The sequence below is a fragment of the Acomys russatus genome, chromosome 30 (assembly GCF_903995435.1).
Source record: "Acomys russatus chromosome 30, mAcoRus1.1, whole genome shotgun sequence".
Classification (NCBI taxonomy): domain Eukaryota; kingdom Metazoa; phylum Chordata; class Mammalia; order Rodentia; family Muridae; genus Acomys; species Acomys russatus.
In genome coordinates this window covers 20152634-20296812 of record NC_067166.1, presented here as the reverse complement: position 1 = coordinate 20296812, position 144179 = coordinate 20152634, and the positions used below count along the sequence as shown (strand labels likewise).

The following is a 144179-nucleotide window of genomic DNA, read 5'->3' as shown; positions in this document are numbered from 1 at the left end:
GTGCTCCCTGGGAAATTATTGCAGAAGGAAATCTGAGATAATAAATGCTGTTGAACATTACACTTGACATTTCATGACACTGACTGAGCAATCCCGTCTCCTCACAGAATAGCCCGGAGTCTTTTAAAATTTGCACTACCTTAAGAGAAGAAGCCCTAATTAAGGGAGACATTATCTCCAGGAGAGCATCCTGTTTTGCAGTGGCATTAGCTCTGAATCAGGTAAGGCCTGGGGCAGAGGAGGCGGAAATGAATTGGAAGTGGGCAGGACATTACTGCTTTCTTTGTTCTAATTTTTCATTTATTTCTTTCCTCCTAACTATATTGTAAAGAAGTCCCATAATGAAAGCACTTCGTTTTTTGCCACAGCAGTTTGCAGCTATACCTGTGCCTATAAATAATGTTTGTATCTGTAGCTGAAGACCCAGAATGCATTTCTATTAGAATGGGTGGGCCAAGACCTTATGAAGAATCGAGGAAGGGAGCTGCAGTCTCAGGGAGATGTGTGCTAAGACACATGCTTCCTGTGTGGTATTCTTAGAGAGCATTTTAAATGCTCTCCAAAGTCAGGTGAGTAAGGACTCCGGGGTCAGTCCTTTTAGTTAGCTCCATCTGCTGTTGCGTAGTTGAGCCTTAGCATCCCTCATCCCCCCACTGACAACTGAAGCAACCAAGGCCCAGAAAAAAAGGTGAAATTCCTGAGATGGATCTCAGTGAAGGCCACAGTGCTGAAACACCTGCCATCTTAAAGAGCCCCACTTCTGAGATCCCACATTGGAAGGCCGAAAACACATTTGCTATGTGGAAAATGAAAGGCTTATGATACAAAATTGTAACCAAGCTAGGTTTTCACCTAGCTGGCAAAACAAGGCTGGGGAGCTCTTACTTACAACTACCACAGTAGGTACTTACAACTGCAAGGGTGACGCGGCAGCTTACGACGATACACTCCTGCCAGGCACCAACTGGGCACGATGACGTCTGGCTTAGCAGCTTCCCTGTCTGTCTGGGGAACTTGTTTCGTGTCTTTCCACTCCGCCAGGGCCTGAGTGACATGGCTGAAGTCTCATCTGGGGCACATGTCTTTTGTAGCTCTTGCAGCTTTGCTCTTGTGACATGCACATCATCCTGTTGGAACTGAGATAAAGCCTCCTGTCATCTGTAAATCTTTCAGCCGAGCATCGTGCTGTACTTAATCACCTTGCCTGACGCCAGCCTGCTCTAAGACCAACACTGCCATTGTTTTGGTTTCTGTTCATTTTTATCACATTTGCATTCATGTTCTAATTCCTGTTTAATCATCTTATTTGGTGTTTCTGAACCATTTTGGTTTAGGTGTACTCTTATATGTTGCAGAACTCCAACTTGGCTTTATAATATGACACTGGTCTTTCTTTATCTGTTTCTATTCATGTAACATAGATGATCTTAGGTGGAATTTTATTTGATGCTTTGTATGTGTTATAACTTAAAGTGTCTTCTGGTGTGTGATTTACATTGGCTTATACTACTGCTCTCATGGATATTTTTAAGATGAAGTTGGCGAATTTATGAATGAAGCGGAAGGACAGTGACTTCGGTGCCATCTTTCTGGAAGGGGGTACAGTGTTTTTCTGCAAGTGGTTGGCTCAGTGTGCGGATAACTGGGTGCCAGTCAGCGAGGCAAACTGTAGCCAGGAGGGAGGCTTTCTTTTCTGTGTGCCCCATATTTCCTTACCAGCTGCTCCGCCTCAGTAGCACTCAAGTCCTGAGGAACCTTGGGCTGGGGACTTACTTTTTGTCTGAACTCCGGAGAGTTGGTGGACGCACTGCTTGAATGCAGCTTAGCACAGCCTCAGGTCACCATCGCGGCCATCCCCATCCCGAGGCCACTCTGTTGCTTATGCCAAAGTGTTCTCAGGCTAATTCCTGTGACAACAGCTACTAATAGTGAAGTTAATGTGCTTTCTCTTTCTTCGTGGAATTTTAGTTAATACGTTACCTTTTGTAGTGTTTGCTTTTCCTTAAATATACCCAGTTTATTAGCTTTAAAGAGGAGATAAAGTAGGGGAAATGGACACCATGCTTTAAATCCTTCATGCCCTTAGTTTCCTCTGTGTAACCCCTTCCTTTCCGGCTGCACAGCATCCCACAGTCCTGTACTCATCTTCTGCACAGTTGTGGCCCGCCAGTGGCTCGCTTGGCTTGCTGCTCATTGCTGTGACTTGCTGTTCTTCCAAGTTCTCGTGCCCTTTGCCTGCAGTTACCTTCTCTTAAGTTCTTTGAACAAATTACATTACCTGAGTTCTTGCCATTTTAAATTGTTTTATTTTTGTACTTTTCCTACTTTTTTTTTTTTTTTTTTTGGCAAGAATCAACATTTTGAGATGGCACTTGCTTTTCTTGAGGGTATTCTATTTGTTTTTTAGCCTTGCCTTCTGTTTTATATCCCGCTGCTGTGGAGAAGTCTGTCTGAGTTTGTTCCTGCACCTGATAGACGTGAACTTACTCATGTTTCTCGCTCTGTCCTCCGTGTCCACCAACACGTGTACTAGAGTCTCCTCTGCTAATGGTTCTCTCAGTCCTTGTTTTACTGTGTCCTTTCCCTCTTTTAGTTTTAAAGCTTGTCTTTTATGAAGTTCTTATTCTGTTTCTCTTTTGATTACTCATCAGTCAAATATACACGTTTCTTTGAGAAGCCATTAGCAGGGACCCCCGATTCCTAGTCTAGACAGGCAGGCTTTCCTCCGCATTGTAAGCTGCAGTCTTGTGTACCTATGCCCACTCTAGTCTTCCTCATCTATGGCAACAGGATGTTGGGCTGCAGCCTCTTCTCTGCTGCCTCCTGCAAAGATGCTCAGCCACGAACCCGCTCTACCACTCACCCAGGCCTCATAGGCGTCCAGATTTGCCCGTTTGTCCCAAACTCAACTCCAGTCACTGCAGGCAGGCAGGCACCTGGGTCGTGGAACTTAGGTGGTGCTGGAGGAGAGCCTTCTAGAAATAGAATGTAGAGCCCCTTTCTATAGCGCGGAGGACCTCTGCTTGCTTCCTCCTCAGCCTTGCCTGCTTCCATCCCTAAGGATTCTGACAATCAACCCACTTCTCCTGTGGTTTGAGGCTTCGCTAATTATGCCAATGATGAGGTTTGTGTTCTGTTTCTCAATGTTGTGGCTTTTTTTTCCCCCTCCAAAAGCTGGCTCCAATAGGAGAAGGGAAAATGCTGCTTAATGCCTCCACCTTAAAAACTGGATTCAGAGAGTTGCTAAATCATAGGCTGCCATGTCACTGGGTTTTTGTTTTTGTTCTTAAACAAAACCAAAAACTTCATATAATTTTTTGTTTAATTTGGTTATTTAAAAAATTCCGTTGTTGATTTAAAACCCCGAGGCCCCATGTGATCCAAGTGATCTGGAGGAGATTGGAATGCTGGCTGCATGGAGTATGACTTTTGTTTTTTCTTCTAGAACCAGGTGGAGAAAGCTATGTCCATTTTTTCTCAGATCATGAATCCAGAAAGCATAACCTGTGCTAACTTAAATGTAAGTGCTTTCCTTACAGTTGATGTGTGGTAACATGCCTGCTGTTTTTGTCTGTGTGCAATGACCTGATTGGCCAGCGTCGTCATTCATTACCAAGCTCCATTCTGGAAAGAACCATTCCTTTGAGAGAAGTCATCACTGCATGGCTTCTGGAGTGTGTGAATAGGGGGGGGGGGGGTGGATGGATCCACTCAGTTACATGGTAGGTACATACTGAACATGTGAGGTACATGTGAGAAAGCTGTAGACTTTAGAAGGAGTGGTTGAGCCTACCAGGTTCTTTCCCTCAGGCCTTGGGGAAGCCTGTGTGCTGCTAATGGCATCCTACCTGTGGTAGCTAACTCATTGTGTGCTTGTGACTGGTAAGCTAGGGTGCTTGATGTGCAGTCAGCAGGCGCTGAGGAGATGGTGTCTGTTTGCACTCCTGTTATTGTCAGTCTGCCAGGAACATCTGCCCCTTTGACTTATCTGGCCTCCTGTGCCACCTTGTTGTGTGGATCTACCAGGGGCTGCATTCATTCAGCAGAGACATGTGAAACATTCAAACTGAAGGTGAAATTTTTCTCCCAGAACATTGGGTGCATTTCAGTAACAGAGATCACAGCAAACCCTGTCACTACTCCTAATTTTTGAGTTTTGGACCAATGGAAACAAGAACTGCTTTGCACATACCCCACTCAACCAGCCCCACTTGAGTCCTTGCCTGGTTAGTGAGTGAGTGAGTGTGTGAGTGTGTGTGTGTGTGTGTGTGTGTGTGTGTGTGTGTGTGTGTGTGTAAACACTGTGTAGTCTGAAAGACAAACTCTCAACATTTTTTAAAAAATGTAATTTATGTATGTGAGTGTTCTGCCTGTGTGTGTGTGTGTGTGTGTGTGTGTGTGTGTGTGTGTGTGTGTGTGTGTGTGTGTGTGTGTATACCGTATGCATGCCTAGGGCCTATAGAGTCAGAAGAGGACATCAGATCCCCTAGAACTGGAGTGATGGATGGTTCTGAGCTATCCTGGAGCCTGTGCTAGAACTACTAGTGTTCGTAACCATTGAGCCATCTCTCAAGCCCTTCAGGTTCCCAACTCCCAAGATCTTGTGGTCCTCTACAACAACACAGAGGCTAAGCTGGAGAATACGATTTTGTGGAATAGAAATGTGTAAGCACCAGTGTGATATGAACTAGGCCACAACCATGCAGTGGGACTGTGGCCTCGATAGCAGAAGCGAGTCAGTGTGGGTGCATGTTGAAGGTGCCATCTGCTCTGGCTCCAGTCTGAGCTCACCCAGGTCCATCCACATGGAAACCTTGTGTCTTGTGCTTCAGCAGCCATGGTCAGACCTGTTCTGCCTCCGTGCCCTCCTCCCTTTATTTGCTCCTGTCACAGGGCAAGAACAGTGATTAGTACAAGTCAGCTGTGGAGTGGCATTCTGGAGGCCAGGCTGTGAGTTTGGAGGGGCGCAGGTGGAAGGACAGAGCTTTCCCCCAGGTCGCCTCTGGTGAGAGCTTCAGTTAAAAGAATCCACGGTTGATGATAACCTCTTCCTACCAGCTCTGAGTCCCTGGGTCCAATCTACAGGGTTCTTCTCTTAGGCTTTGTGTCTGACTTAGCTTTCTACGTTTGCTCTGAAACCTCAAAGTTATTACCTCTAAGGATTACTGCTTCCTCAGAAGCTTGGAGCTATGCCTGAATCCTATTCTAGGACTTGTTTAAAAAGACTCCTTTTATTAACTTATCTCGTACAGCTGGTATCGAACACTGACTACTTCCAGCACGAGGTTAACTGCTTCATACCTGTTCTTCTATCATCACAAGAGAGGGACAGCTGGGGCTTTTGTCTTCTTGGGTCCCATTAGATAGTATAGCTCTTGTGTCCAGGTGTGTAACTGCCAAAAGTGAGTAGTGAGTTACCCGGAGTAACTAGAGAGTGCCCTGCAGGTGCGCTGGGACTGGGAAGGAACTCTCCCACCAACACCAAAGCGAGCCACGTGGCTGCAGTATTAAAGGAAAAGTGTGCATTAGCTGTGGGAAGGGATACAGTATGGGCATTCCCGGTGGCTTTTCCTACAGTGGGGAGCGTGAGATAGGCAGATTTTAATTACAGCTAAGGTAGCTAGGTGCTTTGTGATTTACTGGTTAGTGTTGTAGAATCCTCTTGGAACAGTATTACTCTGTGGTCCAGGGCAAGCAAATGCCAAGTTCTCATAGTTCAGTAGGCAGCAGAGTCAGGGTTTTAACACTGACAGCAGACGGTAAAGCCCAGGGTCTCCAGACAGAGGAGACCCATGAACATAGGAAGGCTGTGCCTGTCATCCATGCCTGGAGCTCACTACTGAACAGTGGTGCAAAGATGCAGGCCTGGCGAGCACGACCGGTGCAGGTGGCCCATTCTGTGGGTTTAGATTGCTGCTCATGCCTGTCTCTCACAGCTGTTACAAAATGGGGAAATGTTTTGCTGGGAATAGACCTGTTGAGAGCAGGTGGAGTTGTCGCGCCTGGGGCTGGGGCGTGGGGCTTGTGCCCTTGCAGGGCAGCTCCTGTTCTCTGCTGTGGAGGGGAAGCCAGCCAGCGCATAGGTAGGGTCAGCGTGTTGCAGTTAAGGACTGCACATAAGGAACCTTGAATTGATGTTAAATTTGATCCTCCGCATGAATGCAGTCAAGGGATTACCCCCTCCTAGGAGACTTTAATGAAATAGTCATATTCTGTAAAAATCCCCACTTGGGAAGCTTCCAAGTGTCCAATCTAAATCCATCATGCTGCAATATAAGCCTGTGTCATCGTGCTCTGGGATGACAGGAAAGAGACACTTTGCATTCATTGAGGAGGCTTTCAGATTCTGAGTCTTTTATTAGGCCAGGCCTTTTAAATTGACATAACGGGCCTCAGCTTTTCCCAACTTGGAATCATTAAACACTTTGTTAACCTGACAAACAGGCCGACAAAAGAGCCTGTTGAGTCAATATTAGCAAAAATAGATGAAAGTTTTCTTTTTCTTGATCTATTTTAAACATCAGTGTCTTACATTAAAATCTTTTGCTGCTGTGAATTTCAATTTGGACTTACCTAATCCTCCCCCAACTTAATTTTCTTTATATCTGAATTGCTTCTGCTGTCTGTATGACCCAGAGGTCCTGGTTTCTTATTTTCCCAGCCTATACCCACTACACACTGCATTCCCTTAACCCTCCTTGGCTCCTTGGCAGCCCCACTCAACATCCAGGCTGAGTTTCCACTCCCAGGTATATCTATCTGAAAGCGGCAGAGGCCAGTAAGGGGCACGTTTGTAAGTGTACTTGGATTCTCATCGTTTCCCCAGAAATCTGGCATGACTCTAACTAGAGACTCGTTTGGGAACAGAGTTTACCTTGACAAGTAGTCAGTTTGCCCACTCAGTTTGCTCATACAGGCGAATGTTTTAATGCTGTGAAGTTCTTCAGGACCAAAGGTAACCCTCACCCTGATGAGCTGCTTGCCTTGAGATTTTGTTTGTCTCTCGGGAGTCTGTCTGTTGGAGGCTGGGCCCTGAGTGTGGTGCGAATGAGGCAGGAGACCTTTAAGAGGCAGCGCCTACATGAGGCTCCGTCCTTATGAGGGGCAGTTGGCAATTAAAGGCGTCTGGAGGAGGTCCCTTTTCTTCAGGAGTGTAGCCATTGTAAGGCATCTGTGCACTAGTAAATAACCCATGCACAGGCCTCTCTAATTAAACTTAGCGGGTTATTCTTTAGACCCGTGCGAGATCAGGAGGGGCGTATTAGGAAGAGGGACTAGTCCAGAGGGAGGGGACAGGAACAGGAGAGGGGGTGGGAGGCTGGATGTGGGGGAATTCATTATATACATTGTGAAACTGTTTGCCTAGGGCATGCTGCTACATGGTGGTTGTGCTCTCAGGAGGGAGGTGGTGCCTGTAAGAATGTTGTTCTAAGCTGGGCATGATGCGCACACCGTTCGTCCCAACACTTGGGACGTAGAGGCAGGTGGATCCCTGAGTTGGAGGCCAGCCTGGTCTATAGAGTTCAAGGACAGCCATGGCTACAGAGAGAAACCCTGCCTCAAAAATAAATAAATAAATAAATAAATAAATAAGAGAGAGAGAGAGAGAGAATGAGAATGTTCAAGAAGCCTAGCCAGCCCCCACCATCTGCTGTCTGACTTCCTGTTGAGATATGATCCCTGTTAACATGTGTGCTTGCTCATTGGCGTCCCCATGGCAATGACTCAGGTGGACACACCTTTCCTGGCCTAGCGCAGGCCAGCTCCACGCCCTGCACCCCCATCAGCTAGCCCATCAAACAGACTTTACAAAAGAGGGGAGTGAGACAGTACTGCCAGTTCAGTAAGGAGGAGGAAACACTGCCCCTCATAAGGACCAGAGTTTTAAAAATGTTTATTCCTTTTGGCTTAATAATTTCATCAAGTCCAAGAAATTACCAGGTTTTTGTTTCAATGTATACACATCAAGCAATATAATACAACATAGCATATTTCCATGGTTAATTGCTATGCATTTATTCAATATGAGGTTTTATTCTAATTATTTCTCATATTAAGCAAGATTATTTAGTAACTGGCAAAGGAAAGATCCAATTTTACAGAAAATAAATGTTGAAGATAGCACATTAATTATAAACAGTGATTAACATTGGTTGGTGAATTCTCAGTTATTCTCATTCTTAAAACTTTTTCTCTGTGTCTCAAATTGTTGTATTGAGTGCTGATAATTAGAAGGGAAATGAGCCTTGCTTTTCCATGTCCTACGTGTGCCAGGCTGACAGGAAGTCATTAGCAGGCTCATTTTGAAAGCTTGCTTTGGCACCCTGTCTTGAAGGGTCTGTAATGGGTGAGGTGTAAGTGGGCAGGCTTCCTCCTTCCTGCCCAGCCTGTGTGCTGCAGTGTCCTCCTCCAGCCAGACATAGGGGGTGATTTGATCATCGTGGCCCTTGATTATAGAAGAAGGTGGGCACAGGGAGTGGACCTCCTGTGTGCTGGTAGTCACTTCATGTCAACATTAACACAAAGTGTGACACTTGAGAATTCTTTTCCCATTTAACAGATGAGGACGTTAAAAGTGGAATTTGCAGCTGGTTCAGTCACACAGCTGGTAATCACCAGTGTTAAGGCTTCAGCCAGCCACTCAGGTGTTACGCAAGTTGTCAAATTGTGGTGTTTGTTTTCGTGTGTGTGTGTGTGTGTGTGTGTGTGTGTGTGTGTGTGTGTTTCTTCTTGTGGAACTCAGGAATCGAACTCAGGCTTGTGTGTCAGGCGCCTCTGTTGTGTGAACCACCTCACTAGCCCCAGCTACAGCAATGTCATTAGCTATAATAAAGTATGTTTTGGCTGGTGAGTGTACATGCAAAGCACCTAAAAAACAAACAACAAACACAGGCATGTCTGTGCTGAAAAAATAGGAAATAGTATTTTAAAGGGGGGCCCTGCCAGTTCAGGCTTATCTCAACATTGAAATACCAGCTTGGTCTTCTCTGTTCTTTTATTCAGATTTTAATCCATGTCCAGTCAAATATGTTGGAAAGCCTGATAAAGATCTTACAGGACACTCTTGACAGAAATTTATCAAAATTTGTGAAAAGACATGCGTTCTCAGAGGAAGTGGTAAGTGTGTCAGCCCTGCAGGTGGCACTAAGCCCACGAGCCGTGTTCAGATGCTCACCTGGTGTCACCGTCCTGAGACCGCCTCTCCAGACACAGCAGTCTCTCCCTCAAGCTTTCAAGACTGGCATGTCTTAATGCATAGACTGTTTCCTCCTGACGTAATAAGGCTCCTGGAACTCTCAGGGATCCCTTTCCTCCTGTGTTGTTTTCCTCCTGCACTGTTCCGTAGGTGCCTCTTCTCTGAATAATGACCTCACTCTGTCTTAGACCTGTGAGCAATGGTCTCCTTGGCATGGCCACCACATTCTAATTCCAAGCTGGTCCATTTTTGTAGGCTTAGTGTCATGACATGTGACTACTGTTGATCTTCTGGTCTTGCCTCTTCTCCATACCGTGAACCTGTGTAGCCAGTGGGCTCCTTGGCATGTCCATCTCCATGTTTCACCTTCAGAATAGAATTCTGGATTTTTCCCCCTCTTCCTCTTCTCTTCCTCTCCTCCCCATCTCAGTAAGCATTGGTGTCCATTACCATGTTCCTAAGACCCAGGGTTGGAAGGTGACATTGGCCCCCTTTCCTGCGGCTGCTTAGCAGAGTCCTTCACTGTCACCCCAACTATACCTGCTTCACGTGCACTCACAGCTCCATCTTACCCTGACTTTTCCCAGTCTAACTCACCATTTTTTTCTCCCCTGGGCTGAGATGGGGGTTCTAGATTTGTCTCCACATTCCTGCCCCCTCCCCATTTATTCTTGGTGTAACTTGTTAAATCTCAGTCAGACCATAGCTCTCATTATCCCCCTGGCTTTTAGGGTAGATTCCAAGCATCTTTCCATGAACTACATATAAACCTCTGCATATAAACTTATATATAAGCCTCCGGCCCACCCCCTGCTCTTACCTACTTTGTTGCTTCTGTTGGCATTTGACCTCCCCTGGTTATGTCTCACTGCAAGGCACATGCTATTGGAGTTCCCCTTCCAAGGTAAAATCATATGGCTTTAGTTCTGAACTTTGTGTGTGGTTTACAAAGGAGAGGCTCTTACAGACGCTCATGCATATGTGCCCTGGTGTCTGTGTGTACGCTGTACATTTCTACATGCCTGTTTCTGCTTCTTGGAGGATAGGAAGGCGTCATTTTGATGTAATGATTACTTTTTCTCCAGCTGACCAAAGTGAGGGAAAAACTAAAGGACAGCCCGACTCTCACAGCCAGGTTTGATGACATCTATGGGAAACTGCACATAAATGGCCACGTCACTGTCTACACTTTGGATGCTCTGCTCTGCCATGTGCCCCGGGACAAGAAATCCAACACACTGCTATTAAATAAGAGGACAGTCAGCCGACGGACCTTACAACCGCTCAGCCGGTCCCTGCTGACTGAGTAACTGTCTTCAACCTGGAGGAGCAGCTTCGAGGCGCCTGCTTCTCCAGGAATCACTGGCTTCTCCAAGATGCCAGGCATCTTCAGTGGCACTGTGCTGACACTTGGTCTCCCTAAGTCCCCTGAGTGGTGACTTGCTCATCAGAAGAGCTAGCTCAAGCAAGGGAAGCAACACAGAAGGGCAGCTGTCCCTGTGTGAGATGCCCTAGTGAGGGTCACAGCCACTAACGCAGCCCAGCAGAGTGACTCTCAGTAGGTACCCGTAGGAGAAGTTCCCCGAGGCCTGACCAACCTTAACTGACCTTCCACAGGAGACATGCCTTGCAAGTGATCTCCTCACTGAGTTTGGGACATCTGAAACCCTCTTACCATGTTGGGAAACGGCCAAGGCCCTTTCTCATCTCTGCCATCATTTTCCCATCTGCATAATGACACTGCCTGTGTGTGCTTGGATGAGTGGACATCTCCACTCACGGTCCAGTAGAGTTAATCATTCTCCGAAATAAGAAATAAAAGGAACCTGTGCAGACTTAGCAATTGTGTTTCTTTTCTCAGCGTGTATGCAAAACTAGAAGTTAGCTTTCCATAACTGGGAAGTATACTAAATTTGAAATGATTATTGCCTTTGTCATTGACAAGCCAAAAACACCAATAAAGAACATGGAATGCTTAGTTTTCTATTTAATATCATAACTCCTTGGTCCTGTGTGTCACTTTGTTTGCTGTGCACATTTCTTTGTGTGCATTATTGTTGTCACTTTGATTATTACCTTTATTGTAAAGCTTTCCTGACAGCAGGTCACATTTCTGAGCGTTTGAAACACAGCATTGGATGATTTGTGCATGTGTGATCATTTACAAAAGAGACCAGGAGCCATCTCCCTTGTTCCTGTTCTGAAGGCCCGGGCAGATGTTGAACCCAGCAGCAGCAGCGGCCAAGCTTGCTGCAGACTTGTACCTGACGCCATATCCAGAATTTAGTCTGTTCACTTTGTTTTTCTCAGGCAAGAATTGTCCAGAGGATCAGAGAGTTTGGAGATGGAGAAACCTCCCGAGTCTCTCCCTACAGCTCCTATCCTCCTAGGCTAGTTGCAGAATCCTAAGGACTCTGTGGCTTACTGGGTGGCTGCAGGCTGTCGGTTTGCTCATTTGGTAAAGCAGGCACTGGTGCCTGTGTGTATGCTGTACATTTCTGCATGCCTGTTTCTGCTTCTTGGAGGCTGCACTTCATGCTATACCGTGCTAACTCTTGTCACCACCTTAGCAGGTGGCACTTAGAGTATCCCCACCTAGTTGAGGAATTACATGAATAAATGAGGCCTTCTTCCCGCTCTTGTAATACCCAGGAGCCCATCTCACAGGTGGCAAAAGGATTTTGCCTGTGTTCTGTAAAGCAGCAGACAGCCTCATCTTAAAACACCAAGCATAAAAATTCTGTCTTCATAGGAAATAATACCCTTGGCGTGTCTGCTGTTTTGTAAACAACAGCAGAAGCTTTCGTTTCTCTCCCTTCAAACCGTTGAGAATAAAACCATGTGTCCTGTCCCCAGCTTACCTTGTGTCCTTCCTTACAGAGCATTTAAATGCCTTAAATAAATGTGGCTCTGATTGTTAGGTCACAACCACTTATTAATGACGACGACAACAACAACCACAAAAAGGAAAAAACACAACTTTGTGAACAATAAATAACAACCTTCCTAGTCTCCGTTCCCTAAGAGGAGGGCAGCTGGTCTCTGCTGATGTAAAACAACAGCACCATACCTGTTTTAAAGTCTTAAGCCAAGGTAACTAATGCTCAGTGTTACAGGTGAGTGTGTCCCTAAAAACATGGTAATATTTTTTTATGTTCATTGATGTTTTGCCTGCATATGTGGAGAAGTCAGGGAGACAGTTGTGAGCTGCCATGTGGATGCTGGGAATAGAACCTGGGTGTTACGATAATGACTAAGACCACCAACATATCTGGTCTAAGGAGGTTTATTTGGGGGGAGGGAAAGAGGAGAGGAGCTAGCGCTTGAATGAGCCATAAGGACACAGAGAGAGAGACAGAGAGCTGGGGTGGTGAGCAGGCCCTTATATCCTGCACACCTTGTGGACCCAGAGCACATGATAACATAGGACCTTGTCGGGATGCTGAAGGCCCAAGGACAGGGCAGTTGAATTGCCTGCACACCAACATTCCTCCCTTTTTGTATAATTAGAAAATGAGAAACTTAGGAAGAGAGGGTGAGGCGGGAATGAGGATATTGTATTCAGAAAGGCTGTTTCCTGCTGACTTGGGGGCAAGGACATCTTTGGGGACCCTAAGGAAATTGGGATGCTGGAGATGTCCTGGGAGAGCCGGCTGTTTCACTGCTGCCCAGGATCTGTGAGAACATCCGTGGCTAGGAAGGAAAATGCAGTCTTCAGGGTTAGACTGGAGCACCTGTGGGTAGCTGCTTTAGCGCTGTCTTGGATGTAGGAAACACCTGAACTTGACAGGATACTGGAACATACATATAGACAGAAAACAAAGTTAAGTAGGCTAGGGAGAAAATTCTTTTAGGTGTGCATTTGCAACTTTTGGACCCATAGTTTTGGCAGTTCTGAGGAGGGGAGTCCCAAAACTAGGGAAAGAGGGAGGAAATAGGAAATAAGTAGGAAACTTAGGCTGTTGATTGACAGTACTTATCTGGAGTCCATTTGATCTGTGAGAGGAGGATCCAAGAGAGGTGGATCTCTTGAAGCTTACAAGATAGGTTTTAAACGTGTTAGCACCGTTATTCTTTGTAATCTGCAGTGAAATACACATTGTAGAAAATGTCAGTAGAGACACATCTTTGTGCCGTTAGAAGCTTGAAAAAAAATGATTTGGGGATAAAAGCATGAACACTCTTTGAGGTGAGCTCAGGGAAGACAGAAGCCCTCCAATCCTTCTGGCACCTGTCAGGTGCTAACACAGGTGTTCTAAGGTGAGTTCTGGGAAGACAGAAGCCCTCCAATCCTGGCACCTGTCAGGTGCTAACACAGGTGTTCTAAGGTGAGCTCTGGGAGGGCAGAAACCTGTGGAGCAGAAGGGCAAATGCTTACTTGGTCTTCAGTATGACATCTATCCAGAAGACCGGATGTATATAAATATAATACAATGAGAAACAACTATAATTGTTGTTATTTTTATATAATTAAGTCTATAATTAAAGTCTATAATTAAAAACAAACCAAAGGAAATTTAAAATCTTGAGCTTGAAACTATGATAGTAGATCATATAGTGGAATGTTTTACCAGATTTAGAGCTCCACTGATAAATGTTAAAGCTCTGAAAAAGTCTTCATAAAACAGTAGCCTAGCAACAGGAAGAAATCTGAAGCTTTTTTTTTTTTTTTTTGTATACCTTAAATCACCTTCTTATAGCCATTTAGGCTTTCACTTGTATTTGTTAGCCTTAAAGCACCTTCTTAGACGACGTAAGTTTCTAAATCCTTAGGCCTTACGTACACGGTACATCTTTCTTCCTATACAATTATTTACCTGATACACAGGTGAGACTGCTGGGAGCCGTCACTGAAGAGCAAGGTCCTTTAGCTAAAGGAATCCTGAGTTACATCTGAGGCCTGTGTTTTGAGTCTGGTAACAAAGTAGACTGTGTCTAGACCTAGCGGTAACATCTCTAGGAGAATGAGGCTTAAGGCCTGACTATTATACATGCGGAGTGTAGGAACCAGGCCCGACTGGCCTGCCTGCCTGTCTTGCTGTTTCATGTCCTGTTTCTAGCAGCTTCCATGTCTGCGTTTATCTTGGTTAGCTAGTCATGTTTACTGCTCTGAGAGCACACCCCTCCCCTTCTTGAGACTTTTCCTCCTGTGTGCAATCACCTCTTGAGAGATTTCACCTGGGAGGAGGATTCCTGTTTTGCTGCCTATAGGAAAGGTCTTTGGAACTCTGGAGGAGAATAATAAACTGCTGCTGCGGCCGCTGCTCTCTTAGCACGAAGGACCCGCTGTGTTAGTGTGAGTGTGTGTGTGTGTGTGTGTGTGTGTGTGTGTGTGTGTGTGCATGAGTTAAATCTGCAGTCCCTCACCCTCGACTCGTTACTGTGGTGGTTCAGGCACCACACAGAGGACTAAGAAGGCATCTGAAGCCTGTTTATCTTTTAACATGAGTTCTGTGAGCAAGCAAACCTGTCTGCCTTTTAAATAAGAGATCTAGTACTTAGTAGTTTTAACCAGTTAATGAGTTGACTAGTGGACTAACACAGTGGTAGGTTACCTTGGGGTAATGAGCTAATCGTCTGTTCTCTAGCTGTCAAGCTCAGCTGTCAATGTGACCAAAGTCCTGAGGAGGATAAATTGTAATCTAAATGAATCTAAGCATCAATCAAAATGACAGAGACTAGTCCATAGTCCTCTACCTAGACAGTTGTCCCAAGATCCTGGGGTCTCCATGTCAATGTGGACAGAGGCAGCCTGGCCATCAAGCCCAGAAGATGAGAAGCGCTTTCTGTGGAGGAAGAACATGGAAGAGACTGACCTCACCTTGTCTTCAGCAACGTGAGACAATAACTCTGGCTGTCCAGTTTGTCCACAGTTAAGGCTAGACCCTAAGAGCAGATGAGGCACTGGGACACTCTGCCCAGTGGTTAGCATACTACAGTACAGAGTTGGAGTCATCTGTTGTGTTCATATCTTCTTGGAGACCTTGAGGAGTTACTGTTAGGATATGGAAGTCTCCATCATAATAAGTTTAAACATATTAAATGCCATATTCAGCAGGTCTCTGATAGATTTGAGGGCTATCATATTTGGGTTAAACAATCTTTGTCTATCTTTAGTTCCCTTCTCTAAACTACACCTTGCAAACATAAAACAGAATATCATGATAATATAATTATGTCATGTTCTCCAGATAAGTTTTCAAGGATTACATCTATCTCACGTAGAACTAAACAGACAAATTTTGCTTATTTCTAGTTATTTTCTGTTTAACTTTGAAAACATGTACAGAAGGTTAAATAAAGCTTAATCTTGTAATTAATCTTATTGGTTCTTAGCATGACTACAAATATATTTCTGAACACAATAAAGGATTTGATCATTTATAAGGTGATAGTTAACTTGCCTTTCTTAGTCATTAAAGACTAGGACTTTAGGCTTCATCCCTGCTAGGCTGCAGCCTTAAAAAGTTATAAACATGGTGAATAAAGAAGCTGATAACTTTTTGGACCTTTTTATAGTGTACCATTATAGAGCATAACAGTTTCTTGTATGATTTAGTTTGTAAAAAGTCTATAGCTTATAAAAATCTAAAGCCATATTATTGATTAGTAACAGCAAAAACAGGCTCAACATTTTTAAGGCAGTGAGTTTTGGCCTTTTGAGAGTGAAGATGATAATATAATCTTCATAGTATACACTGTATACAATTTAATGTCTCTAAAATTAATAAATTCCATCTTAAAAGTATCTTTGGAATCATATCACATGGTTTAAGATTTCCTAAGCACAAACTTTTAACTACCATCCCCTAGATATTAGTTTTAACCATATCCTGTTTTTGACCGTGGATTTTAAAAACGTGCCTTTGTCTGAGAAAGGGTGAACAATAACCCATTTCCATAGGTGGCAATTCAGTAGAACAATATAAAACAACTTTTAAAATTACATTTGACTTTACTATATACCAAGTCCATTGACCAGAAAGCCTGGAGGAGAACCCTGAGCACAGGCAGCTGGCAGCTGGAGAAAGAAACAGCAGGCATTCATGCATCCAAGAACTAGCAAAGACATAAGTAGTTAGACATGCATTTTAAATTAGCTTTTGTTAATTTGAATAGACCATTATAACCTTGACATTGCACCATCATATAAAGTATGTTGTAAAAATATAACTTTGAGTTTCTATAAAAATCCCATATCAATTTAAAATGAGATGTATTGCTTTCTTAATCTGAAAGATACAATAATAGAGAGTTCATTGAGATTAAGAAGTTTCATAATTGGTGCTTTATACCACATGTTCATTTTAAGATTATAGAGTCACATGGTATTGTAAGCTATGGGGTTGACATTGTTGATATTTAAAAACATTTGTGTAATTGAAATAGAGTTACCTATACATAATGTACCCATATATACATATGTCCTAAACAGGAGTTGAACTTAGATTTTAAACACCATGGCCAACAAGCAAATTATAAATCCTTAGATAAGAGTTCACAGTATAATCTTATGATTGTTTTTCTTTTGAGAGCAAAGTACAAAGAAATGAGAGATAAAAGGTTTTTAAGAGTTGGAAAGTAGAGCCTTAGAAATAAGAGACTTTGGGAGCATAGAGCAGAGCTTAGATATTTGAGAATCATTTGTCTGGGGTTGTAAGAATTTGGAAATTTGGTGTGCCAATATTTGGTCTTTGAATGGGGCCAGGTAGGAAAGAGATCTTAGCTTCCTGTAGGGTGGCTGCTTGAGGGGGAAGCGGGAAGTGGCGAGTGGGTCCACACAGAGAGGCTGGAAGTAAAGAGCCACAGGAGGAATTGGACTCAGGAAGAATTTTGAACCGAATTAAGAGACAAATGGTCCACGCATACCTCAGGAGTGGACTTGAGAGCAGCTGCTTGCAGTAGAAAGGGCGCGTGCATTGCAGCCCGTGGCTTCACCCATCCTGGCCTGCTGCAACTTACAAACGAGCAGTTTAAGCGGCATGACTAGGAGGACCAGAGAGAAAGAGACAGGACTTGGAGAAGAGTTTTGGTGTTTCTGAATAATATTACAAATGTGATTAGAAAGGTGAAAAAATTTAAAAACCTTTTGGGTCAGGTTTTAGGTGTAGAGGCTAGAGGTTTCCCAAAGGGGAATAAGAAAATATGAAGACACCGTTCCAATGCATGAGAAAGGGGATGGAAGAATGACACAGCCATTCAGTGGGTCATCGGGCACTCACTGGTCATCAGAGCTTAGCCTAGCTAAGCCTGGAGAGACTCAGAGCATGGTACCAAGAATTTCAGTGGAGCCCAAAGCAGAGGCCCTAAAGGCCGGAGAGCCTGAAGATGGAGAGCCCATGGCTGGAAGCAACACTACCTGTCCAGTGGTCATCACCCAGCGTCAGCTTAACCTAGCTTGGCTAAGCTTAGCCGGAAAGACTTGGTGCCTAGGACCTGGTACCAAGAGTTTCATAGAAGCCAGAAGGCAAGGAATACAACCCGAGTTCTCATAAAGGCATCTCATCCACAAAAAAGGATTAAGGAAACTGCAGGGTTGCGGCGGATGTTGAGATGGAGACCAGTGAAGCTCACCTCGCTGTTGATGGTGAGTGGAGTGGTGAGCAATTGGTGAGCTGGAAAGCAGATTTGTTGAAGGTGGTAAAGAGTTGGAAACAGGGACCCGATGTGTGGCTTAGACCCATGAGAACCGCCAGGAGAGAAAGCAGATGTGTTACAGGGAGGCACAGAAGGGATGTGGTGTAGAACGGATGCTGTGAGCCAGGACAACAGGAAAGCCCACTGCGTTTAGCAGCACCAATATTATAATAGTGATTATTAGGGGCTTGCAACATATCTGGTATAAGGAGGTTTATTTGGGGATGGGGGAAGGGGAGAAGAATTAGAACCTGAGTGAGCTATGAGGATAGACAGACAGACAGACAGAGACCCAGGCTAGGGTAGTGGGCGGGCCCTTATATCCCACACACCTGGAGCAGGTGATGCCATAGGACCTTGTCAGGCCCCTGAAGGCAGGCCAGTTGACTCGCCTGCACACCAACACTGGGTCCTCTGGAAGAGCAGCCATTGCTCTTTAACCACTGAGCCATCTCTCCAGTCCTGAATTGTTTCTTTGATCTGTAGCAGTAGCTCTCAACTTTGTGGGCTGCAGGGCGACCCCATTTAGGGTCATATGACCCTTTCACAGGGGTTGCATGTCAGATATTTACGTTATGATTCATAGCGGTAGCAAAATTATAGTTATGAAGTAGCAACGAAAGTACTCTTCTGGTGAGGACTCACATCATCAGGAAGGTTGAGCACCACTGAGATATATAGGTACTTGAGTGGCAGGGAGTTCAACAGAAACAGGGTCTCGTATGCCAGAGATGGTTAAAAGAAATGACCCAACACCTAGCAAGGGTTACTGTTTGTCGGGCTCCTGCAGAGCACATTGGATGCATATCTCACTGAGTCTTCAGGAACCCCTCTGAGATAGTACTACCCCACTTCTCAGGACAAACTGAAGTCTATGACTTTGATTCCAGGGAGTAGAAGACATGGCATTTAAACACAGGCCATAGGGAAACATGTTTTTAGTCACATGTCTGTATTGTGTGTGTGTGTGTGTGTGTGTGTGTGATAGGTGTGGAATGTGTTGTGGTGTATATGTGTGGAGTGTGTGTTTTGTGGTGTGTGTGTATGTGTGGTGTGTCCTTTATTCATGCTGTGTTTTTTTCTAACCTACAGCAGAAGAACTTAGAAGAGACAGCAGGGGGCGCCCAGAGTCAGTCTCTCTCTCTCTCTCTCTCTCTCTCTCTCTCTCTCTCTCTCTCTCTCTCTCTCTCTCTCTCTCTCTCTCTCTCTCTCGCCAGTTTTCAAAAATGTCTACCATTTCTGGAACTGAGAGAGAACAGAGATTCATACTGAGGCCACATGGGTAAGGTACCCAGGGACCTTAAGAGAGGTACACAGTGCTGTTTTCACTCACGTGAAGAGTTATCTAGTACTCAGAAGAGAGAAACCATTGAGGTTGGTCCTTGGCAGAAAGCACATGAGTGCAAGCGTGTGGGAGCCTTTATGCACACAAAAGCACTAGGTGCCTCACCAGAACATTAACTCTTGGAATGATCCCTATTTGGGTGAGGGAAGTCATAGTGTCCTGGTCATTTAGCTCTGGCCAGTTCAAAGAATTGTTCAGAGGTCATGTTTCAATTCCATGAAATGTACATACTGAGTCCTCATAGAGTACTGGTTATAATGAGATTAGATTCAAATGAAACAAATCCCTGCCAGAGACCAGAACGCCAGCAGGGAGCAAGAGGACAAAGGCTGTGTTGCTCACGAGGACTCACTAGGAAATTGTAAGCGGTTCTCAGAAGCCTCCAGTGCACCAGAAGGAGACACCGGAGCTGAACAAGGAGGCAGGTTAGCTAACCTCCGAAGGAGCCGTCTCCATACAAGAGCAGTCTTTGGGCTGTGAACTTCTGGAGGAGAAGTCTACAGTGGATACCGTGTGCACACACTATCAATACTGGCACTCAGACCCAGAGGAACGGTTGTACCAGTTCCCTAGCCTAGCCCTGGGAGGCTGTGCCATTTTCCCATGGGTCTGAGGCTTTAGTTCTTGGCATGGCTATGCTCATGTCAACCAATACATATTCACTCAGGACTTCCCTCACTCAACACTTCCTCCATTCCCTACAATCTCACAATATGCATATATGTATGTGTGTGTGTGTGTGTGTGTGTGTGTGTGTGTGTGTGTGTGTATCGACATGTTTGGGCTGCCTCAAATCCAATAGAAATCTGAAGTTAAACTAAATCAGAAGGCCAGGATTATTTCTCTTTGTTAAACAGTCTTTAAGTAGACTTTTGTATTTAGTGGTTGAAGGACAGAGAGACAGGAGAATCAAGTTTGCTGTATTGTGCAGAACCTCTGTAGAGATGTGGAGGATGGGGTCCACAGGAGCCCTCTGATACCCTCACACTGTCCATTTCCTCCGTGGTGACTGGTCTAAACCAGCAGGTGACGTGAGCTTCCTGCCTTTGAGCTTCAGGGTTGGTGGACAAGCCAGTCAGTCTAAGGCAGACCAGGTGAAACTGTGCCTTTTGTCACTTGTCCTTAGAATGAGGTCCTTGGTTCTTTCATCCTCCTTGAATTCTACTTCCTCTTTCCTCTTTCTCTGTTCTTCTATTTTCTGTCTTCCCATCATTCTGTTAGCTTTTTCCTTTAAGAGAGAGAGAGGTTTTTGTTTGTTTTGTTTTTGTTGTTGTTGTTTTTGTTTTTTTAAGGACAATTTTAGGTCCCCTTTGGGGCTGTTTTGTGACAGGGCTTGGCTTCCTGTGCTCTCATCCTCCACTCCTGACTCAGACGAGAGGCCACTTTACCGGAATTTAGTAGAAACTCAAGGTTAGCTTGAGTTCTGTGCTTTCCCTAGCCTAAGCTTACTGGAAAGAAGAACTGAACAGGTCCAGATGAGAAAAGTAACATCCTGGAAAACTTTCCTCTCCACCTTGGGGCTACATCCTGCAGTCCACCTGGAGCTGCCCGTTTATTCTCAACACTGTCTCACAGGCCCAGCATCTTGTGCAGCCTCTCAGAACATGGGATAGGCGAGAATAGCTATCCCCTATTTTTTATGGCAACCTGAGGTACATTTCTGTTTTCCCGGTTTGTTCAACTAAGAATATTTAGCAAGCACTTCTTTTACCTGGAAATCACACCAAGAATACATAAAACAAAAAACAAACAAAACAACAACAAAAAACTAAAAAACACAACAACAACAACAACAACAACAACAACAAAACCAGGTCCCTCAAAATGACCCCAGTCCTTGATTCAGTGCCCAGCTCTGCAGTGTGCGTCTCATCTTATTACAGCTGCCGTGATACTCATTACACCCAAACGCATACCTTTGCCCTTATTAATATGCTACCTAGTTAACATTACTGTAGTTGGTGGTGAGGAATTTTCATTTTTAAACTGACCCAGCTTGTTCTTAGACAAATGAATACAGGATACTCAGTCACACTCTGGCAGGAAGGGAAGAACTGCATGCACCTGAAGTTAGGGCAAATTGCAGAGCTAATTAAGACAATAAGTAATGGGAAAGACTGATGTGCCAAACTTACTTCCTGGGGAAAGTCTTCACTGCTTGGAAAGCACTTATTCTTCATAATCTCAAAATTAGATCCCTGTGACTATGCACAAAATCAGGCAAAGGTAGTGGGCTCACTAGGTATCTACAAGAGGCCCATGAGTGACACAGAAGACCGTTCAACAGGGCCCAACTCCTCCCTGAGCATCTGTGATATGTAAGTCATTGGTGGTGGCTAGGGAGGGGACTTTTCTGTCGTGGTGTCCAGCTGTAAGCTGACCGTGTTTCTGTAGGCATTTCCTTGCCCTGCTGCTGTAACCCCGGTTAAATTAATCGGTTCTGCAAGCTAGCCTTGGGTGTAACCATTCCCTATGTGTAGAATGAATAAGCATTCTTTCTTAATTAACTGATTCAATAAAATGTTACGGTAGCAGTTTTCTTTAAGCAGATAATTCCCCAATGATTGACACAGAAAGACTATGGTTTATTATTAAGCTGTAGTGGGCACTATGCTGGGCAGATTATGAGCTATTCTAATCCTTATACCTTTAAAAAGCTCATCCCTTGCCAATCTGATGACTCCGGGGGCAGTTTCTGCTCCTCAGTTTGTCCTTACAGCGACATTGCTCCTCATCCATCTTGCCTCATGGTGACTCCTCCCTCTCTGACTTCCTCTTCTCCTCCTACATCTTGTGCTATTCCTCTCTTCTACCCCTGTAGGCCCCAAGCCCAAGCACCTAACCCTCCAACTCTCTCTCTCACCTACCCAGTCATAGGCTTCGGCATCTTTATTAGCAAATTGCGGATAACTTGGGAACATTCCTTATCATCACACAGTTACAAGAGATAGTTCAGCATTCATAGCAATGCCCATGGCAGGGCGGGGACCAGATCTCAAGGCACTGAAACCAGCATTTGGAAACACAGTTGGACCTTTCTCCAATACCTATGTCTGTTGATGATGCCCTTTCTGGGTTGTATAGACATTTGCTTGTATCTCCTCAGGACTTAGGGGGAACCACAACACATGGGGCCACAGTACACTTGTCTAGAGTGGTTTTGGAAGCACCGTCACCACTGAACACAGTGATTTAATGACAGTGATAAAAACTCCTTTCATTCTTTCTGCTTAGTTTCACTACACATCTAAAACAATAAAAGACTAAAACTGATGGAGAGAGAGCTCATGACTTGATGTATTCCGGTCAGTTCCAGCAGCTACTATGGCAGTAACAATAGCAGAACGGGGAAGTACAGGTCTCTTTCCTACTCCCACTCTTACTGGCCTCCGTGGCTCAGAGCTAGAGAAACTTAACCTGCCTGCAACTGTGTGGCGGTGCTCTCCTGGCAATCAGTAGTTTCGCAAAGAATAAAAATGAAAACCACCATTACCACGGTAAGGTTCCTTTTCACGAGTTTCTATACGTGGGAGAGACACTTCTATTCCTAGTGGCTGAAAGCCTCAGACATGAACTGACACTTTTCCCAGGGCTGGGAGGAGGCACCTATAAGATCAAATCCCTTTCCATCTTCCCTCTGATCCTTAAGTTGGAACCCCCGGAGTCTTCTTATAGAATATGGTTTGCATACCACGTATAGCAAAGCCCAGAGAACATTAGGAACATGGTATTCCTATTGCAAGACCTCCAAGGACTTCCGTCACACTGAGCAGTGACTCTAAAGTCGATGTAGTATGCAGCCTGCCCCTCTGATCTTTGCAGCTTTTCAACCACACGGGTCCCTTCTGCCAGTTCCTAGAAAAACCCCAGCACATGCATGCCTAGGCCTCTGTACTTGTCTTACCCTCCAAGAGGCCTTCCTACATCAACCACTCTCCGTTGCCCATCCTCTGCACTCTCTCTCTCTCTCTCTCTCTCTCTCTCTCTCTCTCTCTCTCTCTCTCTCTCTCTCTCTCTCTCTCTCTCTCTCTCTCTCTCTCTCTCTCTCTCTCTCTCTCTCCTCTTGTTGTCATTTAAATTTTTAAAGCAAATGGATTTTCACAACAAGGCAACTTTTTTTCTGCTGATGGCTTCAGGCCCAACACAAGATGCTTAGTGAAGTGTTCTTCGACAGAGTGGCTATCATTTCGGTCCAGATGAATCTTTGCTGTGAGAGATCTTGTTGCATGCTGGTCATACAGAGGCAACCCTGGACCCTACCCACTGGGTGCTAGTAGTGTCCCCTAGTCATGGCCAGTAGTGTCTCCAGACTTTGTCATGTATCACTCATGGGAGCAATAGCTCCCTGTGCAGGAGCGCCACTTTAGAGAATGCCACAAAAACACATACACTGGCCACCTGTGGAGTGAGTTGTCACTATCAAATGCTGACTATACATGCTTTCATGTATTCCATTTGCTCTTGAAGAAAAACAGCTTGTTCCCTGTCACTCCCACATGATCATTCAACATAACTGCGGGAAGTAACCAATGAACTCGAAGGTCAAATCTTAGCTACTTCTTCACTTGCTGACCCATCACTATTTCTTCCTAGGACTTATGGGGCCTGTGTTATACTGAGACACACTACCTTAAGTACATATTAGAACAGTGGAATATTTCTCTCATCTGTTAAGAAGTGCTAGTTATTGATAAACACAAAAGCATGCATGAGGCACAGTAATGAGGAAAAAAAGGCAGTCTTAGAAGATGCACACCCTTTGATTCTATTTCTGGAACTTTCCATAAAAGAAATCCCATGCTGAGGTTGGATTATAAGAGGCTCGGTGGGAGAACATATTGTTATTTTATTATTATTAACAAGGGTATAGATAGCATGACTATATTCTGTGGTCAGAACTGTTGGGCATCCTGACTGTGTTGTTGGTTGCATGAGTCCATATATGTGTAAAATTCAAAATGGCATGCCCCAAATTAATTTTTACTATATTTTAATGGATGAGCACCTCCCCAAGTAGTCTTTGAAGAATGTGGTGGGATCTAAGTGATTGTCTTCGACTAGACATAGTCAGTCAGTCGTCTAAACCCAGAGTTGCAGCCATGGGCTGTATCTGCAGCACACAAGGAAAGGGAAGAAGAAAGCCAAGATTCTGGGACTGGATAAAGAGCGTTGGTTTTCTTGCTTCAATTCCTCTTTTGCTTTCCATAGAACAAGGTGATCTTCACTTCTCAATCCAGGGTTACCAAATTTCACTCCAGAATCATTTTGTCTTCCTTGCCCAGAAAGAGAAAATGGTTCCAGAAGGGGGAGGTCATTGGAGCCCAAGGTCTCAGCATCTCATCTCCTGCTCCCATGGAGGCTTGAGGGGCTGTGCATATGATGAGGAAGAGCCTGTTGGAGTCTGTGGTGATTGCTGCCTTTCCACTCCAGGAAGACAAAGAAAGCAGCGTAACAGGACAATGGTGGCTTGACTCTGAAGGGCAGCAATATCCCGTGTGTGTTGTTATCTGAACCCTGTCCTCAGATTTGCAAGTGCAGTGACCAGTCTATCTGAGGGACTTGCCTCTTGCCTTACTTATCCAGTATGTTACATGCTCTGATACTTTCTCTCTGGAATGGCAGGCTGTGGTTACATATGCACGAAAGCACTGCTTACAAGGAAACCATCGCTCGTTTGCGTATGCAATAACTGTAACAAATCACAGTGTTATCAAAATCTGAAAACAATGTGCCCAGCTTCTCAGAGGACAAAGTGAATGACAACACTGAGCTGTGAAGTGTCACCCCACTGCCACCTCCATTGTTGTCCCGAAAGAGCTGCACAAAGCACATGCGATGCCACAGTTGCAAATGGTGTGCTTCTTTCTCTTTTCAGTAGCATAATCGCAGAGGTACAGCTGAAGCACCTCTGAACTCAGAGGTAGTCTGGTACGTCAGCATCCTTGGGAGCTGTTGGTACACACACACACACACACACACACACACACACACACACACACAGTTTTGAGTGTACACTGTGAAAATGAGGTGAACAGTGAACCTCCCCTGTGCTGCCAGTGACCGCGTGGAGGAGCTAAAAAGCATAGTGGCTACAGATCATCACTGAAGGAAAGCTCTGAACTCAGTAGTACTTTGCATGGTTTACTATGTTTGATGCTCACAGCCAGCCTTTTCCCTGCATCTCACAGCAGCAGGAAAGACTGTTTAACCCCCATTACAGAAGCCGTAGCCATAGTATGTGTACAGTGTGGAGTGGAGGAAAACCAGACCCTTCTGATCACAGAGCCCACACTTCCATGCAGCTGTGGTAAAGTACCACTTGGCCTCACCAAACAGAAAGCTAAGAGATGCAGATGTGCTTGGTGTACCTGGTGGAACTCTCTCCTCCTGCCCCAGCCTGTTTGTGATGCAAACAAGAGAAGAAGTACTTATTTTGGCTCCTGGTTTCTAAGGGATCAGTTTTTCTTGGCCCCATGCATTTGGACAGAACACCATGGTGGCAGGAGGGCATGGCAAAGGATTTTCTTCCCTATAAAGAAAGAGACAGGAAGACATCAGTGACCTACTTCCTGCAGCTGTGTCCCATCCTTTGAAATTTCCAGAACTTCCCAAAGTAGCACCAGCATTTTGAGGTGAGGACCAAGCATCCAGCACAGGAGCCTCTGGGGGATATTTCCCATTTAAGCCACAATGGGAAGATCGCAGCAACTGCAATATGTACAGTGATTGACAGAAAACCCATCTAACACCTCCCAGAAGATTGTAACTCTGCAAGATGGCTTTCAGAGTGGCCAATAAGGACTTTTGTCCTGGAATCCATATCTGTGTGTAGTTCCCTCCTGACACCAGATAGGTGGCCAATATGAGGAATGTCAGTGTGTAGCTTCTGAGAAAAGAGGCTAAATTATCTAAAATTCTGCCTCTTGGTATCCCATGATATGGAGTAGCCAGATCCCATGAATAGAGGATTCCATGTGGCTAGGCTTTCTCCCCATAGCCAGCATTGAGTCACTATACTGAGCAGCACATGAGTGCAGTATACTGAGCACTATACATGAATGCACCATGCTGGAGGCTGAACCTTCCAGTCCCCCTGGTTTAGCTTGCAAACGATGCAGCTCTGGCTGACATCTTGACTGCTACTGCACAAGCCAGCCACTCCTGAACTTCTGACCTACAAAAAAAACTGTATGAAGTCCATGTTTTACTATTGTCTTAACTTCTTCACTTTGAAAGAAAGGTGTTCCAAAGCAAGAATGAGTGTGTTATTCTAAATGGCTAGATGGCTCCCTCTAAAGAGATGTGACTTTCGTGCTAAGTCCTGGGTTTTGACTGGTTTTAGGTCACAAAAGCTATGGGACGAGAGTGCCCGTTGACCAAATTAGGACCTCCCTATCCTCAGATGTGTCGCTGTAACTCAAGTGGCTATTTACAGCCACGTAGCATCTCTGGCTTCTTACCTGACCCAAGGACAACGAGAAGCATATGTGCCACAGCAAACAGACTTTCAAGGACAGCCAGAAAACACCAAATCGTATTCTGATGTTATGTAACTGCGGCGGGCATGGAGGTAACTTCTCCACACAGCAGGGCAAGTCTGATCGCCATAGCTCCTTTTGGAGTGCCCCGTGTGTGTCCCCCTGACCACAACAGCTGTCAAGCTTCCCAGGCTAGCGTGTTTGAGTTCGCCATCCTAAACCTTTCACATCCTCAAACCAGTGGAAATGGTGGTGTTTTCACAGGAGCCAATATCTGAGGAAGCCTTGTTTGTATGTACTACACAGCCCTTCCTGATATCTCAGGTTGATGGGCACAGAAGGTTTGGCCTCTGAGTCCCCACAGGGTTGTATTTTGGTAACTAAAACCATGTCTCCTCCTTTCCCCTACCGACCTCTGTTATCCCTCCTCCTAACCCTACCCACCCACCTCTGTCTGATACACCTTCTGGAACGTTCCATTCCTCAACGGTTGCTTTCATTCTTGACTGCTATCCCCAAGTGTCCTTCTGTCCCTGGCATGCCTTATTCCTGAGAACTAGAAAGTGTGAACCCTGGTCCCATCCCAAATAATTTGCTTTTTGCAGATAACCTTGAATTGTCTGACCCCTCCCCTCAAGTAATCATAGATTTTTACAGCCCCCTTAACATAGTTACCACATAGGAATTTACAAGTTCCCTGGGAAGAGAAACATGGCACTTCATTGTGCTCAAAGATATGCCTTTGTTATGGAAAAAATATGAGTGTCTCAGTATGGGTACTAGAAACTATGTCCGTTCTTTACCCTAGTGAGAGAATTCCATGTTCACTGAGGGCACTTCCTCCTTCTGAGAGATTGACACAGACCTGAACCTCCTCTTCTTGTTCAAGAATCACAAAGTCCCTACTGTTTATCCACACCCCCACCCCTCACCCCCGATCCCAAGGAGTTTAAACACCAAAAACATTAGTTCTTCTATGGCTGATCTGCCCTGGATTTTAAAGTTCTAAGACATGCAAACATGAGACCCTTCCTGAACCTCCCTGGGTTTGAACTAGTTCCCACTCGGACAATGCAAAGAGTTTACTCTGACCAAGTCAGTTCTGTTCTCTGCTATTATTTCCTACTACTCCTACCTAAAACTCTGAAGCCTTATGCCAGCCATGACAAGGCCAAGAGGAAGACATGGTGACCTTAGTCATCAGGCCGCTCTGAGCTGCTGAACTGAGGGACACTATCAGCAGGTCCTCATGCACACACAGCAGCAAAGGTCTCTCTCTGACTTGTCGGCGAGGCCTTACATTTACGTCCACACAGTCCCTGAACATTCCTGTTTGCCTGTATTTTTTTTAAATCTATTTTATTGGGGTTCTTATGCCTCTACCTCCTTCACCCCAACCCCTTCCAACACTCCAGGTAGGAGAGAAAGGTTAGTGGGGAGAGGAACAGTGTTCTCTTTAACTACTTTTTGCCGGTTAGAGTCTTCCGGTTCCTTGGGGCAAGTCCAATCTTTGTTTCAGGATTCCCGCTTCCCATGAAACTGCATCAACAGCAACTAGCAACTAGAGGAGCAGCAGCATTCTTCCTCTCAGAGTCCCCCGCTCTCTCTGGGCTCTGGACTTTATTCCCTCTCAGAGTCCCCAGAATTAAACTATCTGCGGCTTGCAAAGATTACACCCCTCTTACAGCGCACACAAGGCAAGTTGTCTACTGCTGTGGACAATCTAAGCAGCCCCATATCCCACACCTGGGATTAAAACAAAAACATGTTATCATACCATAACTGAGTTTTTAAAGACATCAAAACTTCCTCTACGCGTGTTCTTCTTATGAAACCACATATGTAGAGTCTAATAGCCCAGGCTTTGAGTACTGGGGTTACTAGGAGTTGGCTTTAGAACTCAGCCGAGGAAGCGCTGGGTAGCATGCATCCTCGGAGTCTTTCAAGGGGGCTTGATATTTTAACCGCTCACCTCTGCTTCACGCGGGGCTTTGTTGTCACTGTCACTGAACTTGCTAGAAGAGACTCTGTGGTGCTTGCTTCTAGCACAGTGGCTCACACATGGAGGATGGCCAATTCATGCTTCTCGTTTGGTTGTATTACTGTTTCATTGGGTGGAGGTTAACTTGTGCACCAAATGTTCTCCCCCTGTGGTTTTGCCAATGTTGTAAGTTTGGTTTATTAAAATATGTCAAGGAAGAAAGGCTCCAAATGTCACCGAGGGCAAAAAAGGCACATGGGACTGTCACCATTTTGGTGTACTAACTTTGCAGGTACCTACTTACTGACCTCCTCAGGGTTTCAGGATTAAGACTCTTTCTTCTTTTCACCAAGAAAGATGACTAAGTCCTCCCCTCCAAATTTTATACTCTGCTGACAGAACTCCATGCTTCAAAGCCAGTAGTGCTTGTGTCATTGGTGCACCATTCCCAGATCCCATGAATATCCAGTACTGTTTGTGTTGTTGGTGCACTGTCCCCAGGTCCCATGAATAGCCAGTACTGCTTGTGTTGTTGATGCACTGTCCCCAGATCCCGTGAATAGGCTCGGTAGCTGTGAAATGCATGGTGAGAATTTGAATCTGAATCTGCTTATTTTGTTCATCCCCCAGACAAACCCACAAGTGATGTTAGCCGCTGCCTACAACTTCTTGCAATTCCTTGGTCATTTTACTCTGGAAAGAAAAAGGAGAACTAGAAGGTGAAGTCCTAGGAACTTCTCCTTTATCTTTAATCGTCTCTCTTCTCACACTTGGGTGACAGGAACAGAGAGCAGGGACGGGGATGGTGCGAGTGATACAGAGACACAATCACACTGGCGGTTAAGACTTTCGGGGGGAAACGCAGACCACAGCCCCGGCTTCTCACTACTCGCTACCCATTACAGTAGTTCTGTTTTTAAAAATCAAAAACTCAACTTTGGGGAGCTGGGGAGATGGCTCAGTGGGTAAAGTGCTTGCGTGCAAGCACCAGGAGGACCTGAGTTTGATGCCCAGATTCTATGTAAGAAAGCTGGGAGTGGGGGGCCCCCCGTACTTGTAATCTCTGTGCTGGGGAGACAGAGACAGGCAGATCACCAGGCTCACTACCCCTCAACCCAGCCTGCTCAGTGAGTTTATTACCAGTGAGAGACTGGCACAAAAGCAAGGTGGATCTTATCCTAAGGAATACATAGCCCTAGCTGACCTCTGGGCTCCATGGTCACATGTGTACATAGACCAATACACATATGCACACACACACACACACACACACACACACACACACACACACACACACACACTACATGTGCCCCAAAAATCTCAATTTTCGAAGTTTCTGGTAAGATTTATTACAAGAAATTACCAGCATTTCTCTCTTGTTGTTGTTGTTGTTTTCTGGAGACAGGGTTTCACTGTGTAGCTCTAGCTGTCCTGGAACTCATTCTGTAGACTAGGCTGGACTTGAACTAAGAGGGTTTCCTGCCTCAGCCTCCTGAGTGCTGGGATTAAAGGTGTGGCACCGCTAATTACCAGCATTTCTCTTAACCAAAGGTGATGCTGTGCAGCAGAGTTGTTGTTTTTTAACACAGAGAACTGACCATTCTAAGCGCATGAGTGTTACAGAGAAGAGACTTGGAACTGGTTTTAGGCGTGGAAATACAAAGCCAATTGTGAAGCACTCCCAGTGATTAAAGGAGCCTCCAGAGCCACAGGTCTAAGTCACCTTTAGCTGTCCCCTAGTCCAATCCCTGGGGCACCTGTCTCCAGACTAATCCTTTAATCCAAATAGCAGCCTCAGAGATGCCATTCTTGCCTTGCCTTCTGTGACTGCCCATGACCTCCATATATGTCCGTGACTCTTTAGCCTGTCCCTTCTACTGTGCAAGAATCTGGCTGCCACAGGTGTTTAACCTCTCTGTGTCCTCAATGAGAATCTGGCCCATCAGTGGTCACTTGCACACTTTCTATTTGCTCGTCTCCACACCCTGGCCTGACACACTCTCTATTCTTTTCACCTGGAATATTAACCCCTTCTTGGCTGTCCAGTTTAAGAGTCAATGCAAAAAGAATGGGGTTGGAAGTTGGGCAGATCTGATTTCCAGTTCTACTCCCTGCTCGTTGTGGGTTGCTAGCTCCTGCCTTCTCGTCTTCCTCATCTATTTGAAGAGAATCTCCCACCAGGTTGATGCTTAGTAAATACTGAATCCCTTCTCCTGCTAACTTCTGTGTAGCCTCTCAAGATCCTGAGTTAGTGAGCCTGGATCAGGGGCCGCAGGATGAGAATGAAGTTTAGGTATAGCACAAGAGGACCTCTAGGAAAGATGTCATCACGGGTTGGCCCAGTTAGGAAGTCGCCTACCCTAGGACAAAGCTCAGAGGCCAGAGCACACGGACTGACTCTCTACCAGAGTCACACTGAAATTTCAGTTGTGAGAGGGTGGGATCCAATATAGATTGGTGGAAAAGTGCCAACCAGCTCACAGATGGGAGCAGCATTGCTGGGACTCACAGTTAAATAAAGAGTTTCTGAATAACATATTTGTATAAATCATGAGAACAATTTTAAATGCCATTTAAGAAATTCAGTTCCAGAACATCAAAACAAAACAAACCAACCAAATGCTTTGGGCATATAGTGTCTCTGCTCCTTTTAAAGAAATTGCCCCACCAGTAGACCCTTAATTACCGTGTGATGGAAACCATCTTGGACTGGTATAAGGTGGGTACTTGACTAACAGGCAGCCAAAGAGTATCTGTGACATAGGCACTTTTGAAAACAATGAGCAGAGCCAACCAGATTCCCTGTCTTTAAAAAGCTGAAAAGAAAAAAAACAAAAAAAACAAAAAAATGAGCCCATAGCAACAGGGCTAGAAATGGACTGTGCTGTGATATTACAAAATATGCATTTGTTCTCCAGCCTTATTTCCTGGTATACAACTCCTAAGAACCTGGAACCTTCAAATTGATGCCCTTTGTATGCCAGCGAGATGACTGACAACGAGCTAGCAACTTCTAGCAAGCTTTAAGATGGGAGTCAGTCATAGATCAGGCCATGAGATGATTAGTATGTTGGGGTGTTCAGCTCCTATTCCCATCCCCCAGCCTTGGGGGACAGGGGTGCTGACAGCTAGGTTGGTCACCAGGGGCCAAGCTGAATAACAAAACTTCCCTCAGCCCATCCCTCCCCCGAAAAGGACTGAGTTTTAGAGCTTCTAAATAGCCCAGCATGTGGAGATTCCTGAAGACTGGTTACCCAAAGAGGGTTAGAGGCTCAGTGCTCCCTCCCTTATACCTTGCCCTATGAATCTCCGTATCTGCATCCTCCATGGTACCTTTTACAATTCAGTGAATGGCGATGTTCCTGTGAGTTCTGTAAGCCATCAAAAGCACAGTCCTAACAACCGTAGTGTCTAATATTGGCATCTAAACAGGGGACTGCCACAAGGCACTGAGCTTTCAGCCTGGGAGCTGATGGTATGTTCCAGTAGCCAGTGTCAGAGCTGAGCTGGTGCCTGCCTCAGTCCTGATTGCTCGGTTGGTTGGTTTCGAGGCAACACCCCATGCCCCTACACATGTGCTTACAGTAGAGGTCTGTGTGGGAGTATAGTAGGAGAAACAGTTTGTCCTGTATCCTTAGAGGTGCTCTAAGGGACAGTTGGGGGCACGACAAGTGAAACCTATACAAAGCCACAGTCCAGGAAGTTTAGAAACTTCTCACAGGCAGCGTCAACCAGGTAGTAGAGAGAGGAAATTGAACAGAAACAGCTCAGGAAACAAGAAAGAGACAGGTAGTGGGTCCTGCATTTGACCAGTTCCTTAAGCCCTTGGGGGCTGTCTCAATTCCTAAGACAAAAGCCCCTGTCTCCAGGAAGATTACATCAGTGCTTCTCTGCCCCCACCCCATCCCCCTCAAAAAATATCCCAACTGAAATAGAGAAGCACTGAGTACTTTAGTGGTAGGAAAATAAAATGTAACTTCTTTGAAAACATTATATAAGATCATAGAACTCACAAGTTCTATTGCACCAACGGGTCACCTTTTTCAGTAACTCAAGGTGACACCACCTCAAAGGACCAACTAACACTTTCACAGGGTACAGGGAGCAGGGAGCCTCTTAGGATTTCACCTCTGAAGACAGACACCACAGTGCCACTTAGAAATGCCTCTACCTGCTCAGACGACTCTGACCACATAGTGGAATCAGATGGACTCCTGGTCGGAGTGTTCATGGTGGCCCTTAGAGATGCTTCCAACAATCCCTGGTGGTGGAATTCCAAGAGCTAGGAAGAGCCTGCCTTGACAATGAGGCAACAGGTGCTACCCAGGGCCCTGTGATGGGCGTGCACCTTTTATCCCTATGGCCTCAGGCAAAACATTTAGTCTCCCCAAGACTCAGCTTGTCCTTTGAGATGGCTATGATTTAGGTGTTTGTGTGCCGGAAGCTTGGGTCTCAGTGTGGTGGCGCCAATAACCAACTTTAAAAAGGAAGGCCTAGGGAAGTCCTCGGGTAACTGCTGGTATGTCATCAGAGGCAATTATTGTAGTTTTCCTGAGAGCTCAAGTTAGTTCTAGAAAAGGCAGGTTGTTCCTATGTTGGCCTTGCACTGTAACTTTCTGTTATCACTGTGTGATTGCTCTCACATTTCCTCCCATCCTTGTGAGACCATCCACTATGAGGAGATTCGTTGGAGGCGCCCTCGCCAGAGTTGGCTGTGTGGACTTCCAGTCTCCCAAGCTGTGAGCTAAAGATGCCTCCTTTCTTGGTGAAGAATGCAGCTTCAGGTGTTTCATGACAGGGAATTTGACTAGCACAGTGACAGATAATCGCTAAAGCCACTTCTGGGAAAAATAAACAAACAGAAAAGCACGATCTTCTAAGAAAAGCCCTTCCGGGTAGATTAGAAATGGAGGCAGGCTGGAAGGAGAAAGGATGTGGTGTAGAGTCAGGGACCTTGGGTTTGAGCTCTGCCCCTCACTGGCTGGGCAAGCACAGCAGCTCACCTGCCTATCTATCTAGCACTAGCTCGGGAAACAAGGAGTTTGATTTATTCTTGTCACAAGGACATTTCATTATAAATTCTGTGATCTATAAGAACTCTATACACCTCTCCGTCCGTGATTCCAATGGCTCTTTCCACTTGTGCTTGAATTGTTTTATATATATATATATATATATATATATATATATATATATATATATAAACCCCTTTTCCCCCCTACAAAAACAAACCGTATGTGCTGATAAAAATGTTTTGCCCCCATCCCCTGTCTTGCATTAGTGTTTCCTTCTCCATGAGGGAAGAGCCATCAGTACACAGATCTGGCCTTTCCTTCATGTCCACCTCTGTGCCCTCACAACCCACCCCATGTTTCTTTCTCCCTTCAGGAAGCTACAAAGGCTTCTCTGTTGATAAACGGGAAGAAAGCAAACAGCTGTGTGACGATCAGCTCCTGTTTTCTTATTGGAGGCAGATCTGCTTGCAGAAAGTGAGGTTTGTTTTTTTTTTCTCCCCCTCTCCAATCCCAAAGTCAGGCTTCCTACATGGGCAGTGTGTCCTTCCTCACCCGCCATAGGTCAGAGCCTCACACCGTGAGCCAACTTTATCAGGGATAAAGGCGACTATTTTTGGCTCCCCATCTGCCCCTGTCTTGTCACACAACCTCTGGTTGTTCACCGAGGCTACTCTACTTCCACTTTTCCAGGACTAGGGATTAGTCATCCTGGTTGGTCTGGGACCAAGGACTTTCCTGGAATGAAGCTGGTGAGTAAATAAGGGCAGCCTCCCACATGGGCCAGCATGGGTGGTCACTCCCCTGGACACAGAGGGAGATAGCGTGTATCTGTTTCCCTTGCAGATGGATGGAGCCCAATGGCTGAGGTCTATCCAATGGGATGTAGGTGGGAGTCGGGTCTTATAACACCCCTCTTCATCCTCCCGTCCCATTCCTCCTCCCTTACATGCCTGAAGATTGAGATCTCTAAGAGAGTAGAGCCATTTATTGAAAGGACCGAAAGGCTCTGTAGCCTCGGCAGGAGGAAAGCCTCACGAGCCATCTCAGATAGGATGAGAATGGATCATGCTTGAAATGCAGTAAACCCATCAGCCAGGCAGGTCTGGATGGAACCTAAGCTCCCCCAGGTACTAACTGGGTATTGGCGGAACAGTCAGTGAGCTGCTCTGAGCCTCAGTCATTTGGGATGTTAAACTGCCGCGTAGTCAGTAAGGATGAAATTAAAATATGCAAGGAGAGTTTTAGCAGAGAGGCTGCCACTGGCAAGCACTAATAAATGCCAGAAGACACTAATGTAACAAGAGCAAAATATATTAGCCCCTGTGCTGCCTTCCCGCCCTCCGCTCCACCTCAAACTTAGCTCTTTGAAGGCTGAGGCGTGCTCTACGTTCCCTAAAGCTTTGTAGAGGTTCAGCTTCTCATGCCAGCTTTTTGGGACAGTGCAGCAGGATTCATACTAAGTCTCTGTCTTAACCGGTCTTCCATTTTCTCTGTAGCCATCAAGACTGTTTCTCTTTCAAAACAGGAGCTGTTTGGCCAAGGTAAAATATGTCTCAGGATAGTTTCATGTTGAGTTTTTCCTATTTAAACCCAAGTCCCTATAAAACAGTCACAGTTCTTAATTTCGACTAATTTTTTTCACAAATATATAAATAATTCTTATTATTAAAAACTAAAAAGAAAATTAAGCTCCGGTGGTTTATATAAAGGGAAGAATGCAGTTATTCAAAGAGTTTAGATTGAAGTGTTTGCCTATTATTTCTGGGTGATCCTGGAATTTTCGCTGTTTCGAATAAAGTAGTGAGGTCCTGGAACTATGCCTGAATCTTTCCCCATCACAAAACTTGGCCACATCTCCCTCAAACTGGCGGACAGTTCACTGCACCCCTCTTTTCTCAAGATCTACTGCTTTCTGTATGTGAGTTGAACAGAAAAACCATTTGTATTGAAAACTAGTTTGTGATAACTTGCTGTGGTGATAGGGTATAGAAGAGCTTGAGTGGGGTACAGCCCTAAGCCCGCCCCCTCAGGAGGCTTCCACACACTGGGCTAGGCAGGCAGTGAACAGCTGTCAGGATGCTAAGTATGAGCAAAGAGAAGAGGAAGAGGCTGTGGAGGAGAAGAGAGAGCCTCTCCTGTAGGGTGGTAAGAGGAGGCATCTCTAAGGAGAGCTCGAGGAGAGAGAAGAAGTGAGTCCAGAGAAAGCGAGCTCTTGACACTAAGACTCAGGCAGGGAGGGGGTGAAGGGAGAGCATGGCAAAGTGCTAAGCCAGGATGAGTAAAATGTGGTGTCCAAAGAATAGCGGGGCGTGGCAGCTGATGTATAGGGACAGGTGAAAGTAGGAGATGAATCCGGAAGCAAAGATGGAGGTGGCTTCATGAGGGTGGCGGCAGCTGAGCTCTCGGGAGGAGAGGTGGGATAAATCTGGACATAAGTAAATAAAAATGTCTCATAGGCCAACATTTTATAAATTATGAGAACTGGGTATTTTCTGGTCCACGCTATTCCCAGGAAGCACACTTAGTGTAGAAGAAAAAGAATCTCTCTCTCTCTCTCTCTCTCTCTCTCTCTCTCTCTCTCTCTCTCTCTCTCTCTCTCCTCTCCTCTCTCCTCTCTCTCTCTCTCTCTCTCTCTCTCTCTCTCTCTCTCTCTCTCTCTCTCCCCCAGGGACGTGTAGCTGGGACATGCATTTTCCATTGACAGAAGAGAGTGCCTACCCTAACCCTAAACAAAGGAACTCGAGGTTCTGAGCCATTGTCCTGTCAGGAAAGTTAGAGTCCCAGTCACATGGCAACACGTTTGTTTATGTAGAGCTGTCTTCAAGCAGGCTGGAAGTAGCGGGAAGTGACAGGATATCACACTCTCAGGTTTTTCTTACTAACTTCCTCCTTGGGCATTGAACCCGAGGTGGTGGTGGTGGTGGGGGTTTGTCACATGAAGGTAAACCAGGATATGTGGGGTGAAGGCAGTAAACAAAGCTTATATGTGTGTGCCATTAGTGCTTTAAAGCACCCGCTGCTTGCTACAAAGCCAGCTGATTAAAGTTCTCTTAGAGGAAATCCGTAGGGAAACGGCTTTATTTGGTGATGTAAACGCGAAGCCTCACCACGGTAGGTTCCATGGTGTATTGAAAGTTCTCCGCAGCAAATTAAACAGGGTTGAAGTAACTTTTAACATCAGGCTGTGGTGGGCGGAGCCTCTGAAGCAGGACTTCAGTCTCTAGATGGTGAGTTGAGTTAGTCACCTGCAGCTTCGGCTGGAATCCAACAAGGACAAGAAATCTTAAGGATTTCTCAAAAGAAATCTTCCCTTCTCCAAAAATTTTTTTTTAACTTTTATTTTTTTTTATTTGTTTAGATTTATTTTATTATTATTTTGTGTGCATGAGGGTTTTGCACTACATGCATGCCTGTTGCCCAAGGAGGTGTTGAACTTACATGTGGGAACTGGTAATCGAACCTGGGTCCTCTGCAAGAACAAGCGCCATTAATCACTGAATCACCTCTCCAGCCCTCCTCTCAAATTTTATCCCTACTACTTCTCAAGTCCCTGGAATCTGTGACTTGCTAGGACATGGGACTAGATGCTAATTATGGTTAGTGGATTAACAAGTTTGAAATGGGAGAAGCCAGTGGGAGGAATATTTGTTTTTTGATGGCAAAATATAAAGCTGGGTCCATTTTGTACATTTTTTTAAAAGGTCAAGATAGTTCTGTCTATTTGTCTGTCTGACTGTCCATCTGTCTGTCTGTCTGACCGCCTGTCCATCCATCCATCCACCCGTATATCCCGTATATCTAGTTTATATATACACACATATGTATCTGTACACTCAATTTTCTTAACCAATATATTTTATTATGGACTTATTAACCGAGCGTACGTCCCTTATAACCCGACTAACCGAAACAATAGGAAATGAGGATTAAAGAATAACAAAACCGTAATGATATCAGTTTCAAGGAACAATTCTCCTGGTGTAGCCAGCAGGATTTTTTTCTACTGGAACCTGGAGTAACCAGAACCCAGAACCTCAGCAGGAGCCCGGAGCTCCGAAGTCTTCCCTCGAGTGGTTCTTTCTAGGAGCATCTAGATGTGGAGTGATGAACAGCCAAAACTATCCCAAGTCTCCAAAGGCCCGGCCTCCAGTTTGGGGCTCATTTATATATCTCCTCCCAGAGTCTGTTCACCTGATCTTTTCAGCTGGCAACAATCAAGCTCCTACACGAGGTGGTTGGTCTTCTAGTGGATTAACCTCACCTCACAAGGCCATTCCGATCTCTCCTTCATATATCTGACTAAAGGATATATTTTCAAAGGAGACTAAAATAATACCTGGAATGTAAGAAAATTCACTTTAGTATTTACATTTTATTAATCAAGCACTATTCTAGGCATAGAAGATGCTTTCCAAGACCGGGCGTGGTGGCGCACGCCTTTAATGCCAGCACTCGGGAGGCAGAGGCAGGTGGATCGCTGTGAGATCGAGGCCAGCCTGGTCTACAAAGTGAGTCCAGGATGGCCAAGGCTACACAGAGAAACCCTGTCTCAAAAAAAAAAAACAAAAACAAAAAAAAAAAAGAAAAAAAAAAAAAAAAAAGAAAAAAAAAAGAAGATGCTTTCCAAAAGGTAGCCAAATGGGTATTGTGGTTACATTAATGAATAAATGCTGGCTTAAGATATTCAAACAATTTAAAAATATACAAACAAAAAAAATAATTTCCTTTCATTTCCTCAGTCTTTGACTCTCACCTAAGGTAAATGTTTCTGTGTGCCACTTAAATTATTCCACATTCTTTGCCAACAACAGTCAAACAGCATATAATTTTTTAAAAATGAGGATTACTTTGTCCATATTGTTCGACAAATGGCTTTATTGTGTGTGTGGCCATTGTTCTATGTCAGTAATTAAGGAGTGACTTCATGCTTTTTTAAAATGAAATCATCGTCAAGTTTTGAACTTATTTACTTTACCACTCATGATCCTATTGGTAAACACAGAGAGAATTACTTTCACATACACCAAGTGTCTATGTAACAGAATTGGCTATGATAGGTCATTGTCCAAAAAGCTTTAAAAAGAATGATAAACACTGTATTTATAGAGCACAGAAGCCTGAAACATGAAGGAAATCATTAAGCTCGCAGGACACTCTGTCCGCTTCTCAGCCTGGTGTCGTCCCTCAAGATCCAATGACTGCCGTGGTCTCCTGGGAAAGGAAAGGGCATTGAGAGGAGGAAGACACTTGCTGTGGAGAAAATAATGGAAGGAAAAGAGGCAGGAAAGTGACAAGCCACAGGGGAAGAGGCAAGAATGAGGGAGTGGAACATTTACAGGGAGGCAACTCTGTCCCCATGGAGGAAGCCACAGGGGCATGGGGCACTCGGCTCCAGGGACTGCATGAGATCATGGAGCCATTTCCCCCATAAGGGTAATTTGTTGCCAAAATAAAATAGAAAAGGCCAAGCCAGAAAGTTTCTAGGTAGGAAAGACAAGGCAAACAGTGGCTAAGTCCTGGTAATGGCCTCAGAAGTGACAAGACTCAAAGCAGAAGAAAAAGGCATTTGGCAAAGGAAGAGGCTGGTTTTCCACCGTCAGACTCAGGATGGGGGTATGGGGGGGGGGGTGGGAGGGCATCGCATTCTATACCGAGGTTGTGCTCAGTTGTCTTCACCTGGGAGAATCTAATTTGCACCTGTAATCCCACATGAACAAGAGTCTGAGAATAATTGCCTTCAATTTTTCAGTAAGGAGAGATTGGAATTGATACTCAGGGCAGATTCGTCATACCCCTGTGCAGCACAGAGGCCAGTGAAGGCCTGTGGAGAAACGGCCATATGGAAATAGTGTGATGGGAAGGGGTGGTTTCCTCCCAATTACTGAAACTCAAGCAGGAAGTTCTACCTCACTACTTTTTGTGGTTTTGTTTTTTGCTTCGAGGTTTTGTTTGTTTGATTTCTCCCCATCTACTCTGGCGCCTTTTCTAGGTGGATAATTCTCATTACTGAAATAGCACAGCTCTAAGCAGGCCACGTGATCTCTGGATGGCACTAGGGCAGATGACAAACATTGGTGACCTGCTACCAACATGAAACCAGAGTCAGCTAATGCCCTCTTCCTGGGAAGAAGACCCAGACTCTGGGGACAAACGTTGACCCCAATAAAACTAAAACATGTGATCTCTTCTTACCACTCAGCTTTTAATCTCTTAATTGAATGAACAAAGGGATGCCATTCTTTTGGGTTTAAGAGTTAGCATTTCAAACAGACCTGCCTGTCAGATACTGGAAAGACATTGCCTAGCATTGTCAGGTGAAAGCTGGGCCCTGATGGGAGAAGGCATAGACTCTCAAGTCAATCATAGCTTTAGTTGCTCAGTAGTTAAGCGACATTAGGCACAAAGCAGTGACCAAGTTCCAACACCACCCTCCTCCATGATGTTAGTTTGCTCAGAAATGAACGCAGGCTCGCAAACTAAGATAGGCTCATAGGTTCAAAGGTCAACTAATAAGGTACAGATAAATACTCTGCAGAGGTGAAACGTAAAAGCTCTTGAATGTGTTTAATTTAAATACTATAAAACTGTGTCCATTGTAAGTGCCCAATTATCTTTTTATACATTTATTTTTTATTTATACGTACTCAAGTGTGTCTGTGTGTATATGCATATGTGCCTGTGTGTATACGTATGTGTGCCTGTGTGTATGTGCACATGTGTGTGCAGGCGCCTGAGGAGGCCAGAGAAGGGTGTCAGATCCCCTGAAGGTGGGATTACAGGTGGTTGTGACTGACCAGGTGTAAGTGCTGAGAGCTCAATTCAGGTCCCCTGGAAGAGCAGCCAGCACTATTAGCCACTGAACCATCTCTCACAGCCTTTAATTATTTCTAAATTTAATTTAATTTTTTTCCTCTAGCACCTACTTATTAATTTTTCAGTTAGCACAGAAAGTTACCAGCTATGCCACAGCATCTTCACACACACGTGTGTCCTTCTGCTTTTTCATCCATTCCCTCCCTCTCACCCTCCCTCTCACCCTCCCTCTCACCCTCCCCCATCAGGCTCCCTTCCTTTCCCTCATAAACCCGCTTATGCTTGCTTGCTTGCTTTTCTAATTTTTTAAATTGATTTTTTGTGAGTTTCACATCATGCACCCAAGACCTGTTCATCTTCTCATCCCCTCATACCCACCTTTTGCTCTTGTAACCTCCCCCCAAAAGAAACACGCACGCACGTGCACACACACACACACACACACACACACACACACACAACAAAACATAACATAACAAGCGAGGCTGGAGAGACAGCTCAGTGGTTAAGAGGACTTGTTGCTCTTGCAGAGGACCAGGTTCAGTTCCCAGCACCCACATGGTGGTTCACAGCCATCTGTAACTCTGCTTCCAGAGGATCAGACATCTTCTTCTGACCTTCATAGGCCCCAGGCTTGCAGGTGACCTACAAATATACAAGCAGGCAAAATGCTCATGTACACAAAAAATAAAATAAATGTTTTTAAAGCGATTGTCATGGCTTTAACTTGCATTTTTTCAATGTATATGTTCGTATGATTATTAGAAAGCCCATTACACTTTTAATGAAATATTTATTTAAATTTTGTTGGCATTTAAAAAACTCTATTTTATTTGGGTTCTTATATCTTTGTCTCTCTTCCAACTTGCCAACACTAGGTAGGAGAGAAAGAAGATCAGACTTAGAGGGGGAAGGGGACTAGACCTCTTTAGACTACTTCCTGCTGATTAAGGCTGCTGGATTCCGTTCTTGGTTGTCTGACAACAACAGAAGCCAAGAGCAGCAGAGGGAGTAGCAGCCACCTCTTTGAAGCACCCTGGTCTCTCTCTCTGGGCTCTGGAATTCTTTGCCTCTGAAAACTTCACAGAATTCCAACTGTCAACTGGCCTCAGCTGACCTAAATCATGCCCGTGCTAGTGCACCAGGCACCTGCTCTCAAGCAGCCGCTTATCTCACACCTGAGATTAAACAAACACATATTCACATAACATAACTGGGCTTTTAAGAAACCAAGATTCTCTCTACATCTCCTCCTTTCAGTCAAAAACAAACAAACAAACAAACAAACAAACAAGCCTTTCCTCTAACATCAATAAACTATACAACAAGAACTATTATGAGAATTATCAAGTAAGAATTATATTTACAGTGTCCCAGTCCATGTGTATTTGGCAACCTTGGAGAAAGTATTCCACTCTCTCTCCTATCTTGGTGAGTCCAAAGTTCTGCACCTAAATCACTTTCTTATCATAACTCACATTTATCAACCTAAAAGCATCTTTTTAGACCCTAAAACATTTTCTTAGATTCTAAACAACTTACACTTTTATGTCTTTAATCTTTAATAAGGAAAACTGTAAGATAATAACAATCTAGTCTTCAACCCACCAAAGACCTGAGAAGAATAAATATTACCTGAGGAAACAAGAAGCACAGAGCAAGCAGCTTCCAAAACTGTAGAAATGACAGAGATTACTGGCTGCCTGGACAGTCATGCAAGATTTCTCTGCAATGTTGTGGCATCCATCTTCGGTCTATAGGCTCAGAATATCTAACAGACCTTTCTGTGAAGCAGGAATTTTCTTCAAGACTTAAGGAATTACCTTAAGATCTGTTGACCACTTTTTGATTGGATTAATTTTTCTTATTGTTGATTTATGAGAGTTCTTTATATGTTGTGGAAACCAGCCCCTCATTAGATATATATCTTGGTAATATTTTATTCCGGTGTATGAATTTTCATTTTTAAGAAGGATCTCTTAAGATGCAAAAGCTTTTTAAAATAGTTTTTAATTTATTGATTGTGCTCTTGATGAAATCAACACACCCGTTAGTTCCCCCCATGGGTTGTGGCATGAAAACATACATTTTCTTCAGTCTTCTTTGCTTTATCCCCAAAGCTGCTCAAAAACATTTTGCTGAAGAGAACGAGTGGCAAGAGTTTCAGATGGTCACAGTTGAAGCATTCACTTTGGATAAGGGATCAGGGGAGATAACACACGGCTCAAAATTTATTGTGAGAGGAATGTTGCACCAAACGCAAAGTGAAATCAATACCAACAAGAACTTGAAGGAGTAGGAAGAAAGGAGGATGTTAGCACTTAGCATCACTGATTCTTTCTGGAGCTAAGTGGAAAACATCAGAAGCCTTTTGAAAGACCCTGAGTCCAAGAGGGCTGACAGGAATGCAACTGCCTCACCTTGGCTCTCTTACGCACTCACCACCATAAAGTGACTTAGTATTATTGTGATGTATTATTCTGTTTTGTTTGTTTGTTTTGTTTTGTTTCGTCAGTATAACAAAATATCTGGAGATCTGTAAAGAAAGGGGCTTATTTGGCTGCACATGGATCTGGAAGCGCAAGGTGGGGAGGTGACATTGGGTGATGTTTTCTTGTTTCCGGTGCCCCCAGACAGCAGCGGCTCTCACAGGGCTTGTTTTTCCTTGTTGCTTGTAAAGCCGCCAGGATTCTGTCTCCACTCAATGGATGCCTTTCATCACAGTCTTTTCCCAGAAGCCCCGTTTCTAAGCATCGCAGTCAGGTTTAAGTTTCCATCCCCGCCCCCCCTTAACACTTCTTGCTAGGGGGGCTAGATTTTTACACACACACATTATCGGGTGAGACTCAAATCTTACCTGTGGTGTTCAGATGAGGAATATCTCCCGAGTGCTCATCTATCCAGGCCCTTCATTCTTAGTCCCTGGCACTGTTTGGGATGGGTAGAGATGCTTAGAAAGTGGAGCCTTCTTTGATGGACTAAGAACATCACTGTCAGCCTGGTCCTACTTAAGTTCTCATGCTGTATGCGGGTACAAAGGCGATCAGTCAGCTTTCTGCTCCGCCTCCTCCTCCCATGCTTTCCCTGGCTGTTGATGTACCACTTTTTATTCTTCCTACATTAGTCAACATGGTAAATTATTACGGCAGTAATTTTCTTTAACCGGCTAGTTCCCAAAGGACAGACACAAAGACTATGGTTTATTTTTAGGTTGCAAGCACTATGCTGGGCAGAATCTGAGCCATTCTAATCCTAGCATCCTTAAAACCCACACAGGAACCAATACTTTGCTACTCTGATGACTCCTGGGGTGGATTCTCTTCCCTCAGTCTCTCCCGCCACCCACCTGCTCTGCTATCCTCCTGATTGGTTGATTGGCCAAACAGCTCTTTATTGGCAACTGCTACACCCACTCAAGGCATTCCTCCACACCTGGGCGCCGCCTTCCCCTGCCATTATGGATTCTACCCATCTGGAACTATAAGCCCAAATGAAACTCTTAGAAGGTAAGCCCGCTGAAAACGGGGTTGGGGATTTAGCTCAGTGGTAGAGCGCTTGCCTAGCAAGCACAAAGCCTTGGGTTCGGTCCTCAGCTCTGGAAAAAAAAAAAAACACTGAAGAAATGTATGTGGACAGTAGAGCCCTGGTTTGTGAGTTTCAGATGGGGAAATCCTTTGTGCTGGCTAATCTTATGTCAGCTTGACACACATACTAGAGTTATCGGAAAGAAGTAAAATTCCTTTGGAGAAAATGCCTCCATAAGATCCAGTTGTTGGGCATTTTCTTAATTAATGATTGAAGGGGGAGGTCCCAGCCCATTGTGGGTGATGCCATGCCTGGGCTGCTGGTCCTGAGTTCTATTAAGACAACAGGCCGAACAAGCCAGGGGAAGCAAGCCAGTAAGCAGCCCCTCCCTACAGCCTCTGCATCAGCTCCTGCCTGCAGGTCTCTGCCCTGACTTCCTTCAATGATGAACAGTGCTGTGGAGATGGAAGCCAAATAACCTTTTTCCTCCCCAACTTGCTATTTGGTCATATTGGTTCACTACATCAATAGAAACCCAGACTAAGACGCCGTCTGTCAGAAACAGGGCTAGAGGACGCTCATGGGATCATTTGACGCATGTGCCCCAAATATATGGCTGTATTTTGTCATCTCTGGAAAATCTGTGTGAGACTGAATTTAAAAGCAATGGGCTTAATTTCCTTGTCAGAGGAAATTTCAATACAGCACATAACATTGAGTCTGTGGGGTAGTGCTTACCAATGTCCCCTTGTGCAGGTTTACAATGAAAAAGCGCAAAAAGGGGAATAGGGTGAAAGCAGGAGGGAGGGAGGAAGGAACGAGAGGATACAGGGGATGGGATAACAACTGAGATGTAATCTGAATAAATTAATTAAGTAAGAATAAATAAATAAATAACAACACCAAAAAAGAAAAAGTGCAATAAGTGGGGCAGGAAAGGAACATCAGGGGCCTTGGTGTTGCAGCCAAGCCATGTTCTGGAAAGGAGTTTGTAACTGAAAAAATAGAAGCCTTCTGCAGCAATGGAGAGGTGTCCTGTGAGCAAGACATCACCAAGACGCGCCTCTACCTTGTGAAGGGAGCCCACGGGGCTTCCTGCTCCCAGAAAGCAAGCGCCTAGGGATGTTTTTCAGCAGCTTCAGCGTAGGGATACCGCTGCCACTGTGATCTGGGGAGATAGGGCCCATCCCAAGCTGGCAAGCAAACTTGACAGAGCCGGTCATGCAGCCCTAGCCCTGGAGACATGAAAGACGCAAGGCTCATGGACTGTTGGCCAGCAGTGCCAGAGAACCGCAGAGACCAAACAGTATGTGGCGGGGTCAGAGTGCCTACAAGGAGGCCTCAAAGGCCACTGAAGGAAGCTGTGGAGGTGAGGCCCAAGTTGTAGTGTTAAAGATGGCAGTGCCATGTCAAGGAGAGCTGCACACAGGCCTAGAGAGGACTGTCTGTTGTGGGCAGCCAAGCTGGACTGGTGGAGCCATTTAAGACCTGTGAAATTGGAGTTCCAAACACTGGACACAGATCTACAGAATTTGACATTTGCTCTGCTGGCCTTCCATCTTAATTACGGCTAATATCTCCTCACTGTGTCCCTAAGACTCCTTTTAAATGTACAGTCCATGCCATTGTATGTTGAATATATATATAATTTTTTTTAATGGTGCCAAACCTCCTGCCTGGAGTCTCACAAGAAACCTTGGACTTTTGAACAGCTAAAGATTATGGGCTCTTTGAGGTCAGACAAAATGCATTTTCTATCATAAGATCTCAATAAGCCAACAGAGGCCAAGGGCAAAATGAGGTTTGAATGAGAAATGTCGCCCACAGGATTATGTGTTTGAAAATTTCATGCCTGCCTGGTTTAAAAAGGCTGCGGAAATGGAGCTTGTTGGTGGAGGAAGTATGTCACAAGAGGATGGGCTGGGAGACTTTGATAGCTTGGTCACACTTCCTGTTACTTCTTTTTCACTGTCGCCTGTGTGTGGATGAAAATGTGATCTACCTGCCCTGTCACCAAGCTTTCCCCTTCTGCTACTGTTCCTTCCCTGGCTATGATGGGCCCTACCCATCCCTCTGGAAATATAAGCCAAAATGAACCCTTTCTTCCCTATGCTGTTTTTGGTCATAGTATTTCATTAAAGCAGGATGTGTAAAATTGGCATATTTCCTGGTTCCGTCCCCAGCTCTAGCTAAATTATCTCAGGGCACCTGATCTCCAAATCTTGCTTCTTACCCTTTAAAATGGAGCAGTTATTATACTTTATGCTGGGCCAGTCTGGGACCGGAAGTGGACGTGTGCTTCTGACCTTACCGCTGCCTCTCAGGAGCACAGCAGAGCCACCACAGAGATTCAGGAAAAGTCTGTGCCAGAGTGCCTGCAGGAGGAGTTGCCTAGCTAGCATCTGAGTTCTGAGGACTTGAGAGGAAAACAATGACCTTGTTAAAATTTTCCATTGCTGCTGGCATCCCGCTTGGAGGAGTCATGTAAGGAGTGGAGGCTAGGGGGCGCTCTGGGCGAGGAGGAATGTGTTTGTTCCTCTCTTAAGTTTAGCTACGCTAATTGAGAGACGGTAAACTTTAAACCCCTACCCAGATCTAGCCAATGGACAGAACATTCTCCACAGTTGAGTGGAGAGTGGGGTATGACTTTCACACGAACTCTGGTGCCTCATATTTGACCATGTCCCCTGGAGGGGGAGACCTGGTGGTACTCAGAGGAAGGATAGCAGGCTACCAAGAAGAGACTTGATACCCTATGAGCATATACAGGGGGAGGTAATCCCCCTCAGGAACAGTCATAGGGGAGGGGAATAAGGGGAAAATAGGAAGGAGGGAGGAATGAGAGGATACAAAGGATGGGATAACCATTGAGATGTAACAAGAATAAATTAATAAAAAAAAATTTAAAAGAGAGATGAATGATACTAGGAAGCAAAGTAGAAGGGTTTAGTTTAGATTTGGGGGATTATAATTAAGAAAGAAAAACAAGGAAGATTATGTGTTAGTCAAGTGAAGGCATTGGCTGGACAATCTGAGACTTTGCCTTCTTTACAATTCCACCCTAAGGGACAGTTCTTGATACAACTCTACTCGCCTGCAGAGCTTCTAAAAAAAGACAAAAGAGTGGCCAGTGAGAAACAACGTTGCCCATTCAAAGTTGTCCAATTTGGGCTTACAAGAGAAAGCATTTTGAGTGACGTAAGAGAGCAAGAGTAAAGAACTGCTACTAAAGACGCTGCCCCTGCTTAAGAACTCATAATAAATTTGTCGTCATTGTTGTTGTTTGGATTTTTTTCTTGACACAGGGTCTATCTTTTGTGGTCTTAGCTGACCTAGAATTTGCTGTGTAGATCAGTCTGGCCTCAACTTTCAGAGATCCACCTGCTTCTGCCTCCCAAGTCCTGGGACTAAAGGTGTGCATGCCAGCACACCCACCTCACACTAAAAAACAGTAAAGCCAAGATTAATTATGAAGAGAGACTCTGTTTTCACAGAAATCCAGTTTAAAAAAAAAAAAACAAAACAAAAAACTAGACACCCAGTAAAAGCTGTAAGGGGTGGGTAACTTTTGAAGGCAACGTTAGATATAGTGATGGAATATAGAACACTTTGAGATTTGTAAGTAGCTTATGAGAATCAGGAAGCTGGCTGAAAAGTACATCACTTGACCTGGGTTAGCATCTGAACTTGGAGCAATGCCCCCACACCTGTTGTGATTAAATAAATGCCATTGAAATGCTTTTTCTAGGGACGAGCGGTTTCATCTCCAATTCTCTGGACCTATAAATCTTGTTAGCCTTTACCAGCTTAGAACCAGCAGGAGATTTATTTGTGGCATAGATAATGACTGTCAATGAGTTTTTTTTTAAAACACATGCATCGGTCCCCTCATGTGGGCATCCATCCTTATGCTGGATCTATTCTGTCCTTTCTCTTCTGGTTCCCCCACTTACTGCTCACCGTAGAAGATACGACCATATAGATGATGTCAGCCTATCTGCTGCTGACCTCCCATTTCCTATGGGGACCCTGATACTCCACACTTTAGTAAGAGGCATGAGCAAAAAACCCTAATTAAATTCATCAGCCTCCAATGAGGACAGGAGTCTTGTTTGGTGCGTGTGTGTGTGTGTGTGTGTGTGTGTGTGTGTGTGTGTGTGTGTGCGCGCGTGCGCGCGTGTGTGTGTGTGTGTGTTGCATGGCTTTTGCCTGTAGGTTATTTTCTGTGTGTGAAGAAATAAGTGTTACTGTATATTCCGGTAAGTGTAATCACACACACACACACACACACACACACACTCACACACTCATACACACACTCACACACACAGCAAAAGTCTGCAGAGCAGCAAGTTATAATATATCTGTATAAGTTTAACTGGCTATTTGGGTTTTTGTTTGTTCTGTTTTTAAGATGAAGCCTCTTGTTATGTTGCCAGGGCTAGTCTCAAACTCATGATCTTTCTGCTTCAGCCTCATGGGTTCTGGAATCATAAATGTGAACCGCCATGCCCAGTTCAAAGCAACATACCTTTTCTTATTTTGTAATAATTTAAATTACTTCTGTACTCAGATTTCAAATGATAATATTCACAGGACTTGGGCATCCATGCACATGTGCACACACACACATATATACATTCATACATATGTACACACACAAACACACAGACATACACACACACATATATACATACACACACAAACACACACATATACATACACACATATGTACATACATACATAGGTACACACACAAACACACACATATACATACATACATATGTACACATACAAACACACACATATATATACATACATACACATGCACACACAGATACACACACATATATACATACATACAGAGAGAGAGAGAGAGAGAGAGAGAGAGAGAGAGAGAGAGAGAGAGAGCAGAGCCTATATCTTGCCCAATTAAAATGAGCAGAAAGGGATGGCATCTAAACAAAATGGATTCAGGGTCATTATGGCTCTCACAAAGTGGGGAGCAGAAAGGAAAGAAGGTAAGGGTTAGAAACACAAAACAGAGGAAACACACCCACAGAGAGGAATTCAACTTGCTGGGGGGAAAGTAAGAAGAGACTCGGTATCACCAAGTTTTAAGAATTGAAACTTCCAGAGAGAAGTAGAGACAGAGTGCGGTTCACGCCACGTGGGCCGGCGAGGGCTTCTGCAGGACACAGCAGGGTCTCCTGCTGCTGGCCGTGGGATGAGGCTGGAGTGCGTTGCTGGGTACTCAATTTCAACCACAGCTAGGCAGTCTTTCCATGGGTGGAAAGGAAACAGTGGGATGGACAGGCAAACAGTTGCTACCAAGGATATATCAGGCAGACAAGAAAACATCCTGCGAGGAGAGCAAAGCCTCGGGGGTGCATTGCTGCTGTTTAATAGCTGCAGATGATGATTATGTTTACAGGGCGTGGCTAAGAAAGACCAAGATGGTCATCAAATTCTGCGTACACGGAATTTCTACTGTTTGGATTTATGAGCGCAACTTTTCACCAGTTACATCTTCTAAGGAGATTTACAACTAGTGGTTCTTTGGATTTCTTCCCCCAGAAAAAACAAAGCTAAAAGTATTGGCATTTGAGCCCTACTGGCCTTTGCATGAGAAAAGAGCATACCAAGGTCCTGTCTAACTTTCATGGGACTAATTATGGGCTGCAGCCCACTTAGGAAAGACAGAGAAATCTTCTTTAAGGGGAAGTGGGAAGAAAAATGAGGAACAAAACTGCAAGAAAGAGGTAGAGGAGAGATGTTTGTGTTGGCTAACTTTGTGTTATTGGTTTCTGAGTGCGGTTGAAAAAAAAAAGATGGTGAACAAATAGGAAGAGTTAAGGGGGAGAAAAGAACAGATTCTCTCTATTCCATCACTATTGCTGGCCCCTAGGTGTCATCCAGGCTTGGGGGCGGCTCAGTCTGTAGAGGGCCACAGGCAATCAGACTTGAGTTCAGACCCCCCAGAACCCATGTAATAAGCTGGACCTGGCAGCAACAGTCCGCAGGCTGCTCTTTTGGCTTATTTCTCACTAAGCAGCAATAAGCAGGCTGAGGCTTGTTCGATGGTCAATGGCCGAAACTTTGGGGCTGCCTCTTTGAGAACTGGCCTCCTTCCACCCATCCCAGAAGTCCTCGCCTTTCCAACACCAGGTTTTTATTCCTCCCACTTAGGTATAGGAAGTTAGAAGCTGAGGCACGGTGTCTGGAGAATACATACTCTCTTCATTGTTTAATGTGACATCTTTTTATGACATTTTCCTCACTGAAATATATTACAACATCGGGTTAAAATTTCACTTTGAGAAATCACCAGCCGGTAGTTCCTTCTAGTTATCCTAAAAATGGATGCTCACCTGAGGAGCAGCAAACACAGGAACTCAAAGCATTCTTCAAATGAGCAGATAGAGGCCAGTGAATAGGGTGCATACTCCAACGCGGTGAGACAAAATCAGCTGCTTCCACTTGCTGTCTTCAGTGGCTTAAACGTACCCAGACTATCAAATGGTGAAGGTCAATGGTGAAGGAGTGGGTACAAACCACACTCCTTCTCACTCACTTTATTTTGTTTTTTGTTTCTTTTTTTCCCGTTATTTAGACTGAGGCTAGCCTTGAATTTCTGCACTCAGGGGAATTTTTCTCCACAGCCTCTTGAGTAGCTAAGACTGTAGGCACAGGCCACCAAATGGCCTTTTATCTTTTTTTTTTTTTTTTTTTTTCTTTTTTCTCTTTTTGGTTTTTCAAGACAGGGTCTCTCTGTGTTAGCTTTGGCTGTCCTGGACTTGCTTTGTAGACCAGGCTAGCCTTGAATTCACAGTGAACCACCTCCCTCTGCCTCTGTCTTCCAAGAGCTGTGATTAAATGATTTATTTTTCAAAGACCCACTTGCCTCTCAGCCAGTAAACACCAAGAGTCTTTGCTGGGCTTAGAGCTGTTCTGGCAGTGAGGGGCAGCCAGACGATGGACACCCTCAGCAGTCTGATTGCTAGGTTGGGGGGCGGGGGGGTTGAGGGAGGTGGGGGGTTGGGGTGGGTGGCTTGGAGGGGGAGGTGCGAGCAAGACAGCTGTGGCTCTGGCTCTGGCTGTCCTCCTACTCTCTCTTCAGCTCCTTCCTCCTCCTCCTGCCCAGCCCATCTCCTCTTCGGACTTTCTTGGAATTCTCTTCCTTCCTTTGTCTATTCAGCGGTCCCAAATCCCCTGGATTGCCCTGTATTCCCCCAGCTCTTCTCCCATCTTCCTTAGCATAGGCTGTGGCTGACCTTGGCCTGTTCTCTTGTCTCCTACTAGGTCCCAGGCTCTGCTCTGTGCAGCCTCTTTCATGCAGATTCCCCCAAACTAGGACACTTCAGCCCCCAGGACCACTGACTGGTGACATCCCATCCTGTTTCCACTCTGTGTTGTAATTGCCTGACCAAGTCCCCGCTCCCCCGCCCCTGGCACCCCCAACACACACGCCCCTGTCAAGGCAGAAACTGTCTTTTGTCTTCCACTGTTTTATACACAACATAGAAACATCTGCGAATGGTGTACCCCAGGGTGGTGCAGTGCTCCTGTGGCTAGGGGCTTTATCAATATTTACTGAACGAACGGCTGAGTGGCTGCTTGAATCTGTTATTCACATTTCTGAATTACACGCCCGTGCTTCGTACGGTTTGTCTTGCATTTGTCTCCTTTATTTATGAAATGTGTCAGATTTGTTTGAGTCTAGGCAGAGTTGAAGCTCAGAAATCTGTAGCGGAAATGATTGTAGGCCTGGCGCTAACTAAAACTCACAGCAACGGAGAAGGCCCTGGCTCATTGCTTGCCGTGAATTACTGACCGAGAATTCCAGTGGCAAATGCTATTCCAGTGGCAGATGCTATATCCCAGTTGGCTGGGAAACAGCACGCTTTCAGAGACGGCTCACAAAATCGGCATTGTACTTCCCTAGGAGGCAAGCTGTGCTTCGGATGTCAAATGACTCAGCTAATGGGCCTTCCTCCCCAAAGCTCTCCCTCTCAACCGGAGAAATTCACGACGTAGGGAGAGCAGAGTGTCTTGTGATTCATATTTTCATGATCTTAGGAATCTTCCCGGAGGCACATCCGCGCTCACCCTTTCAACAGTCTCACAAACATGGATTTCACCCCCAGCTCTTCGATTAGACTTCAGAAATTGGTTTAAATGCCTCTGATTCCACTTAATCACGGTCTGTGTGCACCACAAATTGGCTGATGTTCACAGTATAAAAATGGTTCATTTCAGTTAGTTTCTCTAAGAGTCCGTTTCTACCCGACTCGTGTGAGGCTCACTCTCACTTGCAGAAGAAGGGCACGATGTGGATTTTGAAGCTGGTATGTTTCAGTCTGGTATGGGTAGCCCCATTCCAGCTCTTCTCTAAGCATGAAATTTGGTTTCCGAGCTCAGCAGCCGTGGCCCCAGTGGGGCTTATTATGAATTCTAGGCAAGCCAACAACAAGGGAAGTTGTGTTCTCTCTCAAGCTGGGGGGTAGAAAGAAAGATACACCATTCCTTTGATAGGCAACAGGGGTTTCCGTTTCAACGCTCACGAGGCACGCTTTTAGCTCATGTGATTTTGTTGTCATTACCTTATAGGTCCAAATGTCCTTGAGTATGAGAACCCCATTTCTCGTTGTTGAACTCTATGCCAGTTTAAGAATTAATTTCTCCCTTGGCTAGTCTCGGTGAACTTGACCACGGGTTATAGTTCTCATTCAACTATCCCTTACTCAAAATATAATTAAAAAAGAAAACTCCATGGAAGCCTGAGGGACACTCATAAACACTTGCCAAGAAAATTTCCAAGAAACAAATATGGTCCTAGGGTGGGAAAGGCAGAGACAGGATCAAGCTAGGCTTAATTAAGTATAGCCACTTAGACGTCAAGTGTAAGAAACAGATAATTAAATGGGACCTTTTGTGGGTTTTGTTGTTGATGTTTTCTGAGACAGGGTTTCTCTGTGTAGCCTTAGCTGTCCGGGACTTGCTCAGTAAACCAGGCTGGCCTCGAACTCACAGAGATCCACCTGCCTCTGCCTCTCTGAGTGCTAGGATTACAGGCGTGTTTTGTATGGGACATTTTATTTATGATGGGAAGCTATGTGGCTAGCCACTAAGTATTTTGTTTTTATTAATACAATCCTGCTTTTGGTTTGCAGATGCTCATTTTGGATTTGACAAAAGCTGAAAGGGGATAGTTTGCAATGAAATGATTTCCTTTCATAGTATAAATAACGCAACTGGTGGTGTGTTGGCTGATGGCCAACCCCAGTTACAAAGATCCAAGCCAAGATTGTCTCTTTCCTGGGCAAAGATTTTTTTCCAGAACCATGTTTAGAAGCAACTCTGTGCCTTCTTGCCTTATAAAGGCTCGAGCTATACAGGATCAGAGGACAAAGGGGGAACTTGTCTGTCAGCAGCACCAAATGTTCCATTCCAGAAAGCCAACTCGCGCTTCGTCAGCCATTCAGAGTGGAAAGGCCGCGAGACACCTGCGTCAAGTGCATCCTTCCTGGGGTAACCATCCCGGAGTCACATACTCAGCCACTACCTACTGCCTCGTCAGGTGATGCCAAGAATAGCTCTTCTAAAGCAAAAAATATCCACTCCGCTTTCCTGGCTCGCATGCCCAAAATACCACCATTAAATATTTCTGTAGTTATATCATAGAGTCAAAGACAGAGGCTTGGGACCTTGCTTTGCAATTGTGGTGAGTCAACTACCTCTTATCTCTCCTGTAGAAAATCTGATTTATAACACCATGTTTCATGTCATTGTGAACATTAAATGAGATGTTATTTGGGGAGAGTTGTTAAAACTGTTGATTATTAGGTTTCCTTCAGATGATAGTGTAGGGCAGCTTCTTTTGGACGTGCAAAGACGTGGAAGTGTCTGAATAATTTCTCTCATCCGGGGTGTTCCTGGGACCGGTTAACCTTCTGAGTAGTAAATGGCTCATCTCAGTCTGTCTTCTGTGCAGATAACAGAATACCTGGGATATTAAGAAAGTAGAGACACCAGCTCTCACAGTTTTAGAGGATGAGGAATCATCTTGCGAGGGCTTCCTGCTGGGGGAAACTCCACAGAGGTCAAAACAGCAGAAGGTGTCAGAGAGTGAGACGGAGCAAGCTCGCCAGAGGCCATTGCTTCCTTTACAAAACCATTCTACTCCTAACCATCATGTCAGTAACTGAAAAGTAGACTAATCCACTCATGAGAACTCTGCCAGTCGCCTTCAACAGGCCCTGTTTCTCACATATCTTTAACATATTACTCTGGGAGTTAAGTTTCCAACATGTGGAGTTTGGGGGAAACATTCAAATTGTTACACAGCCCGTTGCTCAGCAGGAGAGAGTGCAGGGCTAAAAAAACACTCCATGGCCTTTGCACTTGTTTTGCTAGTCATATGATGATGTTTTTAACAAAACTGCAATTATTCGGTTTTGCTAATAAAGACTTGAGAGCCAGATGTTGGGCTGAAAGCCTGCTAGCTCAGAGAGGCCAAGAAAGCACCCAGCTCCTTCTCCATCTCCACGCTGTCTTAAAAACCCTTCAAACTAAAGGATTTTTCTTCCTTTCTACTTCCTGTGCATCTCTCTGTCCTCCTGACTTCCTCTCACTCTCTCTGTTTTTTCCCCCCTTTGTTCACTCACTCTCAACTGATTGCTTGCTCTGCCTCTTGACCTAGGGTTGACTATTTAATCCTGTTTACAGAAAGCTCTTGGATTAACAATGTGTGCTACGGCTGAGCCACACCACAACTAGAAATAGGTTTCTCAATGCACACCACAGTCTCAGGATTCACAGTATGATCAAATATCCCGCAACAATATGAAGTAGGTGCCAGTGTCCCGTTTTACAGTCGAGGAACTTGGAAACAGGGCTGAGGGAAGTTGAGCCTCTTGTTCAGTCTCATCAGCTGAATAAGCCAACACATGACAAGGTGAGCCTGTGAACCCCATTTTACTTGTCCCAAAATACCCAAGCTCTTTTCCTTTTCTAGAATTAATTTATTGATAAGATCGAGAGAGTCTCTGCTTTGCAAATAGATTTATTTATGTGCATGGGTGTTTTTCCTGCATGTATGTACGTGTGTCATGTATATGCCTGGTGGCTAAGGAGGTAAGAAGAAGAGAATCAGATCTCTTGGAACTGGAATGGAAGATGGCTATGTGCCACTGTGTAGGTGCTGGGGACCAAACGCTGGTCCCCTGAGAGAACAATCAGTTCTCTTAACCACTGAGCCATCTTACCACCTCCATCAAGCCCTTCTAAAAGGCTGTTCAGATTTTTCAAAGGCGGAGGCTCTCCAGTGTGGTTCCCAGGCCCTTGCTATCTTGCCAGAGGCTTGTTAGAAATGATACACGTCTGAGTCCCACCCCAGACCTTCTGGATCATAGACTCTGGATGTGTGGCTCAGAAATAATGGGATGAACAAGACCACCCCCCCCCCCACCAATGTCTCTCATACACACTCAAGTCTGATGACCGCTGCCACAGACCTGAAACACTGAGGGTATGTGGATGTCCATGTTGTGTGTATCACAGGGGCTGGGGGAGGGGGTCCTGGAAAGCAACATGAGGTGGAAGTCACTCTGGGCAGAGGGAAAGTGAATGAAGATGGTGGTCGGCAACTCCAAGTAGGATCCAGGATCAAGTTCTAGTCTATACGCCCCATGCCAAGGGATGAAGGAATGTCAAGATAGAAGTTTCTACAATGTCCAGACTAATTCTTTCATTTTAGTCACAGGAAATTTAGAGCAAACCCACCAAGTTGAACCCAGTCAGAATGATGTCATAGTGAACGGAAACTAACACACATGGGGGGGGGGGAGAGAACAGAGATAGAGGGAGGGAGGGAGGGAGAGAGGGAGAGAGGGAGGGAGGGAGGGAGGAGAGAGAATCTGCTCCCCTTTCCTTTATGTTTTTAATATCACCCTTTCTATAATATCAGGTCAACACAAGAACGAACCGGCTTCCCGCAAATCTAAGAGTTTTTCCCTCAAAAAGTTAATTGAAGTTTAAAAACTGTGAGTATAGAGATCAATGATCAAAGGCACAAGCTCGCTTTAAAGAACATTAAAAGAAATCCCCATGAACCGAATCAGTAAAATTGTAAGTTTTGAGCTAGTCGGCGAAGGAATCAACCTTAATTAATGTGGTAGGAGTAGGCTTTCCATTTAAATTCTGAATATTTTTTTAAATGCAGATTTGAGCAAGTGACCATATTCACATAGTTCAGAAATTTTAAAGTTCAGAGGGGGGAATACATGAAAAGTCTCTCTTTCTCCCGACCCTCAGCCATTCATCTCTTCTCCCCGCAGGTCACTGAGACTATCAGCTTATCATCAGTTTTTCTGGAGACACTCTGCCCTATGCATTTCAGCAACTTGCCATGGTTTTCAGCATACCTTGGAGTCTTCAGTGCCTTGTGTCTTTTTTATTTTTATTTTTTTATTATATATTTTTATTAATTCATTCTTATTACATCTCAATTATTATCCCATCCCTTGTATCCGCCCATTCCTCCCTCCCTCCCACTTTCACCCTATTCCCCTCCCCTATGACTGTGACTGAGGAGAACCTTCTCCCTCTGAATATGATCCTAGGGTATCAAGTCTCTTCTTGGTAGTCGGCTATCCTTCCTCTGAGTGCCACCGGACCTCCCCATCAAGGGGACATGGTCAAATATGGGGCACCAGAGTTCATGTGAAAGTCAGTCCCCACTCTCCACTTAACTGTGGAGAATGTCCTATCCCTTAGCTAGATCTGGGTAGGGGTTTGATGCTCACGGCACGCATTGTCCTTGGTTGGTGCCATAGTTTGAGCAGGACTCCTGGGCCCAGATCCGCCCATCATAGTGTTCTTCTTGCAGGTTTCTAGGACCCTCTGGATCCTTCTATTTCCCCATTCTCCCATACTTCTCTCACATAGAGTCCCAATAGGATGTCCTCACCTCTATCCCACTTTCCTGGTAAGTGAAGACTTTCATGGGACCTGCACCTTGGGCTAGTGTCTATTTATAAGTGAGTATACACCATTGAGTCTTTCTGTTTCTGGGTTAACTCACTTATTCTGATCATTCTAGTTCAATCCATTTGTCCACAGATTTTGGATATTCCTTGTTTTTAATAGCTGAGTAGTATTCCATAGTGTAAATGTACCAGTTTCTTTATCCATTCTTCTACTGAGGGACACTTAGGCTGTTTCCATGTTCTAGGTGCCTCGTGTCTTAAACCTAACGATACATCTCTCAGCTCATTTAAAATGAACTGTATAAACCTGTAAGCCAACTGTTCACATGCCTTGCTCACAGTGTTCCTGGAATAAGACAAATGTGAGCAGGAGCTGCTCGCAGGCCTCTGGGGGAAAATGCTTTGGTGAAGTTGGTGTCTGAACAAGAAGGCGCTGCCACACGCCAGCATCAGGTCCACATCCTTTCTACACCCTTTTCTACCAAGACTTGGTCCAGCTCAGCGAACTTCCAGGGAAAAAATTGTAAAAACCTATCCACTTGACATATTTATATTTATTTATTTATTTAATGTGTATAAATGTTTTGGTTTGCTTCTGTGCTTGTAGCACGCTCGGTGCCCGTGGAGGCCAGAAGAGGGTGTCAGATCCCGCGGAAATGAACAGAGTGACAGGTGGTTAGAACCACCATATGGCTCCTGGGAATTAAACTGGGGCCTTATAGGAAAGCAGCCAGCATTCTCAATCTCTGAGTCATCTCTTCAGCCTCGTGCCTGTCTGTTTTAAACAAGGCTCAAAAGAGGCAGCATTCCTACTGTGGCCATCTCTCTAGGAGTCTGTATAGGAAACCATATTCCTATCTAAAGAGTGTTTGGTGAAGGTCAATCAAACCCAGAGGCATTGGCTGACCATCTTATCAGCTTCTGTCTTTGCGCTATCCTATTTGGGGGGGTAAGGAAATTCTGATACAGCTATTATTTTATCACATAGCTATCATTTACTCTTCCTATACATCAAACACTATATTCATTCAATGCTGTGAATAAGTCTTAATATCCATGTTATAGGCGAAGACGCTGGAGCCAAGGAGAGTTAAAGTGCTACTGCATGGTGGTGCATTCCTGTAATCCCATCGCTTGGGAGGTGGAGGCAGGAGTATCGGGAGTTCAAGGCCATCATCGGTTATATAGTGAGTCCAGGGTGAGCCTGGGCTGCATATAATAATTTCTGATAAAAACAAAATGCAGACAGACAAACAACAAAGGAGCTAACTAACCTGCCAAACTCACAGAAAACCCCTAGATAGTTCTCTCTGCTCCTTTGCGGTCTTGGTGCACACTCTTCTGCTAATGCATTTGCTGCTTTCGCAGACTGAAGACTCTCAGAGGTCACTGTGTACCTACAGCTGGCTTTCTGGTAAACATTCATGCACACAGTCAACACCACGGTGGCTCTGTGGGTACCAGAGATATATACAAAGGGCTCCAGTTGAGCGCCATGGTCTAGCGGTGGAGAAAACTCAGGATACAGTGACTGAGGTTTTTATAAAGAAGAGGCACACGCGTTTATCCTCGAATGTCACAAATGCTCCTGGTGGCTAACATGTCTTAAGTGTTTGGTACATGACAGGCACTAATCTTGGTTCTTCTTTTAAACATTTATTCAATCATCTCAAAAAAAAACAAACAAAAAAAAAAACCCAAACAAACAAACCAACCAACCAACCAAACAAACAAACAAAAAAACCTCTCGCCAGGGAAGAGGAGGCAGGAAGAATAACTAGCCTTCACATTGTAAGCTAAGCATATCTGTCATTTTTTTTTTTCCTCAGTTCAATTCAGAGGAAAACATGTCTGAGTTTTGTGGCATCTTCTCGCGACCTTTGTGAGAAGAATGTGTCACCGCCGTTAGTGTTTGATGATGTGAAAGCTAACGTAACTTCTAAATAGAGAGAAATAAGTATGAAGGTGCCCAAAAACCTGCTTTTCTTTCCCCCCCCCCCCCACCACCAACCTGGCAACCCATTCTAACTTGGTGTATAGATTCCATTAGAAGTAAGTTTTCTTTCTCATTGCGGGCCAGATAGCCCCTCCCACCAGGAAATGCCTTTTTTTTTCCAGTTGCCCCGCCCACAGCTTCAGTCAATTTGCTTCCCACTCTGTAACAGCAGTCAGAAAGGAAACTAGCTTGAGTGACTTACTTTGATCTGTCACTGCTGTTAGAGAAAGAATTCAAAGCAGAATACATCAGCTTTGGTTTCCCGGCATTATTTGTACAAAAGACAGAATCATCACACACACCCCAAAGGGGTCCCTCCTGCCCCCCAATCTCCCCCCAGTGGGAATTACACAGAAGTGAGCCAAATGAACAAGAGTAGGAGATTCCCATGGGTGACGTCTGTGGGAAGGGAACCCCATGAAGATTTTCAGCAGTGGCTTTGGTCTGTAAGGGAGAGCTGGGGTGGAGAAAAGCCCATGGGAATGGCTTATCCTAGGAGTCAGTTTAAGACCTGTTCACACGTTGGGTACCAAGGAAAGGAGAGTAAGAGGGTCCTTGTTAAGATTGGATGTAAACTGTTGCACTCAGGCTCATAGTTTGAATGCTTGCTCCCAGCTTCTGATGCTGTCTTCAGGGTCCGTGGAGGCAGGACCTAGCCTGTAGGTAGTCTCTAGGGGAAGTCTCTAGGCAGCAGTTACAGCCTGGCCCCTGATTCCTGGCTGGTGCAGAACTTTCTAGTCGGCCGTCATGTGAACCGTCTCTTCCACGTGCTGTGAAGTGAGCTGCCCCTTCCCCCCCACTTATCTCCTGCAATGCACAGAAACTCTTAGAAGCCATAAGCCAAAGTACTCCATTTGCCCCTTGTTCCTGGCGGGCATTTTGGCCACTTGTGTGAAAATAACACACAAAAATTGACACCAGAGAAACAGGGTATTTGCTGTGACCACATTTGACCATGTAGGCACAGGCTTCCCAAAGTTGTAGAATCTGCAAACGTTCGGAGAAGTAAACTAGGGAATCCTTAGAACTCTACGAATGGCCTCTTCTATAAATAGGCGTTCAGAGGGCCAGAATTTCACTAGGCACGCAGATGGTAAAGATAGCAACCATCAGATTTCAGGTAGAAACGTAGGTTCTGTTGAGAACTGAAGGCTGCTTATGTTACTTTCTATTTTTTTTTTTAAAAGGCTACATTTTACCCATGCCCTTGAACATTTGACTGCAGCTGAATTCAGAGGTAATGGGCTAATTAATTTGGCAGATGAGATTTCAAGGTGTCATATCATTCAGATTGCAGCACAGTTATTGCTCAGCTGCTTTTAGCCAGGTTTTCAGCAAGGATCAGGAGCAAACACTGAAGGATCTAAAAATGTCCAGTCTGTCCAAAGTGAAAAAGTGTGGATGAGGAACTGGGTTGTCAGATTAGTGCCATTAGCTAGAAACCAAGGACTCTGTCCAGGGACCGTAGGAAATCTGCAAGGCTCTGTGCATTCTGGGCTCTGGTGGTGTACAATTATAAACACGTTTGAAAGAATTTCCCCTGCAAAAAGTGGCACTTCTGTGTCACTGTATCTTAGAGGTATTTAGCTTGTTTTTGTTGCGGTTTTGTTGTTTTGTTTTGCAGGGGCCCCACAGCTGAGAACATCTTTGGTTTCAAGGAGACATTGAACTCAGACTCTTGAAATGTCGGAACCGTTACGACTATCCTCTCTTTCTACTTCTCTCTGATGTGGACGGCCTCTGCCGCATGCCTCCACTGCTGGGAACTAACTTTCTCTGATAAGCTTCTCCACTGTGGTTGTTTATATGAGAATGACCCCTATAGGCTCAGATGCTTGGCCATCTACAGGTGGTGGAACTGATTGGAGAGGATGAAAGGGTGTGGCCTTGGAGGAGGTTGCCAAGGGAGTGGGAATCGAGGCTTCAAAAGCCCCTGTCACCCCCAAGTGTGCTTTCTAAATCCTGCTTGTGGGTTGACATGTGAGCTCTCAGCTGTTCTAGCTACCATGCCTTGCCTCTGCCATTTTGGACTCTAATCATCTGGAAACATAAGCCCAATTAAATGTTTTCTTCTAGAAGTTGCCTGGGTCATGGGGTTTTATCACAGCAATAGAAGAGTAACTAATACACCCATCATGATGGACTGAGACACCCCCACCCCCGCACTTTAACCAATTAAACTCCCCTCAAATTGTTTCTGTCAGGTATTTTGGTCATAGTGATACAAAGCTAAGAAATTCACCTCTTAGAGAATAGGATCCCCTTCACAAGCAGGGCCCTCACTTGCTGTGAGGACTCACGTGAGCCTCTTCTTTCTCAGTCTTAAGTAACTTTTATGCAAGGGACCCCTGACATAAATGGAGCCAGTCTGGGTTGTCTCTGAGGATTTTTCAAGTTTGAAAGAAGAGATACAGACGTGAGTTGTCCAGACACTGTTGGGTAAAGTCAGGGTTGGATTGTTGCTGCTGCCTGGAGCTGCTCTGCGTCTAGCCTTCTCACAGGCTGCATGCTCAGCTTTTCCTTCCTTTCCTACTTGTTTATGTTTAAGCTGGATTACTTTGGTTTCCATAATTTAAAACGAGCAGAGCCTTATCCAAGACAGCAAGAACACTGGAAATACCTCTTCGGGCTTCAAGAGTATGTTCTCAGCTTTGAAGAAAACCAATTTCTTCAGAGAAAGACTGACAGGTCAATTAGTTAGAAATTCAGAGCCCATTAAGATCTGGACCTGCTTGAGAGTGAAAGCCAAGACGGATGGTTTGGTCCTTCTCCTTAAAACATTTAAACTGTATTTCAGGGAATAACGACTGTGGTCCAGTTCTAACTGATACCAACTAGGGTGCTAGAACCCTATGTCCCCATGATCTCCAGAAGATACTAGCAGCTGCTAAGCCAGAGAGAGTTAGAGCATCAGAGTGCCCACTGCAGGGCCCAGGAGCCTGCACTGGAAGACTCTCTCATTAACGTCTATGCCAATATTTAGATAGATAATATTTATATAAAGGAATAATCTTGGTGAATTCCAGCTCCTCAGAAACAGTTGCTAGCCACTAGCCAACTGTTTCATTTCCCAGGGTTTCCTAAACAAGTGAATTCGCACAAGGTCTTAAGCTCTGAAATTCACCACAGATGCCAGCACTGGCCCTTCCCAGGGGAGTCTGCTCCCCAAGTCTGTGTCTAAACACAGTCCAACAAAGCCATCCATTAAGACACGGTGGAGTCAGACCAAAAGGCCTTACTTAAATAAAGAGCTCTAGGAGCTTGTGGAAAGGAAGCTTAGGAAATCATTTTATGTCCATACGTGACAGTGTGTCAGGGACAGCATGTCCTCATGCCCCCAATCCCTGGGCTCAGGCTTCCTTAGGGCCCAACATTAGAGGTTTAACAAATCAGAGGTGCAGACTGCTCTGGACTTCCTGTCAGTGGGCTCTTGATTTGTATTTAATGTCCCCCTATTACTAGAGTGATGACAGTGAGGGCATATGGTCACTGTAAGGGGTCACAATTGTTTTGATGCTATGTAGGAACTTTGAAATAATATCCAGACACTTTTTTTCCTCCATCAGAGGTGAGCATGGTCCACTTGGGTGCTGGCTGTCATGGACAGCTCCTAGGGAACAACACCTGAAGCTGAATTCTGGCCTACACACACACAAACACACACACACACACACACACACACAGAGAGAGAGAGAGAGAGAGAGAGAGAGAGAGAGAGAGACAGAGACAGAGACAGAGAGACAGACAGAGACAGAGAGAGAGAAATAGAGAGAGACACACACAAAGAGAGAGAGACAGACAGACACACACACACACATTTCCCATTGAAACCTCTGGCCTGCAATGCTGAGGAGAGAGTCAGCTGAGGCGCGAGGATGGGACAGTGACAGGCAGGGAGGAGGCTCAAGGAAAGGATGAAGATGGATGCACACACAGCAGGCAACAGTTTGCTGTCTGCCAGAAAAGAACAAAGCTGGAAACAGTGTGGGGCCCGGGGGCTTATATAAGAAGCAAAGTTATTATTATTTTTCTCTTAAGTAGTGTTTTATTTATTTGTCATACAAAGAAGACAGGTTTGTTACAGTCATATTTAAGAAAAAAAAACAAAAAACAACTCATCATCCTCTTTGAGGTAGGCTGGGTGTTGCCAGGAGTTAACCTGTCTGATTGTCGGTGAATCTTTAAAACAATAAAAACAAAACAAAACAAAACAAAACATTTTAAAATGCCATATTCTGCATGTCTCTGAGGTTTTTTGAAGACCTTATCTAACTATTCTACCTAATCTTTCTACTCAGATAACGGAAACAGGAAAAAGAAATTTACTGAAAAAAAGAAAGACCCTTTGATCTTATCACGACATTTGACCTCTGTAGCATTTTAGTGTATAGCTTTCCTAGATTTTTCTCCATGTTGTTCAAGCTGCTTTTGGGATCACATTGTGAGCATCCCTTTATGTCAAGGCACAGACTGTCACTTTTATTAAAGGCTGAAGCTCGTTTACATGAATATGCCCAGATCTACTCAGCCAAGTGAGAGTTTGTTAATTCTCAGCATTAACCTGTTCCTTTGTATCGGCATTTAGTTGCACGTGTCCAGCCATTTCTGTAGAGCAAACCTAAGACACTGAATTGCTGGAAGACAGTAGCAATGGTCCTGGTTTTCTTTCCAAGAGCATAAACATGGTGTGACATGTTCATGACCAGTCTCAAGGTTTTGAATTCAGAAATTAAAGTGAACCCAAAGGTCCCGAGGTTTTAAGGCCCAGGAACCCACAAGCTTTTTCTGTCTCCCATGATCCTGGTCCCCTCCCTCTGCACTGTGGAAGGATTGAACCCAGCTTGTCAGGCATGCTGGTGAGTATCTTCGCCCACTGTGCCATCTCTCCAGCCTTGCACCCTGTGGCCTTTAAAACATAGTTTTGGGGGCTGGAACTCGGGCCTTTCTGCTTTCTAGGTAAGCACTTTAGTGACTGAGTTACTGACACTGCCGTGGTCACTTCTATCTGTCCTTTGGAAAGCTAACTGTGGGCTAAAGACTTCCAAATATTCTTCTTAGGCCCATCTTGCCTCTCTTTGATGCTTATGAAAGCATCTTGTGTGCTTGAGCTGGGACTTTACACTTTATCCACACAAACGTTCATTTGGCTTATTTTTATAATATTGCAGCCAACGGAGGTTTTTTCTTTTAAATATATATCTTTTAAAATATTTTTTTCAGGGCTGGAGAGATGGCTCAGAGTTTAAGAGCATTGCTTGCTCTTCCAAAGGTCCTGGGTTCAATTCTCAGCAACCACACGATGGCTCACAACCACCTATAATGAGATCTGGTCCCTCTTATGGTGTAAATGCAGACCAGACACTGTATATTGATAAATAAACACATCTTTAAAAATAAAAAAATAAAATCTTTTTTCTTGTTGTGAGATGAATATTCATTCATTACAGGTGTTGTAAAGAAGAGATGAACAGAAAGAGCATTAGAATTTGAATTAAGCCTCCCACTCGGTGTTGATCATTATGCACACTTTGATGTTTATTTTTCCAGAAGCTTAATAAACGCCTTTGCAGTACTCCATGGATAAATACATTTCTGAACATGAATGACAATGCATAGAGGTCATTTTGTGACATGTTTAAAATATCCAGGGTACAGGCTGCTCCTTCTAGCTCTGTGTAAGCCACAGAGCGGCTCCAGTATTCTGTGAGAGTTGTTGATAAAACATTGCCTGGGGAGGGTAAGAGCAGACTCCTGTGGCACAGCCCACCACCACTCGAGATTCCTGACTCATCATCACTCGACGCTTATTGGGTGGGAGCTCCCAACCAATCAGAAACGCGCAGAGCTCCACTCAGGTACTTTCCACGCTGCTCTGAAGGATAACACAGGGGTTCTGTCAGCTCAAATCAGGTCAGTCACCGCAAAGCCTACAGATGGGTATCCTCGGCGTCCTCAGTGTTCTCAACTAGCCAGGCTTGAGGTCACATTCCCATCCTAACTCCTTTCAGAAATAGTCACTTTCCACCAGCACTTTTCAGGCCCTTTTCCCACTCTTTCCTATTTTCCGAAAAGAAACTGCAGTGATCTTGCCGTGTCTTCCGCTAATTCCCTCCGCGTCCTGGGGGTGGAATTTATCCAGGCCTGAAGAGCTGGACTCTTTACAGGGGCATCCTACTCGTTTCCTTTGGTCCTCTCAGACTTCATGGAGATTGCTCTCCCCATCCACGCCCGAAGCCGGGCACTTCCAAAGACAGAAATTGGGAGGGAGAAGAAAGGCCCGTCTTCTCTCTTCCCTCCTCTCTCCCCTCTCCTCTGTCTCTGTCTCTGTCTCTGTCCCTGTGTCTGTCTGTCTGTCTGTCTGTCTGTCTGTCTCTCTCTCTGTGTGTGTCTCTGTGTCTCTCTATCTCTGTCCCTGTCTTTCTGTCTGTGTGTGTCTCTCTCTCTGTCTCTCTGTCTCTGTCTCTCTGTCTCTCTGTCTGTCTGTCTGTCTGTCTGTCTCTCTCTCTCTCTCTCTCTCTCTCTCTCTCTCTCTCTCTCTCTGTGACTCTCTCTCTGTCTCTCTCTCTCTCTCTCTCCCTCCCTCCCCCCGCCCTCTCTCTCTGCTATCCATCAGTTTTGGAACCTGATCCTCAAAATATTATTTGATGCTTCTATACACTTTGATTTGTTTGTTTGTTTCAGGTTTTCAGATATGACTTTTTGTTTTATTTTTTTGAGACAGGGTTTCTCCATGTAGCCTTGGCTGTCCTGGACTCAGTTTATAGATCAGGCTGGCCCTGAACTCATAGCGATCCACCTGCCTCTGCTTCTCAAGTACTGGGACTAATGGTGTGCACCACCACCACCTGGCTTTCAGGTACTATTTTAAGAATGAGGCAGGGCATACAAATAGTCACAAATGTCACATGCAGGAGTTGTGAGCCCATGAAGGCTAAACAAACCACAGTGCCAAGGTAAGTTGAGTCTCTGTTGGGATTTGACATTGGGATTTGTCACTAGAGTGACCTTATAGTTTCAATGTTATCTTATGTGGACATTTGAGACTTGCTCATCATTTAAATTCATTGTCACCCATCTATAATGAAGCTCTAAGATCTGACCCTGGCCAAGCAGGCGGCCACTGAAGGGGTCCCATGCTTTAGCACTTAAGAGGCACAGTAGTTTTCTAACTGCTAGGCTAGGGGTGCACAGAGATATGTTAGGGGGTAAGATACAGTTTAAGAGAGTGCCAAGAGTCACTATGGGGTCAGGGGGAGGGGAACCAAAGCTGTGGTCCAGAGATTTAAGAACAATGTAGAAAAGACAAGACTAGGGAAATGTCATTTCTGCCCTGAGCTGGGCTGGGAGACTTCACCGTTCTCATATATAAATGACTCCTTGGGCCATGGCTAGGTCAGCCTAGGTTAAAGACACCAGATCATTTTCATAAGAACAGCTGTTTCCAAACAAAGAAGTCATTGCACTTTCTTTACCTGCCGCAAAGCAAAATTCAGGATAGCGCTCCCAAGAGCAAGAGTGGAAGTCAATGTCATGGTCTGCCTTAAGGTATGTCCAAATCAGTAGCCCACTTTGACACTTTTATAGGATGATACCGGGATAACAATATTGTGGGGGCTCACTTAAAAGAAGATTTAGTTGTACTGTGCACTTATTTTAATGTAGCTTGACACTTTCTAGAAATTGGATCAGATGGCCAGAGAGACCAGGGCCTCTATGGCACCTTTTGTACCTTTGTCTTTCACAATAGATTTCTTTGCTTCAACCATGAGTAAGGCATGCTGGGAAAGATGTAGAGAAGGCCTGTGGGAAAAGTGCTTTGGGCATGGGGTAGGGTACTGGGATAAAAATGGAGGAAGCAACACAGGAGAACATCGGCATATTACCTGGCCCCAGTTAATATGTAAAATAGATTAAAAATTATTCCAAGAGGATGCATTCAATTTCCAGGCTACATTTCAACTTTCATCCATGCAAATACAAACTAATGAGAAGAATGGTGAAGAGGAATATTAAGATAGAAAGGGGAATCATTCCAACTTATTAAGGAGAAGGAAGAGGAACTCTTCGCTGTGCGCCTCTGGAAGGACCACTGGGCAAAGGATAGCCGGTTCATGCTCCGTGCTCAGGGCGGGATCACTGAGCGAAGCAAGCTGCAGCCACCCTGCGGGGGAGATGATGGAGCAGGGTCACAGCCTTCCTTTCCTGGAGACTGATCTAAGATGACATTGCAGCAGCTTCTCCTCCCATCCTCACCAGTGTAAGCACTGCCCTCGGGCCCCAGGCATCATATGCACTGTTGCCAGACCTTACCAAGCAAACTTCCTTCAGCAGAATATCTGGGGTGGTGGGAGCAGGCCCACGGGACATCTTGACCAGAATGACATGAGACCATAAGATCACCCACCCTGCAGTCCCTGACCCACAGGAGATGATGCTCACTGTGGTGGTAATTTATACAGTTATCAGTAAATGAGGTGATGCCCATGGAACAGAAGAGGAAGAGCTGAGTCTCTTAGCTGGTTTTTGTTTGTTTTGTTTGTTGTTCTCTCCCTCCCTCCCTCCCTCCCTCCCCCTCTCTCTCTCTCTCTCTCTCTCTCTCTCTCTCTCTCTCTCTCTTTCTCTCTCCCCTCCCTCCCTGACATGGTTCTGGTTATCAAAAGAGAAACTCTCAGAACCCCAGGAGGTAGACATCATGGTAGACTTTCCTTTGCCCTCTGTGCAGTGACGTAAAGCTACACTGTGTAAAAAAAAATGATGGACGTCTCTTATCCTCACATACCTCCTTCAATCCTGAATAGGTTTTGTTTGCATCAATAAGAATGTCACTTGTGCACTTCTTTGTCTTCACTTTTTAAATGACTTTCAAACTACTTTGACCTTAAGCAACAATAAGAAAAGGGTTGACAATGTAATCCGTCTCCATCTCCATGGATTCCCCCCAAACAAGCCTCCTCGAGAGCACTTGGCTTTACGGTGTATGACATTTTCTGGTATTTTTCTACTGTAGTTTATTTTGTTTTGCAGAAACATTGCTCTCAGCCCACTTGATTTCATGGTCCCTCAATGAGCCACAGATTGCTTCCAAAACATTGTTAATTATGCCACCCACGGGCCTGGCCTACAATCCAGGTGCTTGCCTGTGTTATAAAAAACTTAAACTCAGCTATCTGCCTGCTAAATTTGTTCTTCCTTTAAAAGTTAAGAGTTCCCCCGCCCTCAAGTGTACCAAATGTACCAGAAGCGACATCTACCTGAGGCTTTCTCCCTCAGAGAAAGCTGCCTTCCTGGGATTGGTTTGGGGGTGCTGGGGATATTAGCAAGGGCACCTGGGGTTGCCATTCTGCCTAATCATCTGTCACAGCTGGGGGAATGCTTTCCCTGCAGATGCCTTTGATGAGTCTTGAAGAATGCAAATTCTAGCCAGACTTCCCAGCCCGAAATCCATCTCCCACAGCTGACTGGGCTCATGACAGAAAGAGGCTTATGTTACTGTCACTCAGAGGAGTGATCTGCCTCAAGGAAAGGGCTGGGGCATGGGGTCAAAGGAGAAGGCAAAAAAGAGACGCAGACAGACCTGTGTGGATTCCCCCTTCCCTATGCCTTCCACCCTAGCAAGGAGAATGGTCTCACTCTTGGGATTAAGTAAGATAGGGCCCAGATGTCCATCAACAGTCAAGTGAATGAGCAAAATATGGTACGTACATACATACATACATACATACATACAATGGAACTTTCTTCAGCCAGGGACAATGGAAGGAAGTTATGGCATAGGCTACCTACCACACAGGTGAACCTTAGAAACATGCTAAGTAAAAGAAGCCAGGCACAAAAACATATATTATGAATCATATTAGGTGAAGTGGATGACCAGGCTAGTCAAGTTTAGAGTTAGAAGTAGAATAGAATAGAATGGAATGGAATGGAACGGAACGGAACGGAACAGAACAGAACACAACACAACACAACAGAACAGAACAGAATAACCACTGGGCTAAGGGGGAATGGACTTACTGTTAGCCTTGTGGATTGTGATCGTTGGTCTTCATTGCCAATTTGATGGGACTCAGAAGCATATCTTCTGAACCCTCCCATTCTAGAGGAACAAGTCTTTTGCATCAAACCCTCTCCAGCAAGCCAAACAGTATTCAAAGTATCAATGGCAGATAGGAATGCTCTTTGGAGCCTTTGGCAGACCTCCATATATGGATCACAGTGGAGACTCATGGATTTTGGAGAAAGGCCCTCCTCTCATCTGCAATTAATCACCCTTGATCTTGGCCTTCCATTGGGCATTAGCAGAAGCTGGATGCTTGACAACGTGCTCCCAAATTACCATGCAACCTGAGATGCCAATCACGGGTGTTATTTGACACAATGTATGCACAGCAGCAATCCTTCATGAAACGGAAGTGGTGTGTAGGAGTCAAGAGACTAAGAAAGAAGTTTCCGTGTCAGCGGGAGTTTGGTCGTTGACCTGCTTTCCTGCGGTGGAGATGGGAAGAGAACCAAAGACCCTGTAGGGCATGTATCAGTTATTTGTCTCATGTCTGTGACCAAATGCCTGGTAAAGAGCAATCTAGTAGAGAAAGGGTTTACCGTGGCTTGTGGTTTAAGGGGACAGTGGCTGAGTTATGGTGGAGAAAGTGTCACAGAGATGAATGCTGGCAATCAGCTCGCTTTTTTTTGTTTGTTTGTTCATTTTGTTTTTCTTTTCTTCCTATTTTCCTTTTCATTCAGACCTAGGCCCAAGGCCATGGAGTGATGACACCCAGTGTTGGCCTGACTTCCTCAGTTAACTCTCTCCCAAAACAGCCTCATCTCACAGACTGGGAGGGCTGTGTCCTGGGTGATTTTAAATATAGTCAAGTTGGGAATAAAAATTAGTCATCACAAAAAATAAAAATAAAAAATAATAAAAAAGTTTTTTAAAACTTAAAAAAAAAATTAATCATCACATGGCATCTCTTGGAGACGCCATGTCCTTCATTTAAAGTCAATGGAAAACACAGCTTCTATCTAGACGTGAGGATAAAATGGCCAAGACCCTTCAGGACTGAAGGTGTGGATCACCTTGTTCCTACCCACTCCCACCCTCACCCCCAACGGAAAGAGCAATGCTGTTAAAGTGTTTGCTGACAGCAAGAGAGTATGGAACGGATAGTTGTCAAGGAATTTTAATTCAGAACATGGCTGCTCTGGCAGTCCATCACATCTAAAGACCTTCTAGGTCATTGTGATCTGGCTGGAATACAGGCACACCTTTCAAAAAAAATCCCAGAAGACAGCAGCGATTAGAACTCTGAGTTCAAGGCCAGCCAGGTATAGAGCGAGTTTAGGTCCAGGCATGGTGGTAATTGTGGCGCCTACGCCACCGCTGTACCGAGTCAAGGGTGAGGGACTGTGGATTTAACACACAATAAAACAGCGGGTCCTCTGTGCTAAGAGAGCGGTGGCAGCCTTTATTCAGTGTCCAAAGAGTCTTTTTTATAGGCAGCAAAGCAGGAATGCCACTCGCAGGTGAAATCCCTCAAGAGATGATTGCGAACACGAGGGAAAGTCCCAAGGAAGGGAGGGGTGCGTTCTCAGAGCGGTAAACATGACTAGCTGACCAACATAAGCACAGACATGGCAGGTATTAAAAACAGGACATGCAACAGCAAGACAGGCAGGCAGCCCAGTCGGACCTGGTTCCCACAGGTAATCCCAGCACTCAGGAGACAGAGGTTTGAAGATCTCTGAGTTCTATTCAGTTCTGTTGAGTCAGTTCAGTTGAGTCAGGGAGTTGAGAGGCAGTGCAGTGAAGCTGCATTTGTGGCAGTTCAGTTTGTACAATTCAGAGGCAGTTTTTACCGGGGGAGTTTTACGGAGACGGGTGGAAGAGAGAACGAGCTAGTCACAGGTGAAGACACAGTGAACCAGAGAACGAGAAGCAGCCAGAGGATTGGCACAGACTGCTAGGGCTGGTTTGAGGCCAAGCAGAGCAACTCAGTGAGAAACTGAGAGAAGCCAGTTTGAATCAGTCAGCTTGGAGAGAAGTTTGAACCAGAACAGCTGAGTTGAACCAGCCAGCCAGAGTTCAGAAAGAAGGAAAAAAGAAAGGGTGAGCTTCTGCAGCGGGGTCAGTGTTTCTGGATTCCACACGTCACTACTCTGGAACTTTTACCTCACCCCCCACAAAGTTTGAATTCACCGTGTGGAGAAACCAAGGATGTAGCTCTGCAGAGCGCTTGCCTAGCCCTGGATTGGTAAACTGGGCATGGTAAAGTGTCAGCACTCATGGGGTAGAGGCAGGAGGACTTGAAGCTCAAGGTCATTCTTGGCTACCTTTGAAAGTTCCAGGCACACCTGAGCTACAATAGATCCTGTCTTAAAAAATTATCATAGTTAAGGGATGTGGGTTTTTTTGGTTTTTTAGTAACAGCATTTTGTGTATATCCTTTTGGAGATTTCCAGGTAAGTTCATAGACTAAGCTTACCATCTTCTGAAAACACCCCAGGAAGAATCAGAGACAGTGGCTTTCGCCAGTGTCTAGTTGTTCTAAAACCGGGCCCAGCTCTACCCTGTAAGCTAACAACCAGAGGAAAGCAAAAACATTTTAGTACGAACCTGATATCAAGCATGCAGAGTTCCTACAGCTAAGTGAGGAGGCGAACAGTGGGAGACACCCAAGACCCTAACCATCTAGGAATTTATCTGCATCTTCAGATGGGGACTTAGGGTGACCGCTAAGGGGCCTGGACTCTGTCAGCTGTGCTCACTTCAGGGAAAAGCATCATCACTTGATGTTTATTGAACATTCCCATTGTACCATTGTCACAAGTTATTTCTAAATTTCTGCATAACCTTGCCTTGCTTTTTTGCTTTTTTTTTTTTCTTCCCATAAGAATATTTCACTGCTGGAGAATTTATATTTCTTTGACTTTCAGTTGGTTTTTAAAGTGTAAGAAGAGGCAATTGACTCAATTCTGTATGGATGCCATCCTACAAAATGACAGCAGAGTGTTTTACATATTATTCTGACTTGAATAACCTGCCACTCTAAGTGAAGCCATTTTCTTCGCTAGACTTGCTACAGGTTGGAAGGGAAGCCGTCTGTACACTATAATAAGGCTCTCTCTGCGAGCCTAGAATGATTAATAGGTTTTAATCTCATCCATCCCCTCGTCTGACACAAGGTTGGAGACCAGTTTTATTCTTACCACTTTCTAGAAGAAGAGACAAAATTATTCGCCAGCTTATTATGATGAACCGCTAACCCGGAAGCAATAGTTTTATGATTCTTCCATATGTCTTAATGCACCCATCTATTTTTCCTCCCAAATACCATTTGTTTATTAAGATCCACTGTGTGAAGAGACTTACTATACACACCAAGCATCAGCTAAAAAGGTTCTAGAACAGCCTTCCCCGTTACACAATTCCTATCATTTATGGGTAATTCGGCCAGCCCCTCACCTTGTCGCCTGCCCTGCCTAGGGGCACGGTGAACAGCAAGGACTTCAGCCTGGATGTATTGTTTGAGTCACACTCAGAGGATGCTCCTGTATTTCTTTCATTACAGAATGAAGATACAGGGTAGAGGTCTTAGAGAGGAAGGACGGGTTGAGATCCTTGATCTCATGCATCCTACTCCTTCCCTGACCTAGAAGTCCCATGTGTCCCATGCTTCCTTGTTCAAATCACAGTGGTCCAGCATGACACTGCAGCAGATACACAAGGACCGTTCCCACATCTTACTACAAACACAGCCGCCCTCTCCAGGGAACAGAAGAGAAACTTGGGGGCTTCCACTTCCCCTCCATTTGTTTGAAGGATCAAGAGAACACAGCCCTCTTTCAACACAAATTAAAAAAGGAAAATCATGAAAAGAGCCAACCTCTTTTTTTTCCCTCTCCTTTCCCTGACTATATTGTTGCATCCAGGGGAGAGGAAACAGTGAGCGCCACTGATACTGGGCCCCCAGGGATCCCAGGAGGGTCACACCCCAGCTATTGCATGGGGCTTGTCTTCCTCCATTTGCAGAGGGAGTTTGTAGTAATGGGTGTGGAAGTTGCTCTTGGCTCTGCAGTGATGTGAAAAAAGAAAGAAGAAGAGGAAGAAACAGGAGGGAGGGAGAGAGAGACAGAGAGAGAGACAGAGAGAGACAGAGAGACAGAGCTTGTGGCGAAGCAGGCTGTGAACATACCTACATTTCCGTGGGGCAGAGAGGGCTCAGATGTATGGCTCTGGGGAAAAGAGATTTGGAGAATTGTTAGCTATGTCCTGCTGGTCTCCACGGTCTGGCCCAGAACTATGTGTTCCTTAAGGGCGGAGACAAATTCCTTCCACTTGTTTTTGTTTTGGGTTTCTTCCTATCAGGGTGCCCAAGAACAATTGTCCCTGTGACTTGTAACATAACAGCAGTGTGTTTACCCCTCACCTTACTAGGTGTGTACTGGACCTTTCTGGATAGCTAGGCTTTGAGAACTTTCTTCTTCTTCTTCTTCTTCTTCTTCTTCTTCTTCTTCTTCTTCTTCTTCTTCTTCTTCTTCTTTTCTTCTTCTTCTTCTTCTTTTCTTCTTCTTCATCTTCCTCTTTTAAATGAAAATGTACTTGGGCCATGAATTCTCTTTGAAGAATGAAAGTTCACTTTCATGCACTTGCTTTCCTTGCTGTGTCACATGGAAGCTTTGGAAGCCAAGCCTCAGAGATGAAAAGGCCTTTCTTTCTGGCCTCATGTGGTCTTAGAGTCTCGCTTCTCTGCCCACTGTTTTGAGATTTCCCCAACTCTGTGCTCTGCCATTTCTTCTGAGCACCTACCAGTACCTGTGCAATTCTTGCCTGCTTACGTTTTCACCAATGGAAATCTAGAAGAAAACCGAGAGAACAGACGGACTTAATTCTGTACCACAGAGTACTTAGTGTGATGTCTACTCACCAAGTAAAGAGCATGGGGCGCGTGGGAGCTACAGACTCTAACTGATCCCTTTAGTCATATGGCAGGAGATGGACTTTATATCAAAGGCCATTTTGTTTTGTACTTAGAAAGGTGTGCATTTTATTTTTGCATGTGTTTATATGTATGTGAAGGCTACTTTTCATCAGGTGGGCTTTGAGAGAGTCTATTATTGGTCTGGTTTGGAGCTTGCCAAGTCACTGAGTCTGGCTGGCCAGCCAGCACGGAGCATCCATCCCTCCCCACCTTCTCTGCTCTGGAATTGCAGACCCCTGCTCCAGCTGGGGCCATCAAATTTAGGTCTTCATCTCTCCCAGGCAAGCACTCTACCAACTGACACGTCATCCCAGTCCACTTTGGGTTTTGCTATTAAAGTTTCCTTGGGTATATGTCAAATGATCTCAGAGAAAGAGAGAGGTGGGGAAGGAGGGAGGAGAGAGGCAGCCATTGAACTCTCATCATCTTGTCTTTGCCTCCTGAGTTCTGGGGTTACAGATATGTGCCATTGTACCCAATTTTTAATTCTTCATCATCACCTTATCCTAATACTGTCTCTCACAGGAGATTAAAGCTGACTCTTGAATATCTCCCAGCATCCTTCTGGCTACCTTCCAAACCATTCTCTTATGTAATAACTAAAACGAATTTTGAAAAAGTGAATATTATACTCTTTTCTCAATGATTTTTTTTATATCCTCCTTACCTTGTGTTACTGTCCCTTTCCTGTGGTTGTGTCTTTTCTCCGCCAAGTTTCTTTGTACTACAGGAACTTTGCCTGTGGTAAGCACTACCCAGAAAGCCCTTCCTTATTCCAATGGCTGCCTTTTTGTCCTCCAGTTTTCATGTTAAATGACATTTACAAAAAACAAACAAACAAAAAAAAAAACCCAAAAAAAACAAAAACAAAAAAACAAAACCCAGAAACTGACTATCCATGGTTTCCTCACATGGCAGACATGGAACTGCATGCCAAAATAAACCCTCCCGTTCTTAAATTGCTTGGTCATTGTGGTGGTTTGAATAAGAATGGCCCTCACAGGCTCAAATATTTCAATGCTTAGTCACCAGGGAGTGGCACTATTTGAAAGGATTAAAAAGATGAGGAGGTGTGGCCTTGTTGGAGAAAGCACGAGGTGGGGTAGGGGTCGAGGCTGGGAGCCCATGTCAAGCCCAGAGTCTCTCTCAGTCTCCACACCTCCCCTCTCTCTCTGCCTAGGATCAGGATGTAGCTCTCAGCTACTAATCCAGCAATTGCCTGCACACTGCCATGTTCCCTCCCCACCATGATGAAAATGGACTAAAACTCTCCACTGTAAGTCAACCCCCAGTTGAGTGTTTTCCTTTGTAAGAGCTGCTTTTCCCGTGGCGTCTCTTCGCAGCAGCAGCAGCACACTAAGGAAGTCATGGTACTTTGTCACAGGAATGAGAAAAGCAGTATAGACAATTTGCATCAAGAAGTGCGGGCTGTTGCTGCAAATATGTGGTTCTTAACCCTTTGGAACCACTTTGTAGAGGAATGTGGAAGAATTTGCAACTCTGGCTTAGAAAAGCCTCCAAATGTCATGAGCAGAGATTCCACATTGTGGTAGGAGTTAGAACTATAAGAATTCTTGGAGAAATGCAGAAACTGGACACCCAGTTCATGAAGTTTCAGAAGGGTACAAAAACTCTGTCCAGAACTGAGATGCAGACTACTCTTGCTAAAAACGTGGTAGTATTCATTATCCCCCACCTAGGGTAGCTATGAGGATGTTCGTATGGAAATAAGTAAAAGTATTAAACTCTTTGTACCACAGGTTAACACCCACCATGGAAGAGACAGTCAATAACATGGTAGATCAAACAACCTCGCCAGGGGACATTGGCCTCTGTCAATAGCTACTGCAGTGCTGGAACAAAGAACACACTGAGTGAAGCAGCCACGGGAGCAGGGGTGGCTAGGTAGCCTGGAGGCTAGGTAGCCTGAACTGCACCGTCCAAGGCCTAAGAAGTTGCTGTTATTCCTGAGTTGACCAGCTATGAGGAGTCATTCCCATATGACCCCACTGTTCAAGAAGAACAACCAATCATTTGATGACAGGTTCACCCTTTATCCTGGAGGGCCAGCAGGAACAGACACAGATTCCTTCCTGGTGTAGGTTGTTTTTGCTGCATGTAAGGACTTTGCACATACGACAGTGCACGTGGGCTATGGAGTGTTTGCTTGGCTAGCACAGAACCTCACATACTATTACATCAAACCATGAACTTGACTTTGCAGTAAATAAAGCAAGAGATAGGCCCACTGGCTTTATCACACATATGATGCCCAGGAGTGGGTGCTTCCTAGAGTGCCTCTGAGAGGAAGTGGTCTGTGAGGGTTGGGTACCAACCTTCAGTATAGTCATGGACCAAAGACTTTTAAGGATGTTACAGAGTCATTAGGAAGACTGAGTGTGTCCTGAGACCAGGAGTGGAAACAGGACTAGCCACACACTTTGGCTTTGGACTTTGACACATTGCAGGTAAAGGGGCTGGAATTTGCTTTCACCTTCCTCTTGAAGGCTTGAAGAAAAGCCTACCAGAGCCTTGCAGATAAGATCCACGAATCTCTAGAAAGTGGCCTGGAGTGATGCCAGCAGCAATCTCACTAAGAGATACAGAGATGAACACCCCCACCCCCACCTCAGGGAGGGCAGGCAGCTACCTTGAGAGTACAGTTAGCATCCAGCCTCCAGCTGCGTACCCACTAGAGTCAGTCCCAAATACTGGGGCGTGCCCTTCTCAGGGCAGCCCAGCTCTGGTGATGATCACAGGCTGAGAATAGCTGGAGTGATGGAAGTAGGAGAGGCCTAGACGTTCCTGCTGAGGCTGGTACAGTCCTGCTGGCTAGGAAGTCTTTGCCCCAGATCTGCCTACTGGGGCTTAGAATTACACCAGAACCCTTTCTCTCCTTGCTAGATCTCTCATCTCTTCTTTTCTCGTGTGTCAATCCTTAATAAACATCTTACCTATATGTTTATCTTAGTTTCCAGGAGACCAAACCTACACCAGGTTATGTGCTTTGAAGCAAGGAAACAGTAACTAGGTGTTGGGGCAGGGGCACAAGTTATTTCATTTTTCTGAATGTTCATTTCCTCATTCAAAGGATAATGTTAGCATCCTGTGGTTTCTAGGCTAAGATGAAATATATGAATCACCTGGCATAGTGCCTGGTGTATATAATTGTGTGTGTTGCACAATTACTGTTGATTTAAAGGACAGCTCCTTGAAACAGGTGCTCGCCCCAGCTAACATGGCTTTGTGAGCCCTTTACAGAGGAAGGAGAATGGAGCACTGAGTTCTCTGGTCACACCGTTGACCATTACTATGCCTAATTCTTCCGTAGCACAAATTGTGAGCCCAAGGCGGTCTAGCAGCCTGTGTATACTAAGGCCTTTAACCCACTGAAGAAGGTATAATTGCTAGTCCTGGTCTACTGATGAGGGAACAGACACACACTGAAGTTCATGGTCCCAGGTCTCAGAGGGTAGAAGCTGCAAGTCTGAACCAAGCAGCCTGATGAGAAGCAGGGGCCTGGCTCCACTGCCCTGATTCTGGAACCCTCTGTCTCTTGTTTTAATTTCATTTTAGAAAGCCTTTGATGCAAATGGAGAGAATCTTGCCTCTTCATGAAGCTGGAGCGGGATAAAGCCATGAGTGAGATGTCATCCGTCTGCACATGGGCGGATGTCCGTTCATCTTTACCAAAGTCTTGGGGCAGGAGAATGCAAAGCCCCTGCCTCCAAGCAGACAGTGTAATGACAGGAGTGAGATATTGAGAGTGGCCGCTTCCTTTCTAATTTTCAAATACTTGCAAATAAGTAGCACAGCTCTTTCAACATTTTTTTTATTTCCTTAAATTAACAAAATATAGGTTACATGCCATTTCCAGGTAAACTGCTTGGAAACAGGAAGCAATATTCACAACTTGGGTTGCTAGACGCTTGGAGTTTTAGTTTTTAACTGTCAAGCCAAAATTGTGTATTAAAAAAAAAAAAAAGCAACATTTGGTGTAATGTTGTCTCAATATGTGAAGGATTTCGAATGTTAGCTTGGTTATATTTTGTTTCAGCAAAGCGGACAAAGATTATAATTCAAAACACAATAATAATATCTTATCCAATGGCTTTGGGGCTCAATAACTACAGAATGCACACTGACTGAGCTTTCTCCTGCAGAGACCTATATCCAGGTATACCCGATAGCTCCTTTTGGCAGTGTCATGGCCAAAGGGATATTCAGGTTTTCAAAAATAAAAGGATGAAAGAGGGATACAAAAGCGATAAGGAAGATCATCACAAGCTCAAAGTGAAGGAGCAAGAGACGAGTTGTTAGCTGGTTTAAAGTAATGATGCTCAACGGCCTGGGAAGGGTTTGACTCCGGCCAATTTTCAGAGTTCTATAATGCAGTGAAGGGCATGGCTTTGGAGTGCTGGTGACCTTGAATGACTTTATTCTTTGGTTCGCTCCATGATTTGTATCTGATTAGCCTGACCAAGGTTGGCCACGCCTTCCCCAGTGTCCCGGAATCTGAGCACACTCATTGGGATGCTTTTGAGAAGTCAGGGAACAGTGCTAGCCGTTGCCTTAGGGTGACTGGTATAAACGGGGACATACAAGCCGGAGCTAGCTTCACCTTCAGGTGAGTACAGGTTAAAGCCCTACTAAGTCTTTCATACCTGGAAGTAAAAGCTAAAGCCAGGGTTAGGGCCACAGGTGGCTCTACTCCCTGGCTGGTTCTCCTCCCTCCATGACACTTTACCCAGGATTCTAACACACCACACAAAGGAAGTCTGCTGCTTTGAGTGACATGAGCCTGGGAGCTGGGTACCTCCTTTCTTTGCGGCTCTGGAGGGGCCTCTGATGAGACCTTCAACTCTTCAAACCATGTTCACAAACCACCACGCTAGACCGTTCTCTCTCTGACACAACTGACATTCCCATAAGGTTTTCTTGGAACTGACTAGATTCTGTTCCTCTAGATTTTCCTGGTTCCTTCTATTCCAACAGGAAACCAGAAGCACATGGAAGTTACATGGAACTGTGGTCAGGCACAGCACATGGGCCTCAATTCTCGGTTTCCGAATAAAGCTTCCTGCACACTTTGATAAAAGGCACCAAAAAGCTTTGTTCACAGCGAACAGAGGGCCCTTGCCCATCTGAAGACCTGCACCCACTCTCTAAAAACCCAGGCCATTCTCCCCACCATCCATGTCCTTTGCGGGTGTTGTGACCTAGGGACGTGCACAGGTGGCAGTGGGAAAGGCATGGACCATTTTGTTCTTCGCAGTGGCTGTCATGACAAAGAAAGGAATTTGAAGATGTTGGTAGAAGAAATGGGTGAGAGGTTGTCAAAGCCCACGGACGGATGGATGGTGGGGGCTGGATGAGGCTCACGGAGAAGCAGCATCCCATAGTTGGAACTAGGCTGGGTCGTCTAAAGAGATGTGCCGGGAACTTTGGGAGGAGAGGAAGCAAAGGCAGTCACTAGACCCTGGCTTTACAAAGAACATCGACACTCTCAACCAAGAGGCAGGTTTCGCACAAACACGGTCTAGGACCTACCATGAGTCAGTGACATGAATGCAACCCCTGTCGGCACTGCTTTCCATGGTGGCAGGGTCTAAGAAGACCCACCCAATAGACCCAACATGTCCATCATAATCCTCACAGCTCACTGCAACAGCTGTTCAAACATCTGGGCAAAAGTAAGAGTCAGCATAGGCCAGCTGTGCATCTTTCAACACACTAAGTGGCTACAAACATCACAAGCATTGTCTTGTAGCACACACACACTGTGGCTGCTGGTCTCCTGTCCTCCACCTCAGTGCATCTAAAGACAGGATCAGAAATATGTATCGACAGTGGGGAGGAGTCCCAGGAGACACAAAAGTGGGTGAGGGCTGTGTGAGACCAGTGCCCTTCTCTTTCAGGAGGAACCTAGAGGTAACTAGTAAGCCCCCAATGCCAGGACCCCACTCCAGATGGATTAAACCAGAACCCCCAGAGCCCCAGCACTGAGGCACTGAGTGTTTTTGCTTGTTTCCCTTTTTTTTTTTTTTTTTTTTTGCTTTAAGAGAAGGTTTTACTTTGCAGCCCAGGCTGGTTTCAAACACAAGGCAATCCCCCTGCCTCCACCTCCCATGTGCTGGGATTATAGTTGTGTGCTATCATGCCTCACTATGCCAGTGGTTTTTGAAAGGATCCACTGGACGAGCTCATCAGCAGCCAGTGCGCAGCCATAGCTCGACTTTGCTTATAGCGATCAGTGGCTGATGATTCCTCTACCATAAGTAAGGCAGAGCTTGTTTTAGGGAGAAGTCCTGAACCCCGTTTCGTAGGCCAAGCTCCACTGCTCCCGGTGGCAACTCCGCTTTCAGTTGCTTCATGGTGCACGAGGCCTCAGAACAAAGTGGCAACGGCCTCTGTGAGGGAGCTCTTCTTGGACAGGGGTTTGGTTTCAAAAGCTGGGACCCCCAAGCATTGCCCAGATATCTACAGAGGTGCCCCAAATGCCCTGTTGATCAGGCAGGCTAAAGTAGTACAGAGGACCCAATCTGGTGTCTTCTTTTTCTAGAGGTAATTTGGAAACCCCCAGTGCTGGGGCCCTACTCCAAATAGATAAAACCAGAACCTTATAGGACAAAGCCCCAGAACTGGAAGGCTTTGCTTGCATCACCTGGTTCTGTCTCAGTGAAAATGATTCTCCTTCTCCTGAGACCGACATCTAATGTTTGCAGGAACTACTTGAGAAAAGCCTTCCCAACAATTCATCTCTTGCATCATTTCTCATGTTTCTATTATTTAATAGAGGCTATATTTTTCTATATACAACTACTAATATTTTCACCTATGACACTGTAACCTTCATAAATGCAACTAAATAGTCACTAACAAGATAAGACGAGCACCACGGTTTTGCAAGTAGAAACGCTTTTGCCTTATTACATTTTAGGAGAAAAGTTTCTAAAAGCACCGTGTGGTTCAGCTTGCAGTTAGCTATCTAGAACAGCAGTTCATTCTGTGGGTGATATGTAAAATAACACCAAAGGGCCCCTGCACGTGTATGAAATTGCCAAGTGCCCGAGGAAAGACCTGAGAAGCATTTGTGTTACCCACACATTTAATCTGAGCCATTTGTAAAGACTGGCTGGCACCGCTCGCCCATCCCCGGTAAATGACAGTTCGCGCGGAAAGCTATATTTGAACTGCCTAGACCTCATTTTCCAAATGTAGTTTTAAAACCGTACACTTAGATACCCAAAAGGACTGATTGTTTTTCCATTTTCCTCTCCAGTAATTCTTTTAAACCGTCTTCTCTGTGCTTGAAGTATAAGTAATCAGAAAACGAGGGGCCCTGCACGCCACTTTGCAACAGCCCGCTGCCCTGGCGCTCGCCTCTGATGGAGCAGTCTGCGTCTCTGTCCTCGCTGTCCTTGCTACTGTCCTCCGGCGGCTCTTCCGGAGCATCCTGGTCCTTGCGTTCTTCCCCCAGGCCCTGCAGGGCCTGCTCCTGCTTAGTGGACAGATCCTCGGGCGCGCAGAGCTGCTGGCTGTCCTTGGCTAAGATGGGGCTGTAGGGCCCCACCTCGTAGCAGTTGTCGTCCTCGCCATCCTCCTCTTCCTCCGCCTCCTCGTGGCAGAGGTAGTCCCGCGTGCTGCTGTCTCCGTCGTTGGACTGGAACACTGGCACCTTAGCACTGCGCTTTTGGGAGAGGTCAAATGGCTCCTCCTGCTCCGGGTTCCTCAGCACACCAGTGGACTGTGCCAGGACAAGTCGTCCCCTGCTCAGACCTGCAGGACCAGAGGAGAATTTTATATGTCTAAGAAAAGCAGTGCCCGGAGCCCTTTAAGCATCTGGTTATTCAGTTTAAAAAACAGGAGAAAAAAAAAATGGTTCCCACTAAGGACCTGGGCATGGCGAACTAGTAATCCATACAACTCTTTAAGGCCAACTTGGTAACATACGCGCAGACTTAGCAAAGTCTCTATTGAGAATTTAAAATATGAAAAAGTAAGCGGCGGGGACAGGAGCACAGAGTGTGTGTGAAAAAAAAATTCATCATAATAAAAATTTAAAAATTAGTATCTAAATTTTGGTTAAACATATGAATGGTAGAACCACATTATATCCGGGTGATTAAATACCCACATACATGTAATCTCTATATATTCTGTTATATATATTCCATAATATGTCACATAAAGTCTGTATTGTATGATGTGATATAGTATTGGGTCCAATATAGTCATAGCTCACAGGTGTTCTCTGTCTCTGTCTCTGTCTCTCTCTCCTTCTCTCCACCTCTTTGTGGCAATCTCTTCCCTTATTTTCCTTATTAAAAATGCCTGAAAGGATATAGGCTCAGATCTCAAAACTGATGAACTCTGAAGTGATTATCGCATTTTCTTTTCACTTCTCAGGTATTTCTCATTTTCTTCTTACAGAGATCATTTACTTTGCTGCAAATAAATGAAGCAATGGCAAAGGATAGTTTTTATCTTCCTCGTGGCGCCAAGGAGGCCACTCTAAGCCTGTGGTCCCTGTGCACAGAGAGCAGAGGTCCTCTGAGGAGCTCATGAAGTGCCTGATCCTGGTCTGATGCCCCTGCATGGGCAGGGTGATCTGGTGGGGGTGGAGCTGGGGGGTGGGGGGAGAGTGAGGGGGGGCAGGGAGCTGGGGGTGGGAGGTGGGAGGGGAGAGGAGTCTTCCATTAATTTACAGTTTGGGTACCTAGAGGGCTTAGCGATCAGCACGGGGCACAGGCAGTGGTTCATTTCATCTTGGGTTTAAGGTCTCTGCCTGTGGTGACCAAAACCAGACACAGCAGGGACACTGAAGGTTGAGAAACAGGAAGGGACTTGTCCAGGATACAGCAGGTGGCAGGCTAGGGTCGGAGTGAAGAGAGGAAGGGGAGGGGAGGGACAGTGATGCCTGCTGCCTGTAGCTTTAATCTTGTCAGGGCACAAAAGGGATCCTTTTCATCTTTCTAATGATTTATTTTGAGCCACAAAAAAATATTACTATTTATAGGTGAAACCACCAAAATTGTTGAAAACCTGTTAAGGTTTTTCAAAGCAGCCCTCGGATACATAATGGTGCTCCTCCCACAAGGTAACAGAGCCACTAGGTGCCCATTAGGATGTGACCTTCAATGGGACATAGTCCCTAGTGACAACATCAGGTTTCTAACGGCCTGGCTTTCTCTTACTATGAATGTTACCCACCCAGATGCTAAAGCAAACTCTGCTCTCAGAAAAAATCCAACCAGAGATTCTCAAAGAAAACAAAAACCCGAGAACATTCTCTCTTTAACCAGTGTCTTAAATACCTTGGGCATGAAGGCCTCGCTCCATCACACCATGCTTGACCTTCATGTGGCGGGTCAGGTTCCCCTTCAGGGTGAACTTGCTCGGACAGTAGAGGCACTTGAAGGGCTTGCTGTCCGAGTGCAGGTGCATGTGGCCCATCAGGTTGTGCATCCTATTGAATTCCTTCCCACATAGCTGTCGGGGACAGAGACCAGGACACAGTTATTTTGCTATAGAGAACCTGTGTTCTAGTGGTGGTGGGGCCCCCGGAGCGCACTGGCCACACCTGCTTGGTGCTATTGCTACCACCAAAGACGATGGCCCCTGGCGGCAGGGAGGAGCCAGGTGCTACCCAGGGGTTCAGAAGTGGAGCAGGTGGAATGGATTGAGAGATACAGGTGTCCAGGCTCTCTAAACTTAAGGCCCAGGCAACAAAGCTTCTAAGTTAAAGCTTCTTTTGTTTTGCAGCTGTGTCTCATGTAGTCAAGGCTGACCTAGAACTTACTATGTAGTTAGTTAAGAAATGAAAACACAAGAAAGTAGCTATCTTTTCTCTGGGTAGAGATATAAAGAAGTAAGAATATTGTCTGAGATGTGTGTGTGTGTGTGTGTGTGTGTGTGTGTGTGTGTGTGTATCTCCTTGAACTGTATGTCTGAGTCTATGTATGTATGCACCTATGTACATATAGATGACCAAGCAGTTTTGAGCTGCCCATTGGGGGATGCATACACAATGGGTCTCAAAAGTGGATCTGAAAGTGCACTGTGGTGACTCTGGGGGCACTTTTTGTGTCTCAGGGGAGCAACATTCGGGGGCTTCAGCTCTTCCTTAGTTGTGCTATGATGAAAACAAGGAAGGATTCTGTGCCCCTGCTTAGACCAGTGTGCTAATTAATGGCTGAGTACTCTTCTCTGTCCTCATCCTCTCAGGGCCAGTGGAGTGGTGGCAGCAATCCGAGGTGAGAGATAGCACAAGGAGGATGTGAGGTAAGGCATCCCCTGGGGCTTACAGCAGCTCTCCCTTGTCATTAAGAGCAATCTTCAAGGCTAGTGCTGACAATTGGAGATTGAATCTCTATTACCAAAGGCACTGTTTTCTTTAAGGAAGGGCGGTGGAGCTGACCTTGGAAGAATGAGAAGAGTTGACAGATTGACCATGGGAGGCAAGGCAAAAGACTGTTGCCTGGAAGAGGAGCCAGGCTGGGGCTGCACGGCAGACTCAAATCATCCACACACAGATTGGATGGTTGCCCTCTGTACTTCTGAACGATTCGTATTTCTGGAATTGAAGTACCGTTCTCCCCTTTGATTCCTTGCCTACACGAAGGAATTTGGTATCCTAGGCAGACTTCTTCATAGTTCAGAGTAACTGTACCCGTGCACATTAGAGACAGTGACAGTGACCCAAAGCCTGGGGACACAGCTAGGAGGTACAGTGCTTGCATGGTATGTGTAAGTGTCAGGCTTGAAGTCCAGCAAGGAGTGAGGAAGCAACAATGAAAACTGATACCTTAAGAGGAGGAAAGAATGAGAAAATGGGACCCAATTCCAACTTCTACTAGAGAAACCACAGGTGGGATGGATACTTCCTTTATTCCCACCAGACAGAATTCATGAAGATGCTAATCTGGGCTCAGGTTTGCACATGCCCAAAGTTTTCTTTTTTTTTAAGTAATAATGGTTATGATAAGTTATAATAGCCACTTCTCTGTGATAGCTAAAAAAGATAACTTCGCATCTAAAAACCCATGCTAGGCAGTTCTAGTCCAAGAGCATTTTCAGGAAATGAAACGCACCTCCTATGTTTTGTGGTGTGATCTCTGGGTATTTGGGGGTGTGCTGCTGTTGTAACTGCTGGGATCAATGCTTAGTTGATACTGAAAGTATGTTTCCCACCCAGCAGACTGAGTCTGTGAAGGCTCTGCCTGCTTTTGGATGGCAATATGCCTTATGTATGCCCGACACACAGCAGGTGGGGGAGCATTGGGTGTGTAGGGAGAGAGAAGCCGAAGATCAGTTCAATCACAGAGCAAGTCCAGACATAGAAGGGGTCAGATGCTCTCCTCTAAGGCAGATATCACTGAGAGAGAGAGAGAGAGAGAGAGAGAGAGAGAGAGAGAGAGAGAGAGAGAGAAAAACAAGCTCTCTCTCATACCCATAGAGATAGAGATGAATTCAAGCTTGCTCCCACCCCCCCCCTCTCTCTCTCTCTCACACACACACACACACACACACACACACACACACACACACTCGGTACAGGGTGAGCAGTTTAGCCCTTTCTTGAAGGATATACGTTGTGTTCTTTACTTTTGATTTGGCACAAGTACCAAGTATCTTTGTTAATATTTGTAGACACTTCAGTTCGCCTTTCACCACAGTCCAGGGAACTACTGCCACTGTGATAAGGATCAATTGCTTATGGCTGTCATACCCATCATACCTGGGACTTGGGGTCAGAAGAGATCCCGCAGTTTTAAAGACATGATGTTTCCATATAGCATTAAAGTGTCCCAAGAAGTGTCATATTGAGTAAAGCAAGCCAAGAAATCTGTAGCAGTCAACAATTAACTCACTGGGCTCTCAGAAAGGATCAAAAGGTCATGTGTCCTCGTTAGGGTTCCTATCGCAGGAGTGAAACACCATGACCAAAGCTACACAGGGAGGAGAGGACTTGTTTCAGCTTACACTTCCTGGTAACTGTCCATCACTGAGGGAAGTCCGGGGAATCTGGAGGCAGGAGCAGATGCAGAAGCCATGGAGGGGTGCTGCTTACTAGATTGCTCAGCCTGCTTTCTTATAAAATCCAGGGCTGCCAGCTCAGGAATGGCACCACCCACAAAGGGTTAAGCCCTCCCCACATCAATCATTAGTTAAGAAAATGCTGGAGGCCCTGAAGCACCTGGGCCCAGGCATGTGTCAGCAGTGATCCCTCAGCATCTTTCCCCACCTCTGAGATCCACACTCAGAACATTTGCTTCTTCATTGTCCCCCAGAGGAGCGTCCTCAAGACAATGCCCCAGGGCCGAGAGTTTTCGTTTTTGTATTGATGTCTGTGACACGTAGAACCACCATCCCTCTCAGACAGTGAAGAGGGCTCAGAGAGGGGGGCTGGGTTCAATTACTCACAGAGCCCAGGGTCCTCAGTTCTAAGCCAAATCCATGAAACTGGGGACTGGAGATAGGGAGGAAGAGTGCCGAGGGAGCACAAGTCTTCTCCATAGGGGGGAAAATCAGTAACTGAAAGGAAGGCTTCTCTTAATTCTGAGTTAAGGCTGGACAGGGTGAGTGAACTCCTAACAAGGTCTGCATCAAAGTAAGAGTGACGTTGGTGCAGGCACTGCCGGAAGGCTGAAGACTTCGGCTTCCATCTTTCCAGATGTGAGCCACCGTACCCCAGCAAGGGTGCTGTCCTTTTCAGACATCAAAGGAACGGAAGGAATCTTCTAGTTGAACCCATGCTAGGTGACCCAGGGCTGAATAGAAGCAGCCCAGCCCAGGATTCATGAGTGGAAAGCAGAGACTCGCTATAGGTCACAGGCTTTTGGAAGGCGCGCCATCTGTCTCTCTGATGTGCCCTCAAAACAGCTGGCACGTCTCTTTTGAGATGAAGTGTGGAGCTGCCTAACTTATGACTCACCAGGTCATCTACAGTCAGAAGCCTGAGGGTTGGAGGCCTGTGGGGGGGGGCCGAGGGGTGAAGCCGCCTTGAAAAGGGGGCTCTACTTCCTCTGTCAAACTGATTGTCAGCTGTTCGGTGCACCAGGAGAGAGACCAGAGTAGGCAGTTTGTAGGGACTCAGTGGCAGGGGGCCAGGGGTTTCAGGGTGGCGTGGAGGGGATTTTAAACTTCTGCCTGGAACTAGAACTCCTTGCTCTGGCCTCCTGCTGTCCTCCCTGTCTACCAACCCAAGATACAGGGCCCGGAGCTGCTGGCTTCCCATGATCCCCTGCGGCAGCAAGCTGCCACAGAGAGGTCAGCTGTGGGGAGAGGGCAATTTGCCGTAGCATCCATTTGGCTGAGTCTAGAGGCCCAGAAGGCCAAAGCAGCACTGCACCTGGCTACAGCTGCCTGAAGTGAGCTTCGGGAGGGAGCCAAGATGCGCCAGGAAGCTGTGTTTTCCTATCCTGAGAAGAGAGGGTCAAAGAGCTTCAGCCAGCACAAGAGAATGGCCTCGGCTCAACCGCCCTTCCCTTACATTCTTCTCCCTCTCTCCTCTTTAATAAGAAGGGTGTTCCTTTCCTCAAAGGGAGAAGGGGGGTAGGGAGGGAGAGGGAGAGAGAGAGAGAGACTGTAAACTGTCCAAAAGGACCGTGAGAAAACAGGAAGCTTTGAAAAGTACAAGAGAAAGCAAGATGAAATCTATTTGCAGGCAGGCCCCTGGGGACATGCGGAGGCATTGTTAAACAGGCAGTTCATGCAGCTATATCCTTCCTTCTGCCTAGGAGGAGGGCTTTGCTGCCAAAAAGGTTGCTATCTGGTCACTGCCTTAACCCCCTCCAAGCCAGCCTGAAAACCTCAGCCCCCACCCCACCCCCCGCCCGGGGGGACTGAGTCCCCACAAACTGCATAGTCTGGTCGCTCTCCTTTTGGTGCACCAAATAGCCGACAATCAGTTTGGCAGAGGAAGCAGAGCCCCCTTTTCAAGGTGGCTTCGTCCTTCTGCCCCCCCCCCCCCCCGCCACCTCACAGGCCTCCAGCCCTCGGGTCTTTGCTGTAGATGACCCCAGTGAGTCATAACTTAGGCAGCTCCGGGCCTCATCCATCTCAAAAGAGAATTTGTCCCGGAAATTCTGGATGGAAGCTTTTCCTGGACAGGTTTTCCAAAGACGGCAGCTGGTTCTTTGCTATTGTGGAGTGTGGCCACTACGCGGCTAGTATCCAAATCAAGACCTGCGCGTGCTTACGCAGAATCTGGGAAGCATATTTGTGAAACATAGCTTAAGTCTACAGGCTGGGCCTCTGGACAAACTCCAGCTGGCTCCCAGAAACAAGGAGTCTAGAAATGAAGCCAATAGCAAGAATCCAGAAAGGCAGTCATACACACACACACACACACACACACACACACACACACATATATATGTCACAGAGTGGAGAACTTCCTTCTCCACTGTTTCCATCCTATTGTTAATACTTAGTTTTACAGCCAGAGAGTATTCCTGCCCACTGGGGACAGCTGTTTCCAGTGAGGATGATTCCACTCCGCAATAGGAGGAAGGATTTATGTTGAGGAGGGGATTTTAATGGCAAAACTCCCAAGACATTAGAGTCTGTTACTAAGAGAATCTTTGCAAATTTTGGAAGAAAGTCAGTTAGAGCTAGCTCATTGCTAGAATGGCTGCAGCATGCCTTGCCCCCCTGCACCTCAGGGGATCCCCCCCAGACTATATTTTCTCTGACTTAACCCCCACCTCAGGGGCTCCCTCAGACTATATGTCTGCTCTGACCTACCCCCTAGTCCACCTCAGGTGCTCCCCCTGACTATGTCTGCTTTGGCCTAACCTCTCCTTCTCAGGGGAGTCCCCTAGATGGAATGTCTTCCATGACCTAGCTCTCTAGCTCAGGGGTTCCTCTCAAGATTATTTCTCTGGCATAGTCTATTCTTCCATCTCAGGGGCTCCTCCAAGACAGTATTCCTACTGAGGGATCAGAGTAGATACCATATAGATGGCCGATGGCTGGCATGAGCAGGTGTGTATTTCTTTGGCGAATAAACTAACTTTTATATAATGACAATTGTACTGCAAACCAGGAGCTGGTAAGATGATGTCCAAGTGCAAGAGACGTCACCTCCACTACAGGAGACAGTCCACTCTCTGCAGGGGGAACAACTGCCAGTGGTGGAGTACTGAGGGGGGGGTCAATGGAGTGAGTGGGAAAGTAGAGGGGTGACTGATGTGAGAGAGAAGAGGAGCTTGTGGAGTCCAGTGACTTGGAGATGCTCACAGGCGTCTTTGTCAGGAGGCTCCTGAGCCTGAGTGAGTGTTGAATTTGCTCTAGAAACTACTCATCCCCCATGAAGAAGCTTTGCCTCTCCACTCCATACTGGGCCCTGACAGGGATGCCCCATCCCAAACACGCTGCTTTCTCCTCTTTTAGCTCACGCGCTCAAGATGGACATAATGTGACTTTGAAATCACCGAAAGCTTGGAGAAAAGAAGGGGAAGCAGAAGGGCAGGAAAAGGAATGGCGGGGGGGCGGGGTAGAAGGCCCCTCTCCAGACAATGTCCACACAGCCTAGGGAAGCTCTGGTTCCTGACCCCTTACCCTCTGGAGAAGCTGCCAACACAGGGGAAAAAAGGTCAACTTCACAGGGGTTCCTCCAAATGGGAGGCCACACACACTACTGAGGGATTAAAGGAGCAACCGTGTCCTGGAAGGAGGGACTCCCAACGCAGGCATGAGGAATTGCAAAGTGACTCAACTGCACTCCAGACAACACGCAGTAACAAAAAAGGAAAATGTAGGTTTTGCACAGACACACTCCATTGTCTGAATGTGGTATTCCATCGTCTTCCTCTGCTCTCTCATGACACCCACCCCCTACAGTCCTCCCACCACCCAGGCAGGTCTAATCAACTCTCCTGGGAACAGCCCAAAAGGAGGGCAGCCTCGGACAGCTGTGATCTTTTAGATCTATAGATCACAGACCCTCCCAATTGATAAGATAGGAACTAACCAAAGTAAAGGAATCAGATACAACTGTTCTAACCATGGTGCTTAGACCTTGGGCTGGGTGGTACTTTGCTATAAATTAGAAATCCTGTGGAGGCTGAGCTCACACAGTTGCCTCTCATCCCACAGAAACATTTCTGGTGTCCATTGGAGGGCTCATTTTGGATCCTTTTCTACCTCTTCAGAATATTTTGAATTGTCACATAATAAGTATCCATGCATCACAGATTCATATGTAGAATATGTGGTGAGCAGATCAAGGTTATCAGTGTATTCATCCGTATGTCTTGATGTTGGGGTGCTCAAAAATCTTACTTTGGGGGAAATACCCGATAAGTAACCAGTCACCTTACTGAACACTAGACCACACTCCTCTCAGCTAGCTGTATTTCTGCACCCTACCTAACCTCTGTCTCCTCTTCGTCATCCTCTTCTCAAGCTCTCATAACCACCACTCTCAGCTCTACTTCTATGAGGTCAGCTCATCTGTTATGTTTGAGCCGGGACCTGCAATGTTTGTCTCTCTGTGCCTGGCTTAGTTCACTTAAGATCATGTCCTCCAATATGGCCTCCACTCATGTTTGACACAGATCCAGGGCTTTGTTCTTTTTATGGCTGAATAGTACTCAGTTGTGTATATGTGCCGCCTTCTCTCCAGCTCATCCTTTGAGCAGAAAAGTTCTGTGCAAAAGATCTCTATCCATGGACTTAAAACAGTATTAGATTTATTTATTTTATATATTTCTATGTATGTATGTGTGCTTGTGTGTGTGTGTGTATGTATGTATGTATGTATGTATGTATTTATGTGTGTGGTACACATACTACCTACATGCCTAGTACCTAAGGAGGGCAGAAATGAAAGTGGTGAAAGAGTGGTGGTGCGACTTGGATTTAGCCAAAGACCCACCGTGAACCGAGCAGAAGGTTTCCCAGGGTCTTGCCTGTCAGACAGTCGCATAGCCCCTGGAGGCCCCCCTTCTTCTTACCTTGCATTTGAAAGGTTTCACATCAGAGTGGACAATCATGTGCGCCTTGAGGGTCTGCTTCTGCACAAAGCTCTTGTAGCAGAGGTGACACTGGTAAGCCCGGATGTTGGTGTGGATCAGCACGTGTCTCTTCATGTTGGCCAGCAGGGTGAACTCACGCCCACAGATCCCGCATTTGTGCTCTTTCACACCCTGTGCAGAGGCAAGATTCAAAAACAGTGAGTGCTGCGCGTGTGCCAAGCTTTCATGAGTGAACAGGCTGCTGCTCTTTGACACATAAACCCACAAGAAGCTTGGAGACGGAAGTGAAGTTCCAAATGACGCAGCGCTAGCCATGTCAACTTGTGATTTCCTTGGAAGCCTTAATTACATAATTACGCCCCCCCCTTTTTTTTTCTTTCATTTGAACACTGTAAACTAGCTCGCCGCTAGAAAAAAAGCAAGCCACCTTTGTTCCCGCTGCTCCTGGCTTAATTGTACAACAACAGAATGAGAGGATTAATATGATTTTGGTACGAGCACTGCAGGATGATAGGTGAAATGAGTCTATAATCTGGCTTTTGCGGTGATGAAAAATATCTAAACTGATATTATCATTTCCCAGAAGGTAGCCAGCGTCTCACCAGTTCTCCCTAATGGACTTGAAAATCCCCAAAGAGCCACTCATCTGCGCTTCAATCAATTACAGCCATATAGTCGCCCTCTTCGGTTGGTCTCTCGGGCTCCCACAGGCCATGCTGACCGTAGCTCTGGAGGGAGCTCCTGCAGGCCAGATGTTTCTGTTGTGGAGATTTGGCATGGACAACTTTGTACACTGGAAACTAGAACAGGAGGTTGCCAGCTTCCTCACTATCGAGCAGTGTTTAAAGACTTAAGTCTTGATGCCCTGCGTTCAGAGCCTTTCCATGGACTAGCGGATAGAATCTTAGCTACGCTCAACAACCTTCCCAGAAGAGGCCTGTGCAAAAAGTCTCCATCCACAGTGACCTAAAAGCAATGTTAGGTTTATTTATTTTATGTGTATGAATGCTTATATGTATCTATATAGGTCCTGGAGGTATGTGTATTACCTACGTGCCTAGTATCTGAGGAGGTTTATATAGGGAATCAGATCCCTGCCCTGACCCCACCCCTGGAACTGGAGTTACAGATGGTTATAACCGCCACGTGGGTGCTGGGAACTGTACTCAGGTCCTCTGCCATAGCAACAAGTGCTCTTAACCACCGAGCATCTCTTCAGCCCTCAAGGGGCTTCACTATGTTGCTGAGGCTAGTGTTGAATTGGGTTGAAGTAGCCCTCCTGCTCCTGCCTTCTGGGTATCTGGGACTACAGGTGTGGGCTGCTGTTCCAGGCAAGAACGACTTTAAAAAGAAGAATCAAGAACCTTGGCACTAAATGAGGAATAGAACAAGTTACCCAAACTGACAACTTAAAAATCCACACTGTCTGGTATCCGTAAGTAGGCTAAGGAAGGAGTGATTCTGAGTTAGCTTTGACTCCAATTGTATTCTCACTGATTTAAGATGAAGTGTGACAAGCGGGTTAGAACTGTTTAGTTTTGGTGGCAACTAACAGGTGGGCTCATGTCCCCGTCTCACCATTCTCCGACTAGGAAACCTTAAGAAATAAGTTCTGTGGTCTTTCCTGGGAGTGGCAGGGTGAATGGGGGGCTGGGCATGTTACCTCAATTGGTAAAGCACTTGCCTTGCATGCATGAAGCCCTGGCATGGAGCCCCAGCCATGCATAAGCAGATACAGAGCTGCGCACCTATAACCCAGCTCCCGGGAGGCAGGAGGACCAGAAGTTCAAGTCCACTATCTGCTTAAAAGCAAGTCTGAGACTAGCCTGGGATATGTGTAGCTCTGTTTCAAATAAAGGGTCTTGAGACCTCTCAGATTCTCTCTGGGGCAAAGGCTTTCTATTCTAAATGACTGCATAGGAGGATAGATTTATGTCACTAAAAAAGACCTGGAGTCAACACTCCCCCAAACTTAAGCTTCAATCCCCTCCAAGATGAATTTTGTAAATGATTTACATATCCAGTGTGTTTAAAAAAATCATAAAACCAGGAATTATTTTCTTGATCGGCTTTTAAATTTACTGTAGCAGTTGTTTTTCCTTCTGTCCAGATGTTCTGTGCCAGAGTGTGCTTGCATGCCTCTTGGAACCTCTATGGAATGTAGGGTACAAGAGAGGGGAAGAAAGAAGAAGAAAGATTTTTCTCTGGGCTTCTGGGCTTGGGTAAGATCCAGTTGTCCTGGGACAACAGAGAAGGTATTATCACTGTCTTGGAAATTGCTTAGAGAACTGTGTCTCCAAAGTAAGATTCACAAATGGCTGGCGTAGAAGACAAGAGAAAAAGAACTAGACACAACCTTGCAGCTTAAAGGGAAACTTCTGCCTCTCTGAAGGGACCAAGAGAAGCATAAGAAGGAGCCCGTGAGACTGTGTAACGGCCAGAAGAAAGGGGAGTCTTGACAATGCAGTGTTTAAGAGTTCGATGGTGATGGGCCAGTGATGGTGCACACCTTTCATCCTAGCACTGGAGAGGCAGAGGCAAGTGGATCTCTGTGAGTTCAAGGCCAACCTGGTCTACAGAGGGAGTTCTAGGACAATCGGGGCTACATAGAGAAACCCTGTCTCAAAGGCCAACAAAACGAACCAAAAAAAAAAAAAAACCAAACAAACAAACAAACAAATAAAAGATAATTCATTTTGTTGGAGCTAAGGAGTTAGTGGGTAAAATGCCCAGTGTGCAAGTGCTCAGAGTGCTCAGAGAAAGAGTGGGGGAGAGCAAGGCGTGTCTGTAATCCTAGCACTGGGAGGCAGGGATAGGAAGACTCCCAGCCAGGTGATGAAGGTTAGTTCATTGAGAGAACCTGTCTCAAATAGAAAAAGTGGAGAGCAATAGTAGACACCAGATGTTGACCTCTGGCTCTACATGCACACACAGGGACATTTGCACACACGCGCACGCATTCACAAAATGAAATAAAGCTTTAGGTGCTGGCGCTGGGGTTCTGAGAGCCCTTCTAATGTCTTGGTGTCTTGACTTTCAGTCAGAAGGAGATCCCAGCATCCTCAAGAACCAGTACAGATGAGTCATGAGCCACCACACAGCCAGCATCCCAGTGACCGGGACCTCACACTGTTTGCTCATGTCTCTAGTGCAAACACACTTTGTTTACTGATTTGAAGAAAATATGTCAGACAACAGGTTGTTTTTCCCATTTGAGCTTCATTTTCTATGATCTTGAAGAATCTATATGGTCTTAAAATAATAACCTTCCTCTGTTGCTGGTTCCTGCACTTGGCAGGCAGCTGTGTCTATAGGTGCCTTTTGTCCAACAGGAAGTACATCTCTGCTGCAGATCTAGAAAGCACCGTGGGTTTTGTCCTAACTCAATGGATGAGACCCACAAGAGCAAAGCGGCAGCATTGCCTCAGCTGCCAGTCCTCTGATGACCTTTGAAAATAAAGGATGTTTTAGAGACTCTGGTTTGCTAGAAGTCTTTCTTGCCAAGAAAACCACTGAGGTCAAGGGTGAGACTAGAAGTCACTGGTGGGGGGTGGGGATGGGGGAGAAACAAAAGCCATATCTTGGTAGGTCAGAGCAAACCTACCTAAGCCCAGTGGGAGTAAGATTTCAAGATGCAGCTAGGGTCATGCCTGCTTTGGGTGATGAATTCCAGAGCTATAGGTACAAAAGGCACAGAAACCTGAGCCTTGGGGTCTGCATTTGCTCCATGAAGATCTGAGCCCAGAGAAGTTAACACTAAGCCAAGAAGGACACTTCCTCCTGCTTCCCTACCCCACAAGGATACCACAGACTAGTGAGCCCAAGCAGACAGGGAAGAGGAGGCCATTGGTAACTAGGCTAAACTCTGCTTCAGTTTATAGGCACCTGAGGAAAGCAGGTCTCACAGCAGAGCCAGCCAATGAACCAGAAATAGACTCTGCTTCAGCTGGGAAGAGCTCTTAGAGAATTTTCTAGAAGGCAGATTTCACTGATATAGGCCAGGCATGATAGTGATCTGAGATCTGATGACATGCGCAGTTTCCCCCCACTAGTACCCTAAAAGAAGTTTCTAGAAACAAAAATTCCTGGGCTTCTTGGGGGACTAAGCAGAACTATCACAGTAGCCAGCTGTTTCCTTCATCCTTCCTCACTGTCCTCTCCAAAATGTCTGCATTGGAAATTTCCAGTCCTACCTTAGACGCAAGGCTATTCTGGGAAAAGGCTTAAAGTGATTCTCTACTGGCAAGGCGCTATGTGAAGTGGAGGAGGCCCTCGTGGCTCAGGTAAGTCAAACACCTTAGCCAGGGTCACACAGCTCCTTCGCGGGTTAGTTAGGAGCAGCATGGGCATAGGTCCCCAGCTCTGTTCTGGGTCCCTGGCGACCCAGCAGCCAACCCCTGGTTGCCGCCCTGCTTGCCCCCCCCCCCCCCATACCTTGTGGGTGAGCGAGTGTTGCTTGAGGTGATGAGGCTGCACAAACTCCATGCCGCACTCGGAGCAAATGTAGGGGCGGACGTCTCTGTGTTTCATCATGTGATTCTGAAGCTGGCTCGGGTACTGGAAGGTCTTGTCGCACTCAGAGCAGTTGTACTGGATGGGGCCCCGATGCGTAGTGAGGTGTCTCTTCAGCTGAGCCAGGGTGGGGAAGTCAAGGCCGCACTCCACACAAATGTTCTCCCGTCCGCTGGCATGCTTGGCCTCGTGAGCCTTGAGCTCGCTGGGGTAGGCGAAGCCCCGGCTGCACACGCGACAGTTGTGCGGCTTCACTTCACTGTGCTGCATCATGTGGCGCTTCAAGTGGCTGGTCTGGGTGAAGGCCTTGTGGCACACCTGGCATTTGTGGGGCCTCGTGCCCTGGTGTGTCAGCATGTGGGTGTGCAGATGGCTGAGCTGCTTGAAGAGCTTCCCGCAGCGAGAGCACGCGTGTGGCTTGATCCCGCTGTGACCCAGGATGTGGGTCACCAGGTTGTACTTGGAGGTGTAGGACTTGTCACAGGTGGGGCACTGCCAGCGCTTCTGAGACCCACCCACATCCACGTAGTAGCTGTCATCGATCTGGACGTTGACGTCCACCCTCTCCACTTTCTGTTTGGTCTCCTCGCTCTCCAGGGACTCCACTTTGCGGGGTAACACTGGCTCGGGGGGCTGCTTGGGCAGGAAGGTGTGCCTGCTAAAGGGGAAAGGTGAAGAGGAGGGCATAAAGAAAGGGAACATGAGTCCGGGGTGGACTTTGGGGTAGTAGGGGTAAGGCGCAGGCAGAAAGGCAGGAGGTGTAGGCTGGGGCCACAGAGCGCTAGTCTTCACCGGCTCCTGCTTAACTGGTTTGCCCCCCAGGTGCTCCAGGGTGCGGTAGAACTGCAAGCCCACATTGCACAGGTCGATCATCTGAGAATCGCACTTGGGGCGCTGGGGCTGCGGGAAAAGCAGAGGGAGGTTCGGAGGGCCCAGGCTCTTGCTGTCCTCAGCAATCCTGGCTTCTTGTGCAGGGTGGTTGTAAGGCATCTTTGTGGGCATGCTCTTCCGTTTCCGGGACCCACCTCCCTCGAAGACCTCGGGGAATCCATCAAGGTCTCCTGGAGAAGGTTCATACCGAAACTGGGAAAAGGGGCCCCGGAGGGATTCCGGAAAGGGGTGTCTTTGGGGAGCCTTCCCTCGGGAAGTCTCGGGCTGTAGGCAGTGGGGGACGGAGGGGATGCTTTTTGCAGCAGTGTTGAATGGCCCATCCTCATCTTTGAGCATCTTCATTGCCTTCTGCATCCTTGGCAGTTTCCCTTTAAAGAGAAAGAAACCATTGTGTGGTTTTTGTTTTTTGTTTTTTGTTCTTTGTTTTTGTTTTTGTTTTTGTTTTTTTTTTTCTTCATTGCTTTGTTTTTAAATCTTCTTTTCTGAATTTAACGGTTTTGGTTACAGATCAATACTAACTTATAATGCTTGTTTATATTGACCCTCTGAGTCTTGCAAACTCAGCTGCTAATATATGGAAAGTACTAGCCAACGAGAGTGAGAACTGAGGGCCTATTGTAAACCACACAACAAGAAAGCCAGTACCACAGAGGCTGGAAGTGGATTTGGTCTGAAAGAAACCTGAAAACTCACCCGTCCTTTGTGTTGCCTCCCTCTCCTCCCTTCTATCTAAAATGAGGGTTCTAAGGGCCCTGGAGATGAAAAGATGTGTTCAAGTCACAATCTTGTTGGAGGAGCGAGAACCGGGGAGCAGCCTGAGTTGCAGTTGTAGCTACTCGTTTGACGTTTTAAATGTGTCTCGTGGCTCAGTTTCTTGCACCACTTGAGCTTGAGTCTGTGCTGTGCCAGATTAGGATAGTCAAAGACCGTGATGGAGACAGAGAGGCTTTAATGCTGAGCTCAGGTGTGCTGTGGGCGATATCCACGCTGAGCAGGGTGAGCTGCTAAGGAGCATGGAGAAAACATACAGGCGTTTCCATGTTCCAAAGTCATTGCCAATTTGTGCATTCTAAAGCCTCAATCAGAAGCAATTTCAAGGGTAGCAGGGTTGGGGGGGGGTGTGGGGGGAGGTATGCATCTCTAAAGCTGCACTGTGTCTTTCCCAGCATACAGATACTCAAGCTGAAGCCAGGCCACAGAGCCTGACACGGCTCCTGCCAAGCTGGCTACTACACCATGGTGCCCTCTCAGGCACTGCTAAAAGAGCCAACTGGGCAAAGTCGGAAGCAAGAACCACACTGCTTTTCCGTGGATCTCTGTGCCAGTTCTTTTTTTCTTTTTCCTTTTCCAGAAAGACATTGATAGACTAAACCAGTGGCTGCTTCTGCCTTTCCAGTGAGGGTTCTTGCTACACATAAGCCCTCGGAGCTTTGTTGGTCCTCCCTGCTCTTCAGAGGCTTCCAAAGAGATTGTAGGCCTACCCCATGGAAGAGTTGAACAAGAGCCAGTGGATAACAGGCTGGAACAGGGACCTACAGTGACTCAAGGCTGTGGGGTTAGGGTGTAGAATGGGGATCCTGGCGTGAGAGCCTGACGCCTCTACTCATTTCCGAGAGCTTTGGGTGAGATGTTGAGCTTTTAAAATATTACAAACATTCCCAAATCATTTGTGCTTTCTTTCTTTCTTTCTTTCTTTCTTTTTTTTTTTTTTTTTTTTTTTTTTTTTTTTTTTTTTTTGAGGATTTTGAGAAGTACAGTGCAATTAAAATTAAATTGGGGTTTTAAATATTTGACTACCAAGTCCACATCCAAACAAATCCTGTTAAAGAGAAAGTATCTTTATTACATAAATATTTAAACACCATTTAAAGCTCTTTGGTGAATCGACCTGAGAACTAAAATGATGATGATGATGGTGGTGGTGATGATAAGTGTCTACTAACATTTATTTTGCATTTAGTGAGTAGTGTGGGCAGCCCTGGTTTGTTGTTATTTCTTTGGACTTGGGGCTTCCCTCATGAAATTCTCACTTACCAAATGCAGGCTCTCTAAGTCCCTCCCCCCTTCCCCCTCTCCCCGCCCCCCACAGCTATTGTAGGAAATAACAAGGGTTGGAGGGGATGCTTTACTTCATGACTCTGAGAACGAGTGGATGGGCATTACAACAAAAGCTGGGCGCTGCTGCTGCCAGAAAACACAAACTGGAGCTGGGGACAGTAGAGGCTCTTTGGTGTCTTCCCATGTTTGCTAGGTGGCCAGCAGGCTCTGCTATCTAGAGCCACAGAGTCACAGGAGTGCCATTTGGACCAAGGACTTTCTAGATTGGCCTTTGGAAAGGGCAATAGTGACTAGGTGGGGTTTCATGGTAGCTAGTGTTCCTTTCAGAACCACTTTGCAGATATATTCCCTCGGGCAAAGAGGCTGTTGAGACCAAAAAGGAATCATGGGGCCTGTTAGTGCCTGTCCACTATCTGAAAGTGGTGTACTGCTTTTACTCCAACGTGGTTAAAAGGAGCAGTTACTCCTACCTCATACTAGAGAGCTTGATTTGAGACTGTGTAGCTAAGGGGATGCCGGAACATAAAGACGTCTTGTTTTTGTCTTGTTTTTTTCTTTGTTGTTATCAAGAAGGTACTTGAAAGGTTGTGGCTGGTGATACATGGTCCCTTTCTTTCTGTCACATCCTTTCTCTTATGTGGGGGATGTACTTGGACCTGAATGCCATCACAGATTTTGAAACTGAAAATGTTACAGTTTATTCCCACTGTTATTGTCTTGTTTAATATTTTTTTTGGTTTAGTTTAATGTTTTATGACTTGGTTGATTCCTTTTTATATATTAATAGGGACATGTTTAACATAAAACTAACCTCAGAAGCACATGTTTGAATTTTTATTTTGTCACCATTAATCTGGTAACTCAAAGAAACATTTGAGCAAAGATTAAAATATATATGTCTGTATAAATGCCACCATTATGTTCCCAAAGGCAGATATTTTATATGTGCATATTCTAATTTCTTACTTATTTCAACAGCTTAAAATTAACTTCCCACAGTTTGGGCTTTCTAGTCTTTTCTTCCCAAAAGAGTATTTTTGTGTGCCCCCAGAATAAAGCCAGTGACCCCGGGAAGTTTTAAAAAGCAGGGGATCCACCCATGGATGTTTGTTCCGATCTTTAAAACAGCAGGCCCCTTCTGCTGAAGGCTCTGAGGGAACACTGCCAATCTCCACAGAGGTCAAGGAGGATTAGCCTCGCTTCCCCCTTGGCCTTCTTGGAGAGCAATCAACTGAGGCTGCTGCTAGCTACTAATGCCTCTGCCTTTGAGTGCCAGGTGCTAGGAGAAGCCCTTGGAGGCAGAACAACAAAACTATGAAAAGAGGCAATGCTGGAAAGTGGGCAGTGTTGAAGGGCAAACTCACCTTCCGAGGGAATTTGTCTTGGCAATCGAGTTAAAATTCTGGGTGTCCTCAGCAAAAAAAAATATTATTAATAGACCCTAGAGCACCTCAAATGCATACCACCCACATGCCCTCCTCTATTTCTAAAAATACAACGACAGGCATCTAGGCGGCTGCCGAATTCCTGTGCAGGAGGCAAGAGAGACTTGAGGACAGGAGACTGACAGGGAGGCCTGAATTTGGGACCAGCAGATGGTGTCATGCTTGGTGGTCATCACAGGCCGCTCCCAGAGCCCTGGAGAAAGCCAGCAGGCTGTAAGGCAGTCCCCTGCCTGCTATGTATGTGTTGAGACAGCACGCGGAAAGAAAGAACCGAAATTTTCAAGTGGCCAGCTGTGGGACTGTGGAAGGCACATGCTCTGGAGCCTGAGGGGTCTGAACTCGGACATTAGCTTCATTAGTGGCTGAGAAGGATTGAGCAAGTTGGCTTTGAGGTCTGCTGTTTCTCATCTCTCAAATGAGAGCTTGGATATCCCCATATGGTTAGAGGCTTAAAATAGAGTGTGAGAAAGTATATTAAACAGTGTGCCTTGATGGGTAGGAGGGTAGATAGGACAAGAGGGCTGGAGTCCATGGTCGGTGGGTTGGTAGTGGCTGACACTTCTATTTTCCAAGCAGACACTGTCGGTCACCACTGACTGGCATCTTAGCCTCTGCAGGATCAAAACCAAGGCTTTATGCTTTCAGGCTGTGTTGGTCTTGTCACAGGGGGCAGGATGTACACACTCATAGAGCCCAAGAGTTTACTAACTGCATGCTTTGGAGTTTGAGAATTCCTCCACACCCTTCCCCGGGCCTCTTTTCCTGTGTGGAAGATGCCTGTCTACATTTACACCAGACTGCTTGGGGGAAGTTGAAGTGAGGGACGGGAACCTCTTGAAGTTTTACATTTAGCTTGTGTAAGAGACTGAGAGATTGTCCCTATCTAACACTGGGGGTCACTTGCCTCGGAAACCCAAAGGTACAGAAGCTAGGACCCGCTGGATCAACACTGACAGACCAGTTCTATCTAGAAAAGTGGTTCTCAACCTGTGGGCCATGATCCCTTGGGGTATAACAATCTTTGTATAGGGGTCACTTAAGACCATCGGACACACACACACACACACACACATTTACATTATGATTCATAGCAGTAGCAAGATTGCGATTGTGAAGTAGCAACAAAAATAATTTTATGGTTGGGGTCCCCACAATGTAAGGGACTGTATCAAGGGGTCACAGCATTAGGAAGGCTGAGAACCACTGCTCTAGACTGGGGGAGATAAGGACCCACATATTTTGTTTTGTCCAATGCTGTGTTTCTGGACTCTACCACACGCCTGACTCAAAGTAGCTGCTCAGTAAGAAGCTTCGAGAGAAGAAATGTTGAGATCTTGTATGGAAAGCCATGATATGAAGCCTAAATGTGTGCAACTTTATCTTCCATGATTCAGGTTCTGGCGACTTTCGGCATGTGATGCACGTGATTGGCACTGTCCTCGTTAGCTCTAGGACAGACCCTCTGCCTCCTATCGCACCGACTGTCTTAGCCCTCCAAGGCACACTGTGCATATACTTCCCTGCTGAGCGCTTGGTCTCTGGCTAACCCTCAGATGCAGCATTAGCTACACTGAAGCCATTCTCCAAGTGCCACAGAGTTCTATGGTCCAGTCAGAAAACAGAGTCCTGAAAAGCCTAAAGGTTGCCAGCAATAGGCTCCTGCACTGGGAGCCAGCTGCATGCATGCTCTGTACCCTTTGACCCTTAGGAAGGTAGTCTGCCCTTTGTAGCAACAGGAGAGGCACTGCTGAGTACCTATAGGCTCATGTCTTCAAGCAGAGAACAATTTGCTCTCAAAGACTGCGCTCAGTCACCACACTACCACACTTGGTGGGCACTAAACCAGGAAGCACAGTTTGAAGAGGAAGATACTGAGTTGATTTGTCTTAAAGTGATCTGGAACTTACGGTGTTTTCTTGAAAGATTATATTCCTTTTTTTTTTTTTTTTTTTTTTTTTTTTTTGGTTTTTCGAGACAGGGTCTCTCTGTGTAGCCTTGGCTATCCTGGACTCGCTTTGTAAACCAGGCTGGCCTCGAACTCATAGCAATCCGCTTGCCTCTGCCTCCCAAGTGCTGGGATTAAAGGGGTGCGCCACGCCCTGCTAAGGAGTCAGTTATGAAGAAATAAGGAATGGGTGAATTAGGGGGGAAAAAAACCTATTTTTATTCCATCATGCAGACCAATTAGATGCACAAAGCCTAAAATGAAACTGTGGAATTCAGAGGGAAATGCTTCTATTAATGCCCTTTCATTAGGAATTTACCTACTGTACCAAAATATAAATATTCCCCCAAATAAAATTACTGGCATTTTGTGGTTCTCATTCGAATTGAAGGTCATTCTGGTAAATGGTATTGGAAGAGTCACAGTGAGTCAGCACACCAGGGACAGATTTATCTCCGTCCTTCCACACCAACTTCTGTACATCCTGAAACCAAAGAATATTCACACTCACACGAAAGAAAGGATCTACATTTTTGTTGTTGTTGTTTTATTCCATGAAGCTTGCCAGTGTCTTGTGGCAAGCCGCTACATGTTAAGAAGCCCTGTGGTTTGTTCCTGCGGCTTCTGCTTGAGGTCCGTTCTCAACAGGGGTAAAGCAAGGAGGTGATGAGGATCAGGGAAGGTCTAAGCATGACGAGCAGCACCAAGGGGGGCAGAAGGAGGGGTGTGTGTGGAGGAACAACCAGAAAGCAGGATGGGACAGTACACACGGACTGTCCTCTCCTTGTTTGCAAAAGGGACCCCGCTACACGTCCCTCTAGAGTGAGGTTTTAATAGTTTCCTCATTCTTTCTGAACCTGGCTGAAGACTTTGAGACTTAAAGTTTCTATTCGCCCAACAACACTAAGCAGGAGTCTGCTGAACTTCTCAGTGCAAATAACTGTGAGCAGTCGTGTGTCCGGGGACTGGCAGGAAGTGAGGGTCTCCACATACACCCTGCCGGTGGAGCAATGTGCTCTCAAGGCAAAGAATGTTCTGTCTTGTCACCCTCTATGTCAGCAGTAAGACCAAAAAGGTAACCAGATGCCTAGTTACTGGACCCCAGCACCCTTCCAGATGCATTTTTAGTCTCCATTTATCTTACAAACCTCATTTTTCCTATTTGTTTGAAATAGCCTGTCTGCCAATAGTGGCCAAAACACAATATTTGGTTGTAAGATTTGGTCACATATAGAACAGTTAACTGAATGCGCATCAGAATTCTTATGGACTTGGCAAGATGGCTCGGCCGCTAAGAGCACTACCTGCTCTTCTGGATGACCTGAATTCAATACCCAGCACCTACACAGAAGTTCACAACTGTGTGTAACTCTAACCCCAGGGAGGCCCAGGGATCTGGCATACAAACACACTTTCTGGCCACTGCAGGCACCACCAGTTCAGGCACACCCATGGTGTACAGATAAATATGCAGGCAAAATACTTAGATACACAAAATAAAAATTTTAACCAAGCATACTGGCATACATCTTCTATCCTAGCTCTAGGGAGGTAGAGGCAGGGGGATCTCTGTGAGTTTGATGCCAGCTTGGTTTACAGAGTGAGCTTCAGGACAGCTGGGGGTTTGTGGAGAGATCTTGTCTTAAAAAAATAAAAATCAAACCAATCCTTCAGAACCACCAAGAGACAACTGGAGTTTTGTATTGCTTAAAATCTCCAGAACCAGTATGGATCGATACTGTTTTATAAATGTTTAAGAAAGTCTTAAAATTGTTTTACATTAGTTATTGTGAACACGTGTTGCACAAGCACTAATGCACATGTGGATCTGTGCCACTGTGCACACATGGAGCGAAGAATACAACACTAGGAAGTCGGTTGCCTACTTCTTTCGTGTGGGCTTTGGGGATCCAACTCAAGCTCTTAGGCTTGGCAGCAAGTGCCTTCCCCCTCTAAGCCATTGGGCCAGGCCCCATTTTAAAGAAATTAAAAACAAAAACAAAAAACCAGGGTGACTACAGTGGAGTGGGTGCTTGGGCAGCTGGGAGTTGGAGGTTATCTCTGTGCGAGTGGCTTGTTTAAAAGAAGGAAATGAATTAAAGATACAGCTTAGCAGTTCTCTTCCTCAGCCCTCAGAGTTCATGTCTCCCATTTGGATAGGATTTGCCCCCAGCTCTCTGGAGAAAACGTCCGTAGAATATCTGTCAGCTTTTTGCTTTGCTTTATGTTCAGAGATCAAAGGGGCTAAAAAGACTCACTGGTAGAAACGCAGGTATGCACATGCATGTTAGAAAGATTTATGCTGTCCGTCGGCAAGCATGACAGCACGCTGTAGAGAAGGTTAGAAAATATGACCCTCCGAGGGGGCAGCCAGCTGCTGTTGGCCCTGTGGAGAAGAAACTTATTTTGAAAATATCATTCAACACAGTATTTCTCTGAGGGGGAGACGATGTAATGCACTGCAATTTGATTGTAGAGTTATACAACTCTGTATTTGTCAAAGCTGATAGAGCACATACACGAAATTATCCTTATGTGTTTAGGAATATACATATATGCATATATATGTATACACATGTATATATATAATTAATTAAAGAACTACTACAACAACCTATTAAAGAAAGAGAGGCCATGAATTTGAGAGGGAAAAAGGAGGTTGTTTGAGATGGGTAGGGGCAGGAAATACAAGGAAGGAAATTATGTAATTATCTTATAATTTCAAAAACTAAAAAATTATGCTGAATACAAATTCCAAATAAGTCTTAAGATCCAAAAGAAATACACACAAAATACGACTTTATGTATCATTATTAAATGACTAGCTAAAGATACTGACTGGAGGAGAATACACTGGACAGTAGTCATGCTGCTGACAAAGTGTTCTTTAACAAGTTCTTAGCTTTGGAATGTGTCTAATGATTAGCATATAGTTTGTAGAAAAGAGTATGGACTGGGTCATAATTCAATAGGATTAACTCCTACTTAGTTCAGAGGAAGGCATATACTAGCAGTGTGTGTGCATGTGTACGCATATGTGTGTGTGGTGTGTGCACCTGTATACATGTGTGTGCATATGTGTGCATGTATGTGTACATGTGTGTAGTGTGTATATGTGTGTGTAAGTGTGTGCATCTGTATGCATGTGTGTGCACGCATGTATGTGCATGTGTGTGCATCTATGTGCATGTGTGTGTGTGTGTGAATGTGTGCATGTTCAGTTCAACAAGAATATTGTAAGGCACAGAGGCTATACTTTACTTGAAGGTCTTCTAATCTCTGGGCCCTGATCACATGCTCAGCAAGCAATCTTCTCTAATTGCTCCAACGGTCTTTGAAATGCAAAGTAGCCCGCCATGAATGGACAAGATCATTTTGATCATTAGAAAATATACTTGTGCCCCTTACAAATCAACTGACTGATATTAATATTCAGGCCCACCAACCTCTCTTGTTCATTATTCTTTGAATTAGCTTAACTAAGTTCTGCCGTAAGAGTGGAACTCACTTAGACATGTACAAACCCAGAGGCCGCATGCTGAGTCACAGTCCTCACCAGGCCCTGCTCTCCCATACCTTGCACTTGATAGAGTTGGGTTTCTGCAACATTCTGGGGAGGAGGTGGACAGAGAGAAACTCCCCTTAGAAGTAAAATCTTTCTTACCACAATCCCTCTCATCTCTGAATTCTATCACTGGCAGGTCTCAATCTCAGTCTCTCTGTCTCTGTCTCTCTGTCTCTGTCTCTCTGTCTGTCTCTCTGTCTCTGTCTCTCTCTGTCTCTCTCTGCCTCTCTGTCTCTGTCTCTCTCTGCCTCTCTGTCTCAGTCTCTGTCTGTGTCTGTCTCTCTGTCTCTGTCTGTGTCTGTCTCTCTGTCTCAGTCTCTCTGTCTCTCTGTCTCTCTGTCTCTGTCTGTCTCTCTGTCTCTGTCTGTCTCTCCCCCTCTCTCTCTCTCTCTCTCTCTATCTGTGTGTGTGTGTGTGTGTGTGTGTGTGTGTGTGTGTGTGTGTGTGTGATGTCCTACATTTGTAACATAATGTCCTTAACAAAGCAAGAAACTTGGTGGTCTATAAATGTGTGGAGACAGCAATTACTTGGCCATTTGCTCAGTAATGGCGCGTTCTAGCTTTCCTTTCTCCTGGATCCTAGGCAAGGTTTGGTGTTCTCTGAAGAACAAATCAGACTGTCCAGTGTGTTCTCCTCCAGTCAACCTGAACCCGAACCCATTCAAGCTAACCTCACCAAGATTCCACGGCAGGAACCTCCCTAATGAGGAGCATATATCGGCCAATGTGTCTCTGGGACTACGGTAGCTGTTCTGAAGTTCCCAAGAGCCTGTGCTTCATCTTGGCTTGGGTCCCTTGATGAGCACGCACCATGTTTCTGTTTCGTTTTGTTTTTGTTTTTGTTTTTAATGAAAGAATAGTCTATCTTGTTAAAGTAATATAAATTAATGTGGGCGGTCTTTGGAAATACTCAAGGTGACAGTAGTCAAATGTTATTGAGCCTCGAAGGGAATGTGTCACCCAGAGTGTCCCTGGAGGGCGGGCTATGGTGATTTGTCTCATTTGAGCAACAGCTGCATGTTCCTGTGCCACTCTGTAAGCTCCAGGGAAAGACCTGAGACCCTGTTCCGTCCTTCCTTTATGCAGGCTGAACCCCCACACTGTTTCTGCATTCTGATGATAGTCCGTTTGCGTACCTTCACTCCCTCCTCCAACCTGTACTCAAGGATCTCCTCACTTGCTTGCTTCATATTGACTTTTTCTATCCATTCGGCTCACATCACTGTTGAACAGAATGGATACATAGCCTGTCCCAGGAAGGAACTACAAAAGCAGGATGTCTCTGAGGATGTCTGGGTGTCTAGGAAAGGCTAGGCTTGGAAGTTAAGCAACAGAGTTGCTGACTTTAGAAAGAGCTACTCTTATAAGGGCTCAAGTGGAAGGTGACCTCACAGCTGGGCTGGGTGGAGTTGTTTGTACACTTCTCCAATCAACACTTTATACACCAGCAATGGCATAACTGTTCAGACACGTAGGCATAAAAAGGGCAAATTCATGCCAGATGTGGTGGTACACACCTTTAATCACAACACTTGGGAGGCAGAGGCAGGCAAATGTCTGTGAGTTTGAGGCCAGCCTGGATTACCAAGAGAGTTCCAGGACAGCCAGGGCTATTATATAGAGGAAATCCTGTCTCAAAACACCACAATCCCAACAACAGCAACAACAACAACAACAACACAAAAGCAAAAACAAAAAGTGCAAATTCAAATTGGCTGCCCAGCATCAATTTAGACAAAGTTAGATGTAGCATCCCCTTCACAGCTCAGAAGAGTTCCCTTAAAGCATTTTGTTTCACATAGTTTGATTTATCTTTTATCTTCTTCCCCAGGTCTCTGCTGTGATGATGGAGTTCACCTCAGATTAACTCATGGATGTACAGAGTTATGGACACAGGCTCAAACCTTCAGGGAAATAACCTCCCCATAGACGTCTATTGAGAAAGCAACTCTGTGCTCTGGCCCTAGGGTAGGTGCCAGGAGCTCAGTGTCCCATCAGCCAGCCATGAGGCTCAAGGGACTCCACATCAGGTAGGGGTACAGACGGCAGCCAGCTGTGGAGAAATACGCTGTAGGAACTACCACAGAACAATATTTGCCTGCAAGCGTGACTCCATTTTTAGTACAACAGAGCCCGAAGCCGAATTCTGCACCCTTGACTAATTTGATGGACTGGTTTTCTTTCCAAGTGTTCCCTTCCTTAATCATAAAATGTCAGGACATCTCATAAAGGATGAAGGATGTCTGAAGACCTCTTTCTTCCCCCATTCAATGTTCCAGCCTCAATATCTGTGGATTCTAGACAACAGAGGAAGACCTGAAATATGGGGCTGCCCTTGGGAAGCCATGTTTGTAGAAGGAAAAGGACGAAGAGCCCTCTACCCTGAAGATTCAGACAAGTGAGCACATTATGAAGATCCCTGGTCAGGGCCTAATTACATACGAATCCAGTTTTTTCCCATCACACTCATCCTGGAACTTCTTAGCAGATGGAACTCTGGAATGCTAGGATGACATCTTTGTCAGGTCCTCTCCCGGAACTCTAATGTTCCCAGGATGCTTTGGAACTTCTTTCAGGCTAACGTAAAACAGTTCCAAATGATTTGCCCAGCTACTGAACAACTAAGTGTCAAAGCGCAAAGTGTGCTTCAGCCCTCAGCTGGGTTGGTTCCTCCTTCTATCAGCTTCCATCGTCTGTCCTCTATGGCTTGAGGGAACTTCTGCATGAAGAACTGTGATTGGCTGCCGCCCCATGACCTTGGATCTCCCAAGGCCAGAAGCACCCTTTAGCCTCTCTGGATCTACTCTCTCATGTACTGTGGTTGGTACCTTTTAAGAAGTATATTTTCACAGTCCAATAATTCTCTAGCCTTAAATTTGCATTCTGTTCTTTTATAATTAACTTGTTGAGAGAGAGACAGAGAGACAGACAGACAGAGAGACAGAGACAGACAGAGAGACAGAGAGAGACAGAAAAAGAGACAGAGAGAGAGAGACAGAGACAGAGAGAGAGAGGAGAGAGAGACAGAGACAGAGAATGCGTCCATGGACTCCTTTCCTTTTTCTCCTTCCTTGAGCTCTGATGCCTGCAGATAGGCCCAGCGCTTTCCTTGTTTAGGATTAGTCATAGAAAGGAATGTGGGCTGCTCACAGACTTGATTCTTCTGAAGCGTAGATGTATTCCAGAGATTTGCTAAGGATATCCCTGCAAAGAGAAGCTCAGTTTCCAAGAGGGAAGATTCCCCTCTTTCCGGCCCACTCATCCTTTTCCTGCCTCTCAGATGTTGCCTGTGTTAAAAACACAGTAAGACTCCAGGGCTTGTTACTGTTGCAATGTTTCTGATTCTACCGTTCCCTTTACCAACTTCTTCCTTCTAGTAAGTCTTTTTCCTATCTATCTCCAAATGTTAGTTTGTGGCTAGAAAGAGAACAGTGGGCCAGGAAATCAATTTGTCAGCACCATCCATCTTGCCCACTGCTGGCCAGTTATCACAAAATCATGGGATCAGTCCTGGGAAATGACTTGCCTCTTTCTTGCCATCGTCATATGCAGAGTTCTAGTCTAAATGTCCTCTTCATGCCTAGCTTCCTCTCAACAGTTTTCCAACCACCTTCCTGGACATTTTCCCCTTTCCTTCCACGTCCCTTTTGTATAATGCCCAATCCATCCCTGCACCCCCCTCCCCAAGGATGTTGCTAATTTTTCCAAGCAACTCTCTGCTCAGGAACCTAAATAGTAGCATATAAGGGTTGCTAGACATTGTGTGTGGAGACGGTTGATTGTGCTCTGATATCCATTTTCCCTTTTCCTTAAGAAACAGAACCCCGAGTATTCTTGTGGTGACGAGTCTGGGAGAAGCACCAGCTCTCCCTGTCACCCTTCAGGCAGATTGCCTTGGAGCCAGTGACATGTAGAGGACTGCGGGTGAATACTCTCATCCTGCACCTCCCATGGCAGAGGCTTTTCCCTTTCCTGTTTTCCTTCTGTCTGGAATGGGAAGATGAGGCTGGGGACAGAACAGCCATATTGCATACATGAAGCAAAGAGGAGGGAGGGAACGAGGCTGTGTGGAAAAAATTTTTTTTGAGACAGGGCTTCTCTGTGTAGCCTTGGCTGTTCTGGACTCACTTTGTTGACCAGGTTGGCTTTGAACTCACAGAGATCCACCTGCCTCTGCCTCCCCATGTGCGAGGATGACAGGCATGTGCCGTCGAGCCCAGTCATGCAGAGCTACTTTTACCCGTGTGATGCTGGTGTTCTGCTCTTTAAGGAAATGAGTCCTGTCCTGTGTTGAGCAAATGTATTCAGCTAAAAAAGAACCTGTGCACGAACAAACCAAGCACAAGCTCCTCTTCCTGGCTTTGAAGGGAGAAGGAGGTCGCTTCTCTCTAAACTCCTCTCTGCTGCAGTCACTTCCTTGTTCTCACCTCAGGCCAGCTAATCAAGCAGTCAGCACCCTCCCTCGTCCACTTCGCATAGATTCCATAACCAGTCAGGATTTTTTATTTTGATTGATGCACTGCATTCTTTCAAGATGACTAGAAGCCTTTACTCTAAGCTCTCGTGCCTAATTGTATCTCCTTTCTTCCAAATCATTTTGTAAACAACCCAGCATACACACACACACACATACACACACACATTGAGCCCAATATTAAATACAGGTTTTCCTTACATTGCACTCTGCTTGTTGTGCGGACAAGTTTTGTTTTTCAACTATTGCTTAAGCTCCTAGCAACCCCGTAGCTGTGGATTTTGATGGCTCTTGCACCCTCCGTTGTGCTGGTCACCATGACAACTCTGCTGCTTGATTCTGGTTGCCTTACTATGTGTATGTATTGTCTTAAAGCAAATTTGTCTGTGGCTTTAGCATCATATATAATTTCAATTTGCATTTCCCTCTGATAGGTGGATGTTTGCACTGATTGACAGTTCAGAGTCAGGATGAATTAATTCTCCATGTGGAGAAGTTTGCAACAGAGGACAGTATCACTGTGCGTTATTTATTGCTATGAGAAGTATGTTGGGATTTGCATATTGTTTATAGGCTAGATTTTGATGGTGACAATAAACTTTTAACTCCTTAAATCTGGATTTTTTTTTTTTTTAGCAGCAAGAAGACATGAGATCAAGACTATGGCATCTTGACATTTAAAAACAAAAACAAAACCAGGGGCTGGCTTGACAGTTAAGAATCTTGACTGCTCTTCCAGAGGATCTGAGTTCAATTCCCAGCTTGACACCTGTCTGTAACTGCAGTTCTAGAAGATCTGGCATCTTCACACAGATATACAAGCAGGTAAAACACCAATGCACATAAAAACAAACAGACAAACGAAATTCACAGGAACCCTTTAAAAGACTCTCAGCTACCTGGCTCCTGAGGGGGCTGGGCAAGACCACTATACAGAGCCATCAATTCCAAGTGCTGTGTTTCCCAGCTTATTCAAAGGACCAGAGAAGAGGAAAGAGGGAGCAAGACCCTACTGACTGAAATGATCACAGACCTGTCATTTAGAGGCTGTGAGGATGTCCCTTTGTCCTTCAGGTTACTATAACTTCTTAGCTTTCTTCTTTTCTTTCTCTTCGTTTTTCAATGAACTATCACCATAGCCATACCTTTGCTTTCTTCCCCTCTGTGTCTAATACGTACGCGCACACATGCACACACACACACTCACTGCCATATTGTTTTATATTAAATTAACAAAATTTACTATTCCCTTTGAAGATAAAAACCTTACCTGACCTTCTCTCTGTGTGGAATCTTCTACCACCTTAAAGTGCAGAGCACCCTTAATTGAAATCTGCCTTCTAGAATAACAATCCCTAATGTAAGAATTACAGTGACTCTATCTTGAGTCTTAATCTCATTTAAAAACAAAAAACAACAACAAAAAAAAAAACAGTTAGAGAAAAGAAAGGTTGCAAGAAAGAACTGTTTCCTTTAAAAATTTCTTTCCAGGGAGCAAACACATACCAGAGTCCTTTGTACATGCCTGTGAGGTGCTTTGGTGAGGGGAGGGGGGCTCTGTGGAATCTCAGTGCCGCCTACTGAGGACTCCCCTGACAATCTTGAGGAGAAAGCCTGAAGTCAGCTACCTATGGTTGCTCTTACACAGAGGATCCTGTGAGGGACAGCAGAGCCTATAGCAGAAGACCTTCCTGGGGCTTCGACGACTCAGGGGTGACCATTAAATTTGGATGGCCTTCATGCCCACAAAGCAAGGCTCCTGACAGGTAGGAGAGAACAAAGCTAGCCAACGTGTTTAAGACAGTTGCCTTCCCTGAAGGTTTCCGCCTAGAATAGGTCAGGGATCAAAGGACCATGGGTTCTCTGAGTTGGAAAAGACCTAAAAGGTCTGAGAAGCTAAGCAGAGCCCCAAGTTCCTGCGCAAGTTCAGTTTCCACATTGACCAAACTGGGCTGATTGCATTCATCTTAGCGGTGGCTGAGCTGAGCTGACTGCCATGCGGCACGCCCACACATGGCAAGTGACACTTCGGGCATCATCATAATACAAGAGGGAAATTGCATTCAATAAATGTCGCCGATCAGACATTTCTTCAGAGGGCGACCAAAGACGTTCGCATTAGTGCAAAAAACAAGTGGAAGTCGCTTTTTAAGAAACAGAATAGTTCAAGGCGTTTCAAGTTCACTGGGTGAAAGGTAAAGGGCTGAGGCATCCTAGAGCCACGGTCTCCCCTGTGAGGTGGCTTACTGTTTTGAGTGTCCCTGTGAGCATTCATCAGGCTGTGAGGCCTGGCCTCAGGGAAGCCCAGGACGTGAACTATCGCAGGAACATGACCTTACCGCAAGTTCTCAACACTAAGAGAGCTCACCAAGCAAGAAAGCAAATTCTGAGCCAAGAAGAGGCCAAGCAAAGTCACAAGATATTCTTACCCCAACCTCATTCTTTTATGGCCTCAACTCTCTCTCCCTTTCTCTCTCTCTCTCTCTCTCTCTCTCTCTCTCTCTCTCTCTCTCTCTCTCTCTCTCTCATTTTCTCTCTCTCTGACTCTGTCTCTCTGACTCTATCTCTCTCCTTCCCTCCCTCTCTCTCTTATTCTCTGTCTCTCCCTCTTTCCATATTTCTCTCCCTCCCTCTCTCTGTCTCTGCCTCTCTCTGCCCCCCTCTCACTCTCTCCGCACCCCTGTGTGTGTGTGTGTATGTGTGTATGTGTGTGTGTGTGTGTGTGACTTATTTAGTATATTACTTGCTCCACTAGATCAAACGATTGGCTAGTGCTCTGCTTCATTCTCCTAAAAGAGAGACCAGCACACAGTAGGTCTCAATGCATTTTAACCACTTGGAAAGTTTTAAACATACACCATTCCCTGCCTCCCTTTTTTTTTCCTCCATGGAATCAATGACCTGAGGGTCTTTGGGCAGAGGCTTAAGCATCCATGCCTTTAAAGAGCTTGGTAGGTGCCAGAAGAGGCATTTCAAGAAGGAAAGCAGTGCCCTTACACCATCCCTGTTTCCCCACTACCTATTCAGACCACTGAAGATTGTGTGAGGGAGAGAACGACATTTCTCTGTACCAAGTCTGAGTACATGAACTATGCATTTTGTCAGGGGCCATTATGGGCTGTATAATCCATAACTGGAGGTGTCCTGAGCCAGCCTTGCTATACCCTGGTGGTGCCAGAGGGTGCCATAGAAGCGTTGCTTCTGTGTGCAGGAGTTGTCTCCTAGACACGTTGCCTTACCCACAACCCTTTCTTTTGCTCTCAGGTATCCCTTCGTGCCAAAGCCCTGTCCTGCCACGTGGTAGGAAGCCAGGCTGGTTCAAGGTGGTTTTTTTTTTCCTAATCTGCAAAGGTTGACAATGAGGAAGAGCCGAAAAAGGCTTCTTTCTGCATGACTGCAATACTTCTGAAAGGCTGGGCTGTGGGATTTTGTTTTCTTTTCACTTCTCTCTTGGAAATCACCCCCATATCTGATGAGACTTCAGGATGAGACATGTTCTTTGCGTTGAACAAGCATTTCCCACTGTGGAGAGGAGGCCAAGGGAGTCGGCTGCGTTTTTTTCTTTTGTTTGTTTGTTTTGTTTTCATCTCCCTAATTGCTTTTGGTGCCATTTCTCAAGAGAATGATTTTTCTCTAGTTTTTAATTCTCCCCACCTCGCAACAACAGCAAGTAAATTTAAAATATCCTCTGATACTTTGATTGACGGCTCACACCCTTTTGGACTATTTAGCTCATATTTTCAGAGAGAAGCAGCTGGCAGTCTTGGCATTTAATTCTAGCAGAATGCCTCACTCGAATCTCCATCTCCAGATCGGATGCACAGACTACTGGGAAATATTCAATGACACTCATCCAAATGTCTCCACAGCGGGTGGAGGAATGGGGCAGTATGCTACGCTGATAGCATTGAAATGGCTGATCTTAAGCAGTCACACTGGTGGTAGGGAAAGGTGACTAGTTTAGCTATGGGTGGGGAGGGGGGCTTTGAAAACTTGGCCAGAATATTTTACCCAAAAAGATTAGTTGTCAATCAGTGTCACTACTAATAATTGTGATAGCTATTAAAGCAGGGAGGAGGGAATTATCACATGCAAATGTCTCTTTACATCTAGTTTAAATAGCATAGCTCTCCTTTTATTTATTTATTTATTTATTTATTTATTTATTTATTTATTTATTTATTCAAGATCTTGCTATGAAGCTCCGTTTGGCCCTCAACCCACCAGGTAGCCAAGGCTGGCTTGAACTTGCTTTGCCCCTTGAATGCTTGGATTATAGGTGTGAGTTACCACTCTCAGCCTATCCTTTTCTATACAATAGGAATCTGAGGCACTGTGAGTATAAATGATCTGTGTGGGGTCACTTAGCCTGGAAGTAATAGGTCTTAGCTAGCTAGAGGCTGGCACATATTTGCTGTAAAAAGATAGATGGTGAATATTTGGGGCTTTATGCAACACACGGTCTCTGTTACAGCTGCACAGAGTTGCCACTGGAAAGAAAGAAGAAAGCAGCGGAAGTGAGCAGTAAACAAATGAGAGTGTCTCTGTTCTAATAAAACTTTATTTATAAAAACAGGTTGTGGGGCCAGATGTGGTGGCACACACCTTTAATCCCAGCACTCAGAGAAGCAGAGGCAGGCAGATTGCTGTGAGTTCGAAGCCAGCCTGGTCTACATTGTGAGTCCAGGACAGCCAAACCACAGAGAAACTTTGTCTCTAAACCACCCCCAAAACAACAACAACAACAACAAAAACAGTAGAGGGCTGGATTTCTCCTGAGGGCTGTAACTTGCTGACTTCTTTCTGCATTTAATCTTGACACCAAGCTCTCTTTGGACACTTCTGGAATCTTTCATCTCAATAGGGATCCCTCACGTGTGTATGTGAACTCTTGTGAGCACACAGCGTCTGCTGGGTGGATAACTGAGCTGTTTTAGTGAGTCTTATTTCTTAGTTCATCAGAACAAAGTGTGGGTATAAAAACCACACAAAAACCAAGCTGAGGGAAGCTTCCTGTGCATCTTGGGAATTTCATGCAACACCCACCAGCTGCTAGATTCTATCTCTACACAGCTGTATCTCCTTAAGTTTCTGGACAGCGTTCAAAACTTCACAACACCTAAAGATGAAATATAAGAATTGAGGGAACTGAAATATTGCAAAGCCAAGGCCTCACAAGAATTCTGCAATAGAGGTGTCATTCTGTAGGAGAGAAGGAAAAGTCCAAGGGGAAGCTACCTGCTTGAGGTCTGAGTGCACATGGCTGAACTGCGTTTGCTGTGTGCCTTCCCTTTGGCCACCAGGCTCTTGATAACGGGCCATGCCCCTTGCCTTGCTTGTCAACCCAGTCATCAGCACATGAGCTCTAAGAGTCAGTTCAGGTTGAAAGTCTCTTTCCTTTTTACTCTCTACAAAGAAGAGGAAGCCACGAGGTGCCCTATACCCTTTACATTGCTAGAACAATCAAAGCCTGGCTTGATCTTTACAAGGAGGGGACTCCGTGCACATGTTAGCTAGGGGATCTGAAGGGAGTTGACCATAGGACCAAAGCCAGCCTTCGCTTCCTCATTACGTTGCTGGTCCCAAAAAGGACGTACTCACCCACCCCAAGAAATTCCGTCACTGAATCATTCAATTTATTTAAGTCTGGGGGGAAGATGTCCCTCTAAAATAAGCCAGACTCATGTCTGACTGTTGGAAGTGCATACATTCCTTACAGTCATCATCGTCATAGCCTTCCCCAGAGGCCACTTGTCACTTCCATCCTTCCTGTTTCAGGGGATTTTCCTCCTTTGGGGGGAGTGTCACATTAATTCCAGACCCCATTTCCTGCCCTGTTGTCTGGAGGGTGGTAACCCATGACAGAACGCTGTACCAACTTCATCCACAGCAGCCTCTCTGCTCACTAGAGGACAGAACACCAGGGCCTTTGGTTTAACCCTACGTCTCCTAAGCCCTTCACTAAAGCAGGAACTAGAAAATTGCATGGCCTGAATACTTAAGATTAAAAAAATCACATATGTCTCAAATCCCATAAAATTGATAAGAGAATAGCAGACGGGAAGATGTTTGCATCATTTGGCAAGTGTAGTAACTCACTCTGTATGGATGTTTAGGTCAGAGACGGGCCTTCTGGTAGCTCTAAATGATTATATTGCCTGCTGGCATTATCACCATAGAGACTTGTGTAGAACACTTGGTGAAGTAAGCACATGATAAAATTGACAGACAATATCTTTTTCAAAAAAATATCCCCATCATTAAGGGACAGGTGACAGTAATATTAAACATCTGAAAGTGTGCACAACTCAATTACGAGCATAACTAAAGTAGAATATTGGGTAAAATGAATCAAATTGCAATATCCAAGAAGAGTATCAATGACTCGTTAAAGAGCAACAACAACTTTTTAATCAGATCTAGTGGTACCAACCTGTAATCCTATTGACTCAAAAAACTGAGGAAAGAGGATGGAAAGTTCAAAACCTGCCCAGCCTACAAAACAAGTTCAAGGCCTGGCTGGGGGTGCAACTCGGAGGCAGTGCTTCCCTAGGTTGGACCCCCCAGCACTGAAAACAATAACAAAAATTAGTCTTTTAGGATAATTAGGCATGCTCTCGTACCACACACATGCGCACGCGCGCGCGCGCGCGCACACACACACACACACACACACACACACACACACACACCTCTGAGCTTTGAAGCCTATCAGACAAAAGGCAAAATGGAGGATTCTGGGAGGAAGGTGCAATTAGCATTATGTGAGCACAGATTAAAACCAGTCACAAAAAGCCAGTCAATCCAAAGGTGTGAAGCAGCTGGCTTGGACCGGGCAGGAAATATGTAAAAAGTGCCGACTCCGAGACACCTGTTCCGTAAGCCCGAATAGCTACAAGGCTTCTTCATGGTCCCGTGTAAAAAACATCTCCTTGGAAGTTTTGGCTAAAGAGTGAGTTCTCTTAGAAATGGGTTCTTATAACTTGGCTTCTATTTCTTCTTGGCATTTTTAAACTTCAGATGGTTGAGAGGGACTCTCAAAAAGGTCTGATTAATTTCAACCAGTACCTCTGCCCCTCCTCTGGGCTGATTCTATTAGCTCATTAGCTGTCTCTGGTCTTGTTATGGAAGTGGTACACTTGTGGTGGGAGTGCTGGCTACAGCTTGAGTCCCGGCACTCAGCACGAGACAGAGGCAGGAAAACAGGAGGACCAGGGGTTCTAGGTCAGACTGGACAAAATGAGGCCCTGTACCCAAAACAAAACAGAACACTCAAGGGAAAACAAAGACAAATAGTCATGCTTTTGTGAGGCCGAGACAGGAGGACAGTCTCCAGTTCAAGGCCAGTGTGAATTTAAAAAAGCAAAATGAAAACAAAACAAAAGAAAGAAAGAAAGATAAAAGGAAAGAGGAAGAAGAGAAAGAGAGGGATAAAAGGAAGAAGGCCAATTTGCCAACATCATTTAAGAGTGTACATCCCCTTTCAAGTTTTCAATCTTGATTTTTGTTGACTGAAGAGATAGAGAAACTGACGTGAGAGAACTAGCCTAAAGGAGTGAGTGAGCAACAAAGGCCTTTCCAGTGCAGCCTCTAGTGTGGGAGAGGTACTTACTCATTTGGAGTTATTTGTTAATAATAGAATATTCTATTCCTAGTTTATGGCGTTTCTGAAACTTCTGACATTTTTTTTTCAAAGTAAACAGCGATTTATCCATGAGAAATTCAATACAACTGTAGTAAGTTTTTGCTTTAGAACTAACTTCAAAGGAGAATTAAGAAAACTGAATTTGACAATGGATGTCCCAAGGGGCAGTCCACCCTCAAAGGAACGAACTGTGAGTGAATTAATACTGTGTGAACTTCATGTGAAGAAATGGTGTGAAACAAATAGGAGGCATCCTTCTATTTCCCCATTCTCCCATATTTCTCTCACCTAGAGTGATAGGATGTCCTCACCTCTGTCCCACTTTCCTGCTAAGTGAAGACTTTCATGGGACATGCCCCTTGGCCTAGTGTCCAGTTATAAGTGAGTATATACCATTTGAGTCTTTCTGCTTCCTGGTTAACTCACTCATTATGATCATCCAGAGGATCCTAGGAATCTACAAGAAGAACACTGTGATGGGCAGATCTGGGCCCAGGGGTCCTGCTCAAACTATGGCACCAGCCAAGGACAATATGTGCAGGACTTTGAACCCCTACCCAGATCTAGCCAATGGACAGGACATTCTCCACAGTTGAGTGGAGAGCGGGGATTAACTTTCACACGAACTCTGGTGCCCCATATTTGACCACGTCCCCTTGATGGGGAGGCCCAGTGGCACTCAGAGGAAGGATAGTAAGCTACCAAGAAGAGACTTGATACCCTATGAGCATATACAGGGAGAGGAGGTCCCCCTCAGTCACAGTCATAGGGGAGGGGAGTAAGGGGAAAATGGGAGGGAGGGAGGAATGGGAGGATACAGGGATGGGATTACAATTGAGATGTAAAATGAATGAATTAATGTAAAAAATGCTAAAAAGTAAAATAAAATAAAAATGAATAAATAAATGCGAGGGAGAGCCACAGTGCAAACACCCTAAAACCAGAGAAAGCTGCTGGTGTGGGTGTGGGGGATGGGGGTGTAAGCAAAGCCGCAGCGTAAAGCCCTCACAGAATGATGGGAAAAAGAAAACCCAGAAATGCGTTGAGATACACCAGCTATTAATCATGACATATTAAACCCCATAATGTGTTGGCACCAACATTTGATTACGTTAAAGAATTCTACATAATTTGTTTTTAATGACCTTTAAATAATATAAATCCATTACCACTTTAAATTTTAATACTGAAGAAGAAAATTAAAATAATCAATAATTCCAAAGAAGCTATGTTAATATTTTGGTTTGTTTCTTTTACTATGCATGGATTTTTTTCCGATGGCCCTATTTAATCAAAATCTCTATACAGCATACAAAATAATATGCAAAAATAAACAACTTCATTCATAAATCTCTGTTGAGTATAATTTCCTTAGGTTAGAGTCTTCACAACTAGAGTTATGGAGTAAAAGTCTATGAGGTTCCAGGTCTTGGCACATAGTGCTAAATTGCTTTCCAAATCAATCTAATTCACATTAATAGTATTTATCTCCTTAGATGTATCTTTTTTTTTACCTTTTATGACTACTTCTATCATCCACATGAGATCAAGTGAGCTCCTAAATATAACACAATATTGAGATTGTGGTGGCGTGGCAGCACTTAGCTCTGCTTTCAAAATCTGCCACGTCCGTTATCACATTCATCATTTTCAGAAATCTTGTTGAGAAGGGTTTTTGCACTGCTGAGGGCATGGGAAATGATTTCTGGTACCATCTTGCTCAGATTTAATAGATGTTTCCATCTGACAGAAGCATAAAGGAGATGGGAAAGTTTGAATATTCTGGAACTCCATTTTTAGAACACTAGTCAGTGGTTCTAAACCTGTGGGTCATGCATGACCCCTTTGGGGTCACATATCAGGCATTTGCATTCTGATTTGTAACAGTAGCAAGTTACAGTTATGAAGTAGCAATGAAATAATTTTATGGTTGTGGGTCACCACAGCTCCAGATGCTCCTGGCTCTAGCTTGGTCCCTGTGAGGCATTCACAGTTCGTCCCTCACCGTACTGACTAACAAACCCACCAGGAAATGCATACTACATTTCTTTCTGTGGTTCGGGATGAAGCTCAGTGGTAGAGAGCTTGCCCGGCTAGCCAGAGACCCCCTCCCTCTGTGCCGGGAATGAGAAAGAAAGTGGAAATGTGGAGTCAGAGCCATAGAGGTATAACAGCCTTAAAGTGAAAGCTAACATGGTGTGAATGATTTCACTGGAAGATCCCCAGGAGCACACAGATGATAGTAAGCCAACGATGGTGAAGAGAGTCAGATCTGAACTCAGGGTGAACTCGGCAAACACAAGCCACTCAAGGGAATTTTGGAAGGACACACGTAGTTTTCAGGGCCGACGTGTTCGAGTGTCAGTCAGCTGACCACGAGAACCACTAACTGCTGGGTTCATGAGGCAGAGGAAGTTCTTGCTTCTGGCTAATTCTCACCTGACCACCCAAGATATGCAGCAAAAATGAATTCTTCCAGGAGATCATGGGATGTGTCAAGACTGTCTATGATCCTCCCAACTCAAAATTCCGAGCCTTGGCTTTGTCCTGAGTTGTAGGTCATCATCTGGATAATTGATGATGAGAGTCAAGCCTATGGTTTAGAAGTCTGAGCATCACACCTCTGGTTCTAGACACTCAGCCAGTGACCCACCATGAACCCTAGTTAGCAGCTCCCTCATTTTGCCCCAAGGATCAAATTCCTTTTATTTAGAAGCACCACAGCAGCACACCCATGGGTTTGTTGTTGTTGTTGTTTTCTTTTCTTTCTTTCTTTCTTTTTTTTTTTTTTTTTTTTTGGGTGTGTGTGTGTGTGTGTGTGTGTGTGTGTGTGTATGTTCAGTTTTAAATTCAGCGAAACCATTTCTGAAGATGTCTGACATTTAAGAAAATCTGGCACCATGTTGCTACCACTGGAGCCAAGTGTCCATGTGTAGAAAGTAATGCAGTTCAGTGCGCTGATTATGCCAAAACACTCGTAACATTAGCAGTTGTGCCATATGTTGGTACCCTAAACTCAATACTCCTTTGGCTGAAATGCAAAAAGAAAACCTTCAGATTGAGTCCTGTTTTCTTTCTGGGTGGACATTGTTCTAAAGACACCAGCAAAGTGACACCTTCAGAAAAATGAGGGTCTGCTCTTTTATTCTTGGAGAGAGATCAGGCACAGGAGTGTGCTGACTACAGAAAATCTGGGCTCAACACCCAGGTTGACTGTAGTCTGCCCAACTCTGTAGCATGTTACCTCCATGAAGGAGAAAGGGATGGGCTGGCGCCATCCACGTACCAACGCCTTCCTGACTGCAGTGTGCTTTGTGCCAGGCCGTACCACACCGTCATGTTTCTTGGGCATCTGTGTGGCTGTCTTTGAATCATGGGAACATAGCCTCCTACTTTCAACATTGATCTCATCGGTCCCTAAGGGAAGGGCAATGAGGGTAAAATGGTGCGATCACTAAAACTAGCAGAAATACTGAAACTATTAGTGGAGACATGTGCCTGGGGCTTCATTCCATGGCGTTGAGTAAGGATTGTGCATCGCTGGACCCTCTGTGGTTTTTTTTTTTCCTGCTGTCCCATGAGGTACATACAACACTGAAGGAGAACATATGAAGTCCAACATGTAGAACCTAAGAAAGCCCAGAGAGTCTGATTTAAAAAACAAAAAACAAAAACAAAAAAATCAACCATATTTTATTGTGGAAAAATATCAACCTGAGAAAGTAGATAGGGTGATATAATGGATACTTGGCTCTCCTACCCAGTTTTAATCTACAGCCAATTTTGTTTCACTCCTACCTACCCACTCTGCCTTCTAATTAAAAATATGATTTGAAAATAGATCCATAATGTCATATTGGTTCACAAATATGGCTGCCCCTTGACATCCATAGGAGATTAGTGTCAAGACCTCCTCAGTTATGAAAATTCCCTTATACAAAGTGGCATAGTTAGCTAGGCATGGTGACCCATGACTTTACTCTCAGCACACGTAAGGCTGAGGCAGGCAGATCTCTAGGCATTCAAGGCCAACCTGGTCTACACAGTGAGTTCCAGGACAGCCAAAGCCACAGTGAAACCGTGTCTCAAAATCTAATTAATTAATTAATCAGTCAAATAATTAACTTAATTGGCACAGTGTTTGACTATAACCTATACACATCCTCCCATATACATCACCTCTAGATTATTTATTCCTAATACAGCGTAAATGCTATGGAAACTGCTGTATTATCCAAGAAATGATGGTGGTAAGGTCTGTACATGCTCAATCCAAATGCAATTTGAAATCTTTCTTTTCCATCAGGGTTGGTTGATCTATAGAGACAGAACCTAAAGGTGTGGAAAGTTGATTATATTTTAATTTAAGGGGTTTTTTGTTTTTGTTTTGCCTCAAAAACTTGCTACAGTACTGTAGATACAAAGCAGAAACAACAATAGCTTCATTAATCATTCAAGTGTCTAGTCAGTATTCAAATTTCCCATCACAAAATCCTTTTGTTGTTATTTTGTTTTGTTGAGTAGGAGAAGTCTTCCTGGGTCTCTGTCACTTTTTCCCAAAGAGACAATTCCCTGTTGTCATAGAGGAGTCTACAAAGAAATGTCAAGACCAACCGCAATCAAGCTAAGAAGAAAAACCATATGGACTTCCTTAGCCTAGAGTTCTCAACCTGGGGGTGGAACAAACCCTTTCACAGGGTCACCTGAAACCATCCTACATTCCAGACATTTACGTTATAACCCATAACAGTAGGAAAATTACAGTTAGGAAGCAGCAATGGAGGTCACCACAACAGGAGGAACTGTGTTAAAGGGTCTCAACATTAGGAAGGTTGGGGAGCTATGGCCTAGAGTCAGTGATGAGAGTCTTTCTTATGGAAAACCGAGTCACACAGAGTCTTATATTTATGTCCACAAATTCCGCAGCTCATTTATGGCAAGGTGGTCCATTTTGAAATGTAAGAGGCATTGATGCTTAGCATATGACTTACAAAGGCCTACACTTCTTGGTACTTTGAGCATGGAGTCCAGATTCTGTGATGGCTGTGGGTACAGGGCTGTGCTGTCCACTCCAGGCCTCTGGCCACTTGTGCCTTGTGAGCACATTGAACTGTGACATTTCATTACGGAGACATACAGTGCTTTGTGAAATCCATACTGGTTTGCAAAGATTGAGAGAAAAAAAAAAGTAAAATCTCTCATTCATGATTATCCTATGGGTAATGTAACTGAAATAATCCTTTTGCCTTATTGGGTCCAATAAAATAGATGGTTTGCGGTGCTTTCTCTTGTTTCTTTTCCATTGGATTATACTGCTGTGGGGACATACAAGAGTAAATCATGGCTTGTGTGAGATAGGAGGGCTGCACCCGGGGCGGATGACATTGGATGCAGTAGTCTATGACATCATCTCACGAAGATGCCTCACCACACCACCCAAGAGCCCATTTTTCTTTTAAATACCAGTAAGAACAATTTGTCCTCATGGTTAGCCTAATACAAGGAAGTGAGTTCTCCTGTAGGCGAGAAGCAGACTCTGAGAACTGTACTTGAGTTTCCCTCTGTCAAACCTCATGGCTGATCCAAAGCCCAGTTCAATTCCTCAACTGATGTTTAGATCTCTGCATGGCCCCTCCATCGTGGTCTTCCACTAAGTCCTTGCAATCTCCCCTGCACAGCTGCAGTGGATTCAAGAACTTTCTATCACTACGTACTCTATACACCCTTAGTTTGCCTCCATACTACAGCCACAGTGAGCTTATCTATAGGCAAGCAAGACCTTGCCCTTCCCCTGTCTCCAGTAGCTTTTAACCCATCTGGGGATATAGTTTAAAATCCACCCAGGATTTTGGTGACTGAAGCAAGAGAATGTGTGGTTTTGGGGCCAGTCTGGTCTATTAGTGAATTCCAGGCTAACCTGGACTAGTCTTTAAAAAAAAAAAAAAAAGTCTACGAGCAAAACATAAAACAAACCCCACCTGGTCTAGACCCCATACAGTCTTATTCCCCAATCCCTGGATCCACTCAGGGCATGGCTAGTCTCTGATCCCCCCACATGTTCTGTTCCCTCCCCTTCAGACCCTTTGTAGCACCCTTCCCATCGTCAAGGGCGCCATCCACATCTCACCAGCTTCCTTTGCCTGGGATGTGATGACACATATGTGCTCAGATACTGGAACAAACACCCCTTCCTCCTGAACTCCAAAATCAGGACAGATACACAAGTGCTGACAAGTATTTACACACCAGAGTGGGTCGCTCACTTAACATCTGGCTCTCTCAGTAGACTGTCTATGGTCTCTACTATCTCACACTCCCTCCAGCGTCCTGTATTCTTATCCACTGTCGCTCTGCTAGAATGTAGGCCCCATGAGCCCATGGACATTGATTTTACTCCCTGACACTTGAATGTACCCCACCTCTCCCCCAATCCTGGACACACAGAATGGGCCTGTATCTTCAGGCGTCCCCACTTCAGGAAATGTGGCAGCTTCCTAAGCTCGGATTGGCTGCCCAATCTCCCAACACAGCCCTGTGCTAATTTCATTCCAGAGAGAATATAAAAGAATCCCCCTACATCCTGTCTGGCTCTCCTTCCAGCCTTACACAAACACATCACACAACTCCTTTCTTTCCCAAGGACACACCTCAAGCAATTTCTAAAATTTCTAGATTCTGATCCGAAACAGTAGCCAATGGGCAGAGCACCGCACTGCTCACAGGAAGGCAGGAGGCTTCTGAGCAATTTCCTGGCCCTGGGTTTTTCCATTCCAGTAAACGAAGCCTTCTTCAGTTCAGGAATCTGCCTCTGAATGCAGCCAATGCCTTAACAGAGCGTGTCAATTGTTACAAGCCTCCTGGTGTCTTTGTTCTTTTATATATATATATATATATATATATATTTTTTTTTTCTTTCTACTTTTAGCATCAACAACTGGATCCTCTGCTCGGGGACTTGAACAACTGGCTCTTCTAAGTGTTGATGACTCAGTAAGGCAACAGTTTGTGACCGGGGAGTTTCCTTCCTAAGTAGACGTTTTTGTTTAATGATGCATGATACTTAAATCGCAAGCTTCACCTTGAGAGCACTTTGTGCTTTTCTGCCTCATTAGGTTGAGCAGCCCCTGAGTTATGGGCTGGACACCAGCAAGGTTAAACCATTTGCTTCAACCCACAGCTCACTCAGCTCCTAACAAAGTACTTTGTCTTCTTCAATGTGCAAAGGAAATGCAAAGAATAAAAAAAAACGTAGTGCTCTAATGACTGTGTTAATCCGTGAATTGGTTCCAAGCTATTTCCGTGTGCTTTCCTCAGCCATGTTTGGGGCTCCCCTTGTCTGCACTTGCTTCTTTTTGTCTCCTAATATCATTTAATAGTCCTTCTCCTCCTCCTAGTCCTCCTCCTTGTCTTCCTGTTACTCCTGTTGGTCCTCCTCCTCATGGTCCTTTTGTTGGTCCTCCTCCTCTTGATCCTCCTTGTCCTCCTCCTCCTAGTCCTCCTCCTTGTCTTCCTGTTACTCCTGTTGGTCCTCTTCCTCACGGTCCTTTTGTTGGTCCTCCTCCTCTTGATCCTCCTTGTCCTCCTCCTCCTAGTCCTCCTCCTTGTCTTCCTGTTACTCTGTTGGTCCTCCTCCTCCTGTTACCCTGTTGGTCCTCCTCCTGTTACCCTGTTGGTCCTCCTCCTCCTCCTGGTCCTCCTTGTCCTCCTCTTCCTGGTCCTCCTGTTGGTCCCTCTCCTCCTGGTCCGCCTGTTGGTCCACTTCTTGCTGGTCCTCCTCCTTCTCCTGGTCCTCCTCCTCCTTCTCCTTCTGTCTTATGGGTGCTGTAGCTACTAAGGAGTACGCCCATATACCACAAACCTGACATCAACCCTTACCTTCCCCAAGGACCCACTTTGAGATGATGAGTGTATTGTCCTGACATGCTGAGATGCCAGGGAAGGGACAGTGGAATCCACAGAATGCCATATCCCATAGCGCTTATTAATTTAAGACCTTTTCACTGCGAATGCCACAGTGTCACAGAACGGAACGTAGGAAACACAGACACGTTAAAGTCAAATTCACCAGTTACAGACAGCTCAGGATTTCTTCTGCAGCTTCTCACTCCCGTTAAGGATGCTTTGACTAGATAAGCCAGAGATCAGTGATGTACCTGAACACTTCCTGTGGTCCCAGGGAGATGAGGCACCAGGACTCACTCTCTAAGACCTGGTCTTCGTCTTCTACTGTTCCTTTGAGCAAGGGCCGTTTCCCTCTAGAAAGTGTTTTTCTAAAAGTAACTGAAGACTTCTGGCTCTGGCCACCTTTCTCCTGGCTCTTAAAGATCCACCAGGTAGCAGCCTCGCTGAACTGAGGAGAAAGTGGCTGCTCTTTCACCACTTAACAAATCAAAGCAATAAGCAAAGAGGCCTATGACACATGAGACTAGTATTTGAAAGAAAACCTGCCATGTTTTCAAAATTATGATTTCTGGTACATAATGGTTTTATACTAGGTGTGTTGATGCCCTTGAAAAGGACCAAAATGGGGCAAAGGCATGAACATGCCTCTTGCTTTGGCCAATGCAATATAAACACAAGTGGCATGGGCCATTTCTTTAGAATGTTTGAGAAGTAGTCTACAATTTCACATCATTTTACTTCCACTTGTTGTAGCCACGTGAAACAATTTCAATGACAGTCATTAGTTTGGTCTAGGTTCCAAAGTTAAGATGCCAAGCCAAAGCCATGGTTTATTCATTTAATGGATGTATAGTGAAGCCAAAAAGATAAATCCTTGTTTTCCTTTCTCTTTCCCAGTGGAGAATTGAGACATTTTTTTTATTGAAGCATAGCCCAGTCAATCCTGGCAAATACACTTTGGATCTGTGGAAAAATTACAATGAGATACTCAACAGTTACTCTGCGTGGTAGAAGGTAAAGACTAAATAAATGTTAGTGCTTTCTCCTGTTGGCAAATGTCCTTGCCTGCCTGTGCTTATTAGCCACAAGCTAGACTACCCTTAAGCCTGGTGCTGTGGCACACATCTTTAATCCCAGTACTCAGGAAGGTAGAGACAAGCAGATCTTTGTGAGTTCGAGGCCAGCCTGGTCTACAAATCAAATTCAAAACAGCCAAGACTACACACAGAGAAACCCTGTCTCAAAAAAAAAAAACAAAAACAAGAACAAAATAAATAACTAAATAAAATACATAAACTCTGGGACCGTTATAGTATTTCATAAAAAACCTTTAGCAAAATGAGAGACTCTCTATGGAAAGGGGTTAGGCATTCCCCTTTCTCTCTGAAGGGGAAGAAAGTTTTCTCTTGGAAGTTTACCAAGGGGAAAGGAGCTGTGGGTCTTCTCAAGCAGTTACTCAGAAGCTAAAATTCAGAGTCATCGATGCTGAAGGTACCATGGGGTACTCCTGTGAAACACCACCATGTTCTGTAGCATTGTGCTGAGATCAGGGAGCAAGTACCTGGCAGGGAGTGGGGGATGGGGGTGGGGCAAAGTTCTGTCTCTTCCCTGATAGTTCATCTGCCCTGGTGGAAGCTGGTATCCTTGGGTGCCTCAGCGTCCATATTCCTGACATGTCAGTGAACATGGTAAAGACCATCAGACCTCAATCCACAGCCATTTCTCAGGCTCATGAGAGGGAGAGGCAGCAGGGCCACTGTTGCTGCTTTGGCTATATTACTCAATAATCATTGATTTATTCACTGATCGATATAATCAATTAAGCAACCCACCAAAACATTTTTAGAGCACTCAAATCTACTTTGGAAAGAAAAACTCCTGCCTAAAACTACTCTACAAAGTTGTGTCTTTGTTCTGTGCTGAAAAGGGTCATGTATCTCAGCTCATCAGTTTAGAAGACACTCACGGGGCTGTGGAGCTCAAATTGTTGACACGTTTGAGAAGGGAGGAAAGAGGAATGGAATATGGGTGCCACAGCTGAATAAAACATCTCCTTATGAAAATAACTCCAGACTTGAGAGGCTGAGCACTGGTCTTCAGAGATCCGTAGAGATGTAGGCAGGTAACAAAAGAGAACACTCATTCAAGGATTGTTCCAAAGGACTGTGAGGGGACATGGTGCTCAGCATGGAAGGACAATGGCCAGAAGGCAACGGTGGTATTGACCTTCTCAAGGCGGGGGGTGGGGGGGCTTGGTTTTCACCATGCCAGACTATGGTGTGCACGGCAAACGCACCAGCCACTGCATGCCAACAGTATGACCATCCAAAAGCACACTTCTTACTTGCGCATGCCTTCAGGGGGTGTTACATTGCTCCTATTGAGAACCCTGAGCCTTGAGTATGAGAGTTGGTGCAAATGATGGTATACAACACTCTCAGCAGCTCATAAAGGACCACACCAAGGAAGGGAGAACCAAGGAAAAGCTCACCCTAAGACTACCTTCGCTGCTGTCCATCCCACTCTGACCTATGAACCTGGAGTTGAAAGAAGGCAGGAGCTGTGTAAAGTGCTATGGAGCTCAAAAGACACCAAATTCACTTACATGGTGTGGGGGATGGAATAAAATGACTTGGAGAAAGGGAAAAGGACAAGTGTGTGTGTGTGTGTGTGTGTGTGTGTGTGTGTGTGTGTGTGTGTGTGTGTGTAGGGATGAGGGGATTGTTTAGAATGACTACCCTGACTTTCCTTGGTCATCAACTCGCTGGCCTAATAGCCATTGTGGGGACAATGTAGGCTCTCCTACAGATCCCCAGAAGAAGCTCAGGTGGGTAAAACCACATCAGCATCCATGGTGCCTGCCTGCCTGGGGATCTGCCACACCCCTTGGAAATGGGTTGTTGTGATTATTTGGGGAGAAGAGAGCAGATGATGCAAGAAGGAGAAAGAGACATTTATGAAGTGCCTAGTGCCGACAGACAAAAGTCTAAGTATGTTCAAGTGTGTTATATCATTAAGTTTGATACATAGAAAAGGGACACACATTTAGAAGTCAGGGGCCTTGGGTCTGAATTCTGTCTTCTTACCAGCTATAACAAATTGCTTAATCTCTAAACCTCAGGGTTTTTTTTTCTATGCAGAAAAAAAATGAGTATTAAAAAAAATCACTCACTCTGTAGAGTTATTACAGTATTCTATAAGGTAAGGAAGATAAAGGCTATCAAACAAGAGAGTAGTTTGGCTAACATTTGGTCTTCCCACTACTGCTCTGCTATGGAATGGATAGTAGACTCTACAAGGCTTCTCTGCTCCAACTAGCTCACAAGTAATGGAGGCAGAGACCTTTTAGATTAATAAAGGCTTAAAGGCACCATAACTGGGCAGATACCAACTCTCTGGTTATTTTGCTATTTTCCAGGGCTATGAAGATGAAGGAAGGGAACTGGAGACAAAGTTAGGGCTGGAGACTAAAAAAGCTCCCAGCTCCTTTTTTGTCTATTCCAGTGCTTTTCACCTGGGCTCATCAAAAGACAACCACAGTGATGGCTCTCACCTTGGAAATGGGCCCAGGACGCTTGGCTCTGCTCTTTACTTGCCAGACCATCAGAACGGCAAGGGTGGGAGATGTTCTGTGTGAGACAAGATGGGCAGGACAAATAGAAAGTGTGCACATGAGTGTAGTTTGCTGGTGCGAAGACAGAGACGCGCTCTACCGACATGGCTGAGACTGCCTGTAGGTTATGAAATCATAGTTAGAAGCCTGGAAACTTGGTGCCTTGTGTTTAAATATCTGAAGAGACGACACTCAGGAAGAATGGATGGCAGCGAGCAGAAACAGGGTTGGTGGAAGCATTTATTCAAATTTCATTCCATATAGCTGCTAATTTTCTGGAAGGTTTGAATTTGATCTTATTTGCTTTAAGGTCTATAACACCAGCATAGAGCCTCCCCCAATATGGGGAGGCCAAGGATGAGAACAATTACTCCCAGAAAAATGACTAATTCTCAGAAACTAGTTATTGCTTCATTGGCTGACTTGCCTGCAATTCTGGCTTTAAAAATAATGTCAGCCTGTATGAAACCCAGGAGAAAGCTGCCCACTTTTAAACTCTAACATCAGGTTCTTCCCCCTCCCCCACCCCCCGCCCACCCTGCCATGCTCAAAAAACCTCGTCACGTGACACCCTGGTACCAAGTGCAATTTTTATATATCAGTTAAATAGATTTAATTAATAATCTACCCCCCTCCACCGCAAACATTATAACACCTAAGCCACCTGCTTCTGTTAAGGCAGAAGGTTGCTGATATAATAAAGCTGAGTATCTATCCATGAGATGATCTGGAAGTGAAATTATCAGCTGGCTAAATATCAAGTTTTCTGTGAAAGGTCACTTGAACTTCCCTTTAACCCTCTAATACTATGGCCCTCAGCATCTGACTTGTGGCAAGCGAGCAGCACTTTCCTTTTCTCCTCCTGTTCTGGAGCAGGGGTCGGGGCTCGTGAGTTTGCTTCCTTTCACAGCCATTGGTGATGGAGAGAAAAGTGTGCTTCACCCAAGCTCTAGGCCCAAGCTCCAGCTGTTGGTCCCTAACGTGTGGGTTTCTGATCCATCAACTGCCTCAGGATGTGCACTGGGAAAGTCAGCTGAACCTGAAGCTCCCTCAAGCAACCGCCCATCTTCACTGCCCGGCTGGGCCCAGGGGAGTGTGGGTGGGGAACTGTACATCTCCAGCGGCCCTGTTTCCTCCTCCATGATGTCTCTCATTAACTCCATGCCAGAATGTCTAGTCAGCCTCAGCCATGTGTCAAGACGGTGACGAGTGGTGCCTAAGCAGTATTTGCTGAGTGTTTCCTGTGTGACAAGACTGTGTTAAAGACGCCGCATGTGCTTATTCATGTGACTGTCACAGCAGCCTCAGCAGTGACACTCTTTCCAAAACACAAATAGACTAGGAAGGTTGCCCAAGGTCACATGGACAATAAAAGAAGGAACCATGGTTTGGGAGATGGTTTATAGATAAGGAAGAAATGGAACAATAGTAGCAAATAACTTCCAAACACTCCGATCCTCCGACACATAAGGATGGAAAAGCTCACTGTTGTCAAAATGACAAACATTGTAACAACCTTCTGGCTTAACAGAAGCAGTTGGCTTAGGTGTTACAGTGCTGGCCCAAACCACCCTCTAAAATGTGTTAGTGAACTCTGGGTTTGGTTCCAGGAGTGGATCCCAGACTTCTCAGCACGGGAATACTTCATAAATTAAAAACCAAACCAAAAACAAAACAAAAAACCCCAAACAAACCTATTTTATAAACCCTGGTGAGTCTGAAGAAAATAAATAAATAAAAGCAATTTTGAACGCAGTAACATCTTTACATTAATTTCTAGATAATTAATTGCCAAAATATTACCAGATTTGAATACTACAGCTGCTTCTCCTTCCAAAACAGCTGGTTTGCAGACCCCTGTATACACTCTGGTAATGCCATATTCTGAGATCCACCGAGGTGCTCTCTGCTGAAGTGTTTGTCCTCTCTGAACCTCAGTTTCCCCATCTCTCATCCCCATCAGGACACTGTGAGATGTTGTTTTAAGCTTTGCACAGAGTTAGTGTGAAACCATCACAAATCCAGAAGGCTTCTCCCGGTGACAGTACAAACGTTTACCATAAAAATCCCTGGCCTGTCTTGTTCTCATATGGTTATAAAAGACAGAAACCTCAGGCTCAGATGGGCGTGGTGGCGCACGCCTTTAATCCCAGCACTCAGGAGGCAGAGGCAGGCAGATCGCTGTGAGTTCAAGGCCAGCCTGGTCTACAAAGTGAGTTCAGGACAGCAGAGGCTACACAGAGAGACCCTGTCTTGGGGGGGGGGCGGGGACAGAAACCTGAAAGAATGAATTTATTGAACAAATCACCAAATGTGCTTGCTAAATTCTAGTCCGAGAATGGGGTCTGATGACAAATAAGGTCAGTGTGTGTGTGTTTGTGTGCGCGCGCCCCAAAGGGGCTCACTGCGGCCTCACAGGCACACTGGGACACTCACCTTGCTTTTAAAGTGTGTCAGAGATAATATTTCTGTAGAGATATTGTGTGTGGGTGGTGATGGTCAGAGTTGCTATGTATGGCGAGGTGCCTGAAGTCACAGGGACTCAGAGAGAACCATCTGGACTTAAACTGTGTTCTCTCTGTGAACTAAAACTGCAGTTGAGACAGGACCCCACCTCATGGCCATAGGAGATTTTTAGTTCAGTTCCGTTTGAGTGAAGACATAATTCAGACTTGCTGGGTGACACCTCTGGAGGGAGGTTACGCATGGCCCTGATGTCAATGCTTCACAGCGTTTTGTCCTGATGTAATTTAAGGCCACTGAAACTCACGGTAATTGCTTCAAGCCCTGGCACAGGACAGCAACCTCACAGCTCCCAGCCACACCCATTTCAGCTCCAGGCTGGTCACTGATTCCAAGGGACACTGACTCCTAGGACACATTTCCCTCTGTGACATCAGCTGAATGCATTGCAGCCTCTCCCTTTGGGTTCTTGGGAAAGTCGACCCATCTACCCAAGAAGTTGCAGTTCATAGGGCTAATGGGTTCTACTGAACTCCAGGCCTCTCTTTCTTCTACCTCAGGACACCACCTGCCTTATGAACAAAGACAGTTCCACTTCATAATCAAAGGATGCCCTCATAGCACTCAGGTGTGAGACCCTGACTGTATGAAGGGGTTGTGAGGATGGGCCCTCTCAGTTGGTACCTAAAGAGCACTGTGCCATCCCATGTCTGCCACGTGAGATGCCTCAGAGGTAAACAGTCTGTGGTTACAGTGCGGGCAAGCAAGATGAGGCAGTTCATCTCAAGCATCTAGCCGAGGCACAGGGTTGAGATCCCTCCTGAATCCCATCTCGCTGCCATGCCCCGTGGCTTCCTAGGCTGCCAGCTCGCCCAGAGCTTAAATGTTGCCAAGACAGGAATCAATAAACTAGGCGGCTTTGCCTGCTTTCCATGTGGCATTTTGTGACAAGTTGGCAATGGAATGACAAGAGGAGAAAAAAAAAAAAAACCCATGAGGTCATTCTTAAAGAAAGACAGGCGTTAAAACCAGATGCCTCCTTAGACGTTACTGACCCAACTTGTTCATTTTATAGCTGAGGAAACAGCAGCTATGTCACATGACTAAGGTCCCAAGGTGGGTGACCTGACATGCCTGACGTGGGGAATCAAGACTCCATTCTCTCTCTCTCTCTCTCTCTCTCTCTCTCTCTCTCTCTCTCTCTGTCTCTCTCTCTCTCTCTCTCTCTGTCTCTCTCTCTCTCTCTCTCTCTCTCTCTCTCTCCTCTCCTCGCGCTCTCTCTCTCTCTCTCCTCTCTCTGTCTCTCTCTCTCTCTCTCTCTCTCTCTCTCTCTCTCTCTCTCTCTCTCTCTCGTCTCTTTCCCAAAGCCAAATTCTATTGGCAACTGTACCATATCTTATCCAAATCAAAACTAGACTTTGGTTTTTTTGGTTTGCTTACAAAAATGATTCAAGCTGCATCATTGAGGCATCGTTACTTTTCCCTGAGCCCTATAAGCTGGAGAGTGCTCCTTCAGGAGAACACAGAGATGTGTATAATTCTCCCTCCCCATATTCACCCAACTGTCCTGAGGTATAATTTACATAATCTAAAATTAGGTGTTTTTATGTATTCAGTGTGATGCATTTTAGAAAGCTCAACTATCACTAAAATCCAATCTTAGAATAATTTCACCCATCTCAGTCTCAAACATTTCACTGACGCCAGACACAGAGGCTTCATTTTACATATGAATCTGCCTTTATTCTTGGTAACAGTCCTTCTCTGCTCCCAACCCCAGAGCCAGAAAATGGCAAATCTAATTTCTATCTCTATCATTTTGTGCTTCTAGAAATTTCCTATGAACAGAAGCTGTCGGCATTTCTCGTATGTTGGTCTACTTCAATAATGTGCCTGGCTCCTCTGATTCACAGGATGATTCTGAGATGCACCCCCATTATGGGATGCATCAGAAGCCCTTTTCCATGCCTGAGCATTATTCCATTGCATAAAAATGACAGAATTTCCTAACCAACTGATGTCACTTTGGATTATTTTTCAGTTCAGAATTCTTATAAGCAATTCTATTATTAACCCATCAAGTTTTCATTTAAACATATTATTTTAGAAGCGAAGTTGAATCATATGGTGGGTATATGTCCATACTGGTTTCCAAAGTATCAATACCCCTTTCTGTTCATGCCTTCAGTGTGCATGGAGAGTGCAGGCTGCACATTTTTTTCATCCTCTTGGCTTGGAGCCTTTAACTGGCTGCACAAAGGCATCGCAGCACAAGTCAACGCTGCGTTCTCATAATGGAGCAAGTGCTTTGCATTTTTTCTATTTTCTCTTTAAGTATTCACTCAGTAAAGTTCCCCCATTTTTAGTTGGGCTGGTGTATCATAAAATAGTTCTTTTTTGTTTGGTTTGGTTTTTTTGAGACAGGGTTTCTCCGTGTAGCCCTAGCTGTCCTGGAACTCACTCTGTAGACCAGGCTGGCCTCAAACTGACAGAGATCTTTCTGCCTCTGCCTCCCCGAGTGCTGGGATTAACAGTGTGCACCACCACTGCCTGGCTCAAACAGTTCTTTATATATTCTAAAAATAAAGTCTTTACCAGATAAATGTTTTGAAAATATTTCCCCCTACTTTTTGTGACATTTTATTTTTCTAGTGGTATCTGTTTTCTTGAAGGACAAATGGTTTTTGTTTTTGCTAAATCTCAATTTAATCTATGCTTTTCTTTTGATGATGATGATGATGATGATGATGATGTGTGTGTGTGTGTGTGTGTGTGTGTGTGTGTGTGTGTGTGTGTGTGTCTAAGACATCTTTGTCCAATCAAGGTTACAAAGATTTTTTTTTTATTTTAGAAATCTGGTATTTTTAAGTCACGGTGGCAGCAGAGCCCAGACACAAGTGTGCTCCCTGTGTTTATCTGTATCTGTCAAATGAATGAGAGCTGACATCTGGGTTTTAGTTTGTATTTTCCTATTATGACATCAGTTATGTATTGTTCGTTTTTTATATGTTTACAAGTCAACTAGATTTCATTTTATGTGAAGTGTGTGTTTTGTACTGTTTCCTCATGTTTCTGTTTCCCCTCAGCATTACGTGATGCATTCTGCAGATGTTCCCGCAGGTTTCTGGTTGTGTTTGTTTATCGAGTTTAGGCCCTGAAGAAGCCTTTTGTTGTAGTGCAATAAAATGTGTAATAAACACTAACGTTTCTTCTGGGTCAAACTGGAGTTTCCCTAATTGTGGATCCAAAACCATAAATCTCTCATTTGTTCTAATGTTTTATACTTTCATTTCAGGGTAAAAGATGTCTTTGATACAGGGTCTCACAACAATGGCCCTGGCTGGTCTGACACTCAGTACGTAGACCAAATTGGCCTTGAACTCACAGAAATATGTCTGACTCTGCTTCCCAAGAGTTAGGATTAAAGGCATACGCCACCATACCATGATTAGAAAAAAATTGTGTGTGCGTATGTGTAGTGTGTGTGGGGTGGGGGGGACTTGTGCACATGGGTGCAGTACCCATGGAGACCAGAGGAAACTGACAGATCCCATGGAGCTAGAATACAGGCAGGTACGAGCCAGCTGGCATGGGTGGGACCTAGCTTGGGTCCTTTGAAAGAGCAGCTAAACCTTTAACACCCGCCCCAAGCCATCTTCCCACTCAGTTCTTTCATTTTTAAAAGACAATTTAATGGAATTTTAGAGTCATAGTATGATTTTATTTTTGACATTTGATGTCCCTGGTCTACTTGAAATTTAATTTTAATTTGAGAAACACAGCATGATGTCACCTTATTTTTCCCAAATAGCTACCTAATTCTTATGACTCTATTCCCCCCTCAACTGCACATAGTGGGCAGATCAAACACTTTATGAATTCTTCACAGGAGCTCTTAGCTCGTCTCTCACTTTCTCCCTGGCGCCCCATGCTAATGAAAATCAAATGCTAGTGAACACCATGGAAGGAAAACACATGAGGACGGTAAATCTTAGGTAAACAGGGGACTAAGAATTGGTCCACCTTCTCAGTTACAATGTTCTCAAGTCCAAGAAATAATTTATGGTTCATCTACGAGATCTTAGTCTTCTATGAAGGCCCATGATTTTGAGTAGGCTGTGTCTCCATATACACACGTGTAAACTCTGTGGCAGGTTCATTAAGTGTCAGCAGTAAACCAGTTCTCCCTTCCCAGACAGCCAGAGCAATTGCAGAACAAATACATTCGGCACTTTACATGTAGAAAATGGAGCGGGATTAGCTCCACATGAAACTGTCCTCCCCAAAGGCAGATGCTACAGACAAGAGACTGATATCCCTCCCTTAGGAGAGCCAGAGGGCAGCAGGGAGTTAGTGTAAGTCAGGTTGCACTGCTCTGTGGCAGGTGACGGTTTTGAAGACACCTGAATGGCTTTACCGTCTTCCAAACAATGCCGTGTTGGGTAGGACCCTCTGTCCTAAAAGCTAGACTTCAACTTCCGAGCGCAGACCTGGGGCCTAGGTCGCACCCGGGAGATAAGAATTCTCTTCTTCTGAAGTTCTCACCTCGCGACCAGACACAAGAGATCCTGTGAGAAAACAGCTGGTGTACCACGAGACCTGTGGACCACGTGGAAGGAGATGCCCACTTCATGTGCGTGAGCCAGTGTTCTCTAGAGAGCCGGGGAAAAAAATGATACTCACAATAGACCTGTCTTGTAAAACCTACCATGAAGGCTTAGGGCTTTGTGTGTGCTTCCGATCTCACAAGGTCCAGTTCCAGTATTTCAGGAACGTCAACAGGCTAAGCACTGAACTCTCAGAGTATTCGAAATGAGTCTATATATACACTTTTATCTTGATGCTAGAAGATTCCCCTCTGTACCTTCCCCCACCCCCACCTCATTGAGAACATTGGGGGTTGGTAGGCGGGGGATGCCAGAAGGCCAGTCAGCAAGAAACATAGTGGTGGGCAGGCCCTGAGGCAATAGCGGCCCCATGAAACTGCTAAGACCCCTCAAGTTCCTCTGCCCCCTGCACTGCTATGAAAAGGGGCCAGTGAAGGAGAAGAAGGTACCGTGTCCCTCCAGGCAGAGGCCCTCTTGGTTCCCAGCTGCAGCAGGCACAAGCTCTTCCTGTCCTCTCCTTCCCTCTTTCCGCTGTTTCCTTTCCCCGCCCCTCCAACAATAGCCCCTTCTTGATTTCTGTTCTGAGAGAACGGTGAGTCCCCAGCAAAAAGGAAACTCTAAGGATTCTTTCCATAGACTTTTCTAGATGAGGGGAGTGATGTTGGACTCAGAATCCCCGGACACTGGGCTAACAGCAAGATTTCTAGAAGCAAAGACTCTGACTCTCTGTCTCTGTCTCTGTCTCTGTCTCTGTCTCTGTCTCTGTCTCTGTCTCTGTCTGTCTCTCTCTCTATCTGTCTCTGTCTCTCTCTGTGTCTCTCTGTCTCTGTCTCTGTCTCTCCCTCCCTCCCTCTCTCTTCCTCTCCCTCTCTCTCTTTCTTTCATTCTTAAATGTTGTTTTCTTTTTCTGTGCTGAAAATTGAACTCTACAGTTTTGTTTAATTGGTTCTCAGATTACTGAAAAGGCAGAATTTCTGCATCCCCAAACCCATCACTGCTACCCAGCCTTTGAGTTCTTCCATTCTAAGTTGCTGGCTTGGGCAACCAACAGAGCCTTGCTTTGCTTCCACACCCCAGATTCCTACTATCTTCAAGAACTGGGGACCTGCCCTGTGTGGCTTTGATTTTTGTTACCTAAAACACACTAAAAGAGTCGGGATCTTTGGGAAGGGGTTTGTTTGCTGGGCGATCACCACAATATGCAAGTCAAATGTTGCTCTGTGCTGAGTAGAGGAGGAGACTGATCTAGATATGTCGCTGTTTAAAGGACAGTCCTGCTGTCTGAGACAGGGCCACAGCAAACAGATGGTTTTATAATGTTCAGATCGGGGCGGGGGGGGGTCTTCATCACTTTATACTGCTGCGGCTTAGATTAGAACATACACAGAATCGTGGGGAGCTGTGATTTGGGGTTCAATGGTTGAAACATCCAGCAGATATGGGGTGCAGCCTGAGCCTCCACATTCCTAACAGGCTTTTGGGTGACGTCCTGCTGAAGATCCCTGGGCCACACTTGTGGGGTCCTGCCTGAAGGGGTATGCCAGTTTTAAAGGTATGTCAGCTACAGGTGCCCTTCCTTCCGGCTTGCTTGTATGCCTTTATGCAAGCTGAAGGTGGGAGAGTAAGACACCTGTCACCTAGGCAGGAGGCTCTGATGCATATGAGGCACCGAGCTGGTCCCTAACCTACGGCCACAAACAGACTCTCTGGTTATATCATGCCCTGACTTGGTATCCACAGACATAGAGAATAAGGTCAAGATGGGACCACAATATACAAAAGGAAACAGGAGAGTGGACCTGCTCAGCCTTTGCATGTAGCCCTGGCCCTAAGGAGACAGCATTCATCAACATGGACAGACAGCTTTTTTTCAGGCTCTCTGCTACAATAGTAGAAGCTGTTGTCAAATGCAGTGAACATTACCCACCCCACCCCCCATCCCAACCTGCTGTTCTGGGGTCACACTTGCCGAGCTGTAGTGTCAACTGCCTAAGAAGATCAGCATTTATACTTCTCACTCCAAATTTGCCAAATATACGTAAGACTGGCGCAAGCCACTTTTGCCTGTCTTCATGGATTTTAATTAAGAGACATGCACTCAACAAGGCTTTCCCATTTCCCGCCCCGAACTCGCCCCAAGGTCTTCTGTGCTCTCAGCAGACCTGGCACTCCTTCAGTTTGCAAGCAGAGCCTTGCCTACAATAAACTCAAGAGCGCTGGGTTCACTCTCTCAAGGCTGAATCCTGGCTCATAGCTCTTCAGTCACGGGAAAACAAATAGTCATTCTCTCTCTTTGCCAGAAACAATTTGCTAACCCATCATCTGCCCAGAAAACAAATGGAAAATAAAATGTAGCCAATCATGTTTCGGTGTAGCTCTCTGATAAATGTTTCTCTCCCATGAGCAAGTTAGTGGGTTGCCTGAAATCTATGGCCCTTTTATGCATGTGTAGCAGACCCTTACATACAGTCAAACAAACCCAGAGTCCCAGTCAGCTCCAGCGTGGAACTGCCAAGCTAGATGAGCCAATCCTTCCCTTTGCCCAAAGCTTGACCTGTTTTCCCCCCTCCTTAATTAATTAATTGCTTCTTTTGGCATCATATAAAAATAGCACATTCTACTGACAGCCCATTTATTTATAATTTATCTATTCAATAAATATTTACTGCCCATATATTTTACGCTGCATACTGTTCTAGGCCCTGGGCATATGACAATCGACAGAAGCAACTCCCTCTCCTGTGGGCCTCACTTATTCTTATCACTGATTCTGTCCGCCCTGTCATCTCCAAACAGAAAACCAAAGGTCCACCCAAGTTCAAGAAATCCATCAAGGCATCGTGCAGGGAGTGGCAAAGGCTGGACCAGAATGTATATGCTCTGGCTTCTGATCTGGCCTTTTTCTCCAACATCCGCACCACACTGAGAGATGCCTTTTGCACAGTGGTGTGGGGCACCCAGCTTTTGTTCTTCCTGGCTTGGGATCAGAATCAGTCTCTGTTGCATCAGAGCCTTTATTCTAGTGAAAATCTCTCAGGAGCTTGGGCTCCGGGTTGTAGAGTCTGCTTCATTTCGCCGTTACGGATTTTGTTTTTGGAAAGCAGAGGGAGGCTTGGGAGCTAAATAAAAGTATCGTTTTTACTAGATGCGCTAACACGCATGCTGGTTGTAAAGTTTTGAGTGAGAGAGAAACTGACTCCTCACGACCTAATACGCACACGCAGTGCTGGCCGACTCCTTCCTACTGCTGGGGCTGAGGTGAGGGGCTTGCTGCTAGAATGCTTAGGGGGAGGGAACACCACTTTGTATCACTTCCACCATTCTCCCCTTTGTCTCCGTTGTGACCACCACCGTCTTCAGAATAAGAGACCATAGTCCTTCCCAGCCGGGGAAAAGGTCACCCACAGTGAAAAGCTTGAACACAGGAAGTGGGTAAAGAGAAGTAGAGATGTCTGCAGCACCATTCAGTTCTCTTCCCGCAGGCGTCTAAGTGGAGAAGCTTGGTCCCCAAGGAAGCCTTTCTCAGCAGCGGGTGCTGAAGTGCAGCTGCCACTCCAGGCCACCAAGGTCTGCATTTCTGTCACCAAGAGGGCTGGACATTAGCCTGTCCACCAACGCCAGCTTTTTCATCATGTGAATTCAAGATTCGGAATACACGTACCTACTGTGTGCCCAACTTGGAAATTACAAGGAGCAATCTCTTCTGGTCAGTCCTTGGCATGGTATCGAGCAAGAATAAATACACAAGCAACAGGAATTTTAGCTCATTCTCTCCATTTGTCAAAACACAGGCCACCTAAGAATTAATATATGACTCTGAAAAGGACCACAGCTGACAGAGATCGGCTCCCGGGAGTACCCAAGCACTGTGCTAACGGCTTCGCTTTAATTATTTCACCTAGTCCTCAGGATATATTGTATTAGTGCAGTTTTACATTTGGGGGACCTGAACCCCACCATCAGTAAGTGACAAATTTGAGATTCAAGCTCAGTCTGTATCACCACATCCTGTGCTCTTCATGCTCCGCTTGCTCTCATTTGAGTAACCCGTGCACACTTAGCCCTGGGGGACACATACCATGATGTGATCTAAACTGTATTTAATTGAGGGTGAGGCATAGACCAGTGGGAGAACATGTACCTAGCACACACCCTAAGTTCAATCCCTAACACCGCCCCCCACAACTGCAGATGACACATTGGTAATTTAGTTATTGGCACTGTTTTGGCAAAAAAAATAATTAATGAAATATCGTAGGGGTTAAGTTTTGGCTCGTTCCAAAGTGGAATTTCCCTAATATTGTCTACGATGTCCCTAAAGAAGAATTGCTCTGGAAATTTCCACAAGTGCCAACCCGCTCTTTGGAGTTGAGTAAAAGATATATTGAGTAGCAGTGATCTAGGCTAACGTGGCTAAAGGACTTTTTTTTTTCTGAACCTCCCTCCACCCCCACTGCTATCCTGTATCCAATATCTATCCTGCCGATGACTCACTATCCTCAGTTCCTTAGTCTTGGCCACCAAGAAGGAACACAGTAAACATGGACTCCCCGCTTCTGCCTGACTTGTCTTTAAATAAAGTGACCCTGAAGCCATTTGTCCTCCATCACCATCGCTTCTGAGGCTTGTTGTTAATAAGCAAAGATCTGTGCTATTCTTTTCATTGGGCATGTGGCATTAATAACATCAGGAGAAACGAAACCGAAAGGAGCCAGGCGGGATTGCATTTCTTCTGGGGTCACAATTGCCGAGCACTGATGCAAAACACCCAAGGAGGTCAGTCCTAGAAGCTGAGCTGTGTGAGGATGGGATGGCTGGGTAGGTGGTGGGAGAGCTGGGCACCACTCCTCACTGCGGTCACACTCATTTGTATCCCTAAGTGGACAACTGCTAATCACATCCCTTCTATGTCCTTGTCTTATGGGGGTTCTAGCGGAAAAATCTTTTTTCAGAACGAGAAAAAAAAAAAATAAGTCTGTTAGTGGAACAAACCCTACATTTACCTTCCAGTTCTGTAAGATTTTTCTCATCTTCATTAGGACGATGGCTCAGTTTCAAATAAAGGTTAATTACTCGATTGTGGTTAAAACATAATCTGGCCAAATTAATTTTAAGATGTCTAACTACTTTTATTATGCCCCTCATACCCTGAGGGTTTCGACCCATTTTTTTTTCCCATAGAAATGAACAGTTTGAGAAGTGTGTGTGGCACCGTCTTCTACCCATCCAGCACCTCACTGGATTAAATTATTATTAGCTGCCGTGCCTGACTCTTGGCTTGACCTCGCTGACCTATTTTTGACAACACGATCCTGGCTCCCTCTTGGCTTGCCGTAATAAGTTCTTGGTAACACTATCCTCTCTGACAAGTGCGATGGAAGCGAGTTAGACATTTAGATGCTGGCGGCACGGTATGGATAAGCCTGGCTACTTTGCTGTGTTCTAGTTGGTGCTTAGAAAAGCAGGCTCTGGGTGACTGTTCTTCAATTGTATCCATGGCTTGCTTACTTTTTTTTTTTAATTCTTCCTGACACAAGCAATCCATCTAAATCCTCCCATTCCAATCACATGCTGATTTCTAAAACTAAAGCTATAACCGCCCCCCCCCCCAATCTCTGCCTTCTTTTACACAGCACATGACACTCCCGTTGACAGCGGCCGGTACATTTATGGTTAGCCCACATGTGGCACCTACCCCACCACCTCACTGTCCCATGCAGCACTATTTCCAAGAGGCATTCGCTACCTTTCCCTCTTACTTCAGTGACAGAGCAACAGTCATGCATGAACAGTTCTCTCTGGGGAGGTGGAGGATAGAATGTAAAAGGGGGGAAAAAAAGCAAGAGAAGGGGACCTCAAGTCAGACAACACAACAAAACCCCTGAGCAAATAACAGTTCTCAGCAGGCATCCCAGAGAGGGTTCCCAGGATGCAGTACTGGGGAGCAGTGATCCTTCCAGTGGGGCCCGCCACACGTCCCATTGGCTCCTAGTTAACCCAACCAAGTCCTATGTGCCAAAGCCATTCAGACTAAACACAGCGTCCACCTCAGCCCCAGTACAGCTCTGTTTCCAGTTCTGCCAGCCTCAGCTCTGTGAAGCATTCATATTCTCTTCAGAAAAGAGACATGAGCTGACACTCTGGGCAACCCATCAGTCACAGCTCTTGATTAAAGAGCAGACCAGGGAGGTGGTTTCTGTGGCAGATACCGGGGTCAGCCTCCATCGCATGGACAATAAAATGAAGGTAGAAAGGATGCGTTAGTCACTTACCAGCTCCTGAGGGCTGTGGCTGCAGCCCCACCGCTTTACCTGGTCTCTGGCTGTCTCTGTGTTTCCCTCTCTCTCTCTCTCCCCCTCTTTCTCTTGTGTACAGATTGCAGGGAACTTAAAGAACTTGCAGGGACAGTGTTTCAAATGACTTAAGAAGGAGAACAGGAACAATACTTCGTTCTCTTTTTTTCAGATGAGTACCTTCGGGAAGAAGGAAGGAAGGGAGGGGAGAGGGCGGAAGTCAACAACCCTTCGCTTTCCTGAAAAAAAATAAGGAAACAGAAGATAGACATCTCATTTTCTCTTAAACAAAATGTTGGAGGGAAGGGGGGGCAGCGGGAGAAAAAAAAAAGAAAGAAAATCTTTATAAAAAGAATTCCTCAAATATGCTCTCTGCCCTGGGAGCTTTCGTGAGATGAAAACTCCTGAGTGGCCCTGTCGTGCCCAAACAAATGCAGGCTCTCCTGGTCACAGCCTCTGGTGTCTGGCTTGCAGAACTGACATAGCCCAAAAGGAACAAATCATGTCATGTTGACTCTGACCCTCTGCCGGGCAAAGTTTGGACTGCTGTGCTAACCAAGAGGAACCTGCAGCCTTTAACAAAGGGCATGGCGGCTGGTCACCCAGGCCTTTTGGCTGACTCTAGGGTCTTTGAGCCCCTCACGACCGAACAGCAGATTTATGCACTGTCCACTGAGCTCTGTGCAGGGGGCCAAGTCCAGCTCCATCTTTGCTGATGAACGACAAAAGGAAAAGAAGCCACCACTTAGCGCAGTGCTGCCAGCCCTGGTTAATTCTGGCTATTGTTTATACTGTCCTGCCCTGCTTTGAAGGAGTCACCCCTGGAATACTGGAAGGAGGGTGCTAAATTGTTTTTGAAAATACTGTGAAACAGCTGAAGTCTTAGATAAGTCAATCTGTGTTTTCGAAACACAATAGGAAGGCTAGGTAGGAGCAGGGAAAAATGATGTGGGCATATTTTACTGAAGAGGGAGCTGGGGCTCAGTGGGTAGACCTGGCCTCTCTGAGGATGGCTGTGCTGACAGAGGGAGCTGGGGCTCAATGCACAGGCCTGGGCTCTCTGAGGGATGGCTGTGCTGACGGAGGGAGCTGGGGCTCAGTGGGCAGGCCTGGGCTCTCTGAGGGATGGCTGCGCTGATGGAGGGAGCTGGGGCTCAGTGGGCAGGCCTGGGCTCTCTGAGGGATGGCTGCACTGATGGAGGGAGCTGGGGCTCAGTGGGCAGGCCTGGGCTCTCTGAGGATGGCTGTGCTGACAGAGGGAGCTGGGGCTCAGTGGGCAGGCCTGGGCTCTCTGAGGGATGGCTGCGCTGATGGAGGGAGCTGGGGCCACCTCATCCAATTAGTTTCGTGAGTCTTGTGCCCTCCATTCATTCAGTTAAGCCCATCTTCACCACAAACAGGAACCAGCAGCTGTGTGGTTCATTATGGTGACACAAGAGACACTGGTTATAAGCTGCTTCCTCGATTTGCTTGATAGTGAAGAAGAAGAAAAAAAAAAAAAAAAAAAAAAAAAAAAACAAGGTGGAAAGGATACCTGATGGCTTGCCACAGGAAAGGTGAGTTCACGGGAAGTGAGGCTTGGTTCAGGATCCAGAAGATACTTTAACTGAGTGCTCTGGTCTATAACATTGAGTATCTATCCCACACTTTCTGTCTGTGTCTTTGTCTCCTTCTCTCTGCCTGCCTATATACCTGTCTGTCTGAATATGTGCAAAATCAGAAAGGGCATGGAAGGATGGTAGTCTAGGTGCTTATATGAACTGGCGGTGGGGGTTGCGGGGGGCCATTCTTGGCATTTGGCATGTATCCAACTCTGGCCCAGAGACTCCTG

At 45.4% G+C, this 144179-nt stretch overlaps 2 protein-coding genes across 2 annotated transcripts in view; one reads left to right on the top strand and one right to left on the bottom strand.

Annotated features, from left to right (window-relative positions):
* Ptcd2 (pentatricopeptide repeat domain 2) overlaps nucleotides 1-11016 on the top strand; it is a 23924-nt gene extending 12908 nt beyond the window's left edge. Inside the window, exons 7-10 of the mRNA XM_051172477.1 lie at nucleotides 108-221; nucleotides 3446-3520; nucleotides 9004-9117; nucleotides 10282-11016. Of these exons, the coding sequence (XP_051028434.1) occupies nucleotides 108-221; nucleotides 3446-3520; nucleotides 9004-9117; nucleotides 10282-10506 (528 nt within the window). The 3' untranslated portion in view covers nucleotides 10507-11016. The remainder of the gene's footprint in view (nucleotides 1-107; nucleotides 222-3445; nucleotides 3521-9003; nucleotides 9118-10281) is intronic.
* Nucleotides 11017-81105: 70089 nt separating this feature from the next.
* Znf366 (zinc finger protein 366) lies at nucleotides 81106-142600 on the bottom strand. Its single transcript, XM_051172433.1, has 5 exons — nucleotides 142328-142600; nucleotides 95370-96706; nucleotides 90915-91106; nucleotides 83268-83442; nucleotides 81106-81729 (listed from the first exon to the last, which is right to left on the bottom strand). The coding sequence occupies exons 2-5, from the start codon at nucleotides 96690-96692 to the stop codon at nucleotides 81188-81190; spliced, it is 2232 nt and encodes a 743-aa protein (XP_051028390.1). The 5' UTR covers nucleotides 96693-96706; nucleotides 142328-142600; the 3' UTR covers nucleotides 81106-81187.
* Nucleotides 142601-144179: the final 1579 nt, after the last annotated feature.

Coding starts and splice junctions, on each gene's coding strand:
- Znf366 (XM_051172433.1), bottom strand. CDS start 96,692: ATGCAGAAGGCAATGAAGATGCTCAAAGATGAGGATGGGCCATTCAAC. Junction 91,107..95,369: donor AACACTCGCTCACCCACAAG/GTATGGGGGGGG, acceptor GCCTCTGCACAG/GGTGTGAAAGAGCACAAATG. Junction 81,730..83,267: donor GCGAGGCCTTCATGCCCAAG/GTATTTAAGACA, acceptor CTGGTCCTGCAG/GTCTGAGCAGGGGACGACTT.